At 48.5% G+C, this 144,179-nt stretch overlaps 1 protein-coding gene across 1 annotated transcript; it reads left to right on the plus strand.

Moving 5' to 3' along the window:
* Positions 1-13,630: 13,630 nt before the first annotated feature.
* On the plus strand, positions 13,631-92,836 carry LOC144326432 (inositol polyphosphate 5-phosphatase OCRL-like). The gene is given in 18 exon segments (XM_077922987.1): positions 13,631-13,651; positions 15,386-15,510; positions 15,596-15,763; positions 21,387-21,488; positions 21,805-21,919; positions 22,652-22,768; positions 22,903-23,090; positions 42,884-42,995; positions 44,814-44,923; positions 56,468-56,603; positions 84,126-84,225; positions 85,031-85,266; positions 88,972-89,091; positions 89,615-89,696; positions 90,398-90,525; positions 91,341-91,452; positions 91,536-91,667; positions 92,568-92,836. Coding segments are annotated over 18 exon segments (2,373 nt in total).
* The last annotated feature ends 51,343 nt before the right edge of the window (positions 92,837-144,179 follow it).

Below are 144,179 nucleotides of genomic sequence, written 5' to 3' on the forward strand. Positions count from 1 at the left end.
TGCAGTGTGAGTCTAAGGTTGCGAATGTGCAAAATGTCCCAACCCATGATATGTGTATTCATCTCCTGCACAGGCGTCTGGCTCATGCAAGCTATAAGGTGCTGAACAAAACATTGGAGTTGTGTGGGGGGATGAAAAACATTAAAAGTTGTGATAATTACCTAGACTGCAATATCTGCAAGGAGGTTAAAAGCAGGGCTTGCCCAGTAGCAAGAGCAAGCCAGAGAGAAACCAAAAAACCACTGGAGTTGATTCATGCTGATGTAACTGGTCCTTTTCCACCAAGTGTCTCCCACAACAAGTACTGTTTGATCCTAGTGGATGACTATTCTAGATTTGGCTGGGTCTATCCATTAAAGCAAAAGTCTGACGTTGCCCAAACTTTGAAGTTTTGGGTAAGAAGGGTAGAAAGGCAACTTGGCGAAAAGGTGTGCTCTATTCAGACAGACAGGGGAGGAGAGTTTATGGCAAGCTCCCTAAGAAACTGGTTGCGTTCCCAAGGGATTAAACATAGGCTTACCAATGTGGCGACGCCTCAGGAGAACGGGGTAGCAGAGCGTAGGGGAGGTGTCTTGCAGACACAAATGAAAGCATTGCTAGCAGATGCAAATCTTCCAATTAAGTACTGGGCTGAGAGTATTAAGACTGTGATTTATATTGGGAATTGCTTGTGGTCAAGGGTACTAGATGACATACCCTATAAAATTCTCTATAACAAAAGTCCCAGTTTGCAACATTTGAGAATCTTTGGGACAAAGGCATGGGTTGACATACCTGTAAAAAACCGAAGAAAAGGTGGGAAAAGGGCACAGCAGTTGCTATTTCTTGGGTATGAAAGTGGTACTGTAGCACCCTGCTTGTGGTTAACGCTTAGCTGGAATGAAATATTCAACGCAGCAATAGAGAAATTAAAATAATAATTTATTTGTCAGACAAATAAATGAGAGGCACAGTGGTATATGGTTACCAAGCTCTGGCCTGGCCTCCTGCCATTATGGCCAGCACTTATATTCCCTCAGCCCAGCCCCCTTGCTCCTCCTTTGGCTGCCTCTGTCCAATCAGCCTGGTTGAATTTCCTATTGGCTGATTGCTATAAGCAATCCTAAAAGATACACCCATTTCCTATTGCCTTTTATGGGATACAAAAAGCTATATATTCTTCTATCTATAAATGACAAATAAGTAGTCATATATCTTACATTTGTCTCAACAAGGAACCTTAATTACCAGCTCACCTCTTGCCCTCCTTGCCCTATTGCCCTCCAAAACAGATGGTTAATAGTTTTAAATTTTTATCTTAAACAGATGTCAGAGATCTTGGGTTCACATTCTCATGCATCATCAATGAAAGATCTCCTTTTTGGAGGTCTTTAAACAAAGGCCTGACAACCATATGTCAGGAGTGCTCGATGGCGTCTCCTGTCTGGCAGGGGGCTGGGCTCGTTTGCCCCTCTGGTCTCCTACAGCAATATGACTCTATGAAATAAGAATTTAACATTTCTTTCTTTCTAGATCCTTTGCATAATTACATTTAAGCCAGTATATTTCATACATTATCATAGATAGCTTTTTAGAAGAATAAACCTTCTCAAAGTAAAAGGAAGGAACAGTTTACAGCCTCAAAATAAAATAGGAAAAAAGCCTCTTCTTCTGTTTACACTCCCCTTCTCCAGCCAGTTGCTTTCTTTTCCATTTGCTCTTGGCCTTTAACCTTAGGAAGATATGGCTCAAGTTTAATGGGAGGCACATGGTTTTATTTTACTATTTACCAACTCTTAATTATGTAGGGTCAGTGTAACCTTGCTCTCAGCCTGTAATTCCCTTTTTACGACTTTGAGAATTGTTTTCTGCTATAAATCAGGGGGGCCCCTTGTCCAGGAGGATAAACATCTTGCCAAAGTACTTAGGCAGCTGGTCTTCTGCCTGGCATAAAACATTTGAAAATCTTTAAGCTCATTTTAAAATACAGACCCTAATCAAACTATAAGCCTTGATAAAAATGCAGGCTATGATTAGATGCCTCATTCCCCCCTTTCAAGCTCAAGGACCTTCATCCCAAGTGTCCTTGATAGCTTGACCTTCATCATATTCCTGAGGTAAAGCTCTATATAGGGCTTTATAGCTTTATATGAGGTAGAGTTTCATTCGAAATCATCTTGCTAATTGTACTTCTAAAACATGAAATGATACATGGCACCATACATAAAACCATTATTACTACCGTCAAGAAAAACAAGCAAGACAATAGTATCCCTTTGAGTCCCGCAACATTAGGTAACCAATTGGTGAGCCATCCCATATCCCATCCTTCCCATGTTTGTACTGGGACATGTGCTATACTCTCCATCTTTGTGGCCAACACACGGATTGCCTCACCATTATCAGAAATGTTAAAGCAACAGGCATTCCCTGTCAAGTTCAAGACTCCACATAGGCCTCCCTGCCTGGCAAGTACATAATCCATTCCCATTTTCAGCTGCAAAATGGCGGCTCTACTTTCATCCAGCTGTTGTGCAATAAGTCTCAAACTCTGGGCCGTTGCATTGGTTACAAGTTCCACTACTGCTTGCAATCGAATTATTCTGTTTAGATTATAAATAGGATCCCGTGCCCCTTGTATGAGCTCACCAGGATTCCAGGAGGCAGGATCATAATAGGCTATAATGCGCTCTGGTGGCCAATCATCAGTATTGCTCCAACTTTGGGTACTTCCTCCTGCTATATGAGAAATATCAGCGTTTCTTCGTGTACGCTTGGCCGAATTAGTGGGCATAATCCACATTGGTGGTAATACCCATCCCAGGAAACAAGTCCCACTCCATTTGGAAGGGAGCTTCTTGTATGCCCATTCTCCACATATCCACCACAACCATCGGGTCTGAGGTTTTTGGTACGTGGAGTGCAGAAGGCGAAATATCAAAAGGGGTAGAGAGTTCACAGTGCAGTATGTTAGATTGCCTTTTTCTGTCACAGTTATGTTCCATACCACTTTCCATGCATGAATAAAAGGAGGTGCACAGGGCAAGGTATTCCGAGTTCGATAGGTAGTACCGTTTGCCCAGGTTTGACTATTCTTAATATAATCCCAAGTATAGTGGCAATGAGAAGAGCCTATCATGGTAGAATCAGCTGCATCTGATGATTTATGTACACAGAATTCCCCTTGCACAGGTATAACTCGTATTGGTTTAGTTGAGTTCCATCCGGGGAAATTCTGTACTTCTGTTTGGTGTGGCATTTCGCTTACCATACCAATGGCATTTAATGGTATCGGTAATAAGGGCATACCTCCCTCTGAATCATCTGGCCCAAGAGAGCAAACAAGGCAATTGGTCCTATTTGCAACATTGGCTACCATCTCAGCTAAGCCTACCCACATATTGTGGTCATGGCGGAATCCATATTTAGTAAATTTGGTCAGATTCAAGGACCCTTCCCCTTCCCAAGGGATCAGGATTAATAATAAAATCATGTTGATGTGTAGTATATGCATTCTTTCCACAAAAGATTACCTTATTGTGATAGCATAAAACTATTATCCCCAATATAATTCCCCCAGTGACAGAAATGGGGAACCACCAAGACCAAAACATATATCCCAAGGATCCCCAATGAGTAATATCTCTGATAATTGTTCCACAAGGGGGGGGGGGGCAGTCAATTAATTGTATTAGAGAATCTTCCCGTTCACAATCGCTGGTTTAGACGCTCCTCAAGCTTCAGGCGTGCGCAGGTCAGCCAGCTTCCAGGTTGTGGCTGCAGCAGGCCGGTCGTCTAATGTTGCCCGTGACCTAGCCCGTTCCCCGTAGGGCTAGATACAGGGGTTTTTGGAGAGAGTCAGTTTTAAAGGATTAGAGGGGTCACCTTTGCACGTCCAACTGCCTTCGGACTTCTTCAAACGGGAGTGATGAATCCAGGGGGTCACCTCAGCTACCTTCACCGCTGTTGGAGTAGAGAGCAAGACGGTGTAAGGTCCACGCCACTTAGGTGCGAGTGGATCACGTTTCCACTCTTTCACCCATACGCTATCGCCAGCCTGGAACTGATGAATCGGCTCGGCAATGCTGCACGGCGTGCGCTCGAGGACCCACCTGTTAAGAGAAACAAAAACACGGGAGAGAGATTGCACTTGTCCCTGTGTCACATAGTCTCCTATTTGTTTAAGGTCAGCTGGAATATCCTGAACAAAGGAGGGCGGCCTCCCATACAGGAGCTCAAAAGGTGACAACTTAAGTCTTTTTGTGGGTGCACACCGAACACGAAACAGTGTTATGGGTAACACATCTACCCATCCCAATCCCGTTTCCTGGGTTAATTTTGCCAATTGGGTTTTCAGAGTCCGATTCATTCTTTCAGTTTTCCCTGAACTCTGAGGCCTATATGCTGCATGCAGTCTCCATTTCACTTGTAGGACTCGACATACTTCTTGTACTACTTGATCAATGAATGCTGGCCCATTATCACTTCCAATGCATCTAGGTAATCCAAACCTCGGGATCAATTCAGTGAGGAGTCTCTTAGTTACCTCTCGTGCCTTTTCAGTTCGGGTGGGAAAAGCTTCAACCCATCCGGTAAGAGTATCTACAAACACAAGGAGATACTTGAATCCCTTAGAAGGGACCAGCTCTGTGAAGTCCACAATTAGGCTTTCCATGGGGACATATCCCACATGTTGGATTCCAGGAGGTTGTACCGGTCCCTGCCTGGGATTGTTTTTAGCACAAAGAACACATTTCTGTGAAATGCAAGTTGCTAATTGTGATAGGTTAATAATATACAACTTCCGACTGAGACTCTCTCTGGTTGCAGTACCGCCAAGGTGAGTAGATTCATGATAATTTCTTACAATTGTGCCTGCTAGGTGATGACGTACATAAATCCTATTGTCCGGCAGGATCATCCAACCGTCCTTCACAACCGCTCCTTCCTGTTCAGCCCACTTCCTCTCTTCTGGGGTATAGTGAGGTTTAACTTCTTCTGGAACTACCTCTGGTATGAGGGCTGCTATAAATCCTCCCATAGGCTTTTGGGCTGCCTCTCGGGCTGCTTTGTCAGCAGCATGATTTCCTCTGGTTATTGGATCCCTTCCTCGTCCATGACCTTTGCAGTGAATTACAGCAATCTGTTCTGGAGCCCATACTGCTTCCAACAGGATGTCTACTTCAGGTCCATATTTCAAGGCCTTCCCGTGGGCTCCGATTAGACCTCTTTCTTTCCATAGAGCTCCATGTGCATGCAGGGTTAAGAAGGCATATTTAGAATCAGTATAGATGTTTGCCTTACATCCAGCTGCCAATTGCAGAGCTCTAGTTAAACCTATAAGTTCAGCTTTTTGTGCTGAGGTGCCAGCAGGCAAAGCTTCAGCTTCCACAACTTCCTCATTGGTGACCACAGCATATCCTGCTCGTCTGGCACCTTCATGCAGGTAACTGCTACCATCAGTATAATATACAACATCTGGATTTTTCAATGGTTCATCTTTCAGATCGGGTCTACTGGAATAAACTTCATCCATTATTTGGAGACAATCATGTGATTCTTCATCATCTACCTCTGGTAGGGGCAGCAAAGTTGCTGGATTGAGCATATTCACTACTCGTAGATGAATCCTGGGATTTTCACACAATAGGCCTTGGTATCTAGCCATCCTTGGGTTCGTTAGCCAATAACTACCCTTATATTCCATGAGTGTCAGAACAGCATGAGGTACATTCACATACATCGTCTGGCCGAAGGTAAATTTATCAGCTTCTTTGACAAGGCTTGCAGTGGCCGCTACTGCCCTTAGGCATGGAGGCCATCCTTTTGCTACTGAGTCCAATTGTTTTGACAAATAAGCTACTGGACGATTCCAACTTCCTAATCTCTGGGTCAGGACTGCCACTGCAATCCCATTCTGTTCATGTACATATAGCTGAAAGGGTTTTTCCGAATTAGGCAGTCCAAGGGCTGGGGCCTCCATAAGTCGTTGTTTGATAACTAAAAAGGCTTGTTGCTGCTCAGGTCCCCATACGAATGGGTCCTTTTCTGCACCTCGAGTGCTTTCATGTAAGGGCTTGGCCAGACTGCTGAAATCAGGTATCCATAGTCTACAAAACCCTGCTGTTCCCAGGAATCCTCTGAGTTGTTTCCTTGTGGTAGGTTCCTTGATAAGGCAAATAGCTTCTTTCCTCTCTGGTCTCAATGCTCGTTGTTGGTGTGAGATGTCAAAGCCCAAATATTTGACCTTTTCTAAACATAACTGTGCCTTTTTCTGGGAAACTCGGTAGCCAGCTTGCCAGAGCAAGTGGAGCAGTTCCTCTGTCCCTTCTTTACAGGTATCAAAATCCTTTGCCGCTAGTATAAGGTCATCTACATATTGCAGAACCACCTTTTCTCCAGGTATTGAGGGGTAACTTGTTAGATCCTTCGCCAAGGCAGTGCCAAATAAAGTTGGGGAATTTTTGAATCCCTGGGGCAATCTTGTCCAGGTTAGCTGGCCTTTTGTTCCTGTTAAAGGGTCTTCCCACTGGAAGGCAAATATAGGTTGGCTCTGTGGTGCCAGCCGGCAACAGAAGAATGCATCTTTCAAGTCCAATACAGTAAAAAAATGTTGCTTCTGGTGGGATCAAACTCAGCAGGGTATATGGGTTTGGTACATTTGGGTGCAAGGTCTCAATAGCCTGATTTACGAGCCTCAAGTCCTGTACTGGCCTGTATTCATCTGTCCCAGGTTTCCGAACAGGCAAAAGGGGTGTGTTCCATTCTGATTGGCAGGGCTTAAGCAGACCATATTTTAATAGGCGGTCCAAATGTTTCTGGATGCCCTCTGCTGCTCGCCGGGGTAAAGGATATTGCTTTACAGATACAGGGGTAGCCATAGGTTTTAGGGTTACTACAATTGGAGCTATATTCTTAGCCATTCCTGGTGGGCTATTTTCGGCCCATACTCCTGGTGGCACCTGTAGGGTTCGGAGGAGCTTGTTTAATTCTGTATCTAATGTGGGTTGGACTTGCAGGGCTGACATTAGGCGCCATGATTGTTCTTTAGGTACTGAGAGGGAAATTATTCCTGCTGCCTTTAATGGCAGTTTCATTTCTGGACCTCGAGGAGTGAAGGTGATTTGGGCCTGCAATTTGGACAGCATATCTCTACCTAAGAGAGGTATTGGACACTCAGGTATATACAAAAACTGATGGGTTAAACGATGTCCCCCAATCTGGCATTCCAAAGGTTGGAGGAAAGACCTCTTAGCTGACTGACCAGTGGCACTTTTAATGACTACACTTTTGGATGCCTTTTTCTGCAATAGTTCTGGGAGTACTGAGTATTCAGCCCCAGTATCAATCATAAAGTCTATTAAATGGCTCCCTAATTGAATCGTGACCGTGGGCTCCTGGAAGCCTAACTTTATGGAGTCCGGTCGTTCCTAGTCTTGGGTAAAATCCTCCTCTGCCAGTCCAATGAAATTGTCTCTACTCCATCCTTGTCCAGGTCTCTGATATCTTCCATCTCGGATCATTCCCCGTCCCCGTCCCTGGTTTCTTGGGCCGGAGCCTGGGCCTGGGCCTGGGCGTACTTCTTCCAACCTCAGGGGTTCAGGACACTCCCGCTTCCAATGACCCTCCTTCTTGCAATTCGCACATTGATTCCTTCCCAGTGGTGGATTCCTTCCCCGCCCTCTCCCTCCATTTAAGGAGCGGTAGTCTTGCTTCACTGCTGTGGCCAGCATTACCATCTTTTCCTTCTGCCACTTCTTCTTCTCTTGCTTCTCAGCCTCATCCCTATTCCGATAAACTCGGCATGCAATGGCCATAATTTGGCTCATCAGCATCCCTTCCCATCCTTCTGATTTCTGAATTTTCTTACGAATGTCAGAAGCGCACTGGGCCACAAATGTAGCAGTAATCATTCTGCTGTTTTCAGGGGCTTCAGGGTCAAAAGGAGTCCATATACGATAGGCTTCCTGCAGCCTCTCTAAAAAGTCTCCCGGACTCTCATTTGGTTTCTGTTCTACTTCTGAGACTTTAGACATATTAGTGGGCTTCTGGCACGCCCTGCGGATACCTTGCACAAGCGTCTGGCGGTAGGTGGTAAGCCTGGCCAGGTGAATTGCATTGTTTGGATCCCAATTAGGATCTTCCAAGGGAAAGTTGTCTTGGAGATGACGGTCAATATTAAAAATATTTCCCACTCTGGCCTGCTCACGCAAATATATCTGTGCCTTTTCAATTATGTCTCTTCTTTCCTCAGTGGTGAACAGAGTATTCAGGAGCTGGCGACAATCTGTCCAAGTAGGACTATGAGTATTTACTATTGAAGTCACCAAGTCCATCATAGCCTGAGGTTTTTCTGCGAAAGATGGGGTGTGTGTTTTCCAATTCATCAGATCCGTAGTTGTGAATGGAATGTACTGGAGGGTCGAAGTTCGAGGTGGCCTTGGTCCGGGTTGCCCGTTAACCAGCACAGGCTCCTCAAGTGCATCAAATACTCTTCTGAGAGGGGCTACTACGTGACCTTTCTCTTCGCTTTGCTCTAGGGGCCTCAAATCATAGGGGATGGTATTTGTCCCAAGACGTTCTTTTAGCAGCTTTATACGCCTGGCTGTATTGCTTGCTGACCGATCAAGTTCTCCCTGTAACTTCTGCAATAAGTCTCTAGGACTTGGATGTACAGGGGTTTGGGGTGGGCAATTAGTTGTTCCACTAAAGGAGACTGTAGATGGAGTTCTACTGGGACTCACAGGTGGAATAACCACTTCTGCTTGGGCTTTATTATAGGACTCCAATGCCTCCTGAAGATATTTATCATAATCTATCAAGGAATCAAGTTCTGTGACTCCACCCCCATTATTCGTTCCACTTTCTTGCCTTGGGGTTATAACTGGTGGAGTGTTTGGATTAGGCTCCCTTCGATGTGGAGCATAGGGTGGAGGTGGAAGCACCTCTTCCTCTGGTCCCTCAAAAATGGGTTTGAGTTTATTTGGCAAGATTCCTTTCCTAGCTTCGGCTTTTAGAGCCAATAATTTGCATCGTTTGACTTTGCATTCCCTTATCCATGGAGGATTTTTATTTAATGTGCTCAGCCAAGAATCTATATATGAAAATTGTTCTGGGCACCCTCCAGTTTCTTTGGCGATGTTAGACCAAAGTTTGCTTACTAAAGTTATATCAAAGGTTCCCTGAGATGGCCATTCAGTATTTTGTTTCGGCCACTCTAATTCACATAACGTTCTCAAGCGCTCTGGCGTCATTTTGACTCCATATGCCCCTGAGAAGGCTTTCTTAAAATTATTTAACATACATTCAAGAGGTGTATTTTCCCCCTTTGAACCCCCAACTCCCATTGTATGGCCCTGTGAAGTATCCACTCAGTCACTCACACACACGCTTCGTGAGTTTCCTTGCCTAGTGAAGTCGCCTTACTAGGAACCGAAGTACTACCCACTCCACACTCAGGTCAGCTACAGATTGTACTTTCTCACACATACAATGCGCTAGATACTTCACCACACTCTACCTCCCAATCTTTACCTTTCCCTACACCAGATCACCATCTGATGTACCCAACCACCTAGCGTACTCAGTTCCCCTTTACTGAGACGCAGAAGTTTGATCAAGACTTCTCTTCCTCCCAATTAATTGGAGGGCCAAAACCCCTTAGTGCACTTACCCTTAGCTGGTTCCCTGCTTATTTCTCTGGTTCCCCCCGGTCCGTCGCCGTCGGTGGGCAGGGTATCAGACAGACGAGACTGCTGCGTTCCCCTGGAAAAATTTTTCCAGTGCGCGCTGGGTAAGCAGTAAGTGGTCCTCTCTCTTGTACCCTGCCCAGTAAGGCGAAGGGGCTGCGTTCCAGCAGACCACTTATCCGAGTCACAGGGGCACCATAAAATGTAGCACCCTGCTTGTGGTTAACGCTTAGCTGGAATGAAATATTCAACGCAGCAATAGAGAAATTAAAATAATAATTTATTTGTCAGACAAATAAATGAGAGGCACAGTGGTATATGGTTACCAAGCTCTGGCCTGGCCTCCTGCCATTATGGCCAGCACTTATATTCCCTCAGCCCAGCCCCCTTGCTCCTCCTTTGGCTGCCTCTGTCCAATCAGCCTGGTTGAATTTCCTATTGGCTGATTGCTATAAGCAATCCTAAAAGATACACCCATTTCCTATTGCCTTTTATGGGATACAAAAAGCTATATATTCTTCTATCTATAAATGACAAATAAGTAGTCATATATCTTACATTTGTCTCAACAAGGAACCTTAATTACCAGCTCACCTCTTGCCCTCCTTGCCCTATTGCCCTCCAAAACAGATGGTTAATAGTTTTAAATTTTTATCTTAAACAGATGTCAGAGATCTTGGGTTCACATTCTCATGCATCATCAATGAAAGATCTCCTTTTTGGAGGTCTTTAAACAAAGGCCTGACAACCATATGTCAGGAGTGCTCGATGGCGTCTCCTGTCTGGCAGGGGGCTGGGCTCGTTTGCCCCTCTGGTCTCCTACAGCAATATGACTCTATGAAATAAGAATTTAACATTTCTTTCTTTCTAGATCCTTTGCATAATTACATTTAAGCCAGTATATTTCATACATTATCATAGATAGCTTTTTAGAAGAATAAACCTTCTCAAAGTAAAAGGAAGGAACAGTTTACAGCCTCAAAATAAAATAGGAAAAAAGCCTCTTCTTCTGTTTACACTCCCCTTCTCCAGCCAGTTGCTTTCTTTTCCATTTGCTCTTGGCCTTTAACCTTAGGAAGATATGGCTCAAGTTTAATGGGAGGCACATGGTTTTATTTTACTATTTACCAACTCTTAATTATGTAGGGTCAGTGTAACCTTGCTCTCAGCCTGTAATTCCCTTTTTACGACTTTGAGAATTGTTTTCTGCTATAAATCAGGGGGGCCCCTTGTCCAGGAGGATAAACATCTTGCCAAAGTACTTAGGCAGCTGGTCTTCTGCCTGGCATAAAACATTTGAAAATCTTTAAGCTCATTTTAAAATACAGACCCTAATCAAACTATAAGCCTTGATAAAAATGCAGGCTATGATTAGATGCCTCAGTATGAAAGCCTATAGGTTTGAAGATGATAAAAATCTTTTGAGTTATAGTCGATCAGCCAGCTTTAATGAGCAAAGAAATTGGCCCAAGATACATGCAAACCTGCTGCCAGAAAAAGTTTTACTGCCGAGCATACCCGATAAGGCAGTTGAAACAAAGCTGAGAATTGGCAGCTCTCCGAGAGAAACTGAAAGGGAGGAGGTAAAGGTTGAGCATTTTTCTCCAGCTGCTAGCATAAAGCATGGGAGAGAAGAAAGTGCAACAGGGACAGGAGGAGGTAGATCTCCAGGGTCATTCCACCCCATAAGCAGTCCTGAAGGTAGCCCAGGGGGTGAGATTAATGAACCAAGGAGGTCTGCAAGAAGTAATAAAGGTCAACCTCCAGACCGTTATGGGTTCCCAGCCACCATAAACCAGGTTTGTGTAACTGAGCCAGAAAACTTTGAAGAAGTGCAAGAGTTACCTACTCCAGAGAAAGAGGCGTGGTTAAAGGCAATGCAGGCAGAGTATAACTCTCTGCTAAACAACAATGTCTTTGTACCTACAGAATTGCCTGAAGGTAAAAAGCCCATAAGCTGTAAGTGGGTTTTTAAAGTGAAAAAGCTGGCTGATGGTAGTTGTCAGAGGAAAGCCAGGTTGGTTGCAAGGGGCTTTACACAAAGGAAAATGATACATTATGATGAAGTGTTTGCCCCAACAGCAAAGGCTGAAACAGTAAAATCAGTTTTAGCAATGGCAAGTCTGAGAGGGTTAAAAGTTAATCATTTTGATGTTGCCTCAGCATATTTAAATGCTCCTATTGACGCCGAGGTGTATTTACAGCAGATACCAGGTTATGAGCTGGAAAAAGACAGCATGGTGTTAAAACTGCAAAGGGCACTATATGGGTTACACCAAAGTGCACGTCTATGGCATGAATGCATAGACACAACTTTGAAAAAGATGGGATTCAAACAAAGCCTGGCTGATTCCTGTTTATATTCAGCAATGGTGCAAGGAAGTGTTTGTTATTTTCTTTTGTATGTTGATGATATCTGTCTAATAACAACTGCACAAAAGCAAGTGTCTTGGTTTATAAACAGCCTAGGTAACAAATACAAACTGAAGTATTTGGGAGAGATTCAGAATTACTTAGGAGTAGAGGTTCAGAGAAATGAAGAGGGCGTCTACTCTCTGAGTCAGAAGGAAAAAATCGAAAAGTTACTGAAGACATATGGAATGGAGAGGGCAAATGAGGTTGACACTCCCATAACTACCCAGTACAAAAATGAACCAGAAGGGCAAAAATGTGAGAATGCAGCAGCGTTTCATTCTCTGTTGGGTTCTCTGTTATATTTAAGTTGTTGGACAAGACCCGACACAACATTGGCAGTGCACATGTTAAGCCAAAGAAGTGCAGACCCGGCTCAGAGAGATTGGGTAGCACTTAAAAGAATCCTAAGGTATCTGAAAGGCACAAAAGATTACAAACTGGTGCTGGATACAGGATATGATCAGCAAGTGTATGCATACGCTGATGCCAGCTGGGGGGACAGAGAAAATGGAAAGTCTACCACTGGCTATGCCATATATATTGGAAATGCCCTGGTTCAGTGGAAATCCCAGAAACAAACATTTGTTGCCACAAGTACTTGTGAAGCAGAGTACTCAGCCATAAGCGAATGTGTATCACAAATAGAATGGTTTGCTTGCCTAACAAAAGAGCTTGGAATACCGTCTGAAATGCCAATCACTGTGCTAAGTGACAACATGGCTGCACAACAGCTTGCCAACCAACAGAACTTTAAGAGCAAAAGTAAACATATTGCTATAAGATACGGAAATGTGAAAAATGCTTTGGAAAGAAATGTGTTAAAGGTACAGCACTGTAACACGAAATGTAATGTGGCAGATTTGTATACAAAATGTTTGGATGCTCCTAAATTTCGAGACTTAAGAGAATTATTAGGTCTCAAGCCTTTGACTTAAGGAGGAGTGTTGGGATTCGCAGGATACTGGATAAGTCTGCAGGCTTCAACAGGATGATGCAATACTCTGCTGAGTCAGAGTGACTCAGCAGGAGTTTGATTAGTGTGATTGGCTATCACCTGTTTTAAAAGGAAAGCCTGTTTAACAGTGGGTGTGGTGGTTGTGCTGTAGTGTGGTGGTGCTGTGGTGGAGAGTATTCGTTTGTAAGTACTCTGTATGGACTGTTTCTTTTGTAAATGCCTGTATATAGCTCACATTAAAAAAGACTGCACTGGAAAAACATGGAACTCTTAGTGTTTCGCTGAAAGCGCCGCGTGGAATACGCGACACACCCGTGGGGTTACTGGAGCCTTTACCCACACCAGAGAAACCATGGGAGGTGGTATCAATTGATTTTATGACTGATTTACCCAAGGCCAGGGGAAAAACGGCAGTAATGGTGGTAGCTGACTGGTGACCAAAATGTGCCACTTTATTGCTTGTTCGCATGTAGTGTCTGCAGAAGAGACTGCTAAGCTGTTTGTAGAGCATGTTTTCAGGTTGCATGGCGCCCCCTTGAGGATTTTATCCGATAGAGGCCGGCAATTTACTTCCAGATTCTGGAGGAAGCTGATGAGCCTGCTGGACGTCGAAGTGAGCTTCTCAACGGCCAGACACCCAGAGACCAACGGACAAGCAGAAAGAGCTAATAGCATACTTCAACAATACCTACGCTGCTACGTCAACGACAGGGGGAACGATTGGGTGGACAAATTAGCACTGGCTGAGTTTGCATACAATAACGCGGAACATGTGTCCACGGGGATGACTCCATTTATGGCAAATTACGGGTGTCACCCCAGGGCTTTCCCCGGGGCGGGGGAGAGGAGGTGGAGTGTGCCAGCGGCCGAACAATTTGTGGAAGAAATGGAGGCTTTACACCAACAGCTTAAGATTAACCTAGAAAGGGCAAAGGAAGTGTACAAAAGACAGGCGGACAAGCACCGCAGAGAAGGGGAAACTATAAGAGTGGGGGACCAGGTGTGGTTGTCTACACAAGGGTTACCTTTCAAAGGAGGGTGTAAGAAATTACGGCCAAAGCGGTTGGGACCGTTTGAAGTAGCCCAACAGGTGAATCCTGTGACCTTTAGGCTCAAATTGCCCTCTAACATGAAACTGCACCCGGTGTTCCACAGGTCCTTACTCTCACCGTTCAGGGAGGGGAGAGAATTTCTGGGCCAACAAAGAGAAACACCCCTGCATCCACAGATGGAGGAAAGGGAACTCAGTGGACATGCAGCTGAAATTCTCGATTCTAGGTGGAGAGGGGGGCGAGTGGAATATTTGGTGGCTTGGGAGGGGGAGTCAGAATCGGAAAACACATGGGTTCCAGCAGAAGAGATGAGGGATGAGTATCTGCAGGAGGAGTTTCATCGCAGGTACCCTAGGAAGCCCAAACCACTAGAGAGAGTCGGGGGGGGGGCAATTTGGGACCACAGATGATGAAGAAGTGTTTGTGGGATTTCCCGCTTCCGAAGAGGAGGAAGGGGAATTATCCGAAGAAGAAGAATCCGACTGGGAAGATTGGGGAGCGGGTAGAGACAGCAGCAGGTGGAGAGCGGTATTTGAATCATCAGGTGGAGGGGATAGCTCTTTCCGAGGGTTCCCTGCGTCACCGTCCAAGGAACGGACGGGGGAGGGCCCTGGGAGGGAGGTGGATGTCAAGGAACTGACATCAGAGCAGAGTGGAGAGGTTAGGCTCCCCAATGATGCCGGAGAGGGAACTAGTAAGGGAAGAGAGAGAGCTTCCGCTGGGGAAGGAAGCCCAGGTGACACCAGGAAGAAAGGAGAGGCAGAGAGCACTTCGGAGGGGAGGCTCCGAGACTCTTCCAGTGAGGTCAGTGAGGAGAGTGGAGGACCACCGCTTGGCACGCCCACTCTGCGCAGAAGGCTTCCGCGCAGAGAGGCGCGGAGGAGGTTGTCCGTTAAGGAATTCTTATGTTGGAAGAAGTTTAGGAAACGCCCACTGACGGATTCTGCCAGCGACTGAAGCAGCCGTGCCAAGGGGCTGCTCAGCCTGGGAAAGGCGCAACCACCCCAAGCAGTTTGGAGCAGTTTGGAGGTTTACACACAAGCAACCCCAATTCCCATTACACTCAGCAGTGGCCAGAGGATTGGAGAAGATCAGTCTACCTCCTTTAGAGGAAAAGGCCTTGAGGGGAGGACCTGTTGCCTCCACAATCCTTCCTAAACATGCATAAGCTGAGAGGCAATTGTCCGGCAAATGTGGTGCTGTGGGGAGGCAGGAACATTTCCCTGCAGTTAAATATTTTCTAAGTTCCTTTCCCGAAACTTCCCCAAACGGTTCTGAAGCCTCTCTAACCTCAGAAGTCTTTTCTTCTCTCCGGAATTCTGGGATTCGAGGATAACTTCATGGAGAAGGAAAGAAACCTGCAGAATCAGCAAATGAGTGCCCGCCGGGAGCCTCCACCCCCACCGCTGCCACCAAGCAGGCTATAAGTTGCCTTAGAGGTGTACTGTGCCCTCCCGCCTCCTTGGTTTTAAGGACTACTTGAGTTCTGTTCTCATCTCCCTTAGGCGTATCCGTGACAAGGAGAGCATGAGCAAGAAGCAACCCCAAGTGACCCACACTATGCACAAGCTCTTTGTGCCTTCCACACATACGCAGTCCGGACAGAGAGAGGGACTCATCCAGCACGTCCTCGCCAAGAGAGAGAAGGAATATGTCAACACCCAGAATTTCAGGTCAGATCATGCAAAAGTGCAAACACCATGCAAACACCAGTGGAACCTGTATCATAGTTGGGGTTGGAGAAAGCAACATCTACATGACAGCTTTATTGTTGGGTGCCAGGCAAAGTCTGTCCTGTTCACTCAGGCCACATGGATGGGTAATTTAAAGTATTAGTTGTGGTGGGCAATTTTCCTTGGTGCCACATACTGAACCGTGGCTTCAGAGCTTGCAGGGCAGCAGCTGAAGAAGGAGCAAAAGAGTTTTCTTGTGTGTGTGTTTCTTTGTGGCTGATTAGCTGCTCTCCCTGTGCAAAGGTCAGAGGGGGCAGGGTTTCTGTTGAGTCAGGTGATTAGCTGTGGGAGGAGCTTATCAGAGCTTGCAGGGCAGCAGCTGAAGGAGGAGCAAAAGATCCATCTTTTAGATTTAGGGGAGCTAGTCTCAAACGTTTGTTGGGGGAGACCAAGGGTTTTTTTTGGGGGGTTATTTGTCCTGTCTTCATGCTTTTTAAGATGGAGGACCACTGTAGACACCCCCAACGACACGTTTTCAAGATGGAGGGTGAGGGAACAGCTGCAGTCGCCTGCGGTTCCTGCGCAATGTTTGCCATCTTGCCAAAGGTTGCAGGCAGCTTTACCTGCAGCAATTGTATGTTGATTGCCCTCTTAGAAGACAAAGTCCAGCAACTGGAGGAACGTGTAGCTACGCTCCAAAGAATTAGAGAGCTGGAGCTCTTCTTGGAAGCAACAGAGAACACCGTCTCCACCAAAGAGGAGACAGGGGACACCCCTGAGAAGGAGGCTAGTTCACCAACACAGGTGCCAGATATATGGAGAAACGTGACTCAAAGAAGTAGGAGGCCCAGGGTTCGCTCTGATTGTTTAGAAATACACAATCGCTTTGAAGTCCTCTCCCCTAGCATGGAAGACGAAGAACAGACTCCATTTGAGGATCTCTCCCTCGTTACAGTTGATCAGGTATATGAAGACGAGCAGCAAAGTCAGTCCTCAGGGAATGTGCAGGCGACCTTGGAACGGACAGCTCACGGAAGAACCCCGACCAAACCTAAGAGGAGGCGTGTAGTGGTGATAGGGGATTCCCTACTGAGGGGAACAGAAGCAGTGATCTGTGGGCCTGACAAGATGTCTCGGGAGGTGTGCTGTCTCCCCGGGGCTAAGATCCAAGATGTAACTGAACGACTGCAAGGAATCATAAAACCCACTGACAAATACCCCTTCCTCTTGGTTCATGTGGGAACCAATGACACTGCAAGCAATAGCCTCCAGAAGATCAAAAGAGACTACGAGGCTCTGGGCAGGAAATTGAAGCAATTAAATGCACAAATTGTCATCTCATCTGTCCTCCCAGTTGAACAACGTGGCCCAGGGAAAGAGGAAAAAATAGTGGAAGTGAACAGCTGGCTTCGCAAATGGTGTTGGATTCTTAGATCACGGACTGCAGTTTCTTGAAGATGGACTTCTGGCAAGCAATGGGCTGCACCTCACAACGGTTGGGAGGAATGTTTTTGCCAAAAATCTCAGAAACCTCATCAGGAGGGCTTTAAACTGACTAATGTGGGGGAGGGAGACAGTGCTCCTGAAGGTAGGAGTCTATCAATTGATGAAGATGATCATCCAAATGTCATAGACCAAATGGAGCAAACAGCACGCAGACCTAGAGGTGGGAGGAAAAAAATCCTTAAATAAGAGACACGGGGGAATGATTAATGGACTTCAATGTCTGTACACTAATGCGCAAAGCATGGGAAATAAACAAGATGAGCTTGAGCTCTTGGTACAGCAAACTAAATATGACATAATAGGCATCACTGAAACCTGGTGGGATAAGTCCCACGATTGGAATGTAATAATGGAGGGATACAATCTATTTCAGAGAAACAGACCAGACAAGAAAGGAGGAGGAGTGGCGTTATATGTCAGGGATGTGTATACCTGTGAAGAGATCCAAGATTTAGAACCTCAAAGCCAAAGTGAGAGCATTTGGGTCAAAATTAAGGGAGAGAAGATTAACAGAGACCTCATTGTGGGAGTTTACTATAGATCCCCAAGCCAAACGGAGGACATAGATGATGCCTTCGTGGAACAGAAGGCCAAGCATGCAAAAGGAAGGGAGATAGTAGTAATGGGGCACTTAAATTACCCGGATATTTGTTGGATGTCAAACTCAGCCAAGAGCATAAGGTCAAACAGATTCCTCACTGGCCTTGCAGACAACTTCATTGTCCAGAAAGTGGGAGAAGCAACAAGAGGAACAGCCATTTTAGATCTGGTCCTAACCAATGTTGATGACCTGCTTAGTGGGGTAGAAGTGGAAGGATCATTAGGCGCGAGTGATCATGCTCTTCTGAAGTTTACTATACAGCGGAAAGGAGCAGCCAAGCATACTAGGACTCAATTTCTTGACTTTAAGAAAGCCGACTTCATAAAACTTAGGGAAGTGCTGGGTGAGATCCCATGGACAGTAATACTAAAAGGAAAGGGAGTTCATGATGGCTGGGAGTTTGTTAAGAGGGAGATAGTAAAAGCACAACTTCAGGCAATACCAATGAGACGGAAACATGGAAGGTGCCTAAAGAAGCCAGGGTGGCTATCTAAAGAACTTTTAACTGAGTTAAGATTAAAAAAGGATGTGTACAAAAAATGGAAAAGGGGGGAAACCACCAAAGAGGAATTCAAACAAATAGCCAGCACATGTAGACACAAAGTCAGAAAAGCTAAAGCACAGAATGAACTCAGGCTTGCTAGAGAGGTTAAAAGCAACAAAAAAGGCTTTTATGGGTATGTCCGTAGCAAAAGGAAGAACAAAGAAACAGTGGGGTCACTCAGAGGAGAAGATGGTGAAATGCAAACAGGGGACACAGAAAGGGCTGAACTCCTCAATGCCTTCTTTGCCTCAGTCTTCTCCGATAAAGAAAACAATGCCCGACCTGAAGAATTTGGAGCAAATGATTCAGCAGAGGAAACACAGCCCAGAATAACTAAGGAGATAGTACAGGAATACTTGGCTAGTCTAGATGTATTCAAGTCTCCAGGGCCAGATGAACTGCATCCAAGAGTATTAAAAGAACTGGCAGATGTGATCTCAGAACCACTGGCGGTCATCTTTGAGAATTCCTGGAGAACAGGCGAAGTCCCGGCAGACTGGAAGAGGGCAAATGTTGTCCCTATTTTCAAAAAGGGGAAAAGAGAGGACCCAAATAATTATCGCCCAGTCAGTCTGACATCAATACCAGGGAAGATTCTGGAGCAGATCATTAAGCAAACAGTCTGTGAGCACCTAGAAAGGAATGCTGTGATCACCAATAGTCAGCATGGATTTCTGAAAAATAAGGCATGTCAGACTAACCTGATCTCGTTTTTTGACAGAATTACAAGCCTGGTAGATGAAGGGAACGCAGTGGATGTAGCCTACCTTGATTTCAGCAAGGCATTCGACAAGGTGCCCCATGATATTCTTGTAAAGAAGCTGGTAAAATGCGGTCTTGACTATGCTACCACTCAGTGGATTTGTAACTGGCTGACTGACCGAACCCAAAGGGTGCTCATCAATGGTTCCTCTTCATCCTGGAGAAGAGTGACTAGTGGGGTGCCACAGGGTTCTGTCTTGGGCCCGGTCTTATTCAACATCTTTATCAACGACTTGGATGATGGACTCAAGGGCATCCTGATCAAATTTGCAGATGACACCAAACTGGGAGGGGTGGCTAACACCCCAGAGGACAGGATCACACTTCAAAACGACCTTGACAGATTAGAGAACTGGGCCAAAACAAACAAGATGAACTTTAACAGGGAGAAATGTAAAGTATTGCACTTGGGCAAGAAAAATGAGAGGCACAAATACAAGATGGGTGGCACCTGGCTTGAGAGCAGTACATGTGAAAAGGATCTAGGAGTCTTGGTTGACTACAAACTTGACATGAGCCAACAGTGTGACGCGGCAGCTAAAAAAGCCAATGCAATTCTGGGCTGCATCAATAGGAGTATAGCATCTAGATCAAGGGAAGTAATAGTGCCACTGTATTCTGCTCTGGTCAGACCTCACCTGGAGTACTGTGTCCAGTTCTGGGCACCACAGTTCAAGAAGGACACTGACAAACTGGAACGTGTCCAGAGGAGGGCAACCAAAATGGTCAAAGGCCTGGAAACGATGCCTTATCAGCTAAGGGAGCTGGGCATGTTTAGCCTGGAGAAGAGGAGGTTAAGGGGTGATATGATAGCCATGTTCAAATATATAAAAGGATGTCATATAGAGGAGGGAGAAAGGCTGTTTTCTGCTGCTCCGGAGAAGTGGACACGGAGCAATGGATCCAAACTACAAGAAAGAAGATTCCACCTAAACATTAGGAAGAACTTCCTGAGAGTAAGAGCTGTTCGACAGTGGAATTTGCTGCCAAGGAGTGTGGTGAAGTCTCCTTCTTTGGAGGTCTTTAAGCAGAGGCTTGACAACCATATGTCAGGAGAGCTCTGATGGTGTTTCCTGCTTGGCAGGGGGTTGGACTCGATGGCCCTTGTGGTCTATTCCAACTCTATGATTCTATGATTCATATTATGAGCAGGACAGCAGCCTCTCCTCCAGGTTTGCACACTTCTCCCCCACCCCAAGCCTATTTGGAAGCTTCCACTTGTATTTTAAATTAACCACAGTTTGGTGTGTCCAGATCCTATGGTGGTTAATTTTACCAGCTTTGTAAACCCATGATTGGAAGTTAGCTTGTTTCAATGAGCCATGGTTCAAATTAAGCGGTTTGTGCAGCTTCAGACATTGTGACAAGATGCAGTTAATCCAAAACTGAAGCAAAACCTTTGGAACTCCTAAAAGCTGTGCTGGAGGACAGGGAGGTGTGACCCCCCCAAAAAAAAACTTGGTGTGGGTCATCCTTATAATGCTAAGCTTACTACTTCAGACAAAGTTTTTGCTTTGGTTATTTCCTTGTACCATTAGTAGTACCCAGTGGCCATTTGTTTTTAATGTCTGCTTTTATAATATGTTTATCAGTATGTGGTTAGCAGCTTCAGATATTACTGTTTTACAGAGGCTGTTTAGCTTGCTCTTTTTACCCCTTTACTAGACAGGCTGTATTTCTGTGCTGTTTTCAGAGTGGGGAATGCCCATTCCTTCATGGCCAGCATGGAAACACAGAATGCTAGCCATTTAGGAGGTTTGCAAAGTGGACAAGGGTGTTACGGGGTAATCTAGCAAACAAGCTTGGCACAGCAGATCTGAGAGGTGGTTTTCTGCTCCCTGAAAGCCAGCCTGGAAACCAGGTTGCCAGGTGAAGGAAGAATGGAGAGATCAACCAACTCACTTGCCTTCAAAGAATTTCTGGTTGCCTGTGGCTACTGGGATAGTGCTTAGATATCAGGCTGGCTGACACATCTTAAAAAATACAAGGAAAAAGCTTTTTTTCTTTCATTAGCAAAGCTCCTTTGGGGCCCCAAATAGCTAAGCTGAGGAAGAAGTGGCTGGTATTACTTGTTTGTTCTTGGTCCTGATCTTGCCTGCCCTTGTAATCCTACCTGCCACACACTCCTGTTGTCTTTGCATATTTAACCAGCACGTCTGTTCAGATTGGAGTCCTATTCCTGCAGTTCCACATCCTTCTCTACCTTGCAGCATTTTCGTGGGGACATGGAATGTGAATGGGCAGTCTCCAGACAGGGGATTGGAACCTTGGCTGAACTGTGACCCTGAACCCCCAGATATCTGCTGCATTGGGTGAGCAGACATAATAGCTTTTCAGAGAGCCTTCTCTCAGAGTCTTTGTTTCCACACAGCTACTTTCTAAACTGAGGTCCTGTTGTGTGAAGACTTTTGCTTTCAACTTGGAACAAAATAGGAGAATCCTGAGGATTTGTATCTTTTAGCCAGGAAGCAACGTTCTGCCATAATGAATGTGGCAGTGCCATCCTTTCACCCTGTGGGCAGTGGATTACAGCAGCATCAAAGATAGCCAGAGGCCTAGGAGGCTCTGGGGGAAGGATGGCCTCAGTGCTAGGGATGTGTATTGTGTCTGATGGCACTTTGGCATTAGGTTCCAGGAGCTGGACCTGAGCGCAGAGGCTTTCTTCTACTTGGACTCGACAAAGGAGCAAAAGTGGCTGACAGCTGTGGAAAAGGCTTTGCGTTCCAAATCCAAGTACAAGAAAGTAAGTCCAACCCCACCCATTTCTTCAGCAGCAAGACAGCTGTCAGGAGCTGGAGTGAGGAGGAGAAGGAGGAGGAATAGGTCAGCAATAAAAAACACCTGGTGTCAGTGGTGTTTTATTCAAAAGAAGCCAACATTCTTTATTCAAAGAAACCCAAACCGTGCAGGCCTCGTGATCACAGAAACCTTTCCCAACAGGTCTTGCCCCAGTGAGGTAGTTGTGAAGGCTGAAGGTTGCTACCCTCCCACCACTCTCTGAAGTCTCCTCCTCCCCCTGGTCCTTCCCAAGCAACCTGAGACTCTGACACCTTGCCTGTCTTTGCTCCCTCCTCTTAATTTCTCTGTGTTCTGGGAGACCAGCAGGGAGGGGAGCTGATCGCAGCAGGATGGGGAGACCCCCTGGCTTCTTCAGCAGCCTGCCTGATCTCTGCCTCTTGATCCCCGCCTCCAGCCTCCACTTCTGCCTCTGATTCTGGACTGCTGTTTGCCACAGAATCTTCCTGCCCTCTTGCCTCTTCAGTTTCCAACACCTCCTCTTGCTCACAGTCTGCTCCCTCTTCTCCCTCTGACAACTCAGCGTCGTCGTCCCCCCACCAGTTCCCTGGCTCTGAGCCTTCTTCCCTTGGGGGATCCCCAGTTGGTGCCACCTACCACTCCTATCTGCATCCAGCCAGCCCATGACAGCAAGCAATGAACAGAGCTGGTAGACATCCCAGTACCTTGCATCTTCTAGGTGCAGCTGGTGCGTCTAGTCGGAATGATGTTGCTCATCTTTGTCAAGAAGGACCAGCTCAGCCGCATCAAGGAAGTGATGAGGGAGACAGTGGGCACAGGCATCATGGGGAAGATGGTGAGTAGACCCTGACAGCGGAATTCCCTACGTCTATCTTTCTATCTGTCTATATGTTTTTATAATCTCTGCCAACCAGTTTCCCCCTCTTTCCTGCTTGCTCACTAACAGCCATCTTTGCTCCGCCCCTGCAGGGTAATAAGGGGTGTGTGGCCGTGAGGTTTGTCTTCAACTATACCGGCTTCTGCATTGTCAATTCCCACCTTGCTGCCCACGTGGAAGACTTCAAGCGCCGAAACCAGAATTACAAGGATATCTGTGCCCAGATGAGCTTCCTGCCCCCTGACCAGGGTCTGCTGCAGCTGACAATCATGAAACACGAGTGCATTTCGAGGGCTTGGAGGGAGAGAGCCTTGGCTGATGTAACTTGTTGGTCTCCGCTATCTGGAGAAGCAAATTGAGTCACGTTTCTGTAACTTTCCTGCCTGTGTGTAGCTCAAGGGTAGGCAGCATAGTGCTCTCCAAATGTTGATAGACCAAAATTCCCATAATTGTTAAGAATTGGCCTTGCTGACTGGGGTTCATGAGAGTTCCACTTCAGCAACACCAGGAGGGTGCAGTGTCGGCGATCCCTGCTGCTGCAGCTGCACCATTAAGGTTTCTACTAGAGCAGCCAGAAGTGCCCAGCATTGTAGTCTCCTGCTTCATTCAGGGCAGACAGATTCTGAATCAGACCGGACACGGGTTAGAGCTCAACGTCCAGCCTACCAAGTGGCAATGGCGACGGCGAAGAGGGCCTTCTTCGCCGCCTCCATTGCATCTGCAGAAAACAGCAGCAGGAGACTTTTTCAGGTGGTTCGCAATCTATCGGAACCACCTGTACCACCGGGGCCTGGTAGGGACCCCAAGATCTCCTGCAATGCTTTTGCAAAGTTTTTTGCAGATAAAATCGCTCAGATTCAGAGGGAGGTAGACTCCACCGTGGGAGCAGGGCCAGGGTGGGAGAGTGCTGGAGTTCTGTCTGGTCCTGTTACATGGGATCAATTCCAATCTGTTACCTCCGAGGATGTGGACAGGCTGCTTGGACAAGTGAAACCGACCACCTGTCTCCTTGATCCTTGCCCATCCTGGCTGATAAAAGCGAGCCGGGAAGGGCTGGGCGATGGGCTCTGCGGGGTGGTGAATGCTTCCCTCTGTGAGGGAGCCTTCCCAGACCCGCTGAAAGAGGCGGTCATTAAACCGCTTCTTAAAAAAACATCTTTAGACCCGGCCAATTTGGCCAACTATCGCCCAGTCTCAAATCTGCCATTCTTGGGCAAGGTGATTGAGCGGGTGGTTGCTGAACAACTCCAAGCACGCCTGGAGGAAACGGACCATTTGGATCCCTTCCAATCGGGATTCAGGCCTCACCATGGGACTGAAACTGCCTTGGTCGCGCTGGTTGATGATCTCCGGCGGGCTAGGGACAAAGGTGAGAGCTGTTTCCTAGTTCTGCTGGATCTCTCAGCGGCCTTTGACACCATCGACCATAACATCCTTCTGGACCGTCTAGAGGGGCTGGGAGCTGGGGGCACTGTCATACAGTGGTTTCGCTCCTTCCTCCTGGGCCGTGTCCAGAAAGTGGTGGTGGGGGGTGAGTGTTCAGACCCCTGGGCTCTCACTTGTGGGGTGCCTCAGGGTTCTGTCCTCTCCCCCATGCTTTTTAATATCTATATGAAGCCGCTGGGAGAGATCATCAGGGAGTTTGGACTGGGTGTTCATCAGTATGCAGATGACACACAGCTCTACCTCTCCTTTAAATCAGAACCAGTGAAGGCGGTGAAGGTCCTGTGTGAGTGCCTGGAGGCGGTTGGAGGATGGATGGCGGCTAACAGATTGAGGTTGAATCCTGACAAGACAGAAGTACTGTTTTTGGGGGACAGGAGGCGGGCAGGTGTGGAGGATTCCCTGGTCCTGAATGGGGTAACTGTGCCCCTGAAGGACCAGGTGCACAGCCTGGGAGTCATTTTGGACTCACAGCTGTCCATGGAGGCGCAGGTTAACTCTGTGTCCAGGGCAGCTGTCTACCAGCTCCACCTGGTACGCAGGCTAAGACCCTACCTCCCCGCGGACTGTCTCGCCAGAGTGGTGCATGCTCTAGTTATCTCCCGCTTGGACTACTGCAACGCGCTCTACGTGGGGCTACCTTTGAAGGTGACCCGGAAACTGCAATTAATCCAGAATGCGGCAGCTAGACTGGTGACTGGGAGTGGCCGCTGGGACCACATAACACCGGTTCTGAGAGATCTGCATTGGCTCCCAGTACGTTTCCGAGCACGATTCAAAGTGTTAGTGCTGACCTTTAAAGCCCTAAACGGCCTCGGTCCTGTATACCTGAAGGAGCGTCTCCACCCCCATCGTTCAGCCCGGACACTGAGATCCAGCGCCGAGGGCCTTCTGGCGGTTCCCTCATTGCGAGAAGTGAGGCTACAGGGAACCAGACAGAGGGCCTTCTCGGTAGTGGCGCCCGCCCTGTGGAACGCCCTCCCATCAGATGTCAAAGAGATAAATAATTACCTGACATTCAGAAGACATCTTAAGGCAGCCCTGTTCAGGGAAGTTTTTAATATGTAATGCTGTACTGTTTTTAACACTGATTGGGAGCCGCCCAGAGTGGCTGGGGAAACTCAGCCAGATGGGCGGGGTATAAATAATAAATTATTATTATTATTATTATTATTATTATTATTATTATTATTATTATTATTATTATTATTATCTGTGGAAGCGAGTGCTGGGCTTCATTCATTAATTCATTAATTGTGGGGATTTCTTCCCCAAAGTGGCATATTTAAAATAATAATCAGAAATGCACCTCAAGATAATTTAAAGCATCTAAACTGTACCTTAATAGCAGCAGATCTAAAGAGAGCAACATAAACCTAGTGGCAGAGATGTATTACATTAGATTAGATTAGATTATAGCAAATGTGGGCAACTTCTCCAGTGATTGGGGTGGGGCAGGGGGGTGGGAGTTGCAATTTGTTAAGGGCAGTAATGCAAAAGCAGAGCAGCCATTTTGCATGGAGAAGGTTCCAGGCTCAGTCACCAGTGTGTGCAGATAGGGCTGGGCATGATCTCTGCCTGAAAGCTGCTGCCAGTCCATGTAGTCAGTCCTGAGCTTGATGGGTCAATGGTCTGCCTCAATATAAGGTAGCTTCCTATGTTCCTGTGTACTGCAGCAGTTTTTGGAGGGCAACAAGCACCCTACCCATGAATTAAAGAACCATGGGAAATTTTAAAAGTGTTTGCTGAAAGGACATCAAAGCAGGGGCCAGGTGAACCTCTTTGGGAATATTATTCTAAAAGGTAGGATGCCATTACTGAAAAGGCCCTGTCATACTTGAAAGAGCAGGTGTACCCTGGGAAGGGGCTGCCCCTGCTAAAGATTCTAGTCAGTGGAGAGGCAGTGCAAAAATAAGTGGGCCTTCTTCTGGTACCCTTTTCCCAAACCTTGAAACACTTTAAAGGCCAAATGGAATACTCTGAATTGGGCCTGGAACCAGTTCAAGAGCCAGTGTAGTTCACAGAGCACTAGCCTAATATGATCATACTCTGAAAGTAATTTATTACTCAGAGAGATAACAGTCCGGCGGGATTTCCTCGCTGCGCCAGGCCTTCAAAGGCATTCCAAAGCTCTGATCAAAAGCAAAGTCTAGCAGTGGTCAGAAAATAAGCCTTCTGGGACTTCTGGAGGCGGCGCGAAACCGTGATGGCGGACCTCTTCGAGCTCTGAAGAGGGGCACCGCAGAAAAGGGTTGTTTCGCTACGGCGCAGCGGCAACCCATCAAGATAAACCACGGACAGAGTGAGTTCGTGGCCGTGGGACTCGGCGGGCACCTGGAGCGACCCCAAATTCGCAGAAGGGACCCCGTAAGGGGCTCCGGAGTGAAGGAGGGGGAGCGGTGCTGTGAGTTCATCGCTCTTTCTGCGGAGGCGAAGCCGCGCGGCTGTCACGGATGAGCGCTGACCTTTCTTCCAAAAATACCAGCCTGAAACTGCAAACCCGTGAGTAAGGATTTAAGATTTGTTAAAATAATTTGAAGAAATTCGGCTGAAACCGGGAGACGAGAAAGAGGAAGTCCGTCTTCCGGCACTGCTTTCAAGATCAAAGCAGACTGTTCAAAGAGCGGAAAGCGCTGCGAACAGGGAAGCCTTAAGGCTTTAAAGTGGGACTTTCGTGCACATTTGAACTCTATCTTTAAAGGAAAAATACAGCTAAAGATACAGTCGAAAATATCGCTTAAAAACTGACTTGGAGCGGTCTCCCAAGGGGTGAGGGAAGACTCTAACCCCAAATCTTTGGGTGGCCGGGTGAAGTTGCTTAACTGCGGAACTGTAACAAACTTCCAGATACTTTTGTAACTGAAGTGCAACTTTTGAGCTTACTTAGTTTGAATGGATACAATTGCAGGCACCTTGCTGGAACTTTGTTAAGTGTTTTAAAGTGCTCTGCAGGACTCTCTTCTTAGTGTTTTGGAACTAACTTGTTTTTAAAACTGTCTTCAAAAATGGAACAAAAGGGACTTTAATGGCGGAAAAGTTACCTTCTTCTTACTAAATTTTGGTGGCACTCCCCCTAGAGGATATTGGGATAACAAAGGCCTGGGAAAAGTTTTTTCTGTTTACCTTCTCTCTCCAGATTGTTTTTAAATTTGGGCTTGTCTTTCCCATGGGACTACAACATTTGACCTTGAACATTGACTGATGAGTGGCACAGGAAAGACAAGAGCAGCCAAAGCTAAGGAAGCTAAGGAAAAAGAAAAAGCGAAAAAGCAGGCACAGCTTTTGCAAACAACTTTAACTCAGGGACGCAGACTATCAGTTCCAGCTGTGCTTGCAATACAAAAAGTAGAAAGTGAAAAGCCTGAAAAATCTGAGGAGGAAGATATGGCATCAGGAGGATCAGAGGCAGTACTGAAACAAGTTTTGGAACAATTATCAGCATTAAACCAAAAAATTGATAATCAATCAATAAAAATTGACCAAGCTACATCCTCGATCCAAAAACTGACAGATCAGGTTTCCCAACATACCCAAGCAATTGAAAAATTGCAAGGAGCAACAGAAGAGAATCGTAAACTGGCAGGGGAAGCCGTTCAAATTGCAACAGCAGCTAAAAAAGAGGTTGAGGAAGTTAAAGCAGAAGTCAAGCCTCTGCACAAACAGGTAGGGGACCAACAAACCTACCTTTCCTTGGTGGAATTGAAAAATCGCCAGACCAACCTCAGGCTGAGGGCGGTGCCAGAAATCGAACAAGGAGATTTGATTGGATTTTTGACAACAGAGTTTTCAAAGTTTTGGGGCCTAAAAGAAGATAGTGACTTTAAAATAGTATCGGCTTTTCGATTGGGAAGATTGGTAAGAAAAGATAGATCAAGAGACTGCTTAATAGCTTTGAGATCAAGAGAAGAGAGAGACAAAATATTAGGCCTACATTTTAATAACTCAATTGAGATACAAGAGAAAAGGGTGGAAATTTACCGAGACATCCCTAAACAGTTACTGGATTTGAGAACCACCTATTCAGAATTGGCCAAGCTGTTGAGACTCAACACAATTCCTTATAGGTGGGAATTTCCACAAGGACTATCATTTACTTACAAACAGAAGAAGGTTAAAATAAGAACGCCAGAGGACCTACAAAAGTTCCAGCACGACCACGGAGAAGATCTCCAAAAAGAAGCAGCAGCCCATTGGCCTCTACCTAAACCAGGACCCATTCTGCCAGCAGGCGGAGGGACGCCTATACCCTCGGAACCAGAGGAAAAAGAAGACACACCGCTCTAGGTGTAACAGAATAGTTCAGGATGTCTCTGCAGCTACTAAGTTGGAATATAAATGGCGGAAATTCCCCGGAGAAAAGAAGGAGGCTATTTCATATATTGAAGAAAGAGCAATTGGACATTATTTGCTTACAAGAAACCCATGTAACCAGGCTCCACAGGAAAGTTTTGGTTAACAAAAGACTAGGCCAAGAGTTTATCTCTTCAGATAAGGTGAAGAAAAGAGGAGTGGTGATCTACGCTAAGGAGAGCCTGTCACCTAAATTTCTATTTAAAGATGAATATGGAAGAATTTTGGCAATTGAAATTCAGACTCAAGGAGAAAAAATATTGTTATTAGGAATTTATGCTCCAAATGACGGGAAATCGGAATTTTTCAAGAAGCTGCATGAGACTTTGTTGGACTATCTGGACTATGCTAACATCATAATGATGGGAGACATGAATGGAGTGGTGTCTACACATATGGATAAGTCTTACAACCAAAATTTAACATCAGACGGCAGATTGCCTAAAACTTTTTTTGAAATGACTGACAATCTGGATTTGATTGATATTTGGAGGACAAAGAACCCCCTAGGTAAAGAAGGCACTTTCTTCTCTGAGGCCCACCTGTCCTGGTCAAGGATCGACCAAATTTGGACCTCCAGGGGGCTGGCACCCAAGACCAAAAAGGTGGAAATCTGCCCAAAAACATGCTCCGACCACAACGCTCTGAAAATAGAACTCAGACTAACTCAACCCGGTTCCTTCAGATGGAGAATGAATGACACACTACTAAGAGATCAAGAGATTGTGAAGAAGGCCCAAAAAACATTAAAGGATTACTTTGAGATAAATCTGAACACTACAGTAGAAAAAAGAACAATCTGGGACGCAAGCAAAGCTGTTATGAGAGGGTTTCTGATACAACAGAATACAATTAAGAAGAAGCTCTGGAATGGAAAGAAAGATAAAATATTGGAGAAAATACGCCAGGGAGAGGAAAAATTGAGAACTAAACCAAAGTCAAAGGAACTGCTGAGAGAAATTAAATTCCATCAAGCAGAATATTCAAAATTGACTAACCAGGAGATTGAATGGAAAATAAAACAGATGAAGCAAAGATCTTTTGAATCAGCAAACAAATGCGGAAAGCTGCTAGCCTGGCAGCTGAAAAAAAGACAAAAGCTAAATACGATAACAAATCTAGAGATTGAAGGAAGGATGGTACAGAAACCAGAAGAAATTAGGAAGTGCTTCCACAGATATTTCAAAGAACTCTATACACAGGGGCCTCAGAAAGAATCTGAGATAGATCAATTTTTAAAGATAAATGGACTATCAAGAATAACTCAAGATAAAAGATCAATCTTGAACTCTATAATAACTACTCAGGAAATTGAAGGTGCCATTCAGAACATGCAACTAGGCAAATCTCCAGGCCCGGACGGGCTTACCTCCAAATACTACAAGACTTTGAAGGATTATTTGATACAACCTTTGTTGGAGGTATGCAACCAGATTTTGGATGGGAAGAGGGCACCAGAAACGTGGAAAGAAGCCTTCATCACATTGATACCTAAGACAGAATCTGAAAAGACTCAGCTCAAGAACTATCGCCCCATCTCACTCCTGAATGTGGATTACAAAATATTTGCAGACATTTTGGCAAGCAGACTTAAAAAAGTCTTAAATGAAGTAATTCACAAAGACCAAGCAGGCTTTCTCCCTGGTAGACATTTATATGAGAATACCAGAAACATCATTGATATTTTGGAACTTTTACAAACCAACATGAACACAAGGGCGGTGTTAATTTTTATTGATGCGGAGAAAGCATTTGACAATATATCTTGGAGGTTCATGAAGAAAAACTTGGAAGGGATGGGAGTGGGGCGGGGGTTTGAAAATGGGTTACGAGCAATTTATTCAGAGCAAAAGGCTAAATTAATAGTGAACAATGTGGTGACGGAGGAGTTTAAAATTGAAAAAGGGACACGACAAGGGTGCCCTCTATCCCCTCTTTTATTCATTTCAGTCCTGGAGGTGCTATTGAATATGATAAGGAAGGACCGGTTGGTACAAGGGATAGAGGTCGGAGTGAAACAATACAAATTGAAAGCCTTTGCAGATGATCTAGTTTTGACATTGCAGGAGCCAGAATCCAGTACAAAAAGAGCTCTTGAACTTATATCTGAGTTTGGTCGGGTGGCGGGATTTAAGTTGAACAAGCAAAAAACCAAGGTTTTGACCAAGAATTTGACACTTACAGAAACAGAGGGGTTTCAGAGAGAAACAGAACTGAATGTGGTAAAAAAAGTGAAATACCTAGGGATCTATTTGTCTTCCAAAAATTTGAATTTATTTAAGGACAACTATGAAAAATGTTGGTCGGAAGTTAAAAAGGATTTAGAAATTTGGTCAAGATTGAAACTTTCCTTGTTGGGAAGGATTGCAGCAATAAAAATGAATGTGTTGCCGAAAATGTTATTTTTGTTTCAAACCCTACAGATCGTGGACAGAGTGGAATGTTTTGGAAAATGGCAGAAGGATATATCTGTTGGGATACTGCCAGGGAGATAACGTCCATCTGGCCCCAAGCCGGCTGCCGGACATCCATCTGCCTCCCGTAGTCACGCAGTCACGCAGTATCATTTAGCGACACGAAGCCTTTGGATCCACATTCCTAGGCTGGTGCACACTCTTTCAGCAGACTCCACACAGCAAAAGATGCACAGCAGGAGAGTATATTTACAGTTTATTTAGCGTTGAACAGAACAAAGGGAAAACATGACCGTTCTGAGTCAGTGACTCCGACCGACTGAAATCGAAAGGAAACAGCAAGCATAAACATCCTGTGACTAGGACATGCGCAGACTCTGTGACTCTCAAAGCCTGCTCCCTCTTAAGGTGGAACGGAAATATCCTAACATCCTCCCCCTTTCCGTGTAACCTGTTGTACCTGTGGTTCACCCAATTGCAACCTCTGTGTGTAAACCTTAAGTTGTTCTTTGTTAACAACCTTAGACAACAGATCAGCAGGAATTTCATTTCCTGCCATGTAGGACACCCGAATCAGTCCTTTCTGAATACACTCTCTTGCACGATGTAGCTTAATCTGCAAGTACTTGGTTCTTTGCTTGCAACTCTCAGAGTTCAGCAAAGCCAAACACGATCTATTGTCTTGATACACTTGTATAGGACATTTCACAGAAACCCCGATGTCCTTAAACAGTTGCATCAACCATTCACAATCCATGAGTGAAAATGACAGAGCATTGAGTTCTGCTTCACAGGAACTTAGGCTCACTGTTGTTTGCTTCTTGCACAACCAGTCAAACAGGCAGTGGTTGTACATGTAGCATACTCCAGAAGTGCTTGTACCATCTGTGGTGTCACTTCCAAAACTTGCATCTGCAAAGATTTCAAGACCTCCAGTCTTCTGACTGGTGAACCTCAGCCTGTAGTGCATAGTCCCTTTCAAATAGCGGGCTATGCGCTTCAGAGCTTTCCAATCCTGAACCGTAGGATTGTTGGCATGTCTGCTAAGCAGATTACAGCTTACAGCTATGTCAGGTCTTGAACATCTGGCAATGAAATTCAGCTTGCCTAGAACGCATCTGTACAGCGTTGTGTCAGAAAACGCTTCAGCAGTACTATCTACCTGGTAACCTGTCACCATCGGTGTGTCTGCTGGGTTTGCATCAACCAAATTCAACCTGGTTAATACATCAGCAATTTTCTGTGTTTGGTGTACCAGAAAATTACCTGCTTGGTCCTTCTCCACCTGCAGAGAAAGATAGTTGGATACCTCACCAAGATCCTTCATGTCAAAGTGCTCCTTCAGCTGAGCTAGGGTGCTTTGATAGAAAGCCTGATTCTTCCAAAACATCAGAAGATCATCAACAAAACATAAACAATACAGTTTGTTTTGCCCCTCCTCCTTGACAAACACACATGGATCAGCTTTGCCCTGGTAAAAACCTAGAGAAAGCAATGTCTCAGTGAGTTTTGTGTTCCAACACCTGGCACTCTGCTTGAGACCATACAAGGATTTCCGCAATTTACAGACCATTCCCTTCTGTATCTCCATCCCATCTGGTGGAAGCATGAACAGCTCTTCGTTCAAAATCCCGTACAAAAAAACTGTATTAATGTCATGATGGGAAACATGCAGTTTCTCCTCCGCAGCGACCTTGAGCATCAGCCGAATGCTCTCATATTTGACAGTGGGTGAGTAGGTCTCGTGGTAATCCTGTCCTGGTACCTGTGAAAAACCTCTGGCAACCAATCTGGCTTTGTGTCTGACTACCTTGCCATTCTGGTCTGTCTTGGCCTTGAAGACCCATTTGCTGCCAACCAGTCTCATACCTGGGACTACCGGTACCAGCTCCCAAGTTTGGTTCCTGTTCAAGGAATCAACTTCAGCCTTCATGGCATTAAGCCAAGGCTCAGCATCTTTAGAGGTTAACTCCTGAACCTCTTTGAAGCTTGAAGGTTCCCACACCTTCTCTGAGCTACTAAGAACAGCAGTTGCTGTCTTAGCAAACTCATCAGCATATCTCTTAGGAGGTCTGCCTTTGGTCGCCCTTTCAGACCTACGTACTAGACGCAAGTCTTCTGGACTCATCTCCTCTTTCTTAGGAGAAAAATGACCAATGGTGAACAGTGGTTCTTCCAGTTCATTGTCAGACGCATCAGATGGTCTGACTGAGGCCTTTGCACTCTTGTAGTCTGCTGTGTCATCACTCTCACTGACATCAGCAGCAGCGCCGCCCACTGAACTGGAATCCGAACTCTGATCATCATCATCATCATCCTCATCATCATCATCCTCAGCAGCTTCCTCAGCTTTAGCTGCTTGCTTGACATCACCTTCATCCTCCTCTGGGTAACTCTGGAAAATTCCCACATTTTCCCCCCACTTAGGATTGTACTCAACACTCCTTGTGAACTTAATGGATTTGGAGTTAGTCATCCATACCCTGTATGCACCTTTTTCGTACCCCATGAACAAACCATGTGCCCCACGCTTCCCAAGCTTGTTGGTTTGTGGGGTGCGTACCCACATGTCAGAACCAAATATTCTCATGTGTTTGGTGTTGGGTTTCTTGCCAAACATCTTCTCATAGGGGGTACAACCAATGGGTGATGACAATCTGCGATTAACGGAGTAAACCAGATTCCCTAAAGCCTCCCCCCAAAACTTATCAGGGAGATTGGCATCATGCAACAAGGTTTTCATTCCTTGCAGCAATGTTTGATTTGCTCTCTCCGCAAGCCCATTCATCCATGGCGATCTGGGGGTTGACATGTCATGCTGGATTCCCTTCTCAGTCAGGAAAGCTTCAAACTGCTGAGAAGTGAATTCCCCGCCCCGATCGGTAAAAAGACAGGAAATACGTTTACCGTGAGCATTCTCCAACCAAGCACAGAATGCCTTAAACTTCGGAAACGCTTGCGATTTCTGTTCGAGCAAAAACACATGAATGTACCTAGAAAAAGAATCAATTAGAACCATGAAGAACCTTGCTCCTCCTAAAGAGGGCGTAAGTGGCCCAACCAGGTCTGCATGCACTAGCTGGTAGGGCTTGGAAGCCTGCCTGCTAGACTCTTTGCCTTTTGGAGCAACCTTCACCTTGTTCTCAGCACAAGATACACATTTCATGTGATATTTACAGGGTTTGATGTTCAAACCCTCAACCACCTCTGGCATCTTGGCCAGTGCCTTCCAAGAGAGGTGACCAAACCTTCGATGCGCTTCATGAATGCAACCTGCATGAAGAACTTTGTTAGTTTGTGCAACACAACAAGAATCAGCATTAGATACAACAGCAGTGTCATCATAAGTTATATGGAACAAACCATCCATAAACTTTGCATGCAAATAGTCCTCTTTGCCTTTACTGATGACACAGATGCTCCTCTTGAAGGAAATCTGAAAACCACGTCCAGTAAGCTGCGGGACGCTCAACAAATTGCTTGCAGCTCCAGGAACATACAGAACATTACTGATGGTTGTATGCAAACTTGCAAGTTTCACAGTCCCTTCTCCTGCAATTTGCAACGTCCTTCCATCAGCCAGGTGGATCTCACCTTCCTGAGGCTTGAAGGAGATAAAGAGGTGCCGATCCTTTGAGATGTGGCGGGTACAGCCCGAATCAACAACAAAGCTGCCTTTGGCTGTTGGAGCAGCCTTCACAGCAAGCAAACCCTTGTTTTCCACTGGCTTGGGCTTTTGCAGCTTGCCCCCCTGCTGCTCCTGGCCAGCAGACGTGCCTTTAGCCTTTGGTGAAGCTGTGCCAGCAAACATCGCTTTGTTTTTCCCTGGCGCGGGCTTTCCACCCCCCTTCTGCTTCGGGCCACCTGCAGGCTTTTTCTTTTGTTTATTTCCAGTCTTTGGACAAAACCTCTGAGTATGACCTTGGTTCCCACAGTTCCAGCACTTCACAGCTGCCAACGCTTTGGCTCCCCCTGGAGGCTGGAATGCTGTCCCACTTTGCTCCCCCTGAAGCGCACAAGCCGACTCAGCTGCATTCCTTCTATCATATTCGTTTTGCAAAGTCGCCAAGACCTTTGTAGCAGTGAGGTCTTGTGCTGGGAGGGTCGCCAGCTGACTTGCCACGGCATGATAGCTTTCATCCAGGGAGTCCAGGATGAGAATTGCAAACAGTGACTCAGGCATATTGAAACCTCTCTGAGTCAATTCCTGTCTGAGATGCTGCAAATGTAAAACGTGGGCTCTAAGATCTTCCCCTGGCTCTAAACGCTTCCTGTGCAGTTTTCTGAAATAAAGCAACACAGACCCAGCCTCTTGTCGGAGATGACAGGCTTTAAGCCCGTCCCACATCTCACGGGCAGTTGCCTTGCCAGCCAAGGTGATTAACTCTTCAGGAGCTACTGAGAGCAAAATTATCCCCATGGCTCTCGAATCCTGTGCTTTCCACTCATCTGTCACAGGGGCTGGGGGGTTCTCAGAAATGGTATTCCACACTCCAAGCCTTCTCATCTGGCCCTCACAGTACCTTGCCCAGGTCTGATAGTTGTGGCCATTTAGCTTCGGTGGACACGGAGCTACTTCTGAGGATTGTAAAAGATCCATCTCAGGTCTTTACGTGAGCCCAAGTCTTTATGCCTTCAAAGACTTATTATCTCGGCAGCCCATTAATCACGAACTCCCTGGCTTGGCTCCCAGGCCAATTAAGCCTTGCCGGAGTTCAAAGGCTCCTTGTTGAGGTAAACAGAAAAGCCTCCGCTCTCGCTGCTTTCGCTTTTCACATACCTCTCAAACGCAGTCTGTAGCAGCTTTACTCTCCTGTAGGTGCTGTGAATCTGGGCCCGAAACCTTGTTGTTGGGATACTGCCAGGGAGATAACGTCCATCTGGCCCCAAGCCGGCTGCCGGACATCCATCTGCCTCCCGTAGTCACGCAGTCACGCAGTATCATTTAGCGACACGAAGCCTTTGGATCCACATTCCTAGGCTGGTGCACACTCTTTCAGCAGACTCCACACAGCAAAAGATGCACAGCAGGAGAGTATATTTACAGTTTATTTAGCGTTGAACAGAACAAAGGGAAAACATGACCGTTCTGAGTCAGTGACTCCGACCGACTGAAATCGAAAGGAAACAGCAAGCATAAACATCCTGTGACTAGGACATGCGCAGACTCTGTGACTCTCAAAGCCTGCTCCCTCTTAAGGTGGAACGGAAATATCCTAACAATATCTAGGTTTGTCTGGCAGGGCAAAAAGCCCCGAATAAAGTATAAAATATTAACAGACTCAAAAGAAAGAGGGGGGTTTGCCCTGCCGGACATGAGATTGTATTATGAAGCTGCAGCCTTCTGCTGGCTGAAAGATTGGTTTTTGCTAGAAAACACTGATGTCCTAGATCTGGAAGGTTTTGATAATGCTTTTGGTTGGCACGCATACCTATGGTATGACAAGGTTAAAGTTCACAAATTGTTTAAAAGCCATATTGTCAGAAAAGCAATTTTTGCAGTCTGGACGAAATACAAAGACTTATTAGAGAGTAAAACACCGAGGTGGTTGTCACCGGTGGAGGCCAAGGCTGGAAAAAGACCCAATATGGAGGCCTACTGGCCGAAATATTGGGAATTAATTGAAAAAATTGGAGACAGTTGGAAGTTGCAGAGCCAGGATAAACTAAAAAACAAGGTGCGAGATTGGTTACATTATGCTCAAATGCAAGAGGTTTTTAAAATGGATAAAAAAGTTGGTTTCCAGGAGGAGAAATCGAAACTAGAGACAGAATTGTTAGAACCAAAGACCAAGATTTTATCTAGAATGTATAACTTGCTGCTTATGTGGAACACACAGGACGAGTTGGTTAAATCTGCTATGATAAAATGGGCACAGGATGTTGGACATAATATTATGTTTGAAGACTGGGAGAGGTTATGGAACACCGGAATGAAATTCACGGCATGCAGTGCCTTGAAGGAAAACATTATGAAAATGATATACCGGTGGTACATGACCCCAGTCAAGTTAGCTAAGATACATCACCTGTCTGACAATAAATGTTGGAAGTGTAAGGAAACAGAGGGGACTTTCTTCCATCTCTGGTGGACCTGCCCAAAAGTGAAGACCTTCTGGGAAATGATTTATAATGAATTGAAAAAGATATTTAGGTATACCTTTCCCAAGAAACCAGAGGCCTTCCTGCTGGGCATGGTGGACCAGAAATTGCCAAAGAAAGACAGAACCTTGTTTATGTACGCTAGCACAGCAGCAAGAATACTCATTGCTAAGAGCTGGAAGACACAAGATTTGCCCACGCTGGAGGAATGGCAGAAGCAGTTGATGGACTACATGGAGATAGCTGAACTGACCGGCAGAATCCGAGATTTGGATAAAGAAACAATTGAGGAGGACTGGAAAAAATTTAAAGACTATTTGCAAAAATACTACAAGCTGTATGAATCTTAAGATAGTGCATGATTAGGAAAAGTTATGCTTCTGCAATTATGATTAAGTAAATTGTAAAATAAGTGATAAAAGAGAAAAGGAGACAATTTGAATCGAACATGTTATGTTTATTTTAAAGGCATTGAATCTGAGATACAATATATCGAATTTGGGTACATAACATTGGAAAGCTACAATAAGGCATGAAATAAGGTAACAAAATGCTGACATTGTTAATTTAAATAACGCAGAATCGGAAGGGGTGGGGAAGTCCAAGTTGTTTTTGTTTGTTTTTGTTGTTAAAAAAAGGGAAAATTTGTTTCTTGCAATTATGTTATTTGTTTGTAACTTATAAAATTATGGAAAGAAACGCAATAAAAAATTTATAAAAAAAAAAAAAAAAAAAATAAGCCTTCTGTCTTCTGTGCGTCGATGTGCATAAATCAGGCTGTCACGCAGAGTTACTAAAACTAAAAGCACTTTATAGCAGAAACTATCCATTATCTAGCAGAGTACGGAACATCGTACAAACGTGTCTGTCCCAGACAAAAACAAAAGCAGAATAGAACAAAGGACTGAGACTCTCAGATGTGATGCAGAGTCTCTCCGCCCCACAGTAGGCAGGACGCACACTCTGAGCTGTTTAACCCTGTAAGCTCAGGTTCTCCTCACACCCCCTCTCGTCCTGCACTACTGTGGGCAAACAAGTATCACCACTTACCCCAACTCCAAACCACCACAGAACTCCCCATGATGCTGGAAGCTCAATGGTTTAGTAAAACCATCAGCCAAGTTATCGTGACTGGCACAATATTTCAGCCGTATCAAACCTGACTGAACACTTTGACATACACTCTGGAAAAGTATGTGTAGATGCTTGGTTCTGGCCTTAAACTGCCCAGATTCTGCTAGCTTCAGACAGGGTTGATTGTCTCCCCAAACAGTGATGGGCAAGCTACAATCCCCACAGATCTCTTGCACCAAGCATCTATAGAACTCCAGTTCTCGGCACAAATCTGACAGTGTGCTGAACTCAGCCTCAATAGAGAACAGCGCAACAAGACTTTGCTTCCGGGACTTCCACCCAACAAGAGATTTCCCAAACTTTATTACCACCCCGGATACGGACTTCCTGTCATCCAGATTTGCCCAGTCGCTGTCTGCCCAGAATGTGAGCTTCGTCTCACCTGCAGCTGACAGTTTGAGACTGAAGTCTTTGGTATCCTGCAGGTAACGCTTGATACCATGCCAGGCACTTACACTGGGCTTTGAAGCTTCCCTACTGAGCTGATTGGTAGCAAAAGCAATGTCCGGTCTGCTCCATTGGGACAGATACAACAGACTACCCAGAGCTGACTGAAAGAGCACAGTGTTCTCGAACTCAGCACGTTCTGCTTGCTGACTGTCCATCACATAGCTTGTCTCCATGGGTGTCCTAACCCCTGCACAATCAGACATTCTGAACTTCTCAAGCAACTGCTCTATCTTGCCTTTCTGACTGAGCAAGAAGCTACCATCCTCAGTTCTAGCTATCTCCACGCCCAGGTAGATCTTTACTGCACACAGGTTCTTGAGCTGAAACCGCTTCCCTAGCTCTTTGGCAAACTTCTGTACCTGTTTGTCTGCCCTTGCGGTGTAAATGATGTCATCAACAAAGATTAACACCATTTCCTGTGACTCTCTTGACCCTTTAAGGTACAGGCAGCTGTCAGCAAGACTCTTCCTGAAACCTAGCTTCTCTAAAGCTTCATTCAGGCACAAGTTCCAATTCCTGGCCGATTGTTTCAAACCGTAAATTGACTTGTGAAGTCTCCATACAGTACCTTGCTCATTGCCCTCAAACCCTGGAGGAGGAAGCATGTACAGATCCTCCTGGAGGTCTGAGTTCAAGTAGGCTACATCCACATCAAAGTGATGCACCAGCAAACCTCTTTGTGCAGCAACGGCTAAGAGCATGCGCAGAGTTTCACTTCTGGAAGTAGGAGCATATACCTCAGTATAATACAGCCCCTTCCGCTGCGTGAACTCTCTGGCTACTAGCCTAGCCTTGTACTGTGGTTCTCCAGTTGCTGTGGGTTTAAGACGGTAAACCCAGTGGCTATTCACGGCCTGTTTGCCCGCTGGCAACTTCGTGAGGGAGAACACACCTAGAGACTCCATTGAGCTCATCTTCTTTTGCATCGCCTCATGCCATTTCCTGGCTTCTTCTTCAGGCAGTTTCTGAACATCCTCGAAACTCTCAGGTTCACACTGTGCCATTCCAACCCACACGCTAGTGACTGCAAACCTTTCAGGAGGTTTCCCTTTCGTTGCCCTTGTTGAACGGCGCAACCCAACTTCAGATACCCCCTCTGACCCACTAGGGCCAGCCAGAACGTCCTTGGCATCAGAGAGCTCCCCCTCTGACTTGCTGCACCGTCTGGACTTCTCAGCTGACCTTATGGGAGAAGAAGGAGCACTGCTGTGTTCAAGCTTCACAGCCTTAGGAGAAGTTCTCCCTCTACCTGATCTGGGTCTGGACTCTGTGCCTCAACAGAAGGTTCAACCTCTTCCTCTTCTTCATCAGCAGAGTCAAGCAGACTCTCTGAAAGAATATCAGAGTTCTCATGCATGCGTGTCCAGCCACTCTGCTCACAGAATTCAGCACTGTTGCTGAGCAGAATTCTGGACTGATTCCCTGATGGATAGGCAAATCTCCACCCCTTGGTCCCTGGCTCATACCCACAGAAAATCATCTTTTGGGACCTAGGGCCACCCTTTCTGCGTTTGGCCTTTGGTATGAGGACCCAAGCCTCACAGCCAAAAACACAGAAGAAATGCACCTTGGGCTTCTTGCCGTGCAGCAGAAAATAGGGTGTGTCCCCTACCACTGAATTAAACGACCTGTTCAAGGTAAAATTGGCCCTCCGCCAAGACTCCCCCCAAAAGCGCTGTGGGAGCTCAGCATCAAACAGCAACGCTGCGGACATCTCCTGCAGCGTTCTGTTCCAGTGTTCTGCAACGTCATTCTGCTGGGGACTGTGTGGAGCTGTCAACCTGTGTTGAATTTCCTTCTGGTGGAAGAAACTTTGCAGCGCAGACCCGGTGAACTCTCCGCCACGGTCGCTCTGAAAGTTTCGCATGCGTGTGGAAAACTGCAGTTCCACTGCCGCAATCCAATTTTTGATTAGCGGCGCAGCCTCACTCTTGTGTTTAAGAGTGAACAGTCAGCCATTCCTTGAAAAATCATCTATCAGCACCAATGCAAATTTGGCCCCGCCCAGACTGGTTACTGACATCGGGCCACACAAATCTGCATGTACTAACTGAAAAGGCCTAGTGGTCATCCTTTCAGACCTTGGGTATGGGCACGTTTTCACCTTTGCGTGCTTACACGCTCTGCACTCAAGAAACTTAGCACAGGATTTCATTTTGCACCCCTCAGTGCATTCTGGGATCTTCTTCACGTAACCCCATGACACGTGAGCCATACGTCTATGCCAGAGATGAGCACACGCATCATGGACTGGAACATTGGCACATTACGCTTGAGCTGCCTCCGTGGCATCTGGACCTGCAAGAGAAGCTTCTAGCACAAACAGCCTATCTTTACATTCCACACTGACTAGTTGTTGCCTATCCCTGGAAATAGAACACATGTTATTCTCAAAACAGACTCTATAATTGTCAGCAACAAGAGCGGCGATGGATAGCAACGCACAGGACAGTCCAGGAACGACAAACGCCTGTATCAAATTCTGTAAGAAAGAACAAAACAGTGAGCCAGTCTGTGTCAGAGCACGCTTAGTCCCATCTGTCAAACAGACAGAGTTTCCAGAGACTACAGAGGTGCAGTTCCTCAGAAAACCACCAGAGGGCACGAGATGATGCAAAGCTCCTGAGTCAATCACAAAAAAACAGCACAGCGTCCTGTTCACAGCTCCAGATTCTTGCCATAGAAGCTGCTAAATGTTTATGTTCAGGGCCGTCTCTGCCAGCTGTCTTTGGCTTTTGCTTCCCACGTTTCAAAGAGCTCTTAATCTGGTTGCTCCGGGAGACAACCTTGGGCCCTTCCTGCACCTCCACTGGGCAGTCTCTCACGAGGTGGGAGGGAGAGCTATACCGATAACAGCGGCATGTAGAAAAAGCTCTCACAGCTTCTCCTCCAGCCATTCCTGCACTCACTGCACCCCCACCTTTGGGTGCACAGCCTGGGCCTGCATGCTCCCCAGTACTCTGGTTTCGGGCCTCTACATGACGTGGCCTCTCGGAGACAAAGCAGCAACTCCCAGCTGTATCTTCAGGAATGTGGCCTTCAGCCCCCACCGGGTCCTCGGCTTCCCCTCGGCCCTTGGCTCCTGCTGAGCTTTCACACAGACTCTTCAGCACCTGCCAGGCGGCCTGAGCAGTCTTGAGACCCTCCAGGTGGGGCAACAGCAAAGCATCCACACTTGCTCTCAGCATACAGAGCTCTCACTGCTCTCTCTGCTCTCTCTCTCTCTCTCTCTCTCTCTCTCTCTCAGCAGAGCAGCCTCCACGTCTGCTGCACCAGCTCCAGCAGCAGCTTTCATGGGTGGGGCCGGCTCCTTCTGGAATGGACTCCAGAGCCCTGTGGCCAAAAACAACTCCCGTGCTCTTCTGGCCCAGATTTCCCAGTTCTGGCTGTTGAGCTTCTCAAACGGGACATAATAAGATTCCTGGAGAGCAGCCATCTCCTCCCCCAGTCCTCCCTTGGGGCTCAGAAGTATTCACGCGTACCAGCCGGCTTCTGAGGAGAGGCCTCCAGTGACACTTTGCAGCACACAGCTTGCAGCCAGTGAGACCCCCTGCTTTCCTCCAGGCAGGGTCTCAGAGCTGGGCTTCCTTCTTCAGCAGCCAAAAGCTTTTCAGCACACAGCACATAAAAGCAGGCTTTCTCTGACAGCGTAAAAACTTCGGCTCCATAGCCTCTGAAAGTAATTTATTGCTCAGAGAGATAACAGTCCGGCGGGCTTTCCTTGCTGCGCCAGGCCTTCAAAGGCATTCCAAAGCTCTGAGCAAAAGCAGAGTCTAGCAGTGGTCAGAAAATAAGCCTCTGTCTTCTGTGTGTCGATATGCATAAATCAGGCTCTCACGCAGAGTTACTAAAACTAAAAGCACTTTATTTATAGCAGAAACTATCCATTATCTAGTAGAGTACGGAACATCGTACAAACGTGTCTGTCCCAGACAAAAACAAAAGCAGAATAGAACAAAGGACTGAGACTCTCGGATGTGACGCAGAGTCTCTCCACCCCACAGTAGGCAGGACGCACATTCTGAGCTGTTTAACCCTGTAAGCTCAGGTTCTCCTCACACATACTGCCCAATCCTAGTTATCAGTCTTACTACATATTGCAGGAAGTGGCAGCAGGCTGCCCCCCGCCCCCTGACCCTGTGAGCTAGCCTGTAGCTGTGGTTTCATTGCTTTTTTCCAGCATTGTCATCTGGTTGGGTGATCTGAACTACAGGCTTTGCCTTCCTGATGCCAACGATGTGAAAACTCTGATCACTAAAAATGAACTTCAGAGACTTCTGACCTACGACCAGGTGAGAGAGATATTTGTGTTATATGTGGTGGTTTAGGATATTGCCCTGTTTATTTCCTCTGTCTGGGATACCCCAGCCTAGGCTAGAGAAACCACTTTCAGACAGTTAGGAGCAAAGTGTATCTATAACATAGAATGACTGTGACTTCTACAAATGCTTTTTAAGGTTGTAGTTTTGTGCAACCTTAATTAGAAGCAAGTCCCAATTAAGTTGGAATAAATAGGACTGCTCTGCAATTTCCCAGTTAAAGGGCTTTCCTAGCTCAGCACACGCTCCAGATGTTGTTGGACTCCCATCAGCCCCAGCATAGCTGCTGTCCAGCAATATCTAAAGGTCTAATGTTTCCTGCTCTAGGTTTTGCATCTATCTGGAAAATCTGCATTGCTCACATGTTCTTATCAGCAGATACTTCCATTAAATCAAATTAAATTGCTGATGCTTTTTGTTTTTAATTTTTCTCTCCAAGGTTTGTGTGTTCATAATGTTTACGACCTTTCTCCAACTTGGCATAAGGATCATTGGTATTTTGTGCTGAAACAGAGGCCTGATTGCTGCACCTTATGGTGGATTTAAACTTTGTGAGTGTAGTCATGCCTTAGCCCTTTTAGAAGGATGCTGCAAGGAAGGCAAGGGGGGGGCAGCCTCAGACTTGCAACATATGCAAAACCATCATAAAACATTAAAAACTCCCCTAAAGGTTGTATAGTTACTTATCTCCTTGACATCTGACGGGAGGGTGTCCCACAGGGCAGGTGCCACTACTCAGAAGGCCTGGTTCCCTGTAACTTCGCTTCTCACAGTGAAGAAACTGTCAGAAGGCCCTCGGTGCTGGACCCTGATGCCTGGGCTGAACAATGGGGCTGGAGACACTCTTTCAGGGCTGAGGCCATTTAGGGCTTTAAAGGTTGGCGCCAACACTGAGAATTGTGCTCAGAAACGTCCTGGGAGCCAACGTAGGATGCAAAAGGATGGTTTTGCAGTTGCTCATAGTGTCGGGGGTGTATTCTGGTGGTTGTTAACAGTTTGTATGGATTATTGGTACATATAACATTGCATATTGTAGGTATGGCTAACCTGTGGTCTGCCAGATGTTACTGAGCTGCAGTTCCTGTTGGCTCCAGCCATCATGGCCAGTAATCAGGGATGATGGGAATTGTAGTTCTGCAGCATTGTGAGGGCCACGTGTCTGCTACTCCTGAGTTAGAGGATTTTCCTGTCGTGTGATGCAGCAAAGTAATTTAAGATGACATGGGGCAAAAATGCACAAGCATCCTGTACCTTTAATAATTGGGTATAAGATAGGATTTCAGCAGGTATACCCCCTTTTTTGCACCTGGCTAACCTACTAGTAGGGACGCGGGTGGCACTGTGGGTTAAACCACAGAGCCTAGGGCTTGACGATCAGAAGGTCGGTGGTTCGAATTCCCGCGACGGGGTGAGCTCCCCTTGCTCTGTCCCTGCTCCTGCCAACCTAGCAGTTCAAAAGCACATCAAAGTGCAAGTAGATAAATAGGTACGCCTCCGGCAGGAAGGTAAATGGCGTTTCTGTGCGCTGCTCTGGTTCGCCAGAAGCGGCTTAGTAATGGCCACATGACCCGGAAGCTGTACGCTGGCTCCCTCGGCCAATAAAGCGAGATGAGCGCCGCAACCCCAGAGTCGGTCACGACTGGACCTAATGGTCAGGGGTCCCTTTACCTTTACCCTACTAGTACTTCCCCTTGGTCTTCCAGCACAATAGTGGCTGTTAATAGACTCCATTGTCAGGCAACAGGGGGTCTTCTGCTTCTCTGCTGATAAGCGATTTCTTTTTGGCTTTAGCTAAACATTCAGCGTACCCAAAAGACAGCTTTTGCTGATTTCACAGAGGGAGAAATCAAGTTCATCCCGACGTACAAATTCGACTCTAAAACAGATCGCTGGGACTCCAGGTAAGCACCTGCTTGATAGTTGAGCCTTTGTAAGTAAGTCCTCTCAATCATTCTTCTGCAAGGCTTGTTTGTTTTTCCTAGTCTGCTGAGATGCTAGTAGTGTCCTGCCTTTCCATCCTCTTGAGCAGGCTAGTAAAACATATATTTTAAAGATTGCTTTCTGCTAAGCAAGCTGGTGGAGGAGGGATAGAGTTGAGGGCTGGATGGACTTCCTTTCCTCTGCAGCCAGAATGGACACCAAGCCACGGAGGAAGAGAGAGATCCAGCTCTCCTTCGCCTGCTCACTTTGCTTGCATGGAATTCCTGGTTGCCAAAGGCTGCTAGGCGAGTTGTGAAATGCAAGGCTGTGATATGTTGTCGTCCTCAAGCCATCCCTGCTCAAAGTCTCTGGAAATGTTTTGGCTCCTTTTCCACAAGCAGCCTTTCCCCCACATTTGTCCTGATAACCAGCATCCTCTGTTTCATGGCGTGTATAAGCAGAGAATCCTGTTTGTGTCAAGGAAGTCTGGGAATTAGACTTGGTGCTCTCTCAAGATGAGTCTGCCAGGGCATAAGAACATGAGAGCAGCCCTGCTGGATCAGGCCATTGGTCCATCTGGCCCAGCATCCTGTTCTCACATTGGCCAATGAGATGCCTCTTGGGGAGCCCACAAACAGGACCTGAGTGCAACAGCACGCTCCCCTCCTCCAAGCCATACTGCTTCTGTTGGTGGAGTATTTTCTGTGGCCATTATGGCTAGTAGCCATTGAGCCTCATCATCCATGATTTTGCATATTATTGTGGTTCTTGACAACTGTCAGAAGCCACCTAGGCCTGCTAGTTTAATTTCTCTTGCTGTGGTAATAGGGAAATCAAAAGGACAGGCGGAACATGTAGTGACGAAGCCGGAAAACGGCAGGCTCCTTTGGGCAGCATTTCAGGTGCCAGAAAGGGTATTTTTACATTTCTTGAAGCTTGGATCACTGAAAAAATAATGTCTGAACAAGAATAACAGGGCCCCTTGCTTTGGGGAAGGATCATCATTTGGTGGTGTGCCATATGCTTTGTATGCAGAGTCTCAAGTTGAAAGGCACCTCCACCTGAAAAAGGATTGGGCCACAGAGAGCTGCTGCCAGCCAGAGTAGACTTAATTAATTAATTGTGGGGTTGGAAGGGATCATGAGGGTCATCTAGTCCAACCCCCTGCAATGTAGGAGTCAAAACTGGGGTAGGTTAGAAATCCATTCTGACCTGGTAGAAGGCAGCTTTTGATTTCCTAACAACTCTCTCCATGAGGCAAAATACCTGCACACCTGCAAGGTCCACCCCTTCAGAAGTTGGACTCCCAAGCCCCATCATTGTCGAGAATTCCTCTCGGCGCTTTCAGCAGAAACGCTCAGAGTCCCAGGTTTTTTTCAGTGCAGTCTTTTTAATGTGAGCTATATACAAGTATTTACAAAAACAGTCCATACAGAGTACCTGCTCCTTAAGGCAAACAAATACTCTCCACCACAGCATCGCCACACCACAGCACAACCACACCACAACCACACAACTGTTGCACGGGCTTTCCTTTTTAAAACAGGTGATAGCCAATCACATTCCCGCTGAGTCACTCTGACCCAGCACTTCACAGAGTATTGCATCAGCCTGTTGAAGCCTGCAGACTTACTCATCATCCTGCGAATCCCAACACTCCTCCTTAAGTCAAAGGCTTGAGACCTAATAATTCTCTTAAGTCTCGAAATTTAGGAGCATCCAAACATTTTGTATACAAATCCGCCACATTACATTTTGTGTTACAGTGCTGTACCTTTAACACATTTCTTTCCAAAGCATTTTTCACATTTCCGTATCTTATAGCAATATGTTTACTCTTGCTCTTAAAGTTCTGTTGGTTAGCAAGCTGTTGTGCAGCCATGTTGTCACTTAGCACAGTGATTGGCATTTCAGAAGGTATTCCAAGTTCTTTTGTTAGACAAGCAAACCACTCTATTTGTGACACACATTCGCTTATGGCTGAGTACTCTGCTTCACAAGTACTTGTGGCAACAAATGTTTGTTTCTGGGATTTCCACTGAACCAGGGCATTTCCAATATATATGGCATAGCCAGTGGTAGACTTTCCATTTTCTCTGTCCCCCCAGCTGGCATCAGCGTATGCATACACTTGCTGATCATATCCTGTATCCAGCACCAGTTTGTAATCTTTTGTGCCTTTCAGATACCTTAGGATTCTTTTAAGTGCTACCCAATCTCTCTGAGCCGGGTCTGCACTTCTTTGGCTTAACATGTGCACTGCCAATGTTATGTCGGGTCTTGTCCAACAACTTAAATATAACAGAGAACCCAACAGAGAATGAAACGCTGTTGCATTCTCACGTTTTTGTCCTTCTGGTTCATTTTTGTACTGGGTAGTTATGGGAGTGTCAACCTCATTTGCCCTCTCCATTCCATATGTCTTCAGTAACTTTTCGATTTTTTCCTTCTGACTCAGATAGAAGACGCCCTCTTCATTTCTCTGAACCTCTACTCCTAAGTAATTCTGAATCTCTCCCAAATACTTCAGTTTGTATTTGTTACCTAGGCTGTTTATAAACCAAGACACTTGCTTTTGTGCAGTTGTTATTAGACAGATATCATCAACATACAAAAGTAAATAACAAACACTTCCTTGCACCATTGCTGAATATAAACAGGAATCAGCCAGGCTTTGTTTGAATCCCATCTTTTTCAAAGTTGTGTCTATGCATTCATGCCATAGACGTGCACTTTGGTGTAACCCATATAGTGCCCTTTGCAGTTTTAACACCATGCTGTCTTTTTCCAGCTCATAACCTGGTATCTGCTGTAAATACACCTCGGCGTCAATAGGAGCATTTAAATATGCTGAGGCAACATCAAAATGATTAACTTTTAACCCTCTCAGACTTGCCATTGCTAAAACTGATTTTACTGTTTCAGCCTTTGCTGTTGGGGCAAACACTTCATCATAATGTATCATTTTCCTTTGTGTAAAGCCCCTTGCAACCAACCTGGCTTTCCTCTGACAACTACCATCAGCCAGCTTTTTCACTTTAAAAACCCACTTACAGCTTATGGGCTTTTTACCTTCAGGCAATTCTGTAGGTACAAAGACATTGTTGTTTAGCAGAGAGTTATACTCTGCCTGCATTGCCTTTAACCACGCCTCTTTCTCTGGAGTAGGTAACTCTTGCACTTCTTCAAAGTTTTCTGGCTCAGTTACACAAACCTGGTTTATGGTGGCTGGGAACCCATAACGATCTGGAGGTTGACCTTTATTACTTCTTGCAGACCTCCTTGGTTCATTAATCTCACCCCCTGGGCTACCTTCAGGACTGCTTATGGGGTGGAATGACCCTGGAGATCTACCTCCTCCTGTCCCTGTTGCACTTTCTTCTCTCCCCTGCTTTATGCTAGCAGCTGGAGAAAAATGCTCAACCTTTACCTCCTCCCTTTCAGTTTCTCTGGGAGAGCTGCCAATTCTTAGCTTTGTTTCAGCTGCCTCAACAGGTATGCTCGGCAGTAAAACTTTTTCTGGCAGCAGGTTTGCATGTATCTTGGGCCAATTTCTTTGCTCATTAAAGCTGGCTGATCGACTATAACTCAAAATATTTTTATCATCTTCAAACCTATAGGCTTTCGTACCACTTTCATACCCAAGAAATAGCAACTGCTGTGCCCTTTTCCCACCTTTTCTTCGGTTCTTTACAGGTATGTCAACCCATGCCTTTGTCCCAAAGATTCTCAAATGTTGCAAACTGGGACTTTTGTTATAGAGAATTTTATAGGGTATGTCATCTAGTACCCTTGACCACAAGCAATTCCCAATATAATTCACAGTCTTAATACTCTCAGCCCAGTACTTAATTGGAAGATTTGCATCTGCTAACACTGCTAACAATGCTTTCATTTGTGTCTGCAAGACACCTCCCCTACGCTCTGCTACTCCGTTCTCCTGAGGCGTTGCCACATTGGTAAGCCTATGTTTAATCCCTTGGGAACGCAACCAGTTTCTTAGGGAGCTTGCCATAAACTCTCCTCCCCTGTCTGTCTGAATAGAGCACACCTTTTCGCCAAGTTGCCTTTCTACCCTTCTTACCCAGAACTTCAAAGTTTGGGCAACGTCAGACTTTTGCTTTAATGGATAGACCCAGCCAAATCTAGAATAGTCATCCACTAGGATCAAACAGTACTTGTTATGGGAGACACTTGGTGGAAAAGGACCAGTTACATCAGCATGAATCAACTCCAGTGGTTTTTTGGTTTCTCTCTGGCTTGCTCTTGCTACTGGGCAAGCCCTTCTTTTAACCTCCTTGCAGATATTGCAGTCTAAGTAATTATCACAACTTTTAATGTTTTTCATCCCCCCACACAACTCCAATGTTTTGTTCAGCACTGTAATGGGAATAGGGGTTGCTTGTGTGTAAACCACCAACTGCTCCAAGCTGCTTGGGGTGGTTGCGCCTTTCCCTGGCTGAGCAGCCCTTAGGCTCGGCTGCTTCAGTCGCTGGCAGAATCCGTTAGTGGGCGTTTTCTAAACTTCTTCCAACATAAAAATTCCTTGACGCCCAGTCTCCGCCTAGATTCTCTGCGCGGAAGCCTTCTGCACAGTGTGGGCATGCCAAGCGGGGGTCCGGTGTTCTCCTCGCTGATCTCACTTGAAGAGTCTCGGAGCCCTCCCTCCGAAGTGCTCTCAGCCTCCCCTTTCTTCCTGGTGTCTCCTTGATTGCCTTCCCCAGCGGAAGCTCTCTCTCTCTCCTTGCTAGTCCCCTCCCCTGCATAATTAGGGCGACCTCCCTCTCCTCTGGTCTCTGATAGCAGTTCCCTGACATCCACCTCCCTCCCAGGGCCCCCTTCCCCTCCCGTCCGTCCCTAGGACGGTGAAGTGGGGAACCCCCTGAAGGAGCTATCCTCCTCCTCAGATGATTCCAACACTGCTCTCCACCTGCGGTTGTCTCTTTCCGCTTCCCACTCTTCCCAGTCGGATTCCTCCCCTTCAGATCTTTCCCCTTCTTCCTCTTCGGAGGCAGGAAATCCCACAAACTCTTATTCATCCTCCGTGTTGCCAAATTGCTCCTTCCAAAACCTCCCTAACGGCTTGGGCTTCCTTGGGAACCTGCGATGAAACTCCTCCTCCAGATACTCATCCCGGATCTCTCCCGCTGGAACCCAAGTGTTCTCCGATTCGGGCTCCCCCTCCCAAGCCACCAGATATTCCACCTGTCTCCCTCTCCACCTGGAATCAAGAATTTCAGCTGCATGACTACTTAGTTCCCTTTCCTCCACCCGTGGATGCATGGGTGTTTCTCTTCCTTGTCCCAGAAATTCCCTCCCTTCCCTGTACGGTGAGAGTAGAGATCTGTGAAACACCGGGTGCAGTTTCATGTTGCTGGGCAATTTGAGTCTGAAAGCCACCGGATTCACTTGTTGTGTTACCTCAAAAGGTCCCAATCGTCTTGGCCGTAATTTCTTACAACTCCCTTTGAACGGTAACCCTTGGGTAGACAACCACACCTGATCCCCCACTCTTATAGTTTCCCCTTCTCTGCGGTGCTTGTCTGCCTGCCTCTTGTATGCTTCTTTCGCCCTTTCCAGGTTAACCCTGAGTTGTTGGTGTAACGCCTCCATTTCTTCCACAAATTGTTCGGCCGCTGGCACACTCCACCTCCCCTCCCCCTCCCCTGGGAAGGCCCTGGGGTGACACCCGTAATTGGCCATGAACAGACTCATCCCCGTGGACACATGTTCAGCATTATTGTATGCAAATTCGGCCAGCGCTAGTTTTTCCACCCAATCGTTCTCCCTTTCGTTGACGTAGCAGCGTAGGTACTGTTGAAGTATGCTATTAGCTCTTTCTGCTTGTCCGTTGGTCTCTGGATGTCTGCCCGTCGAGAAGCTCACCTCCACGTCTAACAGGCTCATTAGCCTTCTCCTGCACCTGGAAGTAAATTGCCGGCCTCTGTCGGACAAAATCCTCAAGGGGGCGCCATGCAACCTGAAGACATGATTAACAAACAGCCTCGCTGTTTCTTCTGCTGTCACTGCATGCGAGCACGCAATAAAATGGCACATTTTAGTCATCAAGTCAACTACCACCATGACGGCTGTTTTCCCCCTGGACTTGGGTAAATCGGTCATAAAATCAATTGATACCACTTCCCATGGTCTTTCTGGTGTGGGTAAGGGTTCCAGTAACCCCGCGGGTGCTGCCCTCTCCCCTTTAGCGCGCTGGCAGCGCTCGCACCCCTGTACATACTCCCTCACATCTTCCCTTACCCTCGGCCACCAGAACTGCCTGGTGACCAGCAACATGGTCTTGTGCTGGCCAAAGTGTCCTGCCGTGGGGTTGTCATGAAGCTGTTTAAGTATTTTTCCCCGCAAGTCCCCTTCTGGTATGTACAACGCTCCCTTATAGTACAAAACCCCCTCCTTGACCTCAAAACCCCCCTGATTTTCTTCTGCATCTCGGATCTCCCTGATTTTAGTTTGGGCGTACTGGTCGTCCCTCGTCCGCCCGGCCAGCTCTTGTCTCCCTACCAACACTCCCCCACACACCCATTGGTTCTCAGGTATGACATGACGTGCTTCCGGCACTCCCTCTCCTTCCAAGTACTCTGGTTTGCGGGAAAGAGCGTCTGCTCTGACGTTTTCCTTCCCCGGCACGTACCTAATCTCAAAAGAAAACTTGGAAAACTCCTGTGCCCATCGCACCTGTCTTTGATTTAGGACTCGCGCAGTCCTCCAATTCTCAAGATTCTTATGGTCCGTGCACACCTGGATCTTGTGCTGTGCACCTATAAGAAAATGTCTCCAGCGGCGAAAAGCCTCATATATAGCCAATAGTTCCCGGTCATACACCGTGTAGTTTTGTTCGGACTTGTTCAGCTTCCTCGAGAAAAAGGCACACGGCTTCCACTCTCCACGATTTCCCGGCTGGAGTAATACGCCCCCCACCGCTCGGTCTGACGCGTCTGTCTCCAGCCTCATCGGCTTCTGCAGATCCACGTGTAAGAGTTGCTCTTCTGAAGCGAACGCCCTCTTTAGCTCCTCAAAGGACTGCTGAGCCTCTGCTGTCCATTCAAACTTCTTCTTGCTGCTGAGGCAATCGGTAATGGGAGCTGTCAGGTGGGCGAAGTTCTAGATGAACATCCTGTAGAAATTTCCAAACCCCAAGAACCTCTGCACGTCTTTCCGGTTCTTGGGCGTCTTCCATTCCAGCACTGACTGCACCTTGCCTGGGTCCATGGCTAAGCCCTTGTCAGACAACCTGTAACCCAGGAACTCTACCTCTCGGGCGTGGAATTGGCATTTCTCTAACTTGACCCACAGCTGGTGCTCCTGCAGTCTCTGCAGCACTTCTCTGACATCCTTTACATGCTGCTCCTCATTCTCTGAGTAGATTAGCACGTCATCCAAGAAAGCTACGCAATTTTTGTAGAGCAGGGACCCCAGCACATGGTGCATAAAACTTTGAAATGTGCTGGAGCCTGATTGGAGTCCGAAGGGCATAACTAAGTACTCAAAGGCCCCCAGAGGGGTGAACATGGTGGTTTTCCATTCATCCCCCTCCCTCATCCTTATCAAATTGTACGCCCCTCGAAGGTCCAACTTGGTAAAAATCTTCCCTTTCCTTACTCTGGCCAAAATGTCATCGATTCTCGGCATGGGGAAGGTCACTGGTTCCGACACAAGGTTCAAGGACCTGTAATCTACGACCAATCTGGGCTCTTTGGAGTCTCTCTTGTCCACAAAGAACACCGGACTGCCCCCCCCCCACCGCCCTTGATTCTTGTATGAAACCCCTCTTCAGGTTCTTATCAATAAACTTCTGCAACTCTTGCATCTCCCTGTCCGACATGGCATACAGCTTACCCACTGGCAGCTGGGCCCCTGGGAGTAGGTTGATCTGACAGTCAAAAGGCCTGTGGGGGGGTAGCCTGTCCGCCTCCTTCTCACTGAATACTGCTTCCAGGTTTGCATACTGGGGTGGCACTCTCCCCTTCTCTCCTACCGCCATCTCTGCCACTCTGGCCACTGCCATCCTCTGGGTCTCTCCCCCGTGGCAGTGCTCCATGCAGTAAGCTGACCCAAAGGAGACTGTTCGCTGGTGCCATCCCACCACTGGATCGTGCAGTGCCAGCCAGCTCATACCCAATATGATTGGTGGTCCTGCTAGTGTGGCTACGTGAAAGGCAATTGTCTCTGTGTGTCTGGAGACTTTCATTTTCATGGGAGGGGTCTGGTGGGTCACTTCCCCCCCTAGAAGTTCCCTCCCATCTATGGTCGTTACTTGCAAAGGGTGCTCTAGTGCCAATACGTGGAGCTGATGTTCTAGGGCAAATTCCCTGCTAAAAAAGTTGCATGAGCTCCCTGAATCCAACAATGCCTTCACCTTGATTGGGTGCCCATTGGGGAGTTCTAGCACCACCTCTATGGCGATGGCTGCCTGGGGAGGGTCTGGCTTGGGCACTTTTACTGGGTGCTTGCCTGGCTGCTGTGCCCGCTCTTGGGCAGCCAAGCACTGGCGTTTCCCTGTTGCTTGTCCTCCTCCTGTTCCCCACCAACTGCCCCCACCATTCCTTGCCACGCCTTCCTCTGAGGGCAGACCCTGGCAAAATGTCCCGGCTGTTGGCAGAGAAAGCATTTCTTGGCGGTTTCCCCCTCCTTCTTGCGAACCTCGCCAGAGTTTGAAACCCCCCGCGCGCGCCTCCAATCTCCATTGGCTCCTCTGGCGGTTGAGATTGCCCTGGCATCTCAGGAATGCGGTTGTCATGCCAACGCTAGCCTCTCCCTTCCCGCCTTTCCATCGCCCGCGTCTCTTGCCTTACTCCCACCGCAAGCGCCCTCTTGGTCAGCTGGTCCATCGACTCCGGGCGGGGCGAGCGGGAAAGTTCGTCTTTAACCCAAGGGGATAACCCCTCCTCAAATAACATCTGCACCGGTTCCAAACTCAGTTCCCACCCGTTTGTGGATCAACATGGCAAAGCGTGACCAGTACTCCCTCACTGATTGGTTCCCTTGCTTGCAACCCATCAGTTCCTTGCGCGTCACGCTCAGCTCCACTTCGCTCGAAAACATATGGTCCATGGCGCTAAAAAATTTCCTCAGATCCTTTAACGCGGCATTATCAGACGCCATTAAGGGTCGGACCCATTCCCTGCCCCCCCCCCCTTGAAGGTGCCCTATCACAAAAGCCACTCGAGCCCCGTCATCCACAAAGTCATCATACTGCAAGTCCATTGCATACTGCATCTCTGTCTTAAATGCGTTATAATCCCTGGGGTTGCCCCCAAACTTCTGCACTAGTCCGGGTACCTTTCTTGCAATGGGGGTGGGCTTCCCCTGGGCATCTTGAGTCCGCCTTTCATCCAGCCGCGCCGCCAGAATAGCCAGCTGCTGTTCCAAATCTCTGTTTCTCTCCTCCAGAGTAGGTCCCCCTCTGGCTCCCTCCGCAGCGCCTGCTCCTCCGGTTTGACTCATGACGGTGCCCCTCTTCTCCTGCACACAAGCAACGTAAAGGACTAACGGATTGCTGTAATAGGAATAGGGGTTGCTTGTGTGTAAACCACCAACTGCTCCAAGCTGCTTGGGGTGGTTGCGCCTTTCCCTGGCTGAGCAGCCCTTAGGCGCGGCTGCTTCAGTCGCTGGCAGAATCCGTCAGTGGGCGTTTTCTAAACTTCTTCCAACATAAAAATTCCTTGACGCCCAGTCTCCGCCTAGATTCTCTGCACGGAAGCCTTCTGCGCAGTGTGGGCGTGCCAAGCGGGGGTCCGGTGTTCTCCTCGCTGATCTCACTTGAAGAGTCTCGGAGCCCTCCCTCCGAAGTGCTCTCAGCCTCCCCTTTCTTCCTGGTGTCTCCTTGATTGCCTTCCCCAGCGGAAGCTCTCTCTCTCTCCTTGCTAGTCCCCTCCCCTGCATAATTAGGGCGACCTCCCTCTCCTCTGGTCTCTGATGGCAGTTCCCTGACAAGCACCTTAAAGCTAGCATGAGCCAGACGCCTGTGCAGGAGATGAATAGACATATCATGGGTTGGGACATTTTGCACATTCGCAACCTTAGACTCACACTGCAGTACATACATATTAGTTCTAAGGTTAGCATTTGCCAACACTGCCCCATTTTGCTTTATCTGGCACTGATCTCCCACAAAGTTTACTTCAAAGCCTGCTTTTGCCAAGTCTGGAATACTCAGGAGATTGTTTTGCAAACTAGGCACACACAACACATTCCTGAATGTGTGTCCCAGCTGTGGGAACACAACCTCCCCCTCACAAACCACATTAGCTTTCTGGCCCGTAGCAAGACTTACATGTTTTTTGTTTGAAGCCCTAGCATCAGTTAGCAATCCTTTTCTTTTACAAAAGGTTTGAGAAGCTCCACTGTCCAGAATCCACAGCTCTTCATTTTCTTGACCATCTGCAGACACCCAAGCGGTAGACTCCCTCTGCTGCCTCTTGTGCTTCTGCTGTTTTTGTTGTTTTCTTGGGCAGTCCCGCAGCAGATGTCCACTGGACTTGCAGCAAAAACACCTTTTTACTTTGTTGACCACCGGCTGGTCTGCAGCAGCTCCTCCTGGCTGTTTCTCCGGCTCCCGACACCTCTGCTCTTCCCGGCTGTTGTTCCCTCTGGGATGCTCCAACAGCTGGGCTGAGGTCATCTTTCGCTCTGCACGCCTGTCCTCCTCTGCATACAACCGTCCGGTAACGTATTCCAGAGTCAGCTTATCAGTCTCTACAGACTCGAGGGAATTGACAAGCATATAATAGCAGTCATCAAGGGAACTCAGGACTATAAAGACTTTGTCCTCTTCCCCCACAGGCCTCCCTCTTAAGGCTAGCTCCTGGAAACAGCCTGTTAGGAATTTTAGGTGGTTCACCAGGGAGTCCCCCGGTTTCTTCCGACACCGGTACAGTCTCCTGGTCAATGTTATCAGTGAGCCAGCTGTCTCTCGCACATGGACAGCCTTGAGCGCATTCCACGCCTCACTTGCCGTCACCTTATCAGCTACGTAGACTAGCTGGCTGTCGTCCACTCCAAGAATGATCATAGCCAAAGCTTTCTCATCCTTTTCTAGCTGGGCCTCTGCTAGTGCCGGCTTTTCATTGTCGTCCTCATCCTCCTCAGGGGGCTGCGGTGGAGTTTCCACCACCTTCCACAGGCCCTCACACTTGAGGAAGTGTTGCATGCGGACCGACCAGATGCTGTAGTTTGTGGCCGTCAGCTTCTCCAGCAACATGCCAGTTCTGAACTGCTCCATCCCTGCAGCTCACCTCCAGCACCCATGGGTAGATAACTGCCACCTGTACTCTTGCGCAGCGGAAGCGTGCTGGGCCCATAACCCTGTCGCGAATTCCTCGCGACGCTTTCAGCAGAAACGCTCAGAGTCCCAGGTTTTTTTCAGTGCAGTCTTTCAATCATCTCCAGCTGTTGACCATGGTCAAGATCACAGACCGTGTGTGGAGCCAAAGTTTGACTGTGTGAGCCTTGTGTGTTGCCTCAGCCAGTCCAACAGTCCTGGTGTCTCTCCTGCCTCCTTGTAGTGGGAAGTGCCGTGTGCCAGCATGGTGTGAGCCAATCCTCTTGAGAGGAGGCAGCGTGAATCAGCTCAGCTACCAAAGCCACATGGAATTGAAAACGAGCGACCACAAGCCCGTCAGCTCCCTCTTCCTCACAGGGGTAACACCTGCCCTGGCCAGGGCTATCATCTATTCAGGGTTTTTAGTTGCCTGCTATGTGGCACCTCCTCGAATCTGGGCTGGCCCTGACCAACAACCAGGCCCCTTTCCACAGAGCTCCTCCTTAGCAAATGACTTCTGGTGCAAGGAGTGGGCAGGTTTTGGCTCTGTTAAATCCCTATGCTTCCATTCTCCACTGTTCTGAGTACACGCTGCTCCTGCAGGCATGGCAGACCACATGGGCTGAACTATATACTTTAACAGTTGGCTCCATTCATGCAATGGAGCTTCTGTGGCACTTGGCTTGGAGCATTTGGCTTTAGCCCATTGGGTCTGGAAGTCACAGAGCCACTTCCGAGCTCGAGAGGAGATGGGGTTGCGGGCCCCCCTCCCACACACGCGGGGGCTGGTTTTGGCCCCCGCGAGAACGAGGGAATCGGCGGGCTGGGGAGGCATGGCCTAGCCCATTTAAGGCCGGCGCGCCCGGGGACAGCCCTCTTTGCCTCAATTCCAGCTGACCGGTTTTTTCGCTTGGTACCGTCGTGGACTCGCCTTTCCCTCGTGCTCGGCCAGACCTCGCTCAAGAACTGAAATCACTGTCGGGACTTTGGTCTCAGTCAGAGCTGAAATCACTGCTTCGCTTTAGCGTGGTTGCTGGTAGCAGATGGTCAGGGCGCACGAACGGTTCGAAAGAGAGTGCAGCGGCGCTCGGGCTCTGCGGTCTTGCCGGACTAGGGAGTATTGCAGCGGTCACTTATTGGGTTCGCTTGCGGTGAGCTGTGCTACGCGGAGGGAAATCCTTGGATTAGCGTGCGTTCCAGAATCCGGGTGAAGTATACCTGAACGGGTCTTCCGTGGCTGTTCTTTCCTTCTCCCTCCCGCACTAGGCACCATTTAACTGTGCCTTGCCTTATTTTACCCTGGTTCCTTGGTCCCAAAGGCAATCTGCACGGCGGGAACCGAGCGAGCAAGGAGGATTGTAAACAGCGCAGCCCGCCCTGCAACGTTTTCTGCCAGGAGGCCTCCATTCTAAAAAAAGGGGGGGCTTGGCAGCTTTATCTTGCGAGAGCAGGGTAATTCTAACAGTGTTTCATAGGGCTTTTCTCCCATTACAAATCCCTAGCCTATCACTTTCGGTCGCTGGTTTATTTACAGTTGCCAGGGTAACGGGGGGCGCCATTTTGTTTTACGCCACGTGGTGAAGCGCAAGCGGCCATTTTTGGTGAGGTTCTATAGCCGACAGTCAGGGCGTGCTGCATTGTGGTTTACAGTGAAGCTCCGGCGGCCATCTTGCTTTAGGCCACGCGGCGAGGTGTGGGCAGCCTATCTTTAGTAAGGTACTAGAACCGGGCAACACTGTCTTTACTGTATCATTTGCTCATTCCTTTACTTTAGCGCCTGCAACCATCTAGTTTGAGGGCGTGTTTTCGTTAGCGGTTTTCAGTTCAGGGGCGTTTTTGTTTCGAAGAAGCATTACCTGGCGCACGTCGCCCACGCAGGGGGTTGCCTGATTAGATAGCGCTAAATCTCGGGCAGCATTGTAAGCTTCATCGCTCCTGCGAGCGGGGCAGTAAATAGCAGGGGAGCTTTAAGCCTGGGAACTTTTAAGTCCTTTTTAAGTCTGTAAGGTTTACCCACGGGCTACAGGTCGCGGTATGATGGCTTGCTCCATAGCTGCGCGCAACCCCTCCGGCATGGAGAGGCTGCACAGGGCTAAAGGGGAAGCCAAAACAGCGAGCGGGATCCATCCCGCCCCCTGCCTTGGCTTGCTCCGTAGTTGCGCGCAACCCCTCCGGCAAGGAGAGGCTGCATGGGGCTATGGATTCTTTAGCCCCACGCAGCGTCTCCCAGGAAGGAGAGTCTGCACGGGGCTAAAGGGGAAGCCAAAACAGCGAGCGGGATCCATCCCGCTCGCTGCCTTAGCTTGCTCCATAGCTGCACGCAACCCCTCCGGCATGGAGAGGCTGCACAGGGCTAAAGGGGAAGCCAAAACAGCGAGCGGGATCCATCCCGCCCCCTGCCTTGGCTTGCTCCATAGCTGCGCGCAACCCCTCCGGCAAGGAGAGGCTGCACGGGGCTAAAGGGGAAGCCAAAACAGCGAGCGGGATCCATCCCGCCCCCTGCCTTGGCTTGCTCCATAGCTGCGTACAACCCCTCTGGCAATGAGAGGCTGCACGGGGCTATGGATTCTTTAGCCCCATGCAGCCTATCCCGGGAGGGAGAGGCTGCATGGGGCTAAAGGGGAAGCCAAAACAGCAAGCGGGATCTATCCTGCTCGCTGCCTTAGCTTGTGCCATAGCCGTGCGCAACCCCTCCGGCAAGGAGAGGCTGCACAGGGCTAAAGGGGAAGCCAAAACAGCGAGCGGGATCCATCCCGCCCCCTGCCTTGGCTTGCTCCGTAGCTGCGCACAACCCCTCCGGCAAGGAGAGGCTTCACAGGGCTAAAGGGGAAACCAAAACAGCGAGCGGGATCCATCCCGCCCCCTGCCTTGGCTTGCTCCATAGCTGCGCGCAACCCCTCCGGCAATGAGAGGCTGCACGGGGCTATGGATTCTTTAGCCCCACGCAGCGCCTCCCGGGAGGGAGAGGCTGCATGGGGCTAAAGGGGAAGCCAAAACAGCAAGCGGGATCTATCCTGCTCGCTGCCTTGGCTTGTGCCATAGCCGTGCGCAACCCCTCCGGCAAGGAGAGGCTGCACGGGGCTAAAGGGGAAGCCAAAACAGCAAGCAGGATCCATCCTCCAGCAGGGAGAGGTTGTGTGCAGCCTGTACGATGTGCTTTGGGGCTGGGGGGGAAAGATTTTTTTCTTGATTTCCCCCCCTAAAAACTGGGTGCGCCCTATGGTCCGGTGCGCCCTATGGTGCGAAAAATACGGTAACTTATGAATCAGCTCCCAAACAATTATCCCTAAATGGATGCACCCAGCACTCTAACTTGAGGCAAGCTGTGGCTTAGCAGTACTAAACATATGTTGCCCAATAACCGGAATCCTCCAACTAAACAGCCACTCTCTGAACCGTGTAAAGCAAAACAATCAAACTACAGATCAGCCGCCAGATAATTAAACCTTCAAACAATACACCCCGCACTTAGATTGCGGCACTGCTGCGGCGACAGAAAAATAACCTCGGAAAAACAGCACGGCAAACAATGCTCAAAGCACTTCATACGGATTCCCCCACCTCCCGCAAAACCGGCAGAAGCCGCGGACACTTTAAAAGGGCTGCACGGCTTCTTCTGGCTTTCCTGGGAGGTGGGGGGATTCCCTCACCTCTCACAAAAGCCCGCAGAAGCTGCGCAACTCCTTTAAAGAGATCGCGGCTTCTCCTGGCTTTCCTGGGAGGTGGGAGAAGGGACTGATGCAGCCAGTCAGTCCCTTCTCCCTCCTGTGGAAAAGCCCGCAAGAGCGCACGGAGCTTGTGTGCGGCTCTTGGGGGCTTTTCCCACCTGCCTCCCCCCTGCATTCGCTCCATAGGACGCACACATTTTCCCTTGCTTTTTAGGAGGGAAAAAGTGCGTCCTATGGTGCGAAAAATACGGTAGTTGCATCTCTATTTTTTTTTAAAAAAATGATATTTATTAAGAATTTTTAAATTACAAAAAAGATAAAAAGAAGAAGAAGAAAGAAAGAATAAAAACAATAGAAAAACAAACAACAGTCAAACAATACAAATCAATAAAGTTCCAAACATAAAAACAAAAACAAAACACATCACACATCAAAATCAAAAAACAAAAATAAACCACAAAAATTTAAAAACAAACCCAATATTCCCAAATCCTTAACTGTCATAACCTTATTTCATCGACCTCCTCACACCTCCCTTTTTTGTATTCTAGTTATTAAATTATAACAGCAAATCCTTTCCATTTTTCATAATATCCTGTCATTAAATTACCTTGATCTATTTAAACATATATTACATTAAAAAAAAGAAAACCCTAAAATTTTAAACTTAAATCTTATTCATACCAATTTCTCTTAACTTTAAATATTCTTATTCATACCAATTTCTCTTAACTTTAAATATTCTTGCAACACTCTTTTTAACAATTCTGCTAAAGTCAAATAGTTTCATTCCAACATTTTTCCACTATTCATTAATTTTCCAAAGCAAATCCTAAATGAAAAAGATTTTTTTCCAATCTTCATCCATGGTCTCTTCCCCTGGTCCCGGGTTTAGTCAGTCCTTTCTGTCCCATCCATCTAGTTCATTAACCTGGTAGTCTTATGTCCGAGGCCCTTAAGTCTCTTCCATGCCCACTCTGCAAATCTTCTTCATATATGTATCTGTACTCCACACAGAACTCCATGTAGTTTTTAAAAACATATTTCAAACCGCCTTCAAAATTGAGGGCCCCCACATTCCCAAACTCCTCACGGCCCATTACCAGACTTGGAAAGTCAAAACCTCCCTGCATAGGGGGGTCTATCCAACCCCCCATATCCAAGCCAAGTACAACTTTGTCTCTCCAAGTCTGGCTTTTCCCCAGTTCATTTGTCAGTTCCAACAGCTCATTTTCCTGTTGGGCCACAACTCCTTCCATCTCTATCTCCTGAGGTCCAACAACTACCTCTTCCCTTATCTGATCTGTCAGAGCTGATTCCTGAGTGGGTTCAATGTGGATACCCACTGCCTGTCCAGAATTTCTAGTCGTAACAGTCATCAAATCCACCTTCTCGTGTAATTGCTCTATTAAAAGACTTGTCAAATAATAATAATAATAATAATAATAATAATAATAATAATAATAATAATAATAATTTATTATTTATACCCCGCCCATCTGGCTGGGCCTCCCCAGCCACTCTGGGCGGCTTCCATAGAACCCAAAAATACAGTAAAATATCACACGTTAAAGACTTCCCTGAACAGGGCTGCCTTAAGATGTCTTCTGACTGTCAGGTAGTTGTTTGCTTTGACATCTGATGGGAGGGCGTTCCACAGGGCGGGCACCACTACCGAGAAGGCCCTCTGCCTGGTTCCCTGTAGCTTTGCTTCTCGCAATGAGGGAATCGCCAGAAGGCCCTCGGCGCTGGACCTCAGCGTCCGGGCAAAATGATGGGGGTGGAGACGCTCCTTCAGGTATACTGGACTGAGGCCATTTAGGGCTTTAAAGGTCAGCACCAACACTTTGAATTGTGCTCGGAAACGTACTGGGAGCCAATGTAGGTCTTTCAAGACCGGTGTTATATGGTCTCAGCGGCCGCCCCCAGTCACCAGTCTAGCTGCCGCATTCTGGATTAGTTGTAGTTTCCGGGTCACCTTCAAAGGTAGCCCCACGTCGAGTGCATTGCAGTAGTCCAAGCGGGAGATAAACAGAGCATGCACCACTCTGGCGAGACAGTCCGCGGGGAGGTAGGGTCTTAGCCTGCGTACCAGGTGGAGCTGGTAGACAGCTGCCCTGGACACAGAGTTAACCTGCGCCTCCATGGACAGCTGTGAGTCCAAAATGACTCCCAGGCTGCGCACCTGGTCCTTCAGGGGCACAGTTACCCCATTCAGGACCAGGGAATCCTCCACACCTGCCTGCCTCCTGTCCCCCAAAAACAGTACTTCTGTCTTGTCAGGATTCAACCTCAATCTGTTAGCCGCCATCCATCCTCCAACCACCTCCAGACACTCACACAGGACCTTCACCGCCCTCACTGGTTCTGATTTAAAGGAGAGGTAGAGCTGGGTATCATCCGCATACTGATGAACACCCAGCCCAAACCTCCTGATGATCTCTCCCAGCGGCTGCATGTAAATGTTGAAAAGCATGGGGGAGAGGACAGAACCCTGAGGCACCCCACAAGTGAGAGCCCAGGGGTCTGAACACTCATCCCCCCCCACCACTTTCTGAACACGGCCCAGGAGGAAGGAGCGGAACCACTGTATGACAGTGCCTCCAGCTCTCAGCCCCTGAAGACGGTCCAGAAGGATGTTATGGTCGATGGTATCAAACGCCGCTGAGAGATCCAGCAGAACTAGGAAACAGCTCTCACCTTTGTCCCTAGCCCGCCAGAGATCATCAACCAGTGTGACCAAGGCAGTTTCAGTCCCATGATGAGGCCTGAATCCCGACTGGAAGGGATCCAAATGGTCCGCTTCTTCCAGGCGTGCCTGGAGTTGTTCGGCAACCGCTCGCTCAATCACCTTTCCCAAGAATGGAAGATTTGAGACTGGGCGATAGTTGGCCATCGTGGCCGCATCTAAAGATGGTTTTTTAAGAAGCGGTTTAATAACCGCCTCTTTCATCGGGTCTGGGAAGGCTCCCTCATGGAGGGAAGCATTCACCACCCCACGAAGCCCATCGCCCAGTCCTTCCCGGCTAGCTTTTATAAGCCAGGATGGGCAAGGATCCAGGAGACAGGTGGTTGGTTTCACTCGTCCAAGCAGCCTGTCCACATCCTCGGAGGCAACAGATTGGAATTGATCCCACTCAACTTGACTAGACAGAACTCTAGCACTCTCCCGCCCTGGCCCTGCTCCCACGGTGGAGTCTACTTCTTCCCGAATCTGAGCGATTTTATCTGTAAAAAACTTTGCAAAATCATTGCAGGAGAACATGTGGCCCGTACTGGGCCCCGATGTTGCAGGTGGTTCCGCTAAATTGTGAAGCACCTGAAAAAGTCTCCTGCTGCTGTTTTCTGCAGATGCAATAGATGCGGTGAAGAAATTCTTCTTCGCCGTCGCTATCGCCACTTGGTAGGCTCGACGTTGAGCTCTAACCTGTGTCCGGTCAGATTCGGAATGAGTTATCCGCCACCGGCTCTTTAGCCGTCTCAACGATTATTTAATTGCCCTCAGATCCGTGGAAAACCATGGGGCTGTCTGGGCTCCATGCAATCGGAGAGGGCGCTTCGGAGCCAGTCAATAGCCCTGGTTAACTCCACATTCCAGCGGGCCACCAGGGAATCAGCTGAAAGGCCATCAACATGGGATAAAGCATCCCCTACCACTCTCTGGAAACCATTTGGATCCATTAAGTGGCGGGGGTGGACCATCCGAATTGGTCCCACTTCCCTGCAGAGGGGATGGGTCGCAGAGAAGTCCAGTTGCACCAGGAAGTGATCTGACCATGGCACTTCTTTCGTTTCGCTTTTACTTAGTGTCAGATCACCAACATCCATAGAAGTAAACACCAGGTCCAAGGCATGTCCGCGGCTTATTCAGGGACAGCCCCATGGAGGCCATGCTTTCCACGAAGTCCCGAGCGGCCCCTTGTAAGGTCGTGTCGGCATGGATGTTAAAATCCCCTAGGACGACCAAGCTAGGTGTCTCCAGGAGAACATCCGCCACGACCTGAAGCAGCTCGGGCAGGGAATCCTTGGTGCAGCGGGGAGGTCGGTACACCAAAAGGAATCCTGTACTGCCCCTATTGCCCAACTTCCAGAACATGCACTCGGAAAACTGGGTCTTCCCAACAGGACGCCTGGTGCAAACTAATGACTTCCTAAAAATCACTGCAACCCCCCCTCCCCGCCCACATGACCTGGGTTGCTGTGCGTAAGAGAAACCTGGTGGACAAGCAGCGGCAAGGACAGGCCCATCTGCTTCATCCAACCAAGTCTCTCTTACACATGCCAGGTCAAGTCCTCCATCCATGATCAAGTCATGGATGGCAGTGGTCTTACGAATCATTGACCTGGCATTGCACAGCAGCACCTTCAGGTCATGTGGGTATCCCTTGCTGATTCTAGTATCCATCCGGTCAGGACCAGATCCGGAGGCAGGAATAGTCCTCAGACAACTACTAAACCTGCCCCCTCTGTAATGACATGGTCTAGTCTTAGCGTAACTCCTCCTCCTACCCGTGATCACTGAGATCGGTTGCCCCAGTGCATCCCCCCCTGTGCGACATGCCCCAGCCATTTTGTGGGCTGGAGCCCACTCCCCGGAAGCCTTGACCCCTCCCCCTAAGAACAAAATAACACCTTAAACAAACAAAAAAAACCAATAAAACAATACAAACAAAAAAATGTAAAAATTACAAAAACATCAAAATAAAAAATAATTCCCCAAGCCCAACCAAACAGCCATCCCACCCCCACCCCCCACATACAAAAAATCCAAAAGAAAATTTTTTAAAAAACATTTTAAAAACACTCTTTGCCCCTCCAGCAGTAACAGCAACTGCCCTAGTGAGGCCTGTCAGGCCCCGCCCTGGGCCAGGTGGTAAGTGGCAAGAGCAGGGCCCTCAGGCACTCACTCAGGGAGTCCTCCTGGGCAGAGGCAGCAAGCAGCAAGCAGTCCTTGTGAGGCTTCAGGCCCCACCCCAGGCCAGATGGTAAGTGGCAGGAAGGAGCAGGGCCCTCAGGCACTCACTCAGGGGAGTCCTCCTGGGCCAAATCCATCTTCTCGTGCAGCTGTTCCAGTAAAACGCTTGTCTTGCAAAAAGCACGCACCAAAGCCTCTGAATACATTGTTATGCAAGGTCAGCAGTCCTTTCCCACGATGTTAATCTATTTAGGGCTGCAAGGCTTCCCAGTTCAAATACAGTAATAATAATAATAATAATAATAATAATAATAATAATAATAATAATAATAATAATAATTTATTATTTGTACCCCGCCCATCTGGCTGGGTTTCCCCAGCCACTCTGGGCGGCTTCCATAAAAACCAAAGATACAGTAAAATATCACAGATTAAAAACTTCCCTGAACAGGGCTGCCTTAAGATGCCTTCTGAATGTCAGGTAGTTATTTATCGCTTTGACATCTGATGGGAGGGTGTTCCACAGGGCGGGCGCCACTACCGAGAAGGCCCTCTGCCTGGTTCCCTGTAACTTGGCTTCTCGCAATGAGGGAACCGCCAGAAGGCCCTCGGCGCTGGACCTCAGTGTCCGGGCAGAACGATGGGGGAGGAGACGCTCCTTCAGGTATACTGGTAACAATGTCCCAAGCTCCCTCTAGGGGGAAAACTTCACTTTGTATCCATCTCTTTTTTCAAAAGCAGATCTAATAACAAAGTTTCTTTTTTCTAGTATTTTGTTAACACTTATTCCTTTAAAATGCGAAGGAGAACAATGGAATCACTATCTTTCTCTTCTCTTAACTATCTGTCAAAGGCGTTTGTCTGTAGTCAATGAACTTCCCAAATGCTTCTGTCCTGATACCCCGCTCCCAGGTTCAAGACTATGGCAGATTACTTTTCTTTACACTCTCTTCTGCAGGTTGAAACAGTCCAGGGGGAAAAATCCCCCCTCTTCTCCTGCTTCCGAAGGGGGGTTCAGCAATTTTTAATGATGAAAATTGATCCTTTAAAAGCGATTTTTTTAGACTTTAGTTTGCCATGTCTTTGCTTTACTCTATCTACAAAAAACGGAAGGCTGACTTTCTGTTTAGACCTTCTCATTTCAGTACCAAATTAAAATAGATTTCTTAGTCCAATCTTGCTTTCTACTCGCAGATTATTATTTGTAATCCAGTTGTCCAAGGTTGAAGTACTCATGAGTAGTTGTTTTAAAGACCGAATTGTCCCAGGAAAAAGGCAGCGCTCTCCGGCAACGGCTATGCGGCTTCGCTCCACGGAAGAAGCGGTTGACTCTCAGCACCGCGCCGCTTCCCCCTCGTCGCTCCGGAGCCCTTTACGGGTTCCGGGGGCGCTAAAGGTGCCTGCCGAGTCCCATGGTCACAGACTTCATCCGCCTGTGATTTTGAAAGGGTCCCCGCTTCGCCGTAGCGGGAAAGACCCGTTTCCCGTGGAGCTAATCCCTCCAGATCAGAGGGAATCCGCCATTACCGATGGCGCCACCCCGGAAGTCCGGTAGTTGCATCTCATTACATTTAAGTGCCTGGAGCTCAAATTCTGGTTATTCAGCAGTGGAGCTGCTGAATAATTTAAAACTACTGTGTTGCTAAAGTAAAATAAAATAGATAGATAGATAGATAGATAGATATAATAATAAATAAAATAAAAAAATAAAAGAAATAGTAATAAAATAAATACAATAAATAAATAATAAAAATATAAATAAAGAAATAACCCGAAGCATTTTAGGCCACTCAGTTGGTAAGCATCTAAGGTGGTCAGGATTGTTATAAGACCTGCTGTCTAAGTGGCTTACAGTGGGGAAGAGTCCGCGGGGACTGTTGTCCCAAGCTCATATAAAAGCAACCAGGGGCTCTTATTTGCTAGTGTTCAGGGTACATAATACTGAGCTAGCCCTCTGTGTTGCCTTTTTCTTGCAAGGATAGCGTGTGTCAGGGGTTCAGGAGCAGAGGCAAGGGCAAGGGAGGAAACAGAGAGCGAAGGGGAGGAGGCAGAAGAAAAGATGAGCGATGACGACGACCCGAGATCTCCGAGCCTTTCCAGTGAATCGGAGGATTCACAGAAAGGAGCACCAGTGGCCAGGGCAAGGGGGGAGTTTAGGGGGGCACCCCAGGAAGATAGAGCCAGAGGGGACTCAGAGGAGAGCAGTTGGAGATCGGGACCAGCGTCACCGCCAGAGAACAGAGAAGAGGAAGGGAGCCAGGGGGCAAGCGCTGGCAGCTCACAACAGGAGGGAGGGCACGAGTCAGGAGTGGCCACACCTCCATCTGGGAGCGAAGAGACGGTTAGACGGAAGGTGGAAGGTTGGGCGCGCGCGCCAAGTTCAAATGCACAGGAAGGCGACGCAGTAGGCAGCCCGGAAAGGGAGCCGGGTCCTAAAGCCCGGCGCAAGGAGACAGGAGGGTCCGGGGGGTCAGCGTCAGAAGAATCCCGGAAGGAAGAGACCCAGGGGGGCAGAGGGACCCAGAGAAGAACAGTCAGGCGGAAAAGGTGGAGCAGGGCTAGGATATTAAGTTGGTGTACGAGGGGCGGAGATTCAGACGGAGCTTCGCCGGTCTAGCTACTAGACGTAGAGTTGCACGCAGCAGCTTGAGAATGGAAACTGTAACTCAATAAAGACTTTTACTTAATGACCGTTGGCTAGCGTGATCCTCTGTGAGCTGGGATCTTGAAGCAACCCGGACAGTAAGCTCCGTCTCCAGAATTGTGGGCATCTACAGCCTCGAGGAGAGGAGAGAAGCAGGTGCCTACTAGCGAGCTCACGAACGGCAGCCGACATGACGGCTGAACAGCAGATAGCGGAACTCAGAGAAGCAGTGTCACAGCTGAATGCCGAGGCTCTCGCATCCAGGAAGAGAGAGGAGGACGCAGCTGCCGCCTACAGGGATCTCCAGGTCAGGTTGGAAGTGCTTACGAAGCAAGGGCAACAGACACCCAAACCAGAGGGGATTGGGTTGGGGAGACGCACAGGCGGTCTGGTCTCTCACTTCGATGGGAACCTGCAACAGTATCCCAATTTTAGAGCAGACGTACTGTGTGCACTGCAACTGCTGAGTAAAGATTTTAGAGATGAGCAAGAGAAAGTGGGATTCATCATGTCTTATTTGCATGGGGATGCCAGAGCATGGCTGCGCAATTTGTGGAGGGATAACGATCCGGCGCTCCAAAATGCGAATGCCTTTATTAAAGCGATGGATGCGTGTTTTTTATCAAGCATTGACGTGGATCTTGCTAGGCAACAGATTCATGGACTGAAACAGGGAAGGGCCAGCGTACGGCAGTACCATGCCCGCTTTTTCGCCTTGGCCAGTGCCCTAGAATGGGACAGAGATTCGACTCCTGTAAGAGACCTGTTCTGGGAGGGATTACACAGCTCTGTGAAAGATGAAATTGCGAGGGGGGAGAGACCCCGAACCACCCAGGAGGTCGTGCAGAGGGCGCTGGCAGTGGGGGTGCGGCTGGAAGGACGTCCGTGGAGCAGGGACGAAGGGCGTGGAGGGCGCGAAACAGCCAGGGGCTCCTCCTTCTTTCCCAGAGAAGCAGCGCGTACGCAATCCACGCCTCCGCCAGGAGGAGGAGCTGAACCTATGGAGGTTGGAGGTGCCAGGGCTCAGTCAGCAACCAGAGCCCTAGCACCAGCAGCAGTGAAAGCGAAGCCTCCTAGAGGGAACAGGAAGTGTTACGTCTGTGAGGAGCCAGGGCATATGGCGAAAGAGTGTCCCCAGAGGCTCAACAAGCTCACTGCAGCCTCAGCAATGGTGACTGCAGCAACGCAGCAAGGAGGACTACAGCAGGGAAACGACGCAGTCTGGCTGGAGGAAGAGGCACTGGGGCCCAGCCAGACGTGTTAATGATGCAGTCCCCAGAGATTTTACAGCCCGTGAACCCCCTCCCGCCCAAACCAGTGGTGAGGCTCACCGCATCGCTCCAGCTGCCCAATGGCATCACCATGGACGTGCCAATCACCATTGACTCAGGCAGCAATGCGGACTTTATAGGGCAGGACTTTGTCAACAAGCATGCTATACAGTTGCTGCCGGCCACACTGCCCCTGCAGGTTGTCACGGTGGACGGCAGGGAGCTGCTAGGGGGGCAAGTGGTGCAGCAAACGCCACCAATGGTGATGCGACTTGGGAATCACAAAGAAGTCATCAGCTTCAACGTCACTCAATTATCAGACACGCCCATTGTGTTGGGCATGAGTTGGCTGGACAAGCACAGCCCAACGCTGGCTTGGTACCAGAGGCAGCTGACCTTCGGCTCTTCCTTTTGTGCTGAACACTGCATCGTGCCCAGGCAGGAAGGAGAGGAAGAGGAGTCACAGCTGCTGCTAGGCACGCTGCAAGCGATTCCCCACAAGTACGCAGAATTTTTGGAAGTTTTCTGCGAGAAGGAGGCAGACCGGCTACCACCTCACAGGCCATATGACTGCAAGATTGACCTGCTGCCAGGGGCGGCGCTGCCTAAGGGGAGACTGTATTCCATGTCAGAGGACGAACTGCAAGAACTCAAGGAGTTCATAGATCATAATTTGGAGCGCGGTTTCATCCGGGAGTCCAAGGCAGCGGGAGGCAGTCCGGTGTTCTTCGTTAAGAAGCGGGATACGCCCCAAAAGAGACTTGTAGTGGATTACAGGATCTTGAACAGTGTGACTAAGCCATCGGACTTCCCCATGCCCCGAATTGACGACCTCCTCGCAAAGGTGCGGAAGGGCAGAGTGTTCACCAAGTTGGACCTGCGAGGGGCGTACAACCTCATTCGCATGCGGGAGGGAGATGAGTGGAAAACAGCCATGTTCACGCCACTGGGGACCTACGAATATAGAGTTATGCCGTTTGGATTGCAAAATGGCGCCCACGTTTTTCAAGCATTCATGCATCACGTGTTGGCGGGACTTCTCTACAAGACGTGCGTCTGTTTCTTAGATGACATCCTGATCTTTTCGGAGTCGCAACAGGAGCATGACAAACACGTCAAGGAAGTGCTGAACAGGCTAAAGCAACATAGGCTCTACGCCAAGCTGGAGAAGTGCCAATTTGACGTGACGGAGGTGGATTTTCTGGGCTACAAGCTGTCTGACAAGGGGCTCGCCATGGACAGCGCCAAGGTTCAAGCGGTGTTGGATTGGAAGAGCCCGCGCAACCGGAAGGAGGTCCAACGGTTTGTCGGCTTTGCGAACTTCTATCGCAAGTTTATCAAGGGCTTCGCTATGCAGACGGCGGCCATCACTGACACGCTTAGCTCCAAGAAAAAGAAGTTCATTTGGACAGAGCAGGCGGAACAGTCCTTTCAGGCACTCAAGCGTCTCTTCGCGTCGGAAGAGCAGCTGCTTCACGTCAACCCCAGCAAGCCAATGAGGGTGGAGACAGACGCCTCGGACAGAGCCGTGGGGGCGGTCCTGCTGCAGAAAGACCCGCAAGGGGTGTGGCGACCGGGAGCGTTTTACTCCAGGAAGCTCAGCAAGTCCGAGCAGAACTACACCATATGGGACAGGGAGTTGCTGGCCATTCATGCAGCGTTCAAGGCGTGGAGGCACTTTCTGATCGGCGCCAAGCACACGGTGCAGGTTTGCACGGACCACAAGAACCTAGAGCACTGGCGCACGGCACAGTTCCTGAACCAGAGGCAGATACGTTGGGCTGAGTTCTTTGCGAACTTCGACTTCCGAATAGAGTATGTCCCGGGGGACACCAACATCATGGCGGACGCTCTCTCTCGTAAGCCACAGTATCTGGAGGACGCAACGCCAGCGGCCGCCATGCACATCTTCGCACCAACAGTGTGGGCGTGCGCCGCGGCAACCGTGGACCTGGAGGCGGTGCGATGAGCGTTGCAGGGGGACTCCTTCGCACAAGCAAAGATGGCAGAGGTGCAAAGGGGCAAGGCAGCGGCCGACGGTTTCCAGCTAAGAGATGGATTGCTCATCCGTAAAGGGGCCATCTACGTGCCGGGAGACGAACTTCGCGCCAAGGTGCTGCAGCAGCTGCACGACGCGCCCACGGCTGGGCACTTCGGCAAGGAGAAGACGGTGGAATTAGTCGCCAGGGATTTCTGGTGGCCTGGAATGAGAGGGGAGGTTGCGGACTACGTGGCGAGGTGTGACACCTGCCAGAGGGCGAAGCCAGTGCATAGACCGCCGGCCGGACTGTTGGAACCGCTGCAAACTCCGGTCGAACCTTGGGAGAGAGTGGCCCTGGACTTTGTCACGGATCTGCCCAGCTCGAGGGGCAAGACGGCAGTGCTGGTGGTGGTGGACCTGTTTTCCAAGATGGCACATTTCATTCCGTGTGCGAAGGTGACCACGGCGGAGCAAACCGCCAAACTGTTCATAGACCACGTGTTCAAGGTTCACGGTCTGCCACGGTCTATTCTGTCCGACCGGGGGCGGCAGTTCATCTCGAATTTCTGGCAGAAGCTGATGGGCTTCCTGAACGTCAAGATCAACCTGGCGTCGGCGAGACACCCGCAGACCAACGGGCAAGCCGAGCGGGTCAATGCCATCATGCAGCAGTACTTGAGGTGTTATGCAAATCAACAGCCTGCGACGTGGGTGGATTACCTGCCGCTCGCCGAGTTCGCCTACAACAACACGAAGCACGTGTCCACGGGGATCACGCCGTTCTTCGCCAACAACGGGCGGCACCCCAGAACTTTTCCGGGACTGGAAAGGCTGGGGGAGGGGGAGCCGCAGACGGCAGATGCGTTCGCGTCGGAGCTGCAGGAAGTCCACGATCAGCTGAGGCGCCACCTGGAGCTGGCCAAGCACGCATACAAGGTACAAGCGGACAAAAGTAGAAGGGTTGGCGAAGAGCTCCACGTGGGAGACTGGGTCTGGTTAGCAGCCCACGCAGTGCCGGCCAGGTCATTGGCCAAGAAGAAACTAGGGCATAAGCAACTGGGGCCCTATCAAGTCGAAGAGCAGATCAACCCGGTGGCCTTCAGGCTGGCGCTTCCGGAGGGTTCCAGAATGCATCCGGTGTTCCACAGATCGGTGCTCACTCCCTACAAGGCACCGCACAGGTTTCAGGAACCCGGAACGGCGCCGAGTCCGGTCAGAGACAGAACAGGGCGCGCAGGAGGGGCACAGAAGGAGCGCATCAACGAAGTCACAGAGATTTTGGATTCCAGATGGGGGGAAGAAGGGGTAGAATACTTTCTCGCCAAGGAGGGCACCCCGGCCAGTGCGAACAGCTGGGTGCCGGGCTACGCCTTGGACGAACCTCTGCTCAAAGACGAGTTTCATGCCCTCTTCCCACATAGACCAATGCCAGCAGACTTTTTCGACGACTGGCTTTTCACGCCCACGCTTTCGGCCAGCACGTTCCGGGGGTTCGACTCGGACGAGGACCCGACACGAGACGTCCGTTCCCCGGAGGGGTCACCCTCGGGATCTGCCTCAGAACCCTCGTATTGGTGGGACGACAGACCAGAGGAGCAGTGGCGCAGGAAGTGGCAAGAAGGTCCAGGACGAGCAACGCCGCCAGGAGGCAGTGAGGGAGAGACGGACATGGACGTTTTCGGGGACGACCCTGGTTTCGAGCACGGCGGCACAGAGATGGAAGCAGAGGTGACCGTCGTCGACGAGAGCAGGGAGGAAGAACAGGAAGACTTCGGAAGGAGGCCCGCTACGGGAAGCGAACTGTACCCGACAGTCGTCCCCTTGACACAGCAGCACCCAACTCCAGCACCGGAAGGAGGGGAAGGGGGAGTGGGGGGCTTCGAGGGGGGGATGGATGTCAGGGGTTCAGGAGCAGAGGCAAGGGCAAGGGAGGAAACAGAGAGCGAAGGGGAGGAGGCAGAAGAAAAGATGAGCGATGACGACGACCCGAGATCTCCGAGCCTTTCCAGTGAATCGGAGGATTCACAGAAAGGAGCACCAGTGGCCAGGGCAAGGGGGGAGTTTAGGGGGGCACCCCAGGAAGATAGAGCCAGAGGGGACTCAGAGGAGAGCAGTTGGAGATCGGGACCAGCGTCACCGCCAGAGAACAGAGAAGAGGAAGGGAGCCAGGGGGCAAGCGCTGGCAGCTCACAACAGGAGGGAGGGCACGAGTCAGGAGTGGCCACACCTCCATCTGGGAGCGAAGAGACGGTTAGACGGAAGGTGGAAGGTTGGGCGCGCGCGCCAAGTTCAAATGCACAGGAAGGCGACGCAGTAGGCAGCCCGGAAAGGGAGCCGGGTCCTAAAGCCCGGCGCAAGGAGACAGGAGGGTCCGGGGGGTCAGCGTCAGAAGAATCCCGGAAGGAAGAGACCCAGGGGGGCAGAGGGACCCAGAGAAGAACAGTCAGGCGGAAAAGGTGGAGCAGGGCTAGGATATTAAGTTGGTGTACGAGGGGCGGAGATTCAGACGGAGCTTCGCCGGTCTAGCTACTAGACGTAGAGTTGCACGCAGCAGCTTGAGAATGGAAACTGTAACTCAATAAAGACTTTTACTTAATGACCGTTGGCTAGCGTGATCCTCTGTGAGCTGGGATCTTGAAGCAACCCTGACAGCGTGCCAGTAATTATTTGGTACTAAATCCTACCTGAGATAATTCTCACCTCTGATAACTGAACAACCCTTAACTTTAATACCTATTGGGCGGTCGTTCATTCTGAGCGGCTTCTAGCGGGTACGCATTTCCACCAGTGTGGACAATACTGAGCTAGTGGTTCGCAGATAATTAGAAGGTTTCTTTGTGTCTTTTTTATTTTGGAATGGCTTCTGAGGGTAATCAGCAGGCTTCCTCCACCGGTAATCAGCTGGGATCTTCCACGGGTAATGGAGGCGCTCAATTGCCGGCTATGCCCTGTGATCCTCAAGCCTTTGCTCAATTCTTCATGGCTTTTGAAACATTTTATAGGCAGTGTAGGCTGAGGGCTCTGGCACTTCCAGCGCCGGAATCTTCACAGGAGGTTATACTCGATACTCCCCTTAAAAGTCAGGAGCAACAGGGCACATCAGTCGCTGTGTCGGTCAGCGGTCAGATAGAGACCACGGCAGTCGGACGCCCCAACACTCGCGCCCAATCAGCCATTGCTAAGAAACCCACCTCAGGCACCGGTAAAGGTAAGGCACCCGCATAGAGTGCCGGTAAAGGAAAGGCGCCTGCAAAGGGGGCCAGCAGTAATACCATGTCACAGGCTGTAGGTTCCACCAGTGTTTTTCAGGAGCAGCAGCCGCAGCACAGTTCTATGGAGGGTAGCTCGAGTTCCAACTCTGATACGGAGCAGCTGGAACCCCAAGTCGCCCAGCCAGCGGCCAATGAGAACTCGGCCAACAGTGAGGTGCAAGGGGGCAAAAGAAAGTCCAAGAAGAAGCACACGTCGGCTAAGAAGAAAAGAAGTAAGCAGTCAGAGATGGAGGATGAGTCAGGTACGTCTTCCTCAGATTCTGATAGCGAGGGTCCTATGGATGGATACTGGGGTTTTGGGGAAGATAATCATGGGATCCCACTTTGAGCGCATGAGAGAAGAGCAAATTCGCACTGTAAGACGTTCATTGGAACATTGGAATGGAAGGATGGGGCGTTGGTAGAAGATGTAAATATTTCCACCAATCAGTCTACTGAATTTATATTAGGGAACCATTTGTCCCAGAGGAAGAGGAATAAGATCCTTAATGGCGACTATGTAGATATGTTTACCCTTCTCCCTCCTACCAAGTTAACTGGGAAAGGGGAAAAGAAGCGCTCTTTCGGTAAGCGGAGGTATAGGACGCCTAGGGCTGAGCGCACCTTTGAGAACTGGTTGGATGGGTACCAGGTCTTCATGGGAGTAATTTGCGCAGCTTACCCCAAATGTTCGATGGATCTGGTTGCTTATTTGGCTCACGTGAGGCGGGCTCACACACTGGCGAGTGAGACCGCGGCATTAACCTATGATGAGAATTTTCGTAGAAACGCTTCTCTCCTGCCCTCCACCCGGTGGGACCTAAGGGACCCTAATTACTGGGGCGAGGACGTTGGCCCTTACATCGAAAAGAAGAACCAGGAATTGGCCAAGTCGGGTAAGACAGAGGCAAAACAGCGCCGCCAGTGCTGGGAGTACAACAGGGATGTGTGTTTGTGACCTTCCTGTAAGTATCTTCACGAATGTGAGCGGTGCCTGGAAAACCACCCTGCCATTCAAAATATGCAATTGGGAAAATCTCCAGGACCAGACGGATTGACTTCCAGATATTATAAAGCTTTGAAGGAATGGTTGGTACAACCTTTGAAGGAAGTCTGTAATGAAATCCTAGAGGGGGAAAAGGCACCTGAATCGTGGAAAGAAGCGTACATCACACTTATACCAAAAACAGAGACTGAAAAGAATCAGATTAAGAACTACCGCCCTATATCATTACTCAATGTGGATTACAAAATTTTTGCAGACATTTTGGCAAAAAGATTGAAGAAAGTGTTGGTGGGAGAGATTCATAAGGACCAGGCTGGCTTTCTTCCAGGAAGACATTTGTCAGACAATGTGAGAAATATAATAGACATTATGGAATTGTTAGAAGCTAATATTAATACTAAGGCAGTATTAATATTTGTGGACGCGGAGAAAGCCTTTGATAATATTTCTTGGAGTTTTATGAAGAAGAATCTCCAAGGGATGGGGGTAGGCCATGGTTTTGAAAATGGTATAGGTGCAATATATTCTGAACAAAAAGCAAAGTTAATTGTAAATAATGTGGTTACTGAAGAATTTCCTATACAAAAAGGGACACGACAGGGGTGCCCAATATCCCCATTACTCTTTATATCTGTTTTGGAGGTTTTGTTAAATATGATCAGAGGGGACCAGCTGGTTAAAGGGGTTCAGGTCGGAGCTAAACAATATAAACTGAGGGCTTTTGCAGATGACTTAGTACTAACTTTACAAGAGCCAGACACTAGTACGAAAAGAGTTCTAGAGTTAATCCAAGTATTTGGTCAAGTAGCAGGATTCAAGCTGAACAAGCAAAAAACTAAAGTACTGGAGAAAAATCTAACAGTTGTTGTAAGAGAGAGGTTTCAGAGTGAAACTGGATTAACTGTGGCAAAGAAAGTGAAATATTTGGGGATTAATTTGACATCTAAGAATGTGAACTTATTTAAAGAGAATTATGACAAATGCTGGACAGAAGTAAAGAAAGATCTAGAAATATGGTCAAATCTGAGACTTTCCTTGTTAGGCCGAATTGCTGTTATTAAGATGAACGTTTTGCCTAGAATGTTATTTTTGTTTCAAACATTGCAGATTGTGGATAAAATGGACTGTTTCAGGAAGTGGCAGAAAGATATCTCTAAATTTGTCTGGCAGGGCAAAAAGCCCAGAATAAAATTTAAGATATTAACTGATGCAAAAGAAAGAGGGGGGGTTGCCCTGCCGGACTTAAAACTGTATTATGAATCAGCAGCTTTCTGCTGGTTGAAAGATTGGCTACTTCTGGAGAATACAGACATTTTGGATTTGGAAGGGTTTGACAATAGATTCGGTTGGCATGCATATATATGGTATGACAAGGTAAAAACTCATAAAGGTTTTAAAAACCATATTGTTAGGAAAGCACTATATAATGTTTGGATTCGTTATAAAGATCTGCTGGAAAATAAAACCCCAAGGTGGCTGTCGCCAATGGAAGCCAAGGAGGGGAAAAAACTTAATATGGAATCTAGATGGCCAAGATACGGAGAAATCTTAGAACAAGAGGGTGATAAAGTGAAATTACAGAGCTATGAGAAACTGAAATCTAAAGTACGAGATTGGCTCCATTATTTTCAAATAATGGAGGTGTATAAACAAGACAGGAAAATTGGTTTCCAGGTGGAGAGATCAAAATTAGAAACAGAATTGTTAGAACCCAATACTAAGAATTTGTCAAGAATGTATAACTTGTTGCTGGAATGGAATACACAAGATGAAACAGTTAAATCAGCTATGATTAAGTGGGCACAAGACATTGGTCATAACATTATGTTTGCTGACTGGGAACAGTTATGGACCACCGGTATAAAGTTTACGGCATGTAATGCCTTAAGAGAGAATATTATGAAAATGATTTACAGGTGGTACATGACCCCAGTCAAGCTTGCTAAAATTTATCATTTGCCCAACAATAAATGCTGGAAATGTAATGAAACTGAAGGTACTTTCTATCACCTTTGGTGGACGTGCCCGAAGATTAAGGCCTTCTGGGAAATGATCTATAATGAAATAAAGAAGGTACTTAAATGTACCTTTTACAAGAAACCAGAGGCTTTTCTCCTGGGCATGGTCGGCCAATTGGTGTTAAAGAAAGATAGGACGTTTTTTATGTATGCTACTACAGCAGCAAGGGTCCTTTTAGCAAAGTATTGGAAGACACAAGAACTACCCACGCTGGAAGAATGGCAGACGAAGGTGATTGACTACATGGGACTGGCTGAGATGACTGGCAGAATCCGTGACCAAGGAAAAGAGACGGTGGAAGAAGATTGGAAGAAATTTAAAGTTTATCTTAAGAACTGTTATAAAATTAATGAGTGTTAAAATGTCAAGGGTAATGAAAAAAGAGGATTGCAGCTGTAAACGATTAGGTAAGAGAGGAGGGGGAAAAATGAGTAATTAGTTAAATTAAGTAAGGATTTGCTGAAGAAATTTTGAAATAGGGATGCAGAAAGGGGAGGTATGGGGAAGTCGGAGAAGTAAGATTTATGAAAAGAAGGTTCTGAAATTATACGTGTTTATGTGTTTGTTTGTTTGTTTGTTTGTTTGTTTGTGTATTGTGTATTGTATTGTGTTTAATATATGTTGGAAAATCAATAAAAATATTATTTAAAAAAAAAGAAAACCACCCCGCCTCTGTGTGCTTTAAGAATAAGCAACAGCCCTTTCGGGGGGCAGGGGGTACTTCAACAACAATGCTAGAGGTGCCCCCGGATCCTCTCACCAAGGACCCAGTAACCGCCAGTAACTTGTATCTTGGTCTCGCCTTCTCCCCCATCCGCCTCCAGCCCCTCAAAACCCTCCTAGACCAATACCCTGATAGAAAAGCCGCAAAATACCTTTGGGAAGGATTCTCCATGGGGTTCAGAATCCCCGTGGCATTTCCTCCCAACACTGGGGATCCCCAAAATCAGAAGTCTGTACGGGAAAGGCCTGATATAGTTAGGAAAAAGATACAGAAGGAAATCACGGCAGGTAGGGTTGCAGGTCCCTTTTCCGAGCCCCCCCAGAGGAGCTTCACTTATCCCCGCTGGGCATTGTACCGAAAAAGGCTCCGGGGGAGTTTCGCATGATCCACAACCTCTCTTACCCAAGGGGAGGCTCTGTCAATGATGTGATACCTCAGGAACTGTGTACGGTGAAATACGCCTCTTTTGACCAGGCAGTTAAAATGATTCGCAGATTTGGGCGAGGAGCACTTCTAGCAAAATGTGACATCGAATCCGCATTCCGCCTCCTGCCGGTGCATCCATCAGATTTCCGTTGGTTGGGGTTTCGATTTGAGGGGGCGTATTTCATTGACAAAGCAATGCCTATGGGCTGCTCCGTCGCATGCTCAGCATTAGAGTCCTTTAGTACGTTTCTCGATTGGGCCCTGTGCTTCAGAACAGGGTCGCTGGGCATGTCGCATTACCTGGACGACTTTATTCTGGTCACAGATAATAGACAGCGATGCTCTGCCCTCTTGGAGGCATTCACAACTCTAGCGGGGGACCTCGGAGTACCACTGGCAGCTGACAAAACGGAGGGCCCAGCCACATCTCTGGTCTATTTGGGCATTGAGTTAGACACTGTGGCCCAAACTTCTAGGCTCCCCCTGGAAAAACTGGTCGCCCTTAAGGCATTGATACAGCAGCTCCTGCCCCTAAAGAAGGTTACCCTTAGACAAATTCAATCTCTGTTAGGTCACTTAAATTTTGCTTGTAGGGTGGTGGCACCAGGCCGGCCCTTTTGTGGCCGCCTGGCCAGATTGTCAGCGGGCCTTAGGGCGCCCCAGCATAGGGTACGCCTCTCCAAAGAAGTTAAGTCCAATCTGGGAGTCTGGCTTCAATTCCTCGACAGATATAACGGCATATCCTTATGGGAAGATACCATGGCTCTCAAGGCTGACTTGCAAGTGCAATCAGACGCGACGGGTTCTCTGGGATTTGGTGTTTATTTCAGGGGACAGTGGTGCGCTCAAAGGTGGCCTGCAGACTGGCAGGGCAAGCCCATTACTCGAGACCTTACATTTTTAGATTTTTTTCCTATTGTAGTGGCAGTACATTTATGGGTGGGACAGTTTCGCAATCATAGGGTTTGTTTCAATACAGACAATCAGTCAGTAGTAGCGGTTCTTTCTAGACAGTCTGCACATTCTACCAGAGTGGGAAACCTGTTACGGTCCTTTGTCCTCTTGTGCCTTGAGCAGAATACATATATTTCAGCCAAATTCGTGCCTGGCGTTAAGTTCTCTGAGTGCATGTTCTGGAAGTTGGGCAATAGGGGCAGTACAGGATTCCTACTGGTGAACCGACCTCCCCGCTGCACCAAGGATTCCCTGCCCGAGCTGCTTCAGGTCGTGGCGGATATGCTCCTGGAGACACCTAGCTTGGTTGTCCTGGGGGATTTTAACATCCATGCCGACACGACCTTACAAGGGGCCGCTCGGGACTTCGTGGAAAGCATGGCCTCCATGGGGCTGTCCCTGAATAAGTTTGGCCCAACTCATAGCCATGGACATGCCTTAGACTTGGTGTTCACCTCTATGGACGTTGGTGATCTGACACTAACTAAAAGCGAAACAAAAGAAGTGCCATGGTCAGATCACTTCCTGGTGCAACTGGACTTCTCCGCGACCCTTCCCCTCTGCAGGGAGGTGGGACCGATTCGGATGGTCCGCCCCCGCCACTTAATGGATCCAATTGGCTTCCAGAGAGTGGTAGGGGATGCTTTATCCCAAGTTGATGGCCTTTCAGCTGATTCCCTGGTGGCACGCTGGAATGCGGAGTTAACCAGGGCTATTGACTGTCTGGCTCCGAAGCGCCCTCTCCGATTGCATGGAGCCCGGACAGCCCCGTGGTTTTCCCCGGAGCTGAGGGTGATGAAACAATCGTTGAGACGGCTAGAGCGCCGGTGGCGGAAAACTCATTCTGAATCAGACCGGACACGGGTTAGAGCTCAACGTCGAGCCTACCAAGTGGCAATGGCGACGGCGAAGAGGGCCTTCTTCGCCGCCTCCATTGCATCTGCAGAAAACAGCAGCAGGAGACTTTTTCAGGTGGTTCGCAATCTATCGGAACCACCTGTACCACCGGGGCCTGGTAGGGACCCCAAGATCTCCTGCAATGCTTTTGCAAAGTTTTTTGCAGATAAAATCGCTCAGATTCAGAAGGAGGTAGACTCCACCGTGGGAGCAGGGCCAGGGCGGGAGAGTGCTAGAGTTCTGTCTGGTCCTGTTACATGGGATCAATTCCAGTCTGTTACCTCCGAGGATGTGGACAGGCTGCTTGGAAAAGTGAAACCGACCACCTGTCTCCTTGATCCTTGCCCATCCTGGCTGATAAAAGCGAGCCGGGAAGGGCTGGGCGATGGGCTCTGCGGGGTGGTGAATGCTTCCCTCTGTGAGGGAGCCTTCCCAGACCCGCTGAAAGAGGCGGTCATTAAACCGCTTCTTAAAAAAACATCTTTAGACCCGGCCAATTTGGCCAACTATCGCCCAGTCTCAAATCTGCCATTCTTGGGCAAGGTGATTGAGCGGGTGGTTGCTGAACAACTCCAAGCACGCCTGGAGGAAACGGACCATTTGGATCCCTTCCAATCGGGATTCAGGTCTCACCATGGGACTGAAACTGCCTTGGTCGCACTGGTTGATGATCTCCAGCGGGCTAGGGACAAAGGTGAGAGCTGTTTCCTAGTTCTGCTGGATCTCTCAGCGGCCTTTGACACCATCGACCATAACATCCTTCTGGACCGTCTAGAGGGGTTGGGAGCTGGGGGCACTGTCATACAGTGGTTCCGCTCCTTCCTCCTGGGCCGTGTCCAGAAAGTGGTGGTGGGGGATGAGTGTTCAGACCCCTGGGCTCTCACTTGTGGGGTGCCTCAGGGTTCTGTCCTCTCCCCCATGCTTTTTAATATCTATATGAAGCCGCTGGGAGAGATCATCAGGGGGTTTGGACTGGGTGTTCATCAGTACGCAGATGACACCCAGCTCTACCTCTCCTTTAAATCAGAACCAGTGAAGGCGGTGAAGGCCCTGTGTGAGTGCCTGGAGGCGGTTGGAGGATGGATGGCGGCTAACAGACTGAGGTTGAATCCTGACAAGACAGAAGTACTGTTTTTGGGGGACAGGGAGCGGGTTGGTGTGGGGGATTCCCTGGTCTTGAATGGGGTAACTGTGCCCCTAAAGGACCAGGTGCGTAGCCTGGGAGTCATTTTGGACTCACAGCTGTCCATGGAGGCGCAGGTTAACTCTGTGTCCAGGGCAGCTGTCTACCAGCTCCACCTGGTACGCAGGCTAAGACCCTACCTACCCGCGAACTGTCTCGCCAGAGTGGTGCATGCTCTAGTTATCTCACGCTTGGACTACTGCAACGCGCTCTACGTGGGGCTACCTTTGAAGGTGACCCGGAAACTGCAATTAATCCAGAATGCGGCAGCTAGACTGGTGACTGGGAGTGGCCGCCGGGACCATATAACACCGGTTCTGAGAGACCTGCATTGGCTCCCAGTACGTTTCCGAGCACGATTCAAAGTGTTGGTGCTGACCTTTAAAGCCCTAAACGGCCTCGGTCCTGTATACCTGAAGGAGCGTCTCCACCCCCATCATTCAGCCCGGACACTGAGATCCAGCGCCGAGGGCCTTCTGGCGGTTCCCTCATTGCGAGAAGTGAGGCTACAGGGAACCAGACAGAGGGCCTTCTCGGTAGTGCCGCCCGCCCTGTGGAACGCCCTCCCATCAGATGTCAAAGAGATCAATAATTACCTGACATTCAGAAGACATCTTAAGGCAGCCCTGTTCAGGGAAGTTTTTAATATGTAACGCTGTACTGTTTTAACACTGATTGGGAGCCGCCCAGAGTGGCTGGGGAAACTCAGCCAGATGGGCGGGGTATAAATAATAAAACATTATTATTATTATTATTATAATGACATCGCGGATGCTCTGTCTTGTTTTCAGATGGAGCGTTTTCGCTCATTAGCGCTGGATGCACAACAGTCACCGCTGCCTTTCCCGGAGCATCTCTGGAGCCTCGGGAGCGAGAAGTGATGAAGGGAGTATTGGGTGCAGTTGCCCCTTCCACAATGAGATCTTATAAGAAAGCGTGGGCCGACTTCCTAAAGTTTCACAACAGTATACCCAACGCGAGGCAGGATTCAGTTCCTTCAACGAGGGAGGTCCTCCACTACTTAGCCCACCTGAAGGAGCTGGGCAGGGCACCAAAGACTCTTAACATCCAGTCCGCAGGGATTTCATACTTTTGTAAAGCCTTGTTTGCCACAGATCCGTGCGCTGAATTTGTAGTGCCTAAGGCCTTAGAGGGTTGGTGCAGGCTCCAGCCCCCTAGCACTGACAAGAGGTCCCATAACTTTCGACATTCTGACCCAGATCCATAAGAAATTAAGAACAATATGCTGGTCAAAATATGAAGCTCGCCTATTCTCAGCTGCTTATTCCATGGCCTTCTTTGGTGCCCTCCGTATAGGGGAGGTTGTATGTGAAGGGGGGGCGGCCCACAGCCAAAGGGGCATCCTCCTAAGTGACCTGACCCTGTCCAGTACTGACCTGATGGTGCAAGTACGGAGCTCTAAGATGGACCAGCAGGGTAAAGGGGCCCTCCTTCGCTTACCAGCGGCACAAGGGAGTGGACCTTGCCCGGTTAGGGATACTTGGCGTTTCCTCTATTTAAGACCCAACAGACCCGGCCCTTTCATGATTCACGCGGATGAATCGCTCTTGGCCAGGCACCAGTTTACTTGTGTGATGCGCATGGCATTGGCAGCATGCGGGCTGCCTGCGGCAGAATTTGCGGCTCACTCCTTTCGGATTGGAGCCGCTACCATTGCGGTACACCTCGGGCTCTCAACTGAGAGGATAAAGGACTTGGGGCGGTGGAAATCTAATGCGTATAAAGCGTATGTTAGAAAGAATCTATGACTAGCTGCCTGGTTCCTGACCTGGGTTTTTCTGTTCATTTTCCTTCCAGAATACATGAGGGTGCGCATCTGGTTGGTGGGCCACAGCATTGTGCATTGGGCTAAGAATCGAGCCATGAGCACCGGTTTGGGGCAAAACTTGAACTTACCTTCAAATGTTGAGGTGGCTTGGATTACGCGAAGAGGGATGCGCTGGAATGAATTCAAGCCAGCCGTGATGGCGAGAGCTGCTTCTGAGGGCCCACCTGATGCCTTGGTTATCCAGTTGGGGGAGAATGACCTAGCATACCGCAAAGCTATAGACTTGAGATGGAACATTTTCGATGACTTTGCTGATCTGATGGCGGTTTATCCAAACATTACTATCTTGTGGTCCTCGTTGCTTGAGAGGAGGACATGGAGGGATAGCTTGAGCCCGGTTGCAATCAATAGAGCAAGAAAAGTGTTGGAGCGGGCTGTGGCGCGTAGAGTGGCGGCTCTGGGTGGGTGTGTCATTAGCCACCCCACCATCAATTACAGCAACGAGGCCCTCTACAGAGTTGATGGCATGCATCTGTCAGATGTTGGAAATGACATTTGGTTGGGGGACATCATGGCCGGGATTAGGAGTTGGTTACAGGTTTGAAGGTATTGGCGGCGAGCTTTGCTTGATTGGCGGTTAGGCATTGGCAGGGGTAATTGTTATGCAAATGAAGGGGGAAGGAAGCGCCATCACCTTCCCCCAAGGAAAAGGGTAGTCTGGTAGAGGACTCCAGAGGGCGTTGCCCTGTCCGAAACCAAGGGAGGTGAGGGCCTCCGGCACGCCCCCGAGCAGTGACACCCGTGGGATCCTAGTTGGCGTACTTCAACAAGACTCCCACGGCTGGTGGATAACCCTTCCCGGTCCCCATGCCGGGTAGTCGATAGGAGCCAATGCCTAAGGCCAATACCTTCCAATTCCTGTAATCAATAAAGTTGTGGCCTTTTACACCCATTAATCTTAAATAATGTGTCCAGTGTCTTCATTTCACTTGGGGGGAGGGGACTTGCCACGCAACCGCTGCCATCCCTGGGGAAGCTCCCAGAGTTACAGTACTTGCCTCTTTCAGGGCTGGGAACAGGGGGGGGGGTGCATCAGGCATTTCTGCTCTTAACACATGCCCCCCTTTTTAGTCCATAGCCCCAACAAATGTGCTCTGTCCCCCCCCCCCCATAGGTGAAGGTTGTGGATGACCGACGGTACCAGAAAGTGTTTGAGGATATTGTTCAGTTGATGGACAGAATGGAGAACGAATTCCTTCCCTCACTGGAGGGAGGTAAAGACGAATAGCCCCTTAAAGAGGGTTTGCTGCAAACCCCCTTTTCCCCTCCTCTTCCCAACCCTCCTCCATCAAACCTTGGGAGTTTTGTAGAGCAGGGGAGGCTTAACATTTGTGGGCTACATTGCCCCATGCTCAAGCCTCCAAGGGCCACACATTAAAGCAGGTGAGCCCAAAGTGTAAAAGTGTGTGTGACCAGCTTTAAACAAACACACACACACACAAATGAATTGAAGCCCCAAAATGCTGAAGGGTCCCAAAAAACCTTTTGGCATCGCAGGGAACCAGTGAGAGCAGTCCGTCAAAAAATTACTTAAAAAAAATAAATGCGTATTTTTACGTTGTGGAGGAACAAAAATATATTGGGGAACATATAGAACTAGCCAAACTTTTAAAAACTCAATGACATGTAGACTAAAAAAGAAAGTTACATTGGGGGTGCAAAAATCCTTTAGGAGACAAATAAATGCTTTCCCTTTTTATATTCTTTTGTTAGGATCACTTTCTCTTAACCCCCCCCCCCCCCAGTATCCTGTCACCATCTGCTGCTGCTTTGGAGGAATAGAGAGGAAAGTGGGGTGGGGGTGGGAATTGAGTAGCTTCTTTTCCTAATTCTTGAAGTTAAGGTTTTCCCCATACACCTGTGAGAACAGGATGCTGTACTAGATGGGCCATTGGCCTGATCCAGCAGGCTTATATTGTGTCCTTCTGTTAAATTATTCACTATCTTCACTTTTAATTTACAAACAAACAAACTTGGCTGTGCCAAAGAGTGTATCTACCTGACCTCCTCCCGTTTTAGATGAGACGGTGGACATTTCCCTGGATGTGTACATCAGCAAGGACTCTGTGACGCTTCTCAATTCAAGAGAAGATAAGATTGAGGATATCTTTGTCCTTCACCTTGACCGTGGCAAGGACTATTTCCTCACCATCAGTGAGAGCTACCTACCAAGCGGCTTCGGGACCTCCTTGGAAGCCTTGTGCTGGATGAGGCAGCTGATTTGTGAAGTTCCCGTCACCAGACTTATTGACCTGGTAGGGAAAGGGGTTCATTTACCTGGCAGGTTCATTTGCTGAATGTCTACCCTTCCCACTCTGCTTGCCTGCTTGAAAAACAGCTGCTCTTCCACTCAGAAATGTGTGGCCTGGGGGTCCTCCACTGCATTCAGCTTCAGCTTCTGTAGCTGTGCATTCGCTTCCTGTGTGCTGTTCATGCCCGTTGTTTGCGTTGACTGAGTCATCCCACGTTCTTGTCCTCCCACCTGCCCTTTCGCAGGGCCACTGAACCGTGTGCATTTCCCTGCCATCTGCCCAGATACTGTTCAGCCAACGGGCTGTTTCTTTCTCTTCTCAGGGCCTGTGCCATTAACACCCTTGGTTGTCTTTTGCTCTTGCCTTCCTCCTCTGATCTCAGGGAGAAGGTAACAGCTGGTTTGATATCCTCTAGATGTTCTTGTAGGTACAGACAACGCCCCGTTGACACGGGGGTTGCGTTCCGAGGTACCGTGCGTTTAAATGAAATTGCGTATATTGGGGACAGCATTGGAAAAGCCTGCAAACACCCTCTAAACTTCCGGAAACCCTTTTGAAAGGCCTTTTGAAAACCAGCAGCCTCCCTGCAAAACTCCTTGCTCCAACTCTCCACAGGCCTGAAAGGTCGGTGCCAAAGCTCCTGGGAGGGAGTCGAGATGCTGTTTCCATGCCGCTTTGCCGCTTTTGTGCTCTTGGGGGGGACATTTTGGCCCCTTCAAGTGCCCCTTCCAGCTTTGCGGCAGTGTGCATGTGCCTCGAAGGCACGTAAATGGAGTTGCCCTTGTCAACGATCAGCAGCTGCTCCATGCAGTGGCAGCTGGTCCCTTAGGGCAAACCAGGCACTACCCCACCAACCTGACTTTCCTCTCAGGCAACCCGCACCTGCCTGCCTTCTGACTCAAATCCAGTCCAGGTGGTGGCTCTAGCTCTCTGCTTTGGTCTCTTCCCTAGTCTCAACGTGGCCCTTGTAGAACTCGGCAGAGGAGAACGGAGACGAAACCAGAATTTGCCATCACTGCTTGTAACTGATTTTGCGCTGCTCGGCTCTGGGTCCGCTTGCGATTGGCAGCACGGGAGGCAGAAAGCTCAGTCTCATGATGCAGGCGCCAGCCCCCTCTGGCCCCAAGAGCCAGTTTTCTCCTTGTCTCTGTGCTCAGCAACTGCTGCACAGACTATGCCACTCTGGCTTACTCTTACCACCTGAGCACTGGCATTTGGGAAGCGGTAGTGGCTGCTTTGGGGTGGCTCAGGGAAATGTCACTCCTCTCGAAATCATATCTACTTGGGTGTATTATCATAGCCACAAGGAGACAGTTGTTGTTGTTTAGTCGTTTAGTCGTGTCCGACTCTTCATGACCCCATGGACCAGAGCACGCCAGGTACTCCTGTCTTCCACTGCCTCCCGCAGTTTGGTCAAACTCATGCTGGTAGCTTCGAGAACACTATCCAACCATCTTGTCCTCTGTCGTCCTCTTCTCCTTGTGCCCTCCATCTTTCCCAACATCAGGGTCTTTTCCAGGGAGTCTTCTCTTCTCACGAGGTGGCCAAAGTATTGGAGCCTCAGCTTCAGGATCTGTCCTTCCAGTGAGCACTCAGGGCTGATTTCCTTAAGAATGGATAGGTTTGATCTTCTTGCAGTCCATGGGACTCTCAAGAGTCTCCTCTAGCACCATAATTCAAAAGCATCAATTCTTCGGCGGTCAGCCTTCTTTATGGTCCAGCTTTCACTTCCATACATCACTACTGGGAAAACCATAGCTTTTACTATACGGACCTTTGTTGGCAAGGTGATGTCTCTACTTTTTAAGATGCTGTCTAGGTTTGTCATTGCTTTTCTCCCAAGAAGCAGGCGTCTTTTAATTTCGTGGCTGCTGTCACCATCTGCAGTGATCATGGAGCCCAAGAAAGTAAAATCTCTCACTGCCTCCATTTCTCTCCCTTCTATTTGCCAGGAGGTGATGGGACCAGTGGCCATGATCTTCGTTTTTTTGATATTGAGTTTCAGGCCATATTTTGTGCTCTCCTCTTTCACCCTCAATAAAAGGTTCTTTAATTCCTCCTCACTTTCTGCCATCAAGGTTGTGTCATCTGCATATCTGAGGTTGTTGATATTTCTTCCGGCAATCTTAATTCCGGCTAGGGATTCATCAAGGAGACAGTGGTGACTGTCAATTTGGACAGCTGTAGACATTTAGAATCATGGAGGATAGGTTTATCAGTGGCTACCTGTCAGGGCTATTTATTGCCGCTATTATCATAAACCACATGCTTTTGATTACTAGTTTCTGGGGAACATGATGGACAGAGTGTTATTGTCCCCGTGTCCCTATGGACTCCCAAGGGCATGTGGTTGGCCATTGTGGGAACAAAATGCTGATCTAACCTAGCAAGGCTTCTGTGTTCTTTAGCATGCATCAGCTACTCTTGCACTAAGACTCTGATACAGTATGTGTCATTCCCCACACCAATACACACACACACACACACTCTCTCAAGACAGGGGCGGGGAGTATTGGCAGCGGGGTGGTGGTGGGGATGAATTGGGTCCTAATCAACAGCTTCCCTGGGGATGAGAGGAAGTGGAGTTGGAATCAAATTCTCCATCCTTGCCAACTCCTTTTAGTGATGGGCTGCTTGCCATTGCTGTGCTCCTAAAGCTCTCTTGCTCCCCCCTCCTCTCTTTCTCTTTCTCTTGAATGTGGTAGCTTGAGATAGAACTAACCACCCTGAACATTTCTGGAGAGGAAGATGGGAAGGAGGCAGGAGGCATTGTTCACCAGCTGCTGTGTGCTGCATTGCCCATACAAAGTAGTGGGCTGGGGCTCCAGCTGTTGTTCAGTTTCTACCACTGCCTCTGCAACATGTTCTAGACAAGGGGTGGTGAACATGTGACCCAATCATCTCATCATGCTGGCTGGGGCTGCAGCCCATCAACCTATGAAGGCCCATCCATGTTCTGTTGCTGTTTTTGTTACTTATTTCCTGCCCTTCACCCTAAGGTCCCAGGGCAGGTTCCAGCAATTTAAATAAAATGTTAGCCAACCCTCATGTCCACAGCTGCATATTTAGTAAGCTTTTGGGTGAACTGCACATCTGGAGTGGGAGGATTACTAGCTGCATATTAATAGGGGGAGGGGGAGCTTGGATTTAGGGTGCGAACAATTTGTTTTTTGTTTTCCCACTTGAGATGCTTGTTGTGGCTAGGGCCAGGTGATATGTTAATTTATATATATTTTCAAATCAGTTTGAAGTCTATATAGTGATACTGGTTGCATAATTTCTGACCTGGCAATATATTGCGAATCATGATGTGTGTGTGTACTATGCAAAAAAAAAAAAAAACAATGTGGGAGAAAACTGTGAAGCCAGACAATGCTTCTCTAGATTCCTGCAGCCCCTGTGCACTCTGCCGGTTCAGCTTTCCCCTGCCCTCCTTCAGGGGGCAGCAAAAATCACAATGCGGGGGAAACCGTGAAGCCAGCCAATGCCTCTACATAGCTCCATCTTATTTCAGACATCGTGATATATTGGTGTATTGCAATGTTTAGCTAGTGATATATCACCGTGTTGAAAGCCAGCTATCGCCCAGCCCTAGTTGTGGCTTCAGAGGGCAAGACTTGTCCACCCAGCTGGAGCAAGGAAAGAATGCATACAGGCACACATTCTGTCAGGCTCTCATGCCAGTCCCGCTTGTCATTGGACCTCCAGGAGAAGCAGTTTCTGGATATAGTACCCCAAGATGGTGATGACTCCACTGAGCGGCCTTTGCACATACCCAAGGAGATATGGCTTTTGGTGGACCACCTCTTCAAGAATGCCTGCCACCAAGTGAGCTGAGGGGGACTGTACCATTTAAAGGATGGGTGTTGGCCGGAATCCAGTACCCGTTTTGGGGTGTGCAGGTTCCAAACGTCACAATTTATTTATATCTTAGCTACCAACTCGCTCTTACAAGCTCCTGCTGTGAGTATAGTGGCAGCTTGGTGGAGCGGTAGCGGGTGGGACATCCAGCATATGCTATTCCTTAGAGTGGCTCAGAAGAACCCAAGTGTTCCCAACCATTGTCTGTCTATCCCTAGCAAAGCGGCTTTCTGAGACTCGCCACTAGAAGAAGCGGGGAATGATTCCACTCTCCCATTGCCCAAAATCATGAGAAGGGTAGTAGGAATGCTACTGTGGAAAGCAGGCGGGATACAATTCTCAGCCCTTGTGCCAGCTCTCTTGGTGATGGGCTTCTCTCCATTGTGGCATTCCTCGACCTCACATTATGCACCCCAGGGCTGGATTGTTCTTCATGCTATCCAGGATGTACCTCATCCCTTCCTAACGCATGGGTGATACTCTGCTTCAGGAGGACCTCTTCCAGACCCCGGGCACGCAGGACGAGCTGCAGGAGATAACTGAGTGCCTGGACACCAGCATTCCCGAGATCTGTATCCTCTTTGGGGGACATTGTTGGGGAGCAGGGCTGCTTGGTGGTTTTCTTTAGCTCTTGGCTGGAGTGGACCTCACTTTTATATACCTGGTGGCTTAGGTTCCTAGGCCACCCCATCCTTAAGGCTCTGGGACACATCAAAATGAAATGCCCACAGTAAAGTCCAGTCATGCATCCAAACAGCTTAACAGCTTTAACCCCCATTTGAAAACATCAGCCTGGCTAGATAGAGCAGAGGTGGGGAATCTTGACAGGCCCGCAGGCCCCACATCTAGCATCATACGTGGTATCAGGTGTGGAGACAGGTAAAGACATGGCTGCAAAGGAGCTTCAAGGGTGCGTTCAATTGTTCTTTGGCAAGCAGGGTTTGTTGACTGCACTTTTGGAGTTGACCACCAGTATTTGTTGTTTGGATTGAAACCATGCCTGCAGAAGGACATTTCCTCGGCAGATCAGCTTTGCAGGCAGCTTTGTCAAGAGGGGAGGTGTGGGATAATTACAGTGGGGTGGCTCAGTTGGTAGAGCGTGACACTCTTAATCTCAGGGCTGTGGGTTCAAGGTCTACCTTGCGCCAAAAGGGGGAACTTGCAAGGTGGGCCCAGATGTATAAGGACCAAGCTTCTTGCTTTGGACCAGCCTGGGAAGGAGGCAGGCTGCAGGTAACAGGACAGAACACTTCCCTTGCCAGGCTGTCAATAGTTGGCAGTGACCACTCGGTGGCCGAAGCTCTGCTCATCTTCCTGGAGGCAGTGCCAGAACCAGTCCTTTGCTATGAGCTGTATCAGCGCTGCCTTGAGTGCTCACATGACAGCCACCTCTGTCGCCAGGTCGGCCCCAGAGCCCCATCTCTTCCTGGCTGGTCTGTGGTGTGTACAGAAGCATAGAATCAGAAGGGATTTCCAAAGTCATCTAGTCCAAATGTTGCCGCGAATAATAGGAAATCCACTAAAACATCCCTGAAAGCCAGTAAACCGGCACACTGGCAGGAGGGCTAGTCTGGTCTGGGAAGCCTTCTTAACTGCAGAGGTTGCTGATGTCTCCTTTGATAACCACCCCTCTCGGTTGTGGAGGGGGGTGGGGTGCGCACATGTTGCCTTTTTGCTTTCTGACCAGGAGTTGTAACAATAGCCCACCTGTTTCAGTGAACCTCGCTTGAATTTCCAACCCAGGAAGCGGCCATATACTGGGCCATCTAGCTCAGTATTGTCGAAATTGACAAGCAGTGGCTCTCCAGGATTTCAGACAAGGGATGTTCCCTACCCTCCTGGGAGATGCTGGGGGTGGAGCCTGAGACTTTCTGCATGAAAAGCAGGTGGTTTACTGCAGAGCTATGGTCCTTCCCCCAAGATATCTCAGTTGGTAGAGCATAAGACTCTTCATCTCAGTGTCCTGAGTTCGAGCCCCACCTTAGGCATTGCAGGGGGTTCGATTAGTTAACCCTCGTGGTCCCTTCCGACTCTACAGTTGTATTATTCCCCAAAGTTCCCAGCAGAGTTCTAGTCCGGTTACCATTTTAAACATTCTTTTTTTAATGCCAGGTCTAAACCTGCAAACATAAAAAGTACACTGTGCTAGTGATCCATGCCCCTCCTCTAGCAAAGCTCTGCATCGAAACTCCAAACTTCCCCTCCCTGTCTTGCAGGTGATCTGCCAGTTGCCGCGGTCGCACCAAAACGTGTTCCGCTTCGTGATGGCTTTCCTGCGGGAGCTGCTGAAATACTCTGAGAGCAACAACGTCAGTGGCAACATGCTAGGTAAGGCCTGCCTGTCCTGGCTGGGAGCTGGCCTTCCTCCTGCTCCCGCCTCCTCTCATGCAAATGTTTCCGCTTCCCTGCAGCCACCCTCTTCGCCAGCCTCCTGCTACGGCCTCTGCCCAACGTTCTGTCGAAGCAGAGCCCACAGGAGCGTCAGCGTGCCATCGGCTTCCTCCTGGGCTTCCTGGACTAGGCCAAGCGTGACTGGAGACGAAGTTGGGAGGGAAGAGGCAAGGCCCAGCCTCTGTTCTCTGGTGCCTGCCTGTGAGGGGTGATGGTGCTGATAAGCTAGTAAAGCAACACTCCGGGCATCGCGCCATCTCTTCACAAGATTTATTGTTCAGCTTCAAAGCCATTTATGAGAGATCAAACACATACATCCATACTCAGCTATCCAGATGAGTCATCTGACTTTCGTCTGTGACGCTGCCAACAAGCCCATTCCCGGAAATGACGCTTCCTTTTCGTTTTGCCCTGTGAATGGCTGGGTCCTGCTTTAGGCTCCCCCCCTGCCACTTTCCCCCTCTGACGAGGAAGAGACGCTGATGAATGCTGGCTTGGGCTCTCTATATTTCTCTCCCTCCCTCATGGTTTCCCCTGCAGCCTCCAATTCCCTGACATCCACCCCCTCCTCAAAGGCCCCTCCCCGTTCGGGAGAACCGACCATACCCAATTCTCCCTCCTCCGGAGTGGTGGGGGTGAAACCTGGAAAACTCTCCTCCTCCTCATCCGTGGCCTCAAAAACCTCCCGCAAACCCACAGTTCCTCTGGTTCCCCAATAAACGCTTTCCTCGTCTTCCTCCTCCTCTTCCGACGGTAGGAATCCCTAGAACTCCTCTTCATCATCCATCAAGCCGAACACCCTGGGCTTGGGTTTGTCAGGGAAGAAATTGTGGAACTCCTCCACTAACCCCTTGTCAGCGAAGCAACCCTCCGATACGCAGGTATTCTCTGAGCTAGGGGCCCCTTCCCACGCCACCAGATACTCTAACTATTCCCCACTCCACCGAGAATCCAGTATTTCCATAACCTCGTTGCACTGCTCCCTCTCCTCCATTTCGGGTGGTGGAAGTTCCCCATCCCCACTACCCTGTCTCATTCCCCCTTCCCTGTAGGGGGACAGCAGCGACCTGTGAAATACCGGATGTATCCTCATGCTCTCTGGCAGCCTCAGTTTAAATGCTACCGGATTGACCTGCTGGGTCACCTCAAACGGCCCCACCCTCCTAGGTTTGAGCTTCTTACAACCTCCTCTCCAGGGCAACCCTTGTGTGGACAACCACACCCTGTCTCCCACCCGGATGACTTCTCCTGGTCGTCGATGCTTGTCGGCCTCCCTCTTGTAGACCTCCTTAGCCCTTTCCAAGTTCAATTGAAGTTGTAATTGGATCGCCTCCATTTCCTCCGCAAAACGTTCTGCCTCAGGCACACTCCACGACTCCTCTCCCCTCCCCGGGAAAGCCCTCGGGTGACGCCCGTGGTTGGCAAAGAATGGAGTCATACCTGGGGACACATTCTCCGTGTTGTTGTATGCAAACTCTGCTAGACCTAGTTTATCCACCCAGTCGTTTTGTCTCTGACTGACATAACATCGCAAATACTGTTGCAAAACAGCTTTTGCCCTCTCCGCCTGCCCATTGCTCTCAGGATGTCTCGCCGTGGTGAAACTCACCTCTACTTGCAATGAATTCATGAGCTTGCGCCAGAAATGTGAGGTAAACTGAGTTCCCCTGTCCGAGACCACCCTTGCAGGTACCCCATGTAACCTAAACACATGCTCAACAAACAGCTTGGCTGTTTCTTCCGCCGTCACGGCATGCGAGCAAGCCACAAAATGGCACATTTTGGTTAGTAGGTCTACCACCACCATGATTGCTGTTTTACCCTTTGACTTGGGCAGATCTGTGATGAAGTCCACCGCAACCATCTCCCATGGCTTTCCTGGTGTGGGCAAAGGTTCCAGCAAACCTGCCGGCGCCGCCCTTTCCCCTTTGGCCCTTTGGCAAGTGTCACACCCTCTCACATATTCCTTTACATCCTCCCTCACCTTGGGCCACCAGAATTCTCTGGTAACTAGCAACATGGTTTTGTGCTGCCCAAAATGCCCCGCTGTGCAGCTGTCGTGGAGCTGTTTAAGGATCCTGCTTCTGAGGGTTTCACCTGGGACATACAAAGCTCCCCTATAGTACAGGAGTCCCCCTTTCACCTCGAAACCACCCTCGACACCCCCTTTTTGCCTTAAATCCTCCATCTTTTGCCTTGCAAAGTCATCCTCTCTAAGCAGCCTCACCAGTTCATCATCTTTCACCAAAGCCCCCCCCCACACACATGTCCACTGTGTTTCTGGGAACATTAATTTAGCGACTGGCAGTCCTTGCTCTCCCAGGTACTCCGGTTTGCGGGACAGCGCATCCGCCCTCGCATTCTGTTCCCCTGGCACGTATTCAATTTTAAAGTTAAAGTTGGCAAAAAACTCTGCCCAGCGTATCTGCCTCTGGCACAGCACCCGTGCCTTGCGCCAGTACTCCAAGTTCTTGTGGTCTGTGCACACCAAAATTTGGTGCCTCGCCCCAATCAGGAAATGCCGCCATTGCTTGAACGCTGCGACAATCGCAAGCAATTCTTTATCGTAGATCGTGTAGTTCTGCTCCGGCTTCTTCAATTTCCGCGAAAAAAAGCACATGGCCGCCACTCCCTCTTTTCATCCAGCTGCAGCAACACGGCCCCTATCGCCCGGTCCGAAGCATCCGTCTCCACTCGGAGTGGCCGCTCTGGATTGACGTGCAGCAGCTGTTCCTCAGACACAAACGCCCTCTTAAGCTCCTCGAAACCCCTCTGCGCCTCCTCCATCCACACAAACTTCTTCTTGACACTAAGACAGTCTGTTATGGGTGCCGTCAGTTTTGCGAAGCCCTTGATGAATTTTCTGTAAAAATTGCTGAACCCCAGGAAGCGTTGGACGTCCTTCCGGTTCTTTGGGGTCTTCCATTCGACCACCGCCTTGACCTTCTCCGGATCCATGGCCACCCCCTTGTCTGACAGCCGGTAACCCAGGAAATCCACCTCTTTCACGTGGAACAGACACTTCTCCAACTTCACCCACAAACGGTGCTCCTTGAGTCTACTCAGAACTTGACGTACGTCTTCTACATGCTGTTTCTCGTTGTCTGAGTACACTAGCAAATCGTCCAAAAAGCAAACGCAGTTACGGTACAGCAACGGCCCAAGCACGTGATGCATGAAGGCTTGGAAACAGTGACTTCCCGACTGCAAACCGAAAGGCATGACGCGATACTCAAACGCCCCCAGTTGTGTGAACATGGTGGTCTTCCATTCGTCTCCCTCTCGTACTCTGATGAGGTTGTAGGCCCCCCGGAGGTCCAACTTGGTGAAAATTTTCCCCTTCCGCACCCTGGCGAACACATCGTCGATCCGGGGCATCGGGAAGGCCACAGGTTCCGTCAGGCTGTTTAGGACCCTGTAATCTACGACCAATCTTTTCTCATTAGTCCCCTTCTTGTCCACGAAGAACACAGGGCTCCCTCCTGCCGCTTTGGATTCCCTGATGAATCCTCTCTTTAGATTTTTCTCTATAAAGTCCTTCAGGTCCTTGATCTCTCCCTCCGACATGGAGTAGAACTTCCCCACCGGCAACGTGTCCCCCAGGACCAGGTTGATCTGGCAGTCATATGGTCGATGCGGTGGCAACGTGTCGGCCTCTTTCTCGCTGAACACCTCCTATAGATCCCCATAACATGGAGGAATCTCGGTCGTCCCTGCCTTGCATGCTGCTGCCCTCCTAGCCTCCGCTGGTCACGGTTGCTCTAGGCCCAGACAGTTCTCCATGCAGTGCGTCGAACCGAACGTCAGAGATCGTTGATGCCAGGAAACCACCGGATCGTGCAGAGCCAACCAGCTCATGCCCAGTATGATAGGCGGACCTGCCAACGTGGCCACATGAAAGGCGATGACCTCAGAGTGGGTGGATACCTGCATCCTCATGGGAGGCGTTTGATGGGTCACTTCACCCCCCAACAGCTCTCTGCCATCAATGGTGGTGACTTGCAACAGAAAGTCCAAAGGCCTCAGGTTCAGTTGGTGCTGCGCTGCAAACTCTTTGCTGGAAAATGACGCAGATGCTCCTGAATCCACCAAGGCAAACTCCGCCACTGCGTGGCCGTTCGGGAGTTCCAGCACCAACTTCAGTACTATGCTTTCTTTGGGGTGTCCGAGCCGAGGGCTTTCACTGTTGCTCCAGCCTGGCTGTTGCCCCGGTTCACCACCAGCCAGGCTTCCCCGTTTCCCGAAGTCTGGGGTGCTTCTGCCTCTGCCTGTTGAGTGGCCCCAACCATTCCCTGCCAGTTACGATGTTTGGGACACACTCTGGCAAAGTGCCCGGTTTTCTGACACAAAAAACATTTCTTGGCTGCTTGCCAGTCTTTTTTCTTTTTCCCGCCTGGCTGTTGGGCTTTTGAACTTTCCCGCGCGCGGGCTGCGTCTATTTCCATGGGCTCCTGCAGTTGCTGAGCTTCGGAAGCAGCTGCCGGCATTTCAGGAATGTGGTTACCATGGAAACTCCGGCCCTTGCCCTGCTTCCTCTCCCGCAGTCTGGCTTCCTGCCTCAGCCACACCGCTAGTGCAGCCTTCGTTAACTCATCCATATCTTTGGGTCGGGGACCTCTAGCAAGCTCATCCTTAACTTCCGCGTTCAATCCATGCTTAAACAAAGCTTGCACAGGCTCTGATTGCAAGTCCCATCCCAGTTTGTGCACAAACATCGCAAATTCTGACCAGTAGCTCCTTATGTAGCTCTGCCTTGCTTCAACTCCAAAAGCTCCTCCTGCATCTTGTCAATGTAACTTTGATCTGAGTACATAAAGTCTATCGCTTGCCAAAACTTGGGCAAACTTCTGAGAGCTTCAGGATTAGAGGCAATTAACGGCCTCACCCAACTCTTGGCACTTCCCGACAGGTGGCTAATTAGGTAGGAAACTGTCTGGGCATCGTTAGGGAATTGAGCACTCTCAAGCTCCAGAAAATATTGAATTTCCATCTTAAAATCCAAATAACTTTCCGGGTCCCCATTAAACTGTTAGGATATTTCCATTCCACCTTAAAAAGGGGACAGGCTGTTGTGAGTTTCTGTTTTGTCTATTGCTTTTGTTTTTCTCTTTTTGCCTGAGACATCGAAACAAGCTGTCATGTTTTTTTCTTTGTTCTGACCAACGCTGAATAAAGTTATAAATAATGCTCTCCTGAGTGCGCCTTTCGTTGTGCGAACTCTGCTGATAGAGCGTGCACGAGCTCTGGAATGTGGCAAGCTATTTCTGAGGCTTCGTGTCGCTAATTGACTGATACTGTATCTACGGGAGATCGATGGATCTTCCGGAGGCGACGTGGAACCATGATGGCCTTTGTCTCCCTGGCAGTATCCCAACAACAGGTTTCGGGCCCAGGTTCACGGCACTTACAGGAGAGTAAGACTGCGAGAGACTGTGAGAGGTATGTGGGGGAAAGCAAATGCAAAGGCTTTTCTGTTGCCGCGGCAGAGTCTCTTTTATGTCCGGCTGGCTTAATTGGCCTGGGAGCCGCGCCAGAGGCTTCGTGATTTATGAGCTGCCAAGATAAGAAGTTTTTGAAGGCATACAGGCTCTCGGCTCAAGTAAAAGCCTGGAATGGAGTTTTTCCAAGCCTCTGAAGGCACTGAGTGCCCAAAGTTAAATTGGCACAATTATGAGACCTGGGCTGTGTGGTGTGAGAGTTTGCTGCGACAATTTGGAGTGTGGCATACTGTGTGTGAAGCCCCTCCAGTTCCTCTGACAGATAGATGGAGGGCCCAAGATTCAAGGGCCATAGACGTAATTGTCTTGTCCGTCTCTCTGGAGGAAATTGCTACGCTAGCTGGCAATGCGACAGCACGTCAGATGTGGAATGCTTTGAAAGTAGCCCATCTGCCGGTCATCCCAGCCCAGAGTTTGACTGCATCGGAGGTCCTGGCTGTTTCCCAGAATGCGAGTGAATGCAGGGATGCCGAGGGCACCGGTTGTAAGCTGCAGGGGGAGCTGACTGTGATGTCATCCCAGGCAGCATACCAGCCTCCAGGGGGAGCCAAGGAGTCGGCAGCTGAGAGCTCTGTTTCTCATGGGAACCAAGGTCATCGTCTCTGCAGAGGCCGGAAGGCCAGAAATAAACAGAGACAGATGCCTGCAGATGGCCCGAAGCAGAAGGGGAGTGGAAAGCCCATGCCAGTGGAAAACAAGGTTTTGTTTGCTGGCACAGCTTCACCAAAGGCTAAAGGCAAGTTTGATGGCCAGGAGCAGGGGGGCAAGCAGCAGAAAAAGCCCACGCCAGTGGAAAACAAGGTTTTGCTTGCTGGAAAAGCTGCTCCAAAGGCCAAGGCCAGATTTATTATTGACTCTGGAGCCACCCGCCATCTAACAAAGGATCGGCACCTTTTTATCTCCTTCACACCTCAAGATGGAGAGATCCACCAGGCTGATGGAAAGACGTTGAGAATTGCAGGAGTTGGGACTGTGAAACTGGCAAGTCTTTTTTTTATATAAGATATTTATTAAGATTTTCAAAGTATTACAAAAAGAAAAAAGAAAAAAAGAAAAATCCAAAATAAAAATAGTTAAAAACAATTCCATCTTTCCATTACTTATCTTTCATTTGCTTGTTTCCCGGACCTCCTCACACCTCCCTTTTTTGTATTCCAATTCAATTTGTTAGTTCAGGAAATCCTTTCCCTCTTTGTTTATCCTAGTCTTTAATCTTAAAATATCGTAACATTAAATTTTTACCTGTTAATAATCCATTTTTCATATTCCTTATAGCATTTTAGCTAAAAACCACTTAACTTCTTATCCAACATCATTCTAACATTCATTAATTTTACAATATTTCTGTAGATAGTCTTTAAATTTCTTCCAATCTTCTTCCACCGACTCTTCTCCCTGGTCTCGGATTCTGCCGGTCATTTCTGCCAGTTCCATATAGTACATCAGCTTCATCTGCCATTCTTCCAGGGTGGGTAGAGCTTGTGTCTTCCAATACTTTGCAATAAGTATTCTTGCTGCTGTCGTGGCATACATAAAGAAAGTTCTATCCTTCTTTGGCACCAATTGGCCTACGATGCCCAGGAGAAAGGCATCTGGTTTCTTCAAGAAGGTATATTTAAATACCTTTTTCATTTCATTATATATCATCTCCCAGAAAGCCTTAATCCTTGGGCACGTCCACCAAAGGTGAAAGAATGTACCTTCAGTTTCTTTACATTTCCAACATTTATTGTACTTGACTGGTGTCATGTACCACCTGTATATCATTTTCATAATATACTCTCTTAAGGCATTACATGCCGTAAACTTCATACCTGTAGTCCATAACTGTTCCCAGTCAGCCATCATAATGTTATGTCCAACATCTTGTGCCCATTTAATCATAGCAGATTTCACCGTTTCATCCTGAGTATTCCATTTCAACAGCAAGTTATACATCCTTGACAAAGTTTTAGTTTTGGGATCTAACAGTTCTGTTTCCAATTTTGATTTTTCCACCTGGAATCCAATTTTTTTGTCCAAATTGTATGCCTCCATTATTTGATAATAATGAAGCCAATCTCTCACTTTGTCTTTTAGTTTTTCATAACTCTGCAATTTCAGTTTGTCTCCCACTTGTTCCAAAATTTCCCAATATTTCGGCCATCTGGCCTCCATATTGAGCTTTTTCTGAGCCTTCGCTTCCATCGGTGACAACCACCTTGGGGTTTTATTTTCAAGCATGTCCTTATATCTTATCCAGACATTAAACAATGCTTTCCTGACAATATGGTTTTTAAATGCATTATGTGCTTTGACCTTATCATACCACAAATATGCATGCCATCCAAATACATTATTAAAACCTTCCAAATCCAAAATGTCTGTGTTTTCAAGAAGTAGCCATTCTTTCAACCAGCAGAACGCTGCTGATTCATAATAAAGTTTAAGGTCTGGCAGGGCAAATCCACCTCTTTCCTTTGCATCCGTTAATATTTTAAATTTTATTCTGGGCTTCTTGCCCTGCCAGACAAATCTAGAAATATCTCTCTGCCACTTCTTGAAACAATCCATTTTATCCAAAATTTGCAATGTTTGAAACAAAAATAAAATTCTTGGCAATACATTCATTTTTATCGCAGCAATACGGCCTAGCAATGAAAGCTTCAAATTTGACCAAATTTCTAAATCTTTTTTCACTTCCGTCCAGCATTTTTCATAATTGTCTTTAAATAAGTTCCCATTTTTAGCTGTCATATTAATCCCCAGGTATTTCACTTTCTTAACCACTGTTAAACCTGTCACATTCTGAAACCTCTCTCTTTCAATCGCTGTTAAATTTTTCTCTAAAACCTTTGTTTTTAATTTATTCAATTTGAATCCTGCAACCTGACCAAAATCTTGAATCAGTTCCAAAACTCTTTTAGTACTAGATTCTGGCTCCTGTAATGTCAGTACTAGATCGTCTGCAAATGCTCTCAATTTATACTGTTTCGTTCCGACTTGTACACCTTTAACCAACTGGTCCCTTCTAATCATATTCAACAAAACCTCCAGGACTGATATAAAAAGCAATGGGGAAATTGGGCAACCTTGTTGTGCTCCTTTTTCTATCTTAAATTCCTCCGTCACCTCGTTATTAACAATTAACTTGGCCTTTTGTTCAGAGTAAACTGCACTTATACCATTTCCAAATCCTTCTCCCACCCCCATCCCCTGTAGGTTCTTCTTCATAAAACTCCAAGAAATATTGTCAAAAGCTTTCTCCGCGTCCACAAATATCAAAACTGCCTTAGTATTAATATTCACTTCTAGTTTTCCCAAAATGTTAATTATATTCCTCAAATTGTCAGACAAGTGTCTACCCGGAAGAAAGCCTGCTTGGTCTTTATGAATCTCTTCCATCAACCCTTTTTTAAATCTTTTGGCCAAAATATCTGTAAAAAATTTGTAATCCACATTGAGTAGTGATATGGGGTGGTAGTTTTTGAGCTGGGTCTTTTCAGTTTCTGTTTTCGGTATAAGTGTAACATACGCTTCTTTCCACGACTCTGGTGCCTTTTTCCCTTCCAGTATTTCATTACAGACTTCCTTTAAAGGTTGTACTAACCATTCTTTTAAAGTTCTGTAATATCTGGAAGTCAGTCCATCTGGTCCTGGAGATTTACCTAATTGCATGTTCTGAATGGCACTTTCTATTTCCTGTTCAGATATTTTGTAGTTCAACATTAATTTATTTTCTTGAGAAATTTTTTGTAATCCATTTATCTTCAAAAATCGATCTATGTCAGTTTCTTTCTGTGGCCCTTGTGTATATAGTTGTTTAAAGTACCTCTGGAAACAGTTTTTAATCTCGGCTGGGTTCTCTATGTTCTTTCCTTCCACTTCTAAATTTGTAATAGTATTTAATTTTTGTCTTTTTTTCATTTGCCAGGCCAACAATTTCCCACATTTATTAGCTGATTCAAATGTCTTTTGTCTCATCTGTCTAATCTTCCATTCTATTTCCTGATTCGTCATTTTCATATATTGAACTTGATATAACTTTATTTCTTTCAAAATCTCCTGAGACTTTGGTTTTGCTCTCAATTTCTTCCCACTTTCTTTTATCTTTCTTCTCATTTTGACTTCTCTTCTTTATTGCATTCTGTTGTATCAAGAACCCTCTCATGACGGCTTTACTTGCGTCCCAGATTACTCTTTTTTCAACATTAGTATTCATATTTATCTCAAAATAGTCTCTGATAGTTTTTTGGGCCTTCTTAATCACATTTTCATCTCTAAATAAGGTGTCATTCATCCTCCATCTAAAAGAGCCAGTTGATATTAGTTTCATCTCCATCTTCACAGCATTATGGTCGGAGCAGGTTTTTGGACAAATTTCCACCTTCTTTATCTTTGGTGCCATTCCTCTAGTTACCCATATTTGATCAATTCTGGTCCATGTCATTTTGGCTTCAGAAAAGAAAGTTCCCTCTCTACCCAAGGGGTTCTTTGTTCTCCAGATATCAACTAAGTCCAAATTGTCTGTCATCTCAAAAAAAGTTTTCAGTAGTCTACCATCCTTGGTGACTACCTGTCTTTGTGCCTTATCCATATTTGTAGATACCACTCTGTTCATATCCCCCATCAAAATCAAATTGTAATCCTTATAGTCCATTAAGGTCTCATGCAACTTTTTAAAGAATTCAGATTTCCCCTCATTCGGTGCATAAACTCCTACTATCAAGAATTTCTCTCCTTGAATTTGAATTTCAATTGCCACAAATCTTCCTTGGTCGTCTTTAAAAATAAATTTCGGTGATAATCTCTCCTTTGCATAGATCACTACTCCTCTTTTTTTAACTTTGTCAGATGAGATAAACTCCTGTCCCAATCTTTTGTTAATCAATATGTAGCCTTATCACATGTGTTTCCTGTAGGCAAATCAAGTCCAATTGTTCCTTTTTTAGTAAATGAAAAACATTTTTCCTTTTCCGGGGGGAGTTGAGACCGTTACAATTCCAACTTAATAGTTGCAGAGCCATAGTGTAATTACTTTATTTTTCCTCCAACTGCGCCAAGTGCTTGTTCTTGTTCTGTCGGTGGTGTCACTTTCTCTGAACCATGCAATCCAAAAGATAAGTTTGCTATATCTAGCATTCCTCTTTCCAGTGCTCTTGGCTCTTCTCCAGATTCCGCTTCTTTCTGTAGGTCTTCTCCGTGATCTTTCAAAAATCTATCTTTGTTGTCAGGTGATCTTATTTTTATCTTTCTCCCTTTGTATTTAAAAGACAGGCCTTGGGGGAATTCCCACCTAAAGATGATTCTGTTGCTTCTCAGCAGGGCGACCAGGTCTCCGTAATTAGACCTAAGATCCAAAAGATGTTTCGGAATGTCCTTAAATATCTCCACACTTGACTGATATATTTCCAAGGTCTTTCGGAAATGTAGATTCAAGATTTTGTCTCTCTCCTCTTTTGTTCGAAGGGTAATGAGGCAGTCTCTCACCTTGTTCTTCTTTCCTCCTCTTCCAAGCCTGAATGCACTCACTATCTTAAATTCTTCCTTCCCCAAGTCTAATTGCCAGAAGTCTGCAAATTCCTTCCTAAGAAAGTCAGTCAAGTTATCTTTCTCAAGTTCAGGTACAGCCCTGATCCTCAAATTCGTTTGTTTCTCCTTCAATTCAATCATAGAGAACATCAACCTATAGTCGTCGAGTTGCCTATGTATCGGTGGTATCTTCTCTTCAGTAGCAGTTGCTATTTCCTTTGCTTCTTCAGCTGTCTTTCGGGTCAAAGTAGATTCCTGAAGCAATTTCTCAATAGTCTCTGTATTGGTGTTCACCTTCTGTCCCAAATTATTTATGCTTGTGGTGTTTTGGTCAATTTTAACTGATGCTTACTTCCGGTCGGCGCCATCGCTTAATGGCGGTCCTTACCTCGAGCTCCGAGGAAGGGCTGCTCCGCGAGTTCGGGTCTGACCCGCTACGGCGAGCGGGGGACCCCTAAAATCACAGGCGCTGAAGCCTGTGAACAAGGAGACTCGGTGGGCACCTTTCGCGCCCCCCGGTACTGCAAAAGAGCCTTTTTAAAGGCTCCGGAGCGGCATCGGGAGTGAGCGCGGTGCTGAGAGTCGTAACCCAGCCTGCGGAGTGAAGCCGCGTCGCCATTGAACGGAGAGCGCCGATTCCTTCCTGAAACTACAATTTGACCACAAAACCCGTGAGTAAGATCGACAGACGGGAAAGGGACATTCAAATTGATTTTAAAGATTTGGCTGAAAACGGGAAAGGCATTAAATAAGGAAGTCTGCCTCCCCGGACTGCATGTTAACTAGAGCAACGAAAAGGCAAGCTGCACTTAAATGAAGGCTACCTTTTGAACTGTCAAAACCTGTCATCTGAATTAAACTTCCCCCCAATGAGCAGGAGAGGGGGGAAGGAAATTTGGACACTGTGAACCTGCTGGAAATAAATAGAGGGGAAAGATCTTCCACTGCCAAAACCCTGAGACGGGCTGCCGAAGTAAGGCACCGGGAAAGTGAGCTGTCAACTTAAACTTGATACAAAGTTGGTGCTTGAACTGAAACAAAGTATAAACTTTTAATGGAGTTATTTTGTTGAATTTGGAAGGATACTGAAACAGGAATAGCAACTTTAACTGTGGACTTTTGGTTTTAACTTTAACTGTGGACTTTTGGACTCTTTGTTCTTGGGCTCTTTGTTCTATGCCTCATGTGCCTTTTTTTTTTTTTTTTTTTTTTGGGACTTCCCTCAACTGGACACAATTAAATGCTCCCTCTAGAGGATTTTAAGAGAATCTGACATAGTGAGAGAAAAAGAGTGGATTTTTCCACTTGTAAACCTTTCCTGTGAGATTGACCTTGAGGATATGAGTGGCCAACCAGAAGAGATAACAACCAGAGCAAAAGCAAAACAAATCCAGCAAGCTCAAAAGAAAAGGGGCTCGATGCAAGGCACAACACCAGCTGGACAGGAAAAAGTAGCAACTGCATCTATGGAGTCAATGACACAGGCTCTGCTTAAAATAAATCAGTCTTTGGAAGCATTGACAAAGCAGTCAGCGGAGAACACAAAAAAATTGAATGATTTGACAACAAGATTGGATCTGAATACGGCAAGTGTGGCCTCTAATACAGAATCTATAAATAAACTGATTCAAGAAAATTCTGAAACAAGAGGGATTGCTCAAAGTGCAAAAGATACTGCAGAGGAGACAAAGAGGGAGCTTGCACCGATTGCAAAAAAAGTGAATGAACATGATGCAACTTTAGTTCTGTGGGAACTTCAGAGAAAAGAGAAGAACCTAAAATTAAGATTGGTTCCAGAGAATGAGAAAGACAACCTTGTGGAATTCCTAACAGAAAATATTTCGGAATTTTGGCAGGACGAGCTACAGGAGGAAGAATTTGAAATAACAACGGCCTTCAGGCTGGGCAGAAGGCAAGGTAAAAAGCCTAGGGATTGTCTGATTACACTGAGATCTAAAGAAGAAAGGGACAAAATACTGGACTTACACTACCACAAGGCTTTAGAAATTCAGAACTGTCAAGTTCAGATCTTTAAAGACATCCCTAAATATATCTTGGAGGTGAGGGCCTTCTACAAAGACCTGGTTTACCTGCTGAAGAAGAACAATATACTTTTCAGGTGGGAGTTCCCACAAGGACTGTCTTTTAACTATGCAGGGAAGAAGATTAAAATAAAGACAATTCAAGATAAAGAACTTTTTTTGGAAAGATACCAGGAGGGCCTGCAGAAAGGAGTAATAGAAACAACAGGAGACAAAGAATCGACAGATATTGCAAATCTTTCATTTGGATTACTACCACCATCGGAGGAGGAACAAAAACTTGGAGCAGTTGGAGGAATAGGTACATAGCAGCACAATGTCTCTGCAACTTCTTAGCTGGAATTGTAATGGTTTGAACCTTCCCCGAAAAAGACGCCAAGTCTTCCATATTTTGAAGAGAGAGCAATTGGACTTAATATGTTTACAAGAAACGCATGTGACCAGGATACACAGGAAACTACTTGTAAACAAGAGACTTGGACAAGAATTTATTTCATCAGATAAGGTCAAAAAAAGAGGCGTCGTGATTTACGCAAAGGAAAAATTGGCCCCTAAAATGATATTTAAAGACGAACAAGGAAGATATCTGGCAATAGAAATACAAGTTCAAGGAGAAAAAATTTTGGTATTGGGAATATATGCACCAAATGAAGGGAAGGCGGAATTTTTTAAGAAGTTGCATGAGACTTTAATGGACTATTTGGACTTTAAAATCATAATGATGGGAGACATGAATGGAGTTGTCTCCACTAACATGGACAAGGCACAGAGACAAATAATTTCCAAAGATGGAAGATTACCAAAGACTTTTTTTGAAATGACTGAAACGTTGGATCTGATTGATATTTGGAGAGTGAAGAACCCTCTGGAGAGAGAGGGAACTTTTTTCTCTGAAGCAAAAATGACATGGACAAGGATCGACCAAATCTGGGTAACTAGTAGCATGGCTCCAAAGATAAAAAAAGCAGAAATCTGCCCAAAGACTTGCTCCGACCATAATGCTGTGAAGATGGAGATGAAATTAACAACAACTGGAACCTTCAGATGGAGGATGAACGACGCCCTATTCAGAGATGAAGAGATCTATAAGAAGGCCCAAAAAACTTTGAAAGACTATTTTGAGATAAATTTGAGAACAGATGTGGAGAAAAGAATAATATGGGACGCAAGTAAGGCCGTGATGCGAGGTTTCCTGATACAACAAAACTCTATAAAGAGGAAAAAGCAGAATGAGAGGAAAGAAAAACTTTTGGAAAAGATAAAAGAAGGTGAGAAGAAATTGAGGTCTAAACCAAAGTCTCATGAGATTTTGAGAGAAATAAAGTATTACCAGACGCAATATATGGAACTGATGAATCAAGAGATAGAATGGAAAATAAAGCAAATGAGACAAAGAACATTTGAATCGGCAGATAAATGTGGGAAACTTCTGTCATGGCAACTGAAAAAGAGACAAAAACTGAACACTGTGACAAGTTTGGAAATGGATGGAAAAATTATTCATAAACCAAATGAGATAAGCAACTGTTTCCAAAGCTTCTTCAGGAAATTATATACACAAGGGCCAATTGACGAGCGGGAAATAGAAGAATTTATTAAGAAGTATGGATTACCAAAGATCTCAGATCAAAGCAAAATGATTCTGAATGAGAAAATATCAGAGCAAGAAATAGAGGGCGCCATTCAGAATATGCAGTTGGGAAAATCTCCAGGACCAGATGGCCTAACGGCTAGATACTATAAGGCATTGAAGGAATGGATAATACAACCACTGAAGGAGGTATGCAATGAAATTTTGGAAGGGAAAAAGGCACCTGAATCGTGGAAAGAAGCTTTCATCTCACTTATACCGAAAACAGAGACTGAAAAGAACCAGGTTAAAAACTACCGCCCTATATCATTACTCAATGTGGATTACAAAATTTTTGCAGACATTTTAGCAAAAAGATTGAAAAGAGTACTGATTGAGGAGATTCATAAGGACCAAACAGGCTTTCTCCCAGGGAGACATATGTCAGACAATGTCAGGAACATTATAGACATTTTGGAACTGCTGGAAGTGAACATTAACAGAAAGGCGGTGCTGATCTTTGTGGACGCGGAGAAAGCCTTTGATAACATTTGTTGGACCTTTATGAAGAAGAATCTCCAAGGTATGGGGGTAGGCCAAGGCTTTGAAAACGGTATAGGTGCTATATATTCTAAGCAAAAAGCAAAGTTGATTGTGAACAATGTGGTTACGGAAGAAATATCCATAGAAAAAGGTACACGACAAGGGTGCCCAATATCTCCCTTGCTTTTTGTAACAGTCCTGGAGGTTTTGTTAAACATGATTAGAGGGGACCAATTGGTTAAAGGGATTCAGGTCGGAGCCAGAAATTACAAACTAAGGGCATTCGCAGATGACCTTGTATTGACTTTACAACAGCCAGATACTAGTACTAAAAGAGTATTAGAACTAATTGAGATATTTGGTCAAGTAGCAGGATTCAAATTGAATAAGCAAAAAACTAAAGTGTTGGAGAAAAACCTAACATTGGCAGAAAAAGAGAAGTTTCAAAGTGAAACAGGTTTAGTAATAACAAAAAAGGTGAAGTACCTGGGTGTGAATTTGACTTCTAAAAATGTGAACTTGTTTAAAGACAACTATGACAAATGTTGGACAGAGGTGAAGAAAGATCTAGAAATATGGTCAAGGTTGAAACTTTCCTTGTTAGGCCGAATTGCTGTTATTAAGATGAATGTACTGCCTAGAATGTTGTTTTTATTCCAGACACTCCAGATCCTGGATAAAATGGACTGTTTTAAGAAGTGGCAAAAAGACATATCAAAATTTGTCTGGCAGGGCAAAAAGCCCAGAATAAACTTTAAGATTTTAACTGATGCAAAAGATAGAGGGGGGTTTGCCCTGCCGGACCTGAGACTTTACTATGAATCGGCAGCGTTCTGCTGGTTGAAACAATGGCTGCTTCTTGAGAACACAGACATTTTGGATCTGGAAGGGTACGACAATAGATTTGGCTGGCATGCTTATATATGGTATGACAAGGTAAAAATGCATAAAGGTTTTAAAAACCATATTGTTAGGAAAGCACTATACAATGTTTGGATAAGATATAAAGATTTACTGGAAAGTAAAACTCCCAGGTGGCTATCACCAATGGAAGCTAAAGAGACAAAAAAACTTAATATGGAGTCTAAATGGCCAAAATATTGTGAAATTTTAGAGCAAGATGGTGAAAGGGTCAAATTACAGAGTTATGATAAATTAAGGTCTAAAGTACGAGATTGGTTGCACTACCTTCAGATAAATGAGGTATTTAAACAAGACAGGAAAATAGGTTTTCAGAAGGAGAGGTCGAAATTAGAAACAGAACTGTTAGAACCCAATACTAAGAACTTGTCAAGAATGTACAATTTGCTGCTGAAATGGAATACACAAGATGAAACAGTAAAATCGGTTATGATCAAATGGGCACAAGATATAGGTCATGACATTATGTTTGATGACTGGGAAAGGTTATGGAACACTGGTGTGAGATTTACGGCTTGTAATGCTTTAAGAGAAAACATAATGAAAATGATCTATAGATGGTATATGACCCCAGTCAAACTAGCAAAAATTTACCATTTGCCCAATAATAAATGTTGGAAATGTAATGAGACTGAGGGTACCTTCTATCACCTTTGGTGGACCTGCCCGAAGATTAAAGCCTACTGGGAAATGATCTATAATGAAATTAAAAAGGTCCTTAAGTGGACATTTTCTAAAAAACCAGAGGCTTTTCTCCTGGGCATGGTGGGCCAATTGGTGCCAAGGAAGGACAGAACTTTCTTTATGTATGCTACCACAGCAGCAAGAATTCTTCTGGCAAAGTATTGGAAGACGCAGCAGCTACCTACTCTGGAAGAATGGCAAGCGAAGGTGATTGACTACATGGGAATGGCAGAGATGACCGGCAGAATCCGAGACCAGGGGAGTGAGACAGTGGAAGAAGACTGGAAGAAATTTAAAATATATCTTAAAAACTGTTGTAATATTGAGGAGTGCTGAGATGCTATGGTGTTAAGAAACAGAGAATTGCAGCTGTATATCTTAAATTTAAGGGAATTACAATGAAGATGAATTAATTAATTAAATGGAGGGTTGCTGATACAAGGGAAAAAATAAGGATGCAGAAAAAGGGAGGTATGGGGAAGTCCGGGAAACAAGGTGAAGGAAAATGAGTTTATGAAATTATACATGTTTATTTGTGTGTATGTTTTGTTTTGTATTGTTGTTTGTGTATAATATATGTTTGGAAAACTAATAAAAATTATTTAAAAAAAAAAAAATTTTTAACTGATGCTTCAGCTACTTGTTTGTTTGTTTCAGCTACCTGTTTGTTTGTTTCAGCTACTTGTTTGCTTAAATTTTCCAAAGATTCATTAATTCTCCCTAGTGCCAGAGCTAAAACATCTTCAGACGACATTCCTTTTGACTTTGCTTGTACAGGTGCAGCCCCTGATAATCCAGGTGGTCCAGAGGAACCAGATGCTGATGCTCTTCTCTGTAGCCCAATATCTGTACGAAAAGATTTACCAGACCTCATTGTTTTTTCTTGAAGCAACTCTGACTTTTCTTTTCCATCTGCCATAACACTCTAGATTAAATCCAAGGTCAGTCCCACGGCTAGGATTTGTTTTGAAGTGGAAAATTCCCCTGGCCCAGTTGTTTTTGTAATAATATCCAACTTCCTCTAGGGGGACACAGTAACAGTCAATCTTGTAACTTTATAAATAAAAAAAATTAACCTTTTTAAATCCCCCAATTCACAGAAGAACGACAGTTTCAATTCCAGTTACTTTAAAACCAGGAGAAGTCAGCCAGAAAGACTGTATCTCTTTTGCAAAGTTAGCTGTCAAAAGCACTCTATTTACCAGTAGTGCCTTTCACAATGCGGCATTCCCATTGTCTATAGGCAGTCCGTTCCCAGGGTCTAAGCGGTGGATTTTAGCTTCCTTTCCTCTCTTTTTTGCAGGAAAATACAGTTCAAACCTTTTCCCCTCCTCTCCTGCAATCCGGAGGGGAGATCTCTTGTTTGACGTTAGGATTTGAGTCCTTTTAAAGACGTCTTTCAAAGTTTTAGCTTACAGTCTCTTTGCTTTGATCTATATACAAGAAACGGAAGGCGGACTTCCTGTTTGCACCTCCCCGTTTCGGTACCAAATTCGATCCTTTCCTTCTTTTAAATCCAATTTTTTCCTACTCACGGGTAGTTGCTTTGTAGCCAAATTGTCCCAGGAAAAAGTCAGCGCTCTCCGATAACGGCTGTGCGGCTTCGCTCTGCGGAAGAAGCAGTCAACTCACAGCACCGCGCCGCTCACCCCGCTTCACTCCGGAGCCCAAAAAATGGGTTCCTTCGCAAATTGGGGGGGGGGCGCTGAAGGTGCCCGCCTAGTCCCACGTTCACAGGCTTCAACCTGTGATCATCAAGAACTTCGCCCATTTGACGGCACTCATAACAGATTGTCTCAGCAGCAAGAAGAAGTTTGAATGGACGGAAGAGGCACAGCGGTCTTTTGAAAAGCTTAAGAAGGCGTTCGCCTCGGAAGGGCAACTCCTACATGTAGATCTACGGAAGCCGATGAGGCTGGAGACCGACGCATCAGACAGAGCGGTGGGGAGCATATTGCTCCAGCCGGGAGATAAGGGAATGTGGAAGCCGTGCGCCTTTTTCTCAAGGAAACTGAACAAGTCAGAACAAAATTACACGGTGTATGATCGGGAGCTGCTGGCTATCCACGAGGCCTTCCGGCGCTGGAGACATTTTTTGATAGGTGCACAACACAAGATCCAGGTGTGCACTGACCACAAGAACCTAGAATATTGGAGAACTGCACGAGTGTTGAACCAAAGACAGGTGCGATGGGCACAGGAATTCTCCAAGTTTAATTTTGAGATTAGGTATGTGCCTGGGAAGGAAAATGTCAGAGCAGACGCTCTCTCACGCAAGCCAGAGTACTCAGAAGGGGAGGGGGTGCCTGAAGTGCGGCATGTCATACCCGAGGACCGATGGGTGTGTGGGGGAGTGTTGGTAGGGAGACAAGAGCTAGCTGGGTTGACGAGGGAGGACCAGTATGCACAAACCAAAATCAGAGAAATCCGAAATGCCGGAGATAATCAGGGGGGGATTTGAGGTTAAGGAGGGGGCTTTGTACTACAAGGGTGCGCTGTACATACCAGAGGGGGATTTGAGGAGAAGAATACTCAAACAACTACATGACAGCCCCACAGCAGGACATTTTGGCCAACACAAAACAATGCTACTGGTAACCAGGGAGTTCTGGTGGCCACGGGTGAGGGAGGATGTCAAAGAATATGTACGTGGGTGCCAGCGCTGCCAGTGAGCAAAGGGAGAGAGGGCAGTGCCAGCGGGGTTACTGGAGCCTTTGCCTATGCCAGAGAGACCATGGGAGGTGGTATCAGTTGATTTTATGACTGATTTACCCAAGGCCAGGGGAAAGACGGCGGTAATGGTGGTAGTTGACCTGATGACTAAAATGTGCCTTTTTATTGCTTGCTCGCATGCGGTCTCGGCTGAAGAGACAGCTAAGCTGTTTGTAGAGCATGTGTTCAGGCTGCATGGCGCCCCCTTGAGGATTGTATCCGACAGAGGCCGGCAATTTACGTCCAGATTCCGGAGGAAGCTGATGAGCTTGCTGGACGTGGAGGTGAGCTTCTCGACTGCGAGACATCCAGAGACCAACGGACAAGCAGAAAGAGCCAATAGCATACTCCAACAATACTTATGTTGCTATGTCAACGACAGGGAGAACGATTGGGTGGACAAATTAGCGTTGGCGGAGTTTGCATACAATAACGCGGAACATGTATCCACGGGGATGAGCCCATTCATGGCGAATTACGGGTGTCACCCCAGGGCCTTTCCCGGGGAGGGGGAGCGGAGGTGGAGTGTTCCAGCGGCGGAGCATTTTGTGGAAGAGATGGAGGCTTTACACCAACAGCTTAAAATTAATCTAGAAAGAGCAAAGGAAGAGTATAAGAGGCAGGCAGATAAGCACCGCAGAGAAGGGGAAACCATAAGAGTGGGAGACCAGGTGTGGTTGTCCACCAGAGGGTTACCGTTCAAAGGAGGGTGTAAGAAATTACGGCCCAAAAGATTGGGACCGTTCGAGGTAACCCAACAGGTGAATCCGGTAGCTTTTAGGCTCAAATTGCCTCCCAACATGAAATTGCATCCGGTATTCCACAGGTCCTTGCTCTCACCGTTCAGGGAGGGAAGGGAACAGCTGGGTCAAGAAGGAGAATCGCCCTTGTATCCACAGATGGAGGAAAGAGAACTCAGCGGGCATGCAGCTGAAATTCTCGACTCAAGATGGAAAGGGGGGCGAGTGGAGTATTTGGTAGCTTGGGAGGGGGAGTCAGAAGCGGAAAACACATGGGTTCCAGCAGAAGAGGTTGGGGATGAGTATATGCAAGACGCTTTCCATCGCAGGTACCCGAGGAAACCCAAACCAAGAGAGAGGTTCTAGGAGGAGCAATTTGAGACCACAGATGATGAAGAAGAGTTTGTGGGATTTCCCGACTCGGAGGAGGGGGAAGGGGAATTGTTCGAAGGGGAAGAATCCGACGGGGAAGATTGGGGAGGGGGAAGACACAGCAGCAGATGGAAAGGGGTGTTTGAATCATCAGGATAGTTCCTTCCGGGGGTTCCCGGTGTCTCCATCCAAGGAAGGGGCGGGGGAGGAGGAGGGCCCTGGGAGGGAGGTGGATGTCAGGAAACTGACATCGGAGCAGAGTGGAGAGGCTAGGCTCCCCAATGATGCTGGAGAGGGAACCAGTACAGGGGTAGAGAGGGCTTCCGTTGGGGAAGAAAGGCAAGGTGACACCAGAAAGAAAGAAGGGATTGAGAACACTTCGGAGGGGAGGCTCCGAGACTCTTCAAGTGAGGTCAGTGAGGAGAGTGGTGGACCACCGGTGGGGATGCCCACTCTGCGCAGAAGGCTTCCACGCAGAGAGGCGAGAAGGAGGCTGTCCGTGAAGGAATTTTTATGTTGGAAGAAGTTTAGGAAATGCCCACTGACGGATTCTGCCAGCGACTGAAGCAGTCGTGCCCAAGGGGGGCTGCTCAGCCGGGGAAAACGCAACCGCCTCACGCAGTTTGGAGCAGGTGGAGGTTAAACACAAGCAACCCCAATTCCCATGATAAAGGGAAAGCACTTATTTGTCTCCTAAAGGATTTTTGTGCCCCAATGTAACTTTCTTTTTTAGTTTACATTTCATTGAGTTTTTAAAAGTTTGGCTAGTTCTATATGTTCCCCAAGATATTTTTGTGCCTCCACAACATAAAAATACGCATTATTTTTTTAAAAAAGTAATTTTTGGACGGACTGCTCTCACTGGTTCCCTGCGATGCCAAAAGGTGTTTTGGGACCCTCCACCATTTTTTGGCTTCAATTCATTTGTGTGTGTGTTTAAAGCTGGTCACACACACTTTTACACTTTGGGCTCAGCTGCTTTGACGTGTAGCCCTTGGAGGCTTGAGCATGGGGCAATGCAGCCCACAAATGTTAAGCCTCCCCTGCTCTACCAAACTCCCAAGGTTTGAGGGAGGAGGGTTGGGAAGAGGAGGGGAAAAGGGTCAGAAATGAATTTCTGACCTCCCCCAGTTTGGATTCCTACATTGCAGGGGGTTGGACTAGATGACCCTCGTGATCCCTTCCACCCCAAAATTCATTAATTAAGTCTACTCTGGCTGGCAGCAGCTCTCTGTGGCCCAATCCTTTTTCAGGTGGAGGTGCCTTTCAACTTGAGACTCTGCATACAAAGCATATGGCACACCACCAAATGATGATCCTGTCAGGAAAAAGCAGCAATGCAAAAGCAAGCTGCAGGTGTCTGGAATGCAAAACACAATGTGGATGTCTGGGACTGTACTATTGGAAAAAGGGGGCAGTCTATTCAGTGTACTGAGCACCGGATGTTAGCTCAGAGTGTCATCTGACCTGTACTGGAAGTACATGGGTGGAGTCAGTGTTGTCTTCTGCTGGAGACTGGAGGGTACAGACATGTTTCTCTGTACTGCTGGAATGACAGAAATAAAGAGATGTAAATAGATTTCTGTCTGTCTCTTTTCCCCTCCCTGAGGGAAGCAGGGAGGAGGGAGGAGGGTGTGTCCCTCTCACGTTGAGTGGGATCGCCGATTTGTGACCTTGCCTGTAACCTGCCGGGAGACGCAGACGGGAAGGTCAACAAGGATCTCGAGCCGAATGCCTGGTGTGAGGCCAGTTACCTCTGACTGCGGCTGAGAATCCTAACATCTGGTAGCAGTATGCCGATGGTTTTCTTCAGATCCATGTGAATAAGCATGAGAGGTAGGTGGATCGTTTGCCATCCTCTGCACCAAAAGGAAAGAAGGTAACGTCTGCATTGCAGCCAGAAGCTGAACAGACGGCTGGAAACCGAGAGGAGGTGTTTTCCACGCAACGGAGCCCAAGGTATGCTGAATTTCGGGCTAAAAGAGTGAACGCAGATTGATTCATTCTCTGGTTCACGGGAGCTGTGTTTGGGGAGAAAAACAGCTCTAAAAGAAGGGGCTGCAGCTTGGACGCTCAGCCGCATTCCACAAATTTTTGTGGTTGATAAGCTTTCCTGTTCAAGGCTTGGAATGCACAGTTGCTAAGAGACTGAGCCTGAGAGAGGCGAAAAAAAACAATGAAGTTGTTTTGACCACAGTCTCACGGCTCTTGGTGGGGAATTTTCCATAGCAGTGAGCGTCTTAGCTGCCAGGTGCCAAGAGCGTAAACAAGCCAGCTATTGGATTAAAGCAGACTTGAGAGTGAAAGCTGAGGCTAGGATTCAAAATGGATGCCAAGAAGGGGGGAGGCCTGCCTTATCCACCTCCCCTGACTAATGACAATTATTCATCTTGGTCTGTAAAGATGAAGGCCCTGCTGCAGAATCAGAGGCTCTTTGGGGTGATTGAGAACCCCATCCCTGCAGCACCAACGCGAGGTTGGGAATCACAGAATGTAAAGGCCAGGACGGCTATAATTCTGTGTGTCTCAGATGATCAATTGGTGCATATTCAGGATTTAGCAAATGCACGAGAGATTTGGGAGACGCTGCGTAGAACACATCAGAGGGATGCTGGTTCTTCAGCGTTGCTGTATTTTGAGAAGTTGACCAATCTGAGGCTTGCGCCTGATGGAGATGTTCAAGCGCACTTGACGGAGATGAAATTTCTGCACCAACAGATGGTGGAACACAACTTCCGTCTACAGGAGGAAGTGTTTTGCTTCATGATGATCAACAGCCTGAATCGGACTTACAAAACCGTTGCCAGTCAACTTGGTTCCCTACCGCCGGCGGACCTGACCGCGGAGAGAGTGTGTGCGGTGGTCCTTAATGAACACGACAGACTTGCTGCACTGGATGTGAAGGACAGGGGGAGAGTAGCTGAGGGTTCTGACTCCCCCACTGCTGAAGCTACTGAGGAGCGTGCTGTAGCTTTGAGCGCCGTCCGATGTTACAATTGTGGACAAACTGGGGACATCCAGCGGAACTGTAAAAAGCCTCGCCAGTCAAAAGGAGCTAAGGGCAGCTCAGGAAAGTCTGGGGCGTCAGGCAAAAGTTATACCAAGTCTCAGGTGAAACCTGCAAAGGCTTTGATGTCGCTAAAAGCCACACCAGAAGTGGGGAACTCATTTGTTCTTGACACTGGGTGTACACAGCACATGTGTTCACACAGGGGACTGTTTTCGACGTTTAAGAAGCAAAGCTTCACTGTGCAACAGGCCAACGGTCAGGAGTTGGAAGCGACAGGGATTGGAACTGTGTATCTTGAGAGTCTGAACTTGACTATACACAATGTGTACTTGGTTCCTGAGTTGAAGTTCAATCTGCTGAGTGTTTCGCAGATTGCAAAGAAAGGACTGAAACTGTCCTATGATGCTGAAAGCTGCAAGATCTTCAAAGATGGAGAGCTGTATCTTTCTGCCAAAGAGAAAGATGGACTATATTTGTTGACGTTTGATCAAAGTGATTACATGAAATGTAATTCTTCTGATTCTAACGTAATCTCTCTCGCAGGTGTGACCAAGACGGACGCCAAGAAGGAGTCCACAAAGGTCGACAGGGCATTTCAGCGGGTGTATGCTGATGTGATTGGTCCTCTAGCACCATCTAGAGGCAATGCAAGATATTATCTTGTGTGTGTGGATCATTTCTCTAATTTTGTTTGGATTTATGTGATGGAGAAACCACAAGAAACTTTAGAAAAGTTTCAGGAGTTTTGTGACAAGGTTAAAAACATGCATGATGCTAACATTGATTGTCTTTTCACAGAAGACAAGACAGTTTTTCTTTTACATGATTTTCAGAAGTTCCTGCAGAAGAAAGGGATAAGACACAAGGTTGCTGTTTCAGCGGAAGCGTGGAACAGGGGTGTCTGTGTAAGGGTGAACAAAGAATTGCAAAAAGGGATGAATGCGCAATTGCTTAGTTCACATTTGCCACATGAATATTGGGCGGAGTCGCTAATGTCCTATGTTCACGTGTGGTTGAGAAAGGTCTCAAAAGAATTGGGAAGTTCTCCTTTTGAGAAGCTGTTCAATAGAAAACCTTCTGTTGCCTATTTTAAGGTTTTCGGGTCTCAAGTGAGAACAGAAGCTCCAGGTGGGGTAAAGAATGCCAGAGGCATATTCATGGGTTATGAAAAGGGTCTCTACAGAGTAATTTTGTCTGAATCTGGTCAGGTGATTCTCACAAAATTTCTAGAGAGTGCTCCTGAACAGGAGAGAGTAATTCTTCACGCATTTCCCACAGAGGACAATGATGATGATGATGATTTTTCTGATTACAATGGTGCGTCAGATTACAGTAGTACTGATGATGACAGTGATAGCTCACAGAGCTCAGTTGTCACAGTCATTGAGAGGAAATCTCACATAATGGATAGACCTTCACAGGTGAAGGATGAACCACTGTTTGCCATTGGTACTGGTTCTCAACAAAGTCCAGAGGTTGAACCAGTGAGCAGAGAGGATCAGCACCTCATACGCAGGTCTGAGAGAGTTACAAAGGGTGTACCACCAAAGAGGTACTCAAAAGAGTTTGCTAACTTAGCTGTTGCATGTGTTGCTGTTGTAAACAACCGAGGACAGGTTGAAGCAGTGTCTCAGTCAGAGACAAAGACACAACAGAGAGTTGCTAGCCAAGGTAATGCAGATGCACTCATTCCTTGCAAGCCAGTCGACCAGAGAGGTACACTGGGGAAACCAGTGGCGGGGAGTTCCAAGGGTGGAACTGAAACAACAGGGGAGTGTTATATGTATAACAACTGTTTGTTTTCTTCTCTGGATCACGCTTTGCTCGCCGCAACACGCATTGATGCTTTTGGGGGAGGTTGTCAGGAAAAAGCAGCAATGCAAAAGCAAGCTGCAGGTGTCTGGAATGCAAAACACAATGTTGATGTCTGGGACTGTACTATTGGAAAAAGGGGGCAGTCTATTCAGTGTACTGAGCACCGGATGTTAGCTCAGAGTGTCATCTGACCTGTACTGGAAGTACATGGGTGGAGTCAGTGTTGTCTTCTGCTGGAGACTGGAGGGTACAGACTCGTTTCTCTGTACTGCTGGAATGACAGAAATAAAGAGATGTAAATAGATTTCTGTCTGTCTCTTTTCCCCTCCCTGAGGGAAGCAGGGAGGAGGGAGGAGGGTGTGTCCCTCTCACGTTGAGTGGGATCGCCGATTTGTGACCTTGCCTGTAACCTGCCGGGAGACGCAGACGGGAAGGTCAACAAGGATCTCGAGCCGAATGCCTGGTGTGAGGCCAGTTACCTCTGACTGTGGCTGAGAATCCTAACAGATCCTTCCCCAAAGGAAGGGGCCCCGTTATTCTTGTTCAGACACTATTTTTTCAGTGATCTAAAAGACCCTTTCTGGCACCTGAAATGCTGCCCAAAGGAGCCTGCCGTTTTCCGGCTTCGTCACTACATGTTCCGCCTGTCCTTTTGATTTCCCCATTACCACAGCAAGAGCAATTAAACTAGCAGGCCTAGGTGGCTTCTGACAGTTGTCAAGAACCACAAGAATATGCCAAATCCTGGATGGTGAGGCTCAATGGCTACTAGCCATAATGGCCACAGAACATACTCCACCAAGAGAAGCAGTATGGCTTGGAGGAGGGGAGCGTGCTGTTGTGGGCTCCCCAAGAGGCATCTCATTGGCCAATGTGAGAACAGGATGCTGGGCCAGATGGACCAATGGCCTGATCCAGCAGGGCTGCTCTCATGTTCTTATGCCCTGGCAGACTCATCTTGAGAGAGCACCAAGTCTAATTCCCAGACTTCCTTGACACAAACAGGATTCTCTGCTTATACACGCCATGAAACAGAGGATGCTGGTTATCAGGACAAATGTGGGGGAAAGGCTGCTTGTGGAAAAGGAGCCAAAACATTTCCAGAGACTTTGAGCAGGGATGGCTTGAGGAAGACAACATATGACAGCCTTGCATTTCACAACTCGCCTAGCAGCCTTTGGCAACCCGGAATTCCATGCAAGCAAAGTGAGCAGGTGAAGGAGAGCTGGATCTCTCTCTTCCTCCGTGGCTTGGTGTCCATTCTGGCTGCAGAGGAAAGGAAGTCCATCCAGCCCTCAACTCTAGCCCTCCTCCAACAGCTTCCTTAGCAGAAAGCTATGTTTAAAATATATGTTTTACTAGCCTGCTCAGGAGGATGGAAAGGCAGGACACTACTAGCATCTCAGCAGACTAGGAAAAACAAACAAGCCTTGCAGAAGAATGATTGAGAGGACTTACTTACAAAGGCTCAACTATCAAGCAGGCGCTTACCTGGAGTCCCAGTGATCTGTTTTAGAGTCGAATTTGTACGTCGGGATGAACTTGATCTCTCCCTCTGTGAAATCAGCAAAAGCTGTCTTTTGGGTACGCTGAATGTTTAGCTAAAGCCAAAAAGAAATCGCTTATCAGCAGAGAAGCAAAAGACCCCCTGTTGCCTGACAATGGAGTCTATTAACAGCCACTGTTGTGCTGGAAGACCAAGGTGAAGTACTAGTAGGTTAAAGTTAAAGGTAAAGGGACCCCTGACCATTAGGTCCAGTTGTGACCGACTCTGGGGTTGCGGCGCTCATCTCACATTATTGGCCGAGGGAGCCGGCGTACAGCTTCCGGGTCATGTGGCCAGCATGACTAAGCCGCTTCTGGTGAACCAGAACAGCACACAGAAACAGCGTTTACCTTCCCGCCGGAGCGGTACCTATTGATCTACTTGCACTTGGACGTGCTTTCGAACTGCTAGGTTGGCAGGAGCAGGGACAGAGCAAGGGGAGCTCACACCATCGCAGGGATTCAAACCGCCGACCTTCTGATCGGCAAACCCTAGGCTCTGTGGTTTAACCCACAGCGCCACCCGCGTCCCTACTAGTAGGTTAGCCAAGTGCAAAAAAAGGGGTATACCTGCTGAAATCCTATCTTATACCCAATTATTAAAGGTACAGGATGCTTGTGCATTTTTGCCCCATGTCATCTTAAATTACTTTGCTGCATCACACGACAGGAAAATCCTCTAACTCAGGAGTAGCAGACACGTGGCCCTCACAATGCTGCAGAACTACAATTCCCATCATCCCTGATTACTGGCCATGATGGCTGGAGCCAACAGGAACTGCAGCTCAGTAACATCTGGCAGACCACAGGTTAGCTATACCTCCAATAGACAATGTTATATGTACCAATAATCCATACAAACTGTTAACAACCACCAGAATACACCCCCGACACTATGAGCAACTGCAAAACCATCCTTTTGCATCCTACGTTGGCTCCCAGGACGTTTCTGAGCACAATTCTCAGTGTTGGCGCCAACCTTTAAAGCCCTAAATGGCCTCAGCCCTGAAAGAGTGTCTCCATCCCCATTGTTCAGCCCAGGCATCAGGGTCCAGCACCGAGGGCCTTCTGGCGGTTTCCTCACTGTGAGAAGCGAAGTTACAGGGAACCAGGCAGAGGGCCTTCTGAGTAGTGGCACCTGCCCTGTGGGACACCCTCCCATCAGATGTCAAGGAGATAAGTAACTATACAGCCTTTAGGGAAGTTTTTAATGTTTTATGATGGTTTTGCATATGTTGGAAGTCTGAGGCTGCCCCCCCTTGCCTTCCTTGCAGCATCCTTCTCAAAGGGCTAAGGCATGACTACGCTCACAGAGTTGAAATCCACCGTAAGGTGCAGCAATCAGGCCTCTGCTTCAACACAAAATACCGATGATCCTTATGCCAAGTGGGAGAAAGGTCGTCAACATGATGAACACACAAACCTTGGAGAGAAAAATGTAAAACAAAAAGCATCAGCAATTTAATTGGACTTAATGGAAGTCTCTGCTGCTAAGAACATGTGAGCAACGCAGATTTTCCAGACAGATGCAAAACCTAGAGCAGGAAACCTTAGACCTTTAGATATTGCTGGACAGCAGCTATGCTGGGGCTGATGGGAGTCCAACAACATCTGGAGCGTGTGCTGAGCTAGGAAAGCCCTCTAACTGGGAAACTGCAGAGCAGTCCTACTTATTCCAAGGCAACCCTCCAACTTAATTGGGACTTGCTTCTAATTCAGGTTGCACAAACCTGCAACCTTAAAAAGCATTTGTAGAAGTCGCAGTCATCCTATGTTATAGCTACACTTTGCTCCTAACTGTCTGAAAGTGGTTTCTCTAGCCTAGGCTGGGGTATCCCAGACAAAGGAAATAAACAGGGCAATATCCTAAACCACCACATATAACACAAAGATGTCTCTCACCTGGTCGTAGGTCAGAAGTCTCTGAAGCTCATTTTTAGTGATCAGATGACAGTGCTGGAAAAAAGCAAAGAAACCACAGCTACAGGCTAGCTTACGGGGTCGGGGGGCAGCCTGCTGCCACTTCCTGCAATATGTAGTAAGACTGATAACTAGGATTGGGCAGTATGATCATATTAGGCTAGTGCTCTGTGAACTAGACTGGCTCTTGAACTGCTTCCAGGCCCAATTTAGAGCATCCCATTTGGCCTTTAAAGTGTTTCAAGGTTTGGGAAAAGGGTACCAGAAGAAGGCCCACTTATTTTTGCACTGCCTCTCCACTTTAGCAGGGGCAGCCCTTTCCCAGGGAACTCCTGCTCTTTCAAGCATGGCAGGGCCTTTTCAGTCATGGCACCCGACCTTTCAGAATAATCTCCCAAAGAGGTTCACCTGGCCCCTGCTTTGATGTCCTTTCAGCAAAGACTTTTAGAATTTCCCCTGGTTCTTTAATTCATGGGCAGGGCGCTTGTGGCCCTCCAAACCCTGCTGTAGTACACAGGAACATAGGAAGCTACCTTATACTGAGGCAGACCATTGACCCATCAAGCTCAGGACTGACTACATGGACTGGCAGCAGCTTTCATGCAGAGATCATGCCCAGCCCTATCTACACACACTGGTGACTGAGCCTGGAACCTTCTCCATGCAAAATGGCCGCTCTGCTTTCGCGTTACTGCCCTTAACAAACTGCAACTCCCACCCCGATCACTGGAGAAGTTGCCCACATTTGCTATAATCTAATCTAATACATCTCTGCCACTCGGTTTATGTTGCTCTCTACTGGCTGCTCTAGTAGAAACCTTAGTGGTGCAGCTGCAGCAGCAGGGATCGCCGACACTACACCCTCCTGGTGTTGCTGAAGTGGAACTCTCATGAGCCCCAGTCAGCAAGGCCAATTCTTAGCAATTATGGGAATTTTGGTCTATCAACATTTGGAGAGAACTATGCTGCCTGCCATAAAGAAGGCTGATCACCGAAGAAATGATGTTTTTGAATTCTGGTGCCGGAGGAGACTCTTGAGAGTCCCATGGACTGCAAGAAGATCAAACCTATCCATTCTGAAGGAAATCAGCCCTGAGTGCTCACTGGAAGGACAGATCCTGAAGCTGAGGCTCCAATACTTTGGCCACCTCATGAGACGAGAAGACTCCCTGGAAAAGACTCTGATGTTGGGAAAGATGGAGGGCACAAGGAGAAGGGGACGACAGAGGACGAGATGGTTGGACCTGTGGGATGTAAACACAGGAGCAGTCAATGACAAAATTCCTAGAGTGTACATGCTAGAACATGGGGGGGATGTCTGTCCAGCAAGCAGGTAAACTTCCTGGGGACGGACTTCCTCCGCATGTGACCAGAGGTGGGTGTGGCCTCACCTGTGCAGGTAATGACAAAAGCACAGGGCAGGCAGAAACTCTCTCTCTCTGCCATTTTACTTCGATGAGGAAACATCTAAGGATGCTCTCTTGGCTCCCAGCCAAGAGAGGAGATAAGGCCTATCTTGCTATAAGATAGATCCTAAATGTATGTAACTGTGATGGGATGATGAGCTGCTTGTGCGTAAAATCCTAGTCCCTCAGAGTTTGGCCAAGTCCGCAAACCTCTGCCTACGACGGAGCCCCTCAAGCATGGCTCCGTCAGTCGCTAGCAGAATCCGAAAGTGGGCGCTTACGGAATCTCTTCCAGCATAAAAGCTCCTTAACGGAAACACGTCTTCTGGACTCTCGGCGCGACAGTTTCCGGCGAGGAGTGGGTGTCCCTATAGGAGGTCTTGAAACCTCCCCACTGTTTTCGCTGGAAGTGTCTCTGAGCCATCCCTCCGACTCACTTTCCCTTGGAGTTCCTTCTCTCCCCCTGCTGGTTCCCTCTTCAGCTGCTAAGTCTCTCTCAACCTCAGTGAGCCCTTCCACCTCCTGTCCTTCCGATGGCAGTTCCCTGACATCCACCTCCCCTCCAGGGCCCCCTTCACCCCCTCCCGTCCCCTCCTCTATGGGCGGTGAGGAAGCAAAACCCCTGAAGGAACCTCCCTCATCTTCCGAAGTCTCGAACACTTCCCTCCACCGGTTGCTGTTCCTGGTCTCCAAGTACTCCTCCTCATCGGAGTCTATTCCTTCTTCCAACTCTGATTCCGTGAATCCTTCCAGTTCCTCCTCCTCGTTGGTGGTGCCGAAGTACTCCCTCCTGAACCTTGCTACAGGCTGAGGTTTCCTCAGGAACCTTTGGTGGAACGTTTCTATTAAGACCTCGTCATTGACATCCTCTGCAGTTACCCAGGTGTTTTCTGACTCCGGTTCCCCTTCCCACGCCACCAAATATTCCACCTGATTTCCCTTCCACCTGGAATCGATGATTTCCGCTACATGGCTGCTGCGTTCCCTTTCTTCTAAGGCTGGTCCCCTGGTGGACTCCCCTTCACGTCCCCCCCTATACGGTGACAGTAAAGACCTATGGAATACTGGGTGCAATTTCATGTGGTTGGGTAACCGGAGTTTGAAAGCCACTGGGTTGACCTGTTGAATGACCTCAAATGGTCCCAATCTTTTGGGTCTCAATTTCTTACAACCCCCTTTGAACGGCAACCCTTGGGTTGACAGCCACACCTGATTCCCCACCCTTATGGTTTCACCTTCCCTTCTGTTCTTGTCTGCCTGCCTCTTATATTCTTCTTTGGCCCTTTCTAAGTTGAGTTGGAGCTGACGATGGATCGCTTCCATTTCTTCTACAAAATGTTCGGCCGCCGGGACGCTCCATCTCTCCCCTCCTCCCCCTGGAAATGCCCTGGGGTGACACCCATAATTAGCCAAAAAGGGGCTCATCCCTGTAGACACATTCTCCGCATTATTGTAGGCAAATTCTGCCAGCGCCAACTTTTCGACCCAATCGTTCTCTCTGTCATTGACATAACACCTCAGGTATTGTTGGAGGATACCGTTTGCTCTTTCCGCCTGCCCGTTGGTTTCAGGGTGCCGGGCAGTCGAAAAATTGACCTCCACGTGCAGTAAGCTCATGAGCTTCCTCCAGAACCTGGACGTAAATTGTTTGCCTCTGTCTGAGACCACCCTCAAGGGGGCGCCATGCAACCTAAAAATGTGTTCTACAAACAATTTCGCTGTCTCTTCCGCTGTGACTGCATGTGAACATGCTACAAAGTGGCACATCTTTGTTAACAGGTCTACTACTACCATGATGGCTGTTTTCCCCTTGGACTTCGGCAGATCCGTCATAAAATCTATCGATACCGCCTCCCATGGCCGTTCTGGTGTGGGTAATGGTTCTAATAACCCTGCCGGCGCCCACCTTTCCCCTTTGGCTCGCTGGCATTGGTCACACCCTCTTACATACTCCCTAACATCTTCCCTCACCTTGGGCCACCAAAATTCCCTGGTAACCAACCACATGGTCTTGTGTTGCCCAAAATGCCCCGCTGTGGGGCTGTCGTGCAACTGCTTGAGTACTCTCCCCCTCAATTCTCCTTCGGGTATATACAGTGCCCCTTGGTAATACAATGCCCCATTTCTTTCCTCAAAGCCTCCGGGGCTCTCTCCCTCCCCCCTGAGACCTCTGAGCTTATCCTGGGCGTATTCATCATTCTCCGTTTCCTCTACCAGTTCGCTTTGCCCCACCAGTGCCGCCCCACACACCCATCGGTCCTCTGGGATGACATGTCTCTCTTCGGTTGCTCCCTCCCCCTCCAAATACTCAGCTTTACGTGAGAGAGTGTCCGCCCTGACGTTTTCTGGGCCTGGCACGTAACAAATTTCAAAGTGGAATTTGGAGAACTCCTGGGCCCATCTCACTTGTCGTTGGTTGAGCACTCGTGCCGTTCTCCAATACTCTAAATTCTTGTGGTCTGTGCACACTTGCACCTTATGTCGTGCACCAATTAGTAAATGCCTCCATCTCCGGAACGCTTCGTGAATGGTGAGTAGTTCTCGGTCATACACCGTGTAGTTCCTCTCGGATTTATTCAGCTTCCGCGAGAAGAAGGCACACGGTCTCCACTCCGACTTACTCTTCCCCGGTTGTAGAAGCACCGTCCCTACCGCCCGGTCTGATGCATCGGTTTCCATTCTCATAGGCTTTTTATAAATCCACATGCAGGAGTTGTTCTTCCGAAGCGAACGCCCTTTTCAGTTCTTCAAATGCTCGCTCCGCCTCCGCCGTCCAAACAAATTTCTTCTTGCTGCTGAGACAGTCAGTGATGGGAGCCGTCAAGTGGGCAAAGTTCTTGATGAACTTCCGATAAAAGTTTCCAAACCCTAGGAATCTTTGCACATCCTTCTTCGTTTTCGGTGTTTTCCATTCCAGCACCGCTTGGACCTTGCCTGGATCCATGGCCAATCCCTTGTCTGACAAGCGGTACCCCAGGAATTCCACCTCCTTGGTATGAAACTGACACTTCTCCAGTTTCACCCACAGCTGGTTTGCTTGCAGCTTGCCCAACACTTCTCGGACGTCCCTCACATGCTGCTCCTCATTCTCTGAATAAACCAACACGTCGTCTAAGAAGGCTACACAATTCTTGTAGAGCAAAGGTTCCAGGACGTGGTTCATAAACGATTGAAAACACGCCGAGCCTGCTTGTAGACCGAAGGGCATAACGAGGTATTCAAAGGCCCCCAAAGGGGTGAACATGGTGGTTTTCCATTCATCCCCCTTCCTTATTCGTATCAGGTTGTACGCCCCCCTCAGGTCCAGTTTTGTAAAAATCTTTCCCTTCCTCACCCTAGTCAAAATGTCATCAATTCGGGGCATAGGGAAAGCCAGAGGTTCCGACACTGCATTTAGGGCCCGGAAGTCCACTACAAGCCTCGGTTTATCTGTGTTTTTTTTGTCCACAAAAAACACTGGGCTGCCCCCCACCGCTCGGGACTCTCTGATGAAACCTCGCTTCAGGTTTTTGTCAATGAACTCCCTTAACTCCTGCATCTCCCTGTCTGACATGGCGTACAGCTTGCCCACTGGGAGTTGGGCCCCAGGGAGTAGATTGATTTGACAGTCAAAGGGTCTATGCGGCGGCAGTTTGTCTGCTTCCCTTTCGCTGAAGACGTTGCTCAGATCGGCGTATTGTGGGGGCACCTTCCCTTTGTCCGTTACTTCCGTCCCTGCTAGGGTGACTCTGGCCCCTTCCGGAGCCTTCCCCTCTTTGCAGTGTTCTAGGCAATGCACTGACCCAAAGGAGACCACTCTCTGATGCCAGCCCACTAGCGGATCGTGTAGCGCCAGCCAGCTCATCCCCAAAATAATGGGAGCTCCTCCCAAGGTAGCCACATTAAACGCTATCCGTTCGGTGTGCCTTGCCACCCTCATTATCATGGGAACCGTCTGTTGGCTAACTTCTCCTCCTAGTAGCTCCCGCCCATCGATCGTGGTCACCTGCAAGGGATTACTTAAAGGGATAGTCTGTATCTGGTGCTCAGCTGCAAACTCCTTACTCATGAAATTACAGGAGCTGCCTGAGTCCAATAGCGCCTTTATCTTTAGTGGGTGTCCGTTTGGCAGCTCTAGCAACACTTCTATCACTAGAGCTGGTCTTGGAGGTTCTGGCGTGGGCACTTTCACTGCTCTTTGGCCTGGCTGCTGTGCCCCGACGGTGGCAGCCAGGCGTTGGCTTTTACTTGCTCCTTGCCTTCCTCCTCTTTTCCCCCAACAGCTCCCGCCATCCCTTGCCATTCCTTTCTTTGTGGGCAGACTCTGGCAAAGTGACCTGGCTGTTGGCAGATGTCAGGGTTGCTTCAAGATCCTAGCTCACAGAGGATCACGCTAGCCAACGGTCATTAAGTAAAAGTCTTTATTGAGTTACAGTTTCCATTCTCAAGCTGCTGCGTGCAACCCTACGTCTAGTAGCTAGATCGGCGAAGCTCCGTCTGAATCTCCGCCCCTCGTACACCAACTTAATATCCTAGCCCTGCTCCACCTTTTCCGCCTGACTGTTCTTCTCTGGGTCCCTCTGCCCCCCTGGGTCTCTTCCTTCCGGGATTCTTCGGACGCTGACCCCCCGGACTCTCCTGTCTCCTTCCGCCGGGCTTTAGGACCCGGCTCTCTTTCCGGGCTGCCTACTGCGCCTCCTTCCTGTGCATTTGAACTTGGCGCGCGCGCCCAACCTTCCACCTTCCGTCTAACCGTTTCTTCGCTCCCAGATGGAGGTGTGGCCACCCCTGACTCGTGCCCTCCCTCCTGCTGTGAGCTGCCAGCGCTTGCCCCCTGGCTCCTTTCCTCTTCCCTGTTCTCTGGCGGTGACGCTGGACCCGATCTCCAACTGCTCTCCTCTGATTCCCCTCTGGCTCTATCTCCCTGGGGTGCCCCCCTAAACTCCCCCCTTGCCTTGGCCACTGGTGCTCCTTTCTGTGAATCCTCCGACTCACTGGAGAGACTCGGAGATCTCGGGTCGTCGTCATCGCTCATCCTTTCTTCTGCCTCCTCCCCTTCGCTCTCTGTTTCCTTCCTTGCCCTTGCCTCTGCTCCTGAACCCCTGACATCCATCCCCCCCTCGAAGCCCCCCACTCCCCCTTCCCCTCCTTCCGGTGCTGGAGCTGGGTGCTGCTGCGTCAAGGAGACGAATGTCGGGTACCGTTCGGTTCCCGTAGCGGGCCTCCCTCCGAAGTCTTCCGGTTCTTCCTCCCTCCTCTCGTCGACGACGGTCACCTCTGCTTCCATCTCTGTGCCGCCGTGCTCGAAACCTGGATCGTCCCCGAAAATGTCCATGTCCGTCTCTCCCTCGCTTCCTCCAGGCGGCGTTGCTCGGCCTGGACCTTCTTGCCACTTCCTGCGCCACTGTTCCTCTGGTTTGTCGTCCCACCAATACGAGGGTTCTGAGGCAGATCCCGAGGGCGACCCCTCCGGGGAACGGACGTCTCGTATCGGGTCCTCGTCCGAGTCGAACCCCCGGAACGTGCTGCCCGAAAGCGTGGGTGTGAAAAGCCAGTCGTCGAAAAAGTCTGCTGGCATCGGTCTATGTGGGAAGAGGGCATGAAACTCGTCCTTGAGCAGAGGTTCGTCCAAGGCGTAGTCCGGCACCCAACTGTTCGCACTGGCCGGGGTGCCCTCCCTGGCGAGAAAGTATTCTACCCCTTCTTCCCCCCATCTGGAATCCAAAATCTCTGTGACTTCGTTGATGCGCTCCTTCTGTGCCACTCCTGCGTGCCCTGTTCTGTCTCTGGCCGGACTCTGCGCCGTTCCGGGTTCCTGAAACCTGTGCGGTGCCTTGTAGGGAGTGAGCACCGATCTGTGGAATACCGGATGCATTCTGGAACCCTCCGGAAGCGCCAGCCTGAAGGCCACCGGGTTGACCTGCTCTTCGACTTGATAGGGCCCCAGTTGCTTATGCCCTAGTTTCTTCTTGGCCAACGACCTGGCCGGCACTGCGTGGGCTGCTAACCAGACCCAGTCCCCCACGTGTAGCTCTTCGCCAACCCTTCTGCGTTTGTCCGCTTGTACCTTGTATGCGTGCTTGGCCAGTTCCAGGTGGCGCCTCAGCTGATCGTGGACTTCCTGCAGTTCCGACGCGAACGCATCTGCCGTCTGCGGCTCCCCTTCCCCCAGCCTTTCCAGTCCCGGGAAGGTTCTGGGGTGCCTCCCGTTGTTGGCGAAGAACGGTGTGACCCCCGTGGACACGTGCTTCGTGTTGTTGTAAGCGAACTCGGCGAGCGGCAGGTAATCCACCCATGTCGCAGGCTGTTGATTTGCATAACACCTCAAGTACTGCTGCATGATGGCATTGACCCGCTCTGCTTGCCCGTTGGTTTGCGGGTGTCTCGCCGACGCCAGGTTGATCTTGACGTTCAGGAAGCCCATCAGCCGCTGCCAGAAATTTGAGATGAACTGCCGCCCCCGGTCGGACAGAATAGACCGTGGCAGACCGTGAACCTTGAACACGTGGTCTATGAACAGTTTGGCGGTTTGTTCCGCCGTGGCCACCTTCGCACACGGAATGAAATGTGCCATCTTGGAGAACAAGTCCACCACCACCAGCACTGCCGTCTTGCCCCTCGAGCTGGGCAGATCCGTGACAAAGTCCAGGGCCACCCTCTCCCAAGGTTCGGCCGGAGTTTGCAGCGGTTCCAACAGTCCGGCCGGCGGTCTAAGCACTGGCTTCGCCCTCTGGCAGGTGTCACACCTCGCCACGTAGTCCGCGACCTCCCTTCTCATTCCAGGCCACCAGAAATCCCTGGCTACTAGTTCCACCGTCTTCTCCTTGCCGAAGTGCCCTGCAGTGGGCGCGTCGTGCATCTGCTGCAGCACCTTGGCGCGAAGTTCGTCTCCCGGCACGTAGATGGCCCCTTTACGGATGAGCAATCCATCTCTTAGCTGGAAACCGTCGGCCGCTGCTTTGCCCCTTTGCACCTCTGAGATCTTTGCTTGCGCGAAGGAGTCCCCCTGCAACGCTCGTCGCACCGCCTCCAGATCCACGGTTGCCGCGGCGCACGCCCACACTGTTGGTGCGAAGATGTGCATGGCGGCCGCTGGCGTTGCTTCCTCCAGATACTGTGGCTTGCGGGAGAGAGCGTCCGCCATGATGTTGGTGTCCCCCGGGACATACTCTATTCGGAAGTCGAAGTTCGCAAAGAACTCAGCCCAACGTATCTGCCTTTGGTTCAGGAACTGTGCCGTGCGCCAGTGCTCTAGGTTCTTGTGGTCCGTGCAAACCTGCACCGTGTGCTTGGCGCCGATCAGAAAGTGCCTCCACGCCTTGAACGCTGCATGAATGGCCAGCAACTCCCTGTCCCATATGGTGTAGTTCTGCTCGGACTTGCTGAGCTTCCTGGAGTAAAACGCTCCCGGTCGCCACACCCCCTGCGGGTCTTTCTGCAGCAGGACCGCCCCCACGGCTCTGTCCGAGGCGTCAGTCTCCACCCTCATCGGCTTGCTGGGGTTGACATGAAGCAGCTGCTCTTCCGACGCGAAGAGACGCTTGAGTGCCTGAAAGGACTGTTCCGCCTGCTCTGTCCAAATGAACTTCTTTTTCTTGGAGCTAAGCGTGTCAGTGATGGCCGCCGTCTGCATAGCGAAGCCCTTGATAAACTTGCGATAGAAGTTCGCAAAGCCGACAAACCGTTGGACCTCCTTCCGGTTGCGCGGGCTCTTCCAATCCAACACCGCTCGAACCTTGGCGCTGTCCATGGCGAGCCCCTTGTCAGACAGCTTGTAGCCCAGAAAATCCACCTCCGTCACGTCAAATTGGCACTTCTCCAGCTTGGCGTAGAGCCTATGGTGCTTCAGCCTGTTCAGTACTTCCTTGACGTGTTTGTCATGCTCCAAATTATGATCTATGAACTCCTTGAGTTCTTGCAGCTCGTCCTCTGACATGGAATACAGTTTCCCCTTAGGCAGCGCCACCCCTGGCAGCAGGTCAATCTTGCAGTCATATGGCCTGTGAGGGGGTAGCCTGTCTGCCTCCTTCTCGCAGAAAACTTCCAAAAATTCTGCGTACTTGTGGGGAATCGCTTGCAGCGTGCCTAGCAGTAGCTGTGACTCCTCTTCCTCTCCTTCCTGCCTGGGCACGATGCAGTGTTCAGCACAAAAGGAAGAGCCGAAGGTCAGCTGCCTCTGGTACCAAGCCAGTGTTGGGCTGTGTTTGTCCAGCCAACTCATGCCCAACACAATGGGCGTGTCCGACAATTGAGTGACGTTGAAGCTGATGACTTCTTGGTGATTCCCAAGTCGCATCACCATCGGTGGCGTCTGCTGCACCACTTGCCCTCCTAGCAGCTCCCTGCCATCCACCGTGACCACCTGCAGGGGCAGTGTGGCCGGCAGCAACTGTATAGCATGCTGGTTGACAAAGTCCTGCCCCATAAAGTCCGCATTGCTGCCTGAGTCAATGGTGATTGGCACGTCCATGGTGATGCCATTGGGCAGCTGGAGCGACGCGGTGAGCCTCACCACTGGTTTGGGCGGGAGGGGGTTCACGGGCTGTAAAATCTCTGGGGACTGCATCATTAATACGTCTGGCTGGGCCCCAGTGCCTCTTCCTCCAGCCAGACAGCGTCGTTTCCCTGCTGTGGTTCTCCTTGCTGCGTTGCTGCAGTCGCCATTGCTGAGGCTGCAGTGAGCTTGTGGAGCCTCTGGGGACACTCTTTCGCCATATGCCCTGGCTCCTCACAGACGTAACACTTCCTGTTCCCTCTAGGAGGCTTCGCTTTCACTGCTGCTGGTGCTAGGGCTCTGGTTGCTGACTGAGCCCTGGCACCTCCAACCTCCATCGGTTCAGCTCCTCCCCCTGGCGGAGGCGTGGATTGCGTACGTGCTGCTTCTCTGGGAAAGAAGGAGGAGCCCCTGGCTGGTTCGCGTCCTCCACGCCCTTCGTCCCTGCTCCACGGACGTCCTTCCAGCCGTACCCCCACTGCCAGCGCCCTCTGCACGACCTCCTGGGTGGTCCGGGGTCTCTCCCCCCTCGCAATCTCATCTTTTACAGAGCTGTTTAGTCCCTCCCAGAAAAGGTCTCTTACAGGGGTCGCATCTCTGTCCCATTCTAGGGCACTGGCCAAGGCGAAAAAGCGGGCATGGTACTGCCGTACGCTGGCCCTTCCCTGCTTCAGTCCATGAATCTGTTGCCGAGCAAGATCCACGTCAATGCTTGATAAAAAACACGCATCCATCGCTTTAATAAAGGCATTCGCATTTTGGAGCGCCGGATCGTTATCCCTCCATAAATTGCGCAGCCATGCTCTGGCATCCCCATGCAAATAAGACATGATGAACCCCACTTTCTCTTGCTCATCTCTAAAATCTTTACTCAGCAGTTGCAGTGCACACAGTACGTCTGCTTTAAAATTGGGATACTGTTGCAGGTTCCCATCGAAGTGAGAGACCAGACCGCCTGTGCGTCTCCCCAACCCAATCCCCTCTGGTTTGGGTGTCTGTTGCCCTTGCTTCGTAAGCACTTCCAACCTGACCTGGAGATCCCTGTAGGCGGCAGCTGCGTCCTCCTCTCTCTTCCTGGATGCGAGAGCCTCGGCATTCAGCTGTGACACTGCTTCTCTGAGTTCCGCTATCTGCTGTTCAGCCGTCATGTCGGCTGCCGTTCGTGAGCTCACTAGTAGGCACCTGCTTCTCTCCTCTCCTCGAGGCTGTAGATGCCCACAATACGGTGAGACGGAGCTTACTGTCAGGGTTGCTTCAAGATCCTAGCTCACAGAGGATCACGCTAGCCAACGGTCATTAAGTAAAAGTCTTTATTGAGTTACAGTTTCCATTCTCAAGCTGCTGCGTGCAACCCTACGTCTAGTAGCTAGATCGGCGAAGCTCCGTCTGAATCTCCGCCCCTCGTACACCAACTTAATATCCTAGCCCTGCTCCACCTTTTCCGCCTGACTGTTCTTCTCTGGGTCCCTCTGCCCCCCTGGGTCTCTTCCTTCCGGGATTCTTCGGACGCTGACCCCCCGGACTCTCCTGTCTCCTTGCGCCGGGCTTTAGGACCCGGCTCTCTTTCCGGGCTGCCTACTGCGCCTCCTTCCTGTGCATTTGAACTTGGCGCGCGCGCCCAACCTTCCACCTTCCGTCTAACCGTTTCTTCGCTCCCAGATGGAGGTGTGGCCACCCCTGACTCGTGCCCTCCCTCCTGCTGTGAGCTGCCAGCGCTTGCCCCCTGGCTCCTTTCCTCTTCCCTGTTCTCTGGCGGTGACGCTGGACCCGATCTCCAACTGCTCTCCTCTGATTCCCCTCTGGCTCTATCTCCCTGGGGTGCCCCCCTAAACTCCCCCCTTGCCTTGGCCACTGGTGCTCCTTTCTGTGAATCCTCCGACTCACTGGAGAGACTCGGAGATCTCGGGTCGTCGTCATCGCTCATCCTTTCTTCTGCCTCCTCCCCTTCGCTCTCTGTTTCCTTCCTTGCCCTTGCCTCTGCTCCTGAACCCCTGACAGCAGAGATAACATTTCTTGGCGCTCTTCCCCTCCTTCTTCCGCCCTTCACTGGGATTTGAAACTGCGCGCGCGCGCTGTTCCAATTTCCATCGGCTCTGCCGGCGGGAAAGGTGGCTCTGGAATCTCTGGAATGCAGAAATCCCTCCAACGTTCCCCTCTCCCTTCCCGCTTCTCCAACGCTCTCGCCTCCTGGCGTGCTCCTATGGTCAGCGCGGATTTGGTCAGCTGGTCCATAGACTCCGCCCTGGGCGCCCGGGAAAGTTCATCTTTCACCGCCGAAGAAAGCCCTTCTTCGAAAAGCATTTGTATGGGCTCCGCCGATAGATCCCACCCCAATTTATGGATCAACATGGTAAACTCAGTCCAGTACTCACGGACAGATCGGCTCCCCTGTTTACAAGCCATTAACTGTCTGCGCACCACTCCCTGCTCAATGTCGCTGGAAAACATCAGGTCCATGGCGCGAAAAAACTTCCTTGTGTCCTTTAGGATCTCATTATTCACTGCCATCAGGGGCCTAACCCAGTCTTTCGCCCTCGCTTCGAGATGGCCAATCACAAAAGCCACTCGCGACTCCTCGTCGGGAAAGTCATCAAACTGCAGATTGAGAGCATATTGCATCTCTGTCCTAAAGGCGTGATAGTTCCTGGGATCCCCCCCAAACTTCTGCACCAATCCTGGCACCTTTCTTGCGAGCGGGGTGGTTTTTCCCTTTTCTGCATCCTGAGCCCTCCTCTCCTCGAGCCTCGCCGTCTGCAGCGCTAGCTGGACTTCCAACACCCTGTACCTTTCTTCCAGGCTTGGACCCGCTCCAGCTCCTCCTGCTTCTCCGGTTTCGGCTGGGTTGCTCATGATGCCTCTCCCTGCACAAGCTGCTTTCAGAGACTTTCGGATTGCTGTGATGGGATGATGAGCTGCTTGTGCGTAAAATCCTAGTCCCTCAGAGTTTGGCCAAGTCCGCAAACCTCTGCCTACGACGGAGCCCCTCAAGCATGGCTCCGTCAGTCGCTAGCAGAATCCGACAGTGGGCGCTTACGGAATCTCTTCCAGCATAAAAGCTCCTTAACGGAAACACGTCTTCTGGACTCTCTGCGCAACAGTTTCCGGCGAGGAGTGGGTGTCCCTATAGGAGGTCCTGAAACCTCCCCACTATTTTCGCTGGAAGTGTCCCTGAGCCATCCCTCCGACTCACTTTCCCTTGGAGCTCCTTCTCTCCCCCTGCTGGTTCCCTCTTCAGCTGCTAAGTCTCTCTCAACCTCTGTGAGCCCTTCCACCTCCTGTCCTTCCGATGGCAGTTCCCTGACATACTTGATATAACTTTATCTCTTTTAAGATCTCCTGCGACTTTGGTTTCACCCTCAGTTTCTTCTCTCCTTCCTTTATTTTTTCCAATATTCTATCTTTTTTCTCATTTTGAGTTCTCTTCTTAATTGCATTCTGTTGTATCAAGAATCCTCTCATAACCACTTTACTTGCATCCCAGATTACTCTTTTTTCCACGGTAGTGTTCATATTTATCTCAAAATAGTCTCTCAAAGTTTTTTGGGCCTTCTTCGTCACTTCTTCATTCCTGAACAAAGTATCATTCATCCTCCATCTAAAGGAACCAATTGGCGTCAGTTTCATTTCCATCTTCACAGCATTATGGTCGGAGCAAGTTTTAGGACAGATTTCCACTTTACTAGTCTTCGGAGCCAGTCCTCTCGTTACCCAAATTTGGTCAATTCTTGTCCATGTCATTTTAGCCTCAGAGAAGAAAGTTCCCTCTCTTCCCAGGGGGTTCTTTATTCTCCAGATGTCAACTAAATCCATATTTTCAGTCATGTCAAAAAAACGTTTTTGGTAGTCTACCATCCTTGGTGACTACCTGTCTCTGTGCCTTGTCCATATTTGTAGACACCACTCCATTCATATCTCCCATCAAAATCATGTTATAATCCATATAGTCCATCAGAGTCTCATGTAACTTCTTGAAAAATTCCGATTTTCCTTCATTTGTGCATAAATGCCTACTATCAAATATTTCTCTCCTTGTGATTGAATTTCAGTTACGACGAATCTTCCTTGATCATCTTTAAATATGAATTTTGGTGATAGGCTCTCCTTTGCATAGAGGACCACTCCTCTTTTTTTTTTACTTTATCCGATGAAATAAATTCTTGGCCTAATCTTTTATTAATCAATAACTTCCTGTGTAGCCTTGTCACATGTGTTTCTTGTAAACAAATCAAGTCCAAGTGCTCTTTTTTCAATAAATGAAATACTCTCCGCCTCTTTTCGGGGGAGTTCAGATGCTTTCTGCAACAAGCTCCATTTTCACCAGCGAAATCACGACTGCCTCATTCTCAGGCAGGATTTCAGAACTGGCCTGTTCCCTTTGTTCCCTTCTCACACCCAGCAAACAGACGTACAGCCATAACCTGTGGAATATCTACCTGTCCAGTACGTTTCCTCTGTGCAAAACCTCTGTACGTTTTCTCTGCGCGAATCCTCTGTGTAAGACGTCTTCAGGCAGTAGCAGAGCTGAGCAGCGGTTGCCTCCGTGTGAGAAGAAGGAAGGGAAAGTCCACACACTGTTCTTGTTCTCTAACAGCGTTTATTTACAACCCAAATTTTCCACCCGAACTTGGACACATCACGATTTCTCTCGCTCTCGGCGAAAAGTGAAACTAACTTCACACAAAGAAACTGTAGCTTCCATTAGAAGCTCCTCCCCAGATACAGGACACTCAGGAGGTTTAACCCTTAACCACCACACTCCACAAATGCTCCCTAATGGCAAACTCCTTGCTTGAAGAAATATCTTTTTAAATCCTATCCAAATGGCATGTCCTATGGTCCTACCCTACTAATTCTTCTGGTTCTATTTTCTCCCAACAATCCTGTTTCCTTCATAATCAGAAATTTTATTTATCCTTCTCTTTCATCATAAATAGATTCACCATTGGCTAGGTAAGGCCTTTCCAAATTGAGTTGAGGTTATAGCAGGTATGGGGAACTTCGGGTCATCCAGACGTTGCTGAACAACAAGTCCCATCAGCCCCTGCAAACACGGCCAGTGGCAAGGAATGGTGGGGGTTGTAGTTCAGTAACACCTGGGGGTGGGGGGGGCAAAGCTTCCCCAGACCTGCTCTATAGCCCATGTTCTTGTTCCAAGTAGTGAAGGCTGGTCCTCATTGGGGCTGGAGGGGCAGAAGACACAGAGACCAACCGTAGGTGGAGCCAGAGCCAATGACAGGCAGAGCCAACTAATTCTAGAATTGTCCCCATCCTCCTCTCTGCTGAGTTCTTCAAGGGCACAACTGAGACTAAGGAGAAGGAAGCTGGCAGGCAGTGCTACCCTCTGGACTGTTTGTAAGTGAGGAGGCAGGTAGGGTGGGGACTGGCTGTGAGTAGAACGAAGTAAGTGAGGTAGCTCCCCAATTGTCCTAATAAATAGACCAACCTCTGCTGGTCCTAAGTTTCCAGTGGAAATGTAGCACTTGTGCATTGATTTCTCCTAATTTGCAAAATAACTGGCTTCCACCAGCACCTTTCCAAATTCCAATTTCATGGACACATGCCTCAAGTAAGAAGATCCCTGCTGGCTAAGACCAAAGGCCTGCCTAGCCCAGGATTCTGTTCTCACAGGGGCCAACCAGATGCCTAGGGGAGGTCCACAAGCAAGACATGAGTGCATTAGCACTCTCCTGTTCACGATCCTCATTCACTTGTTCTGCACAGCCAACATTTTGCCATCAGGGCCATTTGCACCATCAGTATTGAAAAGGAAAATGCCTCTGGTTTCACAGCAACCCAAACTTTGGATCTCGGTGCCTCAGGTCTCACATTGTTATTGCTTCTTATACCCCCAGCATGTTGTGAATCTTTTTGCCTGTATTCCTCTTACTGATTCCTGTCTTGGGAGCAGCCGTGAAATTGGCTAGATGGACAGAAATCTGATGTCTATTTCATATAAAGATTTTGTAACAGGACAGAACCTATCTTAGAATCATAGAATCATAGAATCATAGAATCATAGAATCATAGAATCATAGAATCATAGAATCATAGAATCATAGAATCATAGAATCATAGAATCATAGAATTGGAAGAGACCACAAGGGCCATCGAGTCCAACCCCCTGCCAAGCAGGAAACACCATCAGAGCACTCCTGACATATGGTTGTCAAGCCTCTGCTTAAAGACCTCCAAAGAAGGAGACTCCACCACACTCCTTGGCAGCAAATTCCACTGTCGAACAGCTCTTGCTGTCAGGAAGTTCTTCCTAATGTTTAGGTGGAATCTTCTTTCTTGTAGTTTGGATCCATTGCTCCGTGTCCGCTTCTCTGGAGCAGCAGAAAACAGCCTTTCTCCCTCCTCTATGTGACATCCTTTTATATATTTGAACATGGCTATCATATCACCCCTTAACCTCCTCTTCTCCAGGCTAAACATGCCCAGCTCTCTTAGCCGTTCCTCATAAGGCATCATTTCCAGGCCTTTGACCATTTTGGTTGCCCTCCTCTGGACACGTTCCAGTTTGTCAGTGTCCTTCTTGAACTGTGGTGCCCAGAACTGGACACAGTACTCCAGGTGAGGTCTGACCAGAGCAGAATACAGTGGCACTATTACTTCCCTTGATCTAGATGCTATACTCCTATTGATGAGGCCCAGAATTGCATTGGCTTTTTTAGCTGCCGCGTCACACTGTTGGCTCATGTCAAGTTTGTGGTCAACCAAGACTCCTAGATCCTTTTCACATGTACTGCTCTCAAGCCAGGTGTCACCCATCTTGTATTTGTGCCTCTCATTTTTTTTGCCCAAGTGCAATACTTTACATTTCTCCCTGTTAAAATTCATCTTGTTTGTTTTGGCCCAGTTCTCTAATCTGTCAAGGTCGTTTTGAAGTGTGATCCTGTCCTCTGGGGTGTTAGCCACCCCTCCCAGTTTGGTGTCATCTGCAAATTTGATCAGGATGCCCTTGAGTCCATCATCCAAGTCGTTGATAAAGATGTTGAATAAGACCGGGCCCAGGTGTGGATCACACTGTTAAAAGGTATGAGGGAAATAGTTTTGAAAAACAAGCTGACAAGAACTCTTGGGCTAAGTGTGTTTTTGTTTTCTCTGTACGGAACTGTTTCCAAAAGAAAGCCATTTTCTTCCTTATTTAAGGACAATAATCGAAATACCCTTTCTTATAGGCTCAAGTGCTTAGCTATTACATCAGGCAACCCCAAGCTGGGTCCTCCAGATGTTTTGGGACTACAACTCCCATCATCTTTAGCTAACAGGACCAGTGGTCAGGGATGATGGGAATTGTAGTTTCAAAACATCTAGAGGGCCGAGTTTGGGGATGCCTGTATTACATCCATAAAAGTATATTCTTATTTTGCAGACTCCTTCCATAAACATCCTTAACTTCTCGCCCATATAATGAAATCAAGCTATCTGATCCTCTAGAAGAGGCAGAACACCACAGAAGTAAATACATGTAGCTGTTCAAAAGCAAATGGTATGTATGGGACTTCTGGTTGTTGAGGAGAGGAATGGCAGCGCCCGGCGCTTTGTCCTGTTAAAGACGAGCGCTTTGGGGGTTGATGAGTGAAGAGGGGAGGTTGCCAGGACTAGGTACCCCCCTAAAAAAAAACCCTGCAGAAGAGCAGGGCTTCGGAGGGGTCCTGCGGAATCCATTCTTTCCTCCTGCCGGGACCCGGTTCCTGCAACTACATTTTTGACAGAGGCCTTTAAAATAGCAGACATACAATATAAAGGGGAGTTTCCAGAAGGACTCTCATTTATATATAAAGGCAAAAGACACAGATTTACAACAGAAACACAGGCACATGCATTTTTTGACAAACAAGGCAGAGACTTAGAAAGACAAAAAGCAGATAGGCATGGGAAGGCTGGCAATGGAACTGCTGGCACATGAAGAAGAAAAAGATGCAGTAGGGGGCAGACCTATCTTAAGAAAAACAGACAATGGCAAACCTTAAGACAGTGTTTCCCAACCTTTTTTGGGCAAAGGCACACTTGTTTCATGAAAAAAATCTCGAGGCACACCACCATTACAGCCCCGTGACGTCAGCGCGCAGCGTCACGCCGGGAGGGACGCACGAAAGTGTAAGATTCAATTTTTTCCCCTCCCCCTTGCCTTCCTTCTGTGCCAACCGCCAAAAAGCCAAGAATCGCGGGACCGCCGGCGGAGGGGGGGAGGGCGAGCGGAGGCAGCGGCAAGCCCCGTTCCTCCCCATCCGCCCCATTCCGTGCAAGGAGCGCGAACAGGTGTGAGAAGGGGGTCAAACCTGTGGGTCGGCGCCGGGGAACCTCCAAGCTTTGGGGGTGGGGGGGAGGAGGCAGCAAAGCGAGGCAGGAAGGAGAGCGCGGCTTGGCGAAGTACTCGGCGGCGAAGGCCAGTAGGTCCGGTGGCCAGTGCCGCAGCACCTCCACCGTGTAGCCCTGCAGCAGCTCAGTCAGACCCGGCGGGATCTCGATGCTCATCTTGTAGCCGAGGCGCGCGGGAGACTCAACGGACGGGCCCGGGGGAGAGAGAGAGAGAGAGAGACACGACGGAGAGAGAGCGGGAGTCCCTGCTCGCCGTCGCCACCGCTACAACTACTGTGGCGGTTGGTCGTGGTCGCCGCCGCCGCCGCCCACCTCTATCTATCTCTCCCCATCAGCTTTCTACGCGGGCCTCGAGCCGGAGGTGGGGGGTGGCCGCCGCCGCTTTCTCCGCCTCCACGTCCTGCCTCCTCCTCCTCGAGCCCTCCGTCAGCCCTGAGGGAACCGCCGCGCTCGCGCCGCCGCTCTCTGACACGCGAGAAAGAGAAAGGAACGGAGCGGCGGGGTAGTCGGGGGAAGGAGGGGTCGGAATGGAAGCGCGAGGCGAGCATGCCCAGCAGGAAGCGGCGGAGAACGCCACAGAGAGAGAGAGAGAGAAGCAAGGGAGGGCGGTGAGTGGGCGGGAACACGCTTCATGCGTCACAATAACGGACAAGAGGCGCTCGAGGGATAGATTAGGACCTAATTTGACTTTTACCAAAAAAAAAAAAAAAATCTTTCGAATTTTCCCCACGGCACACCAGGCAACATCTCGCGGCACACTAGTGTGCCGCGGAACAGTGGTTGGGAAACACTGCCTTAAGATATTGAGCTGGAATGTGAATGGGATAAATATTAAAACAAAGAGAAATAGGGTGCAAGACATAATTCTCAAACACAATTTAGATATAATCTGTTTACAAGAGTCACACATAGCCAAAAGTCATCAAATAATTCTGACAAATAAAAAATTAGGGATGGATTTTATTACTGCTGACGATACCAAAAAACGAGGTGTAGTCTTTTACATTAAACCTGCACTGGAGCCCAAACTGATTAAAAAAGATGAAAAGGGGAGAATGATAATAGTTTAAATTAAAATTCAGGGAGAGAATATATATTTGGTAGTAATCTATGCCCCAAACAATAATAAAGCAGAATTTTATTTAAAAAAATTAGAAAAAGATCTGTTGGAATTTGCAGATCAAAAAATTATTGTCAGGGAACTGCCATCAGAGGCACGGGAGAAGGAGGGGGTCTCTGATTCTGCAGGGGAAGGTCCAAGCGCTAGAGGGAGACTCAGCCGGGAAGAAGGGGAAGAGAATGAGTGTAACACCAGGGATCAGGGAGAGCAACGGGACAGGGAGGTGCAGGGGCTCCAGGACTCTTCATTGGAAGTTAGCGAGGAGAGCCCCAGCACCCCACTGCCCACGCCCACCCTGCGCAGGAGACTCCCGCGCAGTGAGAGGAGGAAACGATTGGGCGTCAAACAGCTCTTATGTTGGCAACGCTTTAAGAAACGCCCACAGACAGATTCTACGAGTGACTAAGAGCAGCCACGCTAAGATGGGCTGCGTAGTCCGGAGGGTTTAACCAAGCAATCCGAGGCTCAAACGGAGCAGGATTACGCATGAGTAACTCCCAATCCCTACAGCAATCTGTCTGACCCTGAAGGTTGCTCGTGCGCAACAAACAGAAGGGGGCATCATGAGTATGACCGGAGGAGCTGGAGCCACGGGAGGTGCGACTGGAGTCCAATCGCTGGAGGAGAGAAACCGCGATTTGGAAGAGCACATAGCCATCCTGACGGCAAGGCTGGACGAACGACGGTCGTTGGATGCTCAGGGGAAACCCACCCCCATAGCGAGGAAGGTACCGGGACTGGTGCACAAGTTTGGGGGAAAGCCTCAAGAGTATGGGGCATTTAGAACAGAAATAGAATATGCCTTGAAGCTGCAGAAAAATGATTTTGAAAATGACACAGCCAAAGTTGCTTATATTGTGGGGCACTTGGAGGACGGGGCGAGGGAATGGATTCGGCCGCTTATGGCGACGCAGAATGACGCCATGGAGGATCTATCGAAATTCTTTCAGGCGATGGACGCTATGTTCAGTAGCGATGTGCAGCAGAGTGTGACCAAACGGGAACTGCTAAGCTGTAAGCAGGGAGAAGGGTCAGTTAGAGACTATTGGTCACGTTTTGCCATGATTGTTCATCGTCTGGGGTGGCAGCTGGACGCGGAACCCATTCAGATGCTATTTGAGGAGGGGCTTTCCCCAACGGTCAAGGATGAACTTTCGCGCGCACCCCGCCCACAGTCTATGGACCAGCTGACCAAGGCAGCCCTTGCGATTGGAGTAAGACAGGAAGCGCGGGCTCAAGAGAGGCGGGAAGGGAGAGAGCAGCGTTGCCATGACTACCGGATTCCTAGAATACCTAGGCAGCCTTCCCCGCCGGCGGAGCCAATGGAAATAGGCGGTGCGCGCGCCCAGGAAGTTTCAAACGCCAGTGAGCGTCGCAAAAAGGAGGGAAAGGATCTAAAAACGACCAAGAAATGTTTCCTTTGCCAAAAGCCAGGACATTTTGCCAGAGTCTGCCCACAAAGAAAGGCCTGGCAAGCAATGGTGGGGGCCGTGGGGGGAGAGGAGGAGGAACCCCAGACTCCGGAGCAGGGAAACGCAAACGCTTGGCTGCCAATCAGCGGGCACAGCAGCCGAGCCAACAACCAATGAATGTGCCCAAACCAGATTCTCCAAGAGCAGCGATTGCCATTGAGGTGGTGCTTGAGCTCCCAAATGGGCACCCAGTGAAGGTTCAAGGTATGCTGGACTCAGGAAGCTCATGCAATTTTTTTAGCAGGGACTTTGCCTTAGAGCATCAGCTTCACCTGCTGCCTTTGGATGCACCTCTGCAAGTCACCACCATTGATGGGAGGGAGCTGATTGGGGGGGAAGTTACCCACCAGACCCCACCGATGAGAATGAGAGTGTCTAGGCACTCAGAGACAATCGCTTTCCATGTTGCCTCATTAGCGGGTCCACCAATAATATTGGGGATGAGTTGGCTAGCGCAACATGATCCGGTGGTGGCGTGGCATCAGAGGACCGTTAGCTTTGGGTCTGACTACTGCCTGCAGCACTGCCTAGGAGGGGAAACGCCAAGGATGAGCGTAGCCAGAGTGGCAAGCACTGCAGTGGAGGGTAAAGGGGAGGTGCCACCGCAATATGCTGATTTGAAGGAGGTTTTCAGTGAAAAGGAGGCAGATAGACTGCCACCCCACAGGCCGTTCGATTGCCAGATCAATTTGCTCCCTGGGGCGCAGCTGCCGGTGGGTAAGCTGTATGCCATGTCTGACAGGGAGATGAAGGAGCTACGGGACTTTATCGACAAGAACCTAAAGAGAGGGTTTATAAGAGAGTCAAAGGCAGTGGGGGGCAGTCCAGTATTTTTTGTGGACAAAAAGGACACTGATAAACCGAGGCTTGTAGTGGATTATAGGGGGGTAAATTTGGTGTCAGAACCTGTGACTTTCCCGATGCCCAGAATTGATGAAATTCTGACGAGAGTGAGGAAGGGAAAGATCTTCACCAAGCTAGATCTGAGAGGGGCTTACAACTTAATCAGGATGAGAGAGGGGGATGAATGGAAGACCACCATGTTCACACCCCTGGGGGCTTTCGAATATCTCGTTATGCCTTTCGGATTACAGTCAGGCTCCGCCTGTTTTCAAGCTTTCATGCACCACGTGTTGGGGTCTCTGCTTTACAAGAACTGTGTAGCATTCCTGGACGACGTCTTGATTTATTCAGAAAATGAGGAACAACATGTGAGAGATGTCAGGGAAGTGCTACAACGTTTGCAGAAACACCAGTTGTGGGTCAAGCTAGAGAAATGTCAGTTTCATGCCCGAGAGGTGGAGTTCCTGGGGTACAGGTTATCTGACAAAGGCTTAGCGATGGACCCAAGCAAGGTGCAAGCAGTATTGGAGTGGAAGACCCCAAAGACACAAAAGGATGTGCAGAGGTTCCGGGGTTTTGGAAATTTCTACCGGAAGTTCATCAAGAACTTTGCACACATGACGGCCCCAATCACGGACTGTCTCAGTAGCAAAAAGAAGTTCGTGTGGACGGAGGCAGCCCAGCAATCCTTTGAAAGATTGAAGAAGGCATTCGCGTCGGAGGAACAATTACTACATGTGGATTTGGAGAAACCAATGAGGGTGGAGACAGACGCGTCAGACAGAGCCATAGGGGCGGTTCTGTTGCAGCCAGGACTGAACAAGCAAGAATGGAAACCGTGCGCCTTTTTCTCGAGGAAGCTGAGCAAGTCGGAACAAAACTACACCGTGTACGACCGAGAACTGCTAGCCATTTACGCCGCCTTTCGTCGGTGGCGCCATTTGCTGATAGGGGCGCAGCATAAGATCCAGGTCTGCACAGATCACAAGAACTTGGAATATTGGCGGACAGCACGGGTGCTCAACCAGAGACAGATTCGCTGGGTGCAGGAGTTTTCCAAGTTTTCCTTCGAAATCCAGTATGTGCCCGGTGAGCAAAATGTGAGAGCAGACGCTCTCTCACGGAAACCAGAGTACTTCGAAGGAGAGGGGCCGCCGGAGACCCGCCACGTCATACCTGAGGACCGATGGGTGTGTGGGGGTACTCTAGTGGGCACGAGAGAACTGGCAGGACTCACCAGGGACGATGAATTCGCCCGGACAAAAATCAGGGAACTCCAAGAGGGGAGGGGAGGACCAGAGGGGTTTGAAGAGAAGGACGGGGTGTTGTACTACAGGGGGGCGATGTACGTACTGGGGGAGGCTCTAAGAAGAAGGGTACTTAAACAGCTACATGACACCCCCACAGCGGGGCACTTTGGGCAACACAAAACCATGATGCTGGTGACCCGACAATTTTGGTGGCCACGGGTGAGGGAAGATGTACGTGAATATGTAAGAGGGTGTGATCGCTGCCAGAGGGCCAAAGGGGAACGCACGAGGCCAGCAGGTTTGCTGGAACCCCTACCCACGCCAAACAAACCCTGGGAGGTGGTGTCAATTGATTTCATGACGGATTTGCCTAAATCGAGGGGTAAAACAGCAGTTATGGTAGTTGTCGACTTGCTAACCAAAATGTGCCATTTTATCGCCTGTTCCCATGCCGTGACGGCAGAAGAAACGGCAAGGTTGTTTGTAGAACACATTTTCAGGCTGCATGGCGCCCCCTTGAGGGTTTTATCTGACCGCGGAAGGCAATTTACTTCACGGTTCTGGAGGAAGCTCATGAGCCTACTGCAAGTCGAGGTCAGCTTCTCGACAGCGAGACACCCAGAAACCAATGGGCAGGCGGAAAGGGCAAACAGTGTACTCCAGCAATACTTACGCTGCTACATTAGCGAAAGGCAGAATGATTGGGTAGAAAAACTAGCGCTAGCAGAATTTGCGTACAATAATGCTGAACATGTGTCCACCGGTATGAGCCCCTTCTTAGCCAATTATGGGTGTCATCCCAGGGCATTCCCGGGTAATGAGGAACAGAGCTGGAGTGTGCCTGCGGCTGAACAGTTTGTGGAAGAAATGGAAGCGTTACATCAGCAGCTCA

This window comes from Podarcis muralis, chromosome W (genome assembly GCF_964188315.1).
Source record: "Podarcis muralis chromosome W, rPodMur119.hap1.1, whole genome shotgun sequence".
Taxonomy (NCBI): domain Eukaryota; kingdom Metazoa; phylum Chordata; class Lepidosauria; order Squamata; family Lacertidae; genus Podarcis; species Podarcis muralis.